Source organism: Chelonoidis abingdonii, chromosome 6 (genome assembly GCF_003597395.2).
Source record: "Chelonoidis abingdonii isolate Lonesome George chromosome 6, CheloAbing_2.0, whole genome shotgun sequence".
NCBI classification, from domain to species: domain Eukaryota; kingdom Metazoa; phylum Chordata; order Testudines; family Testudinidae; genus Chelonoidis; species Chelonoidis abingdonii.
In genome coordinates, this window is record NC_133774.1 from 62,838,496 (window position 1) to 62,963,483 (window position 124,988).

Genomic DNA, 124,988 nt, shown 5'->3' on the forward strand with positions numbered 1-124,988 from the left:
TTACACGCCATTTATGTGGCAGCAATACTGTGAAGCTTTAGGAGGGAAACAGTCCAGCCACAGCCTAAGCAAGTTAAAACTTGTGTTCAAAATTACCACCTTTTGACCCCAGCAGTATTGGAATGTGATTCTAAGGCCTCTCTACATTACATTTCCAATGAAGTTACGAGAACCAATAACTATGTAGCTCCCAGTTGTAGCATCAAGTCCAATTATGGAATACTGTTGAGGTTCCATCTACAGGAATCAAGTTGTCACTAGGTTAAAGGACAACTCTTGTTATCCCTGGGTCTCAGAATTCTGTTGTAATTAGATGGAACCCACTACAGTTCTAACACGTTAGTAGTGTTGATGTATATACCATGATGTATATTGTGCCATGATACACAATTCACATTCAACTCAACAGTTTTACCTACCTATCCGAAAACAGGATGTAGCCCTGTGTTTCACTTTATTTGTAGTGCCCAAAAGGGCATCTAGAAAATATTCAATTAGCTACATGGGTATTAGCCAAATCCTAAACAATAGGAGGATGGAGCCAATTATGTCATTAAATGAGTTCTATATTACTGTTCCTTAGGCAGGCATATAAAGAAATTTTAGAAGACCTTCGGCTTCTGCAAGGTGTGTTTTGTACATGTAGATTTCCATTACACTCTGCCCACACAGCCCACTGACTCAGTCTTCAATGCCAATTAACACGTTCAGCAACTTATCCTACAGAGTCCAGCCAGATCGAAACAAAATGGAACCATTACTTTTAAATGGTTTCTTTAAACAATATGTCACTTCATATACTCATTGATTTTATTTACAAATGGGTTACCACTAAGTCCACAGAGTGCAACAAAAAGATTCAGAAGGCTTTGTAAAGGTTACAAATATAGAGCTATTCATATTTACAACATTCAGTCAGTTTGTATAGCAACAGCAGCCCTGCTGATTTTTGCACTCTTCTCCTGTTTAAAAAAAAAAAAAAAGACTGAAAACACAAAGGACAATGCTATGGTTAAGGACATTAAAATTGTTATGGTGCAGAAGAACACTTCATAATACAGAGCCTTATCCTGGCTAGTTTTCAGGAGGCTTTCAGTTAAAGGTTTTCTGAAATTCCTTCCTGCCTATATGTATCTGTATATAATTGTCAAGTACTGGTGCTGATTTGAAAACCCTAACTTTGAGCCCCACATCCCTAAAGAACAAGGAGCTGGCTAGTTCAGTTGTAATAAAAATATTATAGATGCAAAATACACAGTTCAGCTTCTATAAACTACATTACATCTAGTCATCACATGGCTACAAAGAGTGATGAAATGAGGCTTGTTCCCCCTGCTTGGCTAGTGAATTTCTGTCATCACAGGAATACAGAGATCAGTGTCTTGGGAGCATTTTGAACGTGTAAGGAGCCTCTCACCAGGGGAGTTAACTTTAAACCCCATCTTTGTCCTTATTCAAACTCTGGAAAAGAAAGAAGGGAAAGTTGAAGAGATGATTGAGAGGAAGGGTATGGGAGAGAGACAGGAAGAAGTGGCAGAAATTAATGAAAAAAGTAATGGGAAGAGAGAAAGGTGTGTGTGGGAGTGATGGCGGGGTGCTAGTGAAGGACAGGCTGGGGTGATGACCTGGCACTGGGCCAAGGAAGATGTTAAACCATATCAAGTATCAGGGGGTAGTCCAGTTAGTCTGTATCCACAAAAAGAACAAGGAGTCATGTGGTACCTTAAAGATACTTCTTCAGATGTTCTTTTCACTCCATCCATCTGAAAAAGTGGGTTTTTTACCCACGAAAGCTTATGCCCAAATAAGTGTTAGTCTTTAAGGTGCCATGGGACTCCTTGTTGTTTTCAAATGATATCGTTCTCTGCCCTCCCTGGCCTGTTGCTTGCTCCTGCTGCGGTGGGTGCCGCTTGGGGGCTCTCTCCCCTGCCCCGAGAAAGGCTGATTAGAAGCCGCTCTCACAGGGGAAGGTGTCCTCAGGCTCCCGGGGGCCTGAGCGGGACGGCGGCGCTGGGGTGCAGAACGCGGCGCGCTGCGCTCCGGGGGGCGGCCCGCCCTTCGGGCGGTGTCTGTGCGGGGCACGGTGGTTCGGGCGGCGGCGGGGCTCTCCCTCGAGGCCGGGGCAGCAGCAGGTCGGGCCGGGTCCCGCACTGCAGAGGCTCCTCTGCAGACGCCGCGCCCAGGGCCGGTGGCTCTGGAAGAGCAGATAGGCGTAGGGGTTCAGGGCGCTGTTGGTCACCGCCACGATGCCGAGCGCCGCCCGCGCCTCCCGCAGCCCGGCCGCGGCTGGGGCCTCCCCGCTGGGACCGAAGGCCATGCTGAGCTCCAGCACGAAGCGGGGCAGGCGACAGAGCGCGAACAGGGCGATCAGCACCAGCGTCAGCTGCAGCGTCTTGACCCGAGCCCGGGGCATGGGACAGCTGGCGGCCGGCAGCCTCAGCAGCAGAGGCCGCGCGGCCGGCCGCCCCTGGCGACGGCCGCTGCCGCCTTCCCCGCGCGCCGCGGGCGGCTTCTCCTCCTGGGCGGCCCAGAGGGCGAGAAGGATGCGGCCGTAGGCCCAGCACAGCAGGCTGACGGGCGCCAAGAAACCGGTGACGGCCCCGTACACGCCGTAGGCCTGGCCGTGCCAGCGCGGCAGCTGCTCGAAGATGCTTTGGCAGCGGCTGCCCCCGGGGCGGGAGGCGAGTCTGAAGACGAAGGCCTGGGGCAGGGCGAGCAGCAGCGCCAGCAGCCAGCCCAGCGCGGCCAAGGCCCGGGCGGGCAGCGGCGGATCCGCCGGCCGCCTTACCACGTGGTGCCGCTCCATGGCGAGGAGCACCAGCACATTGGACGAGGCCAGGAGGCCGGAGCCCTGCAGTAGCTTAAGCAGGCGGCAGGCGGCGTCGCCCTCTGGCCAGGCGGCCCCCAACAGCTCCGCAGCCAGATGCGAGAGCAGGGCCAGCCCGCAGCCGTAGAGATCGGCCAGTGCCAGGTGGGCGATAAGGAAATCCATCTTCCGCCGCCGCCTGCCCCGGCCGCAGCAGCCACAGCAGCAGAGGCGATGCAGCACCAGGCAATTGCCCAGCAGCCCCAGCAGCAGGATGGCGGTCGCGGAGATCACCCGCACCTGCCGGCTAATGGAAGACCAGCGCCTGTCCCCGGGGGAGGACGAGAGATTCAGGCTCCAGCCTGGCTGCAGGGCACTCGAGAGGTTGAATACTGGGGAAAATCTGTCGAGGCTGAAAGGATCTTCCATGGCTCCTGGCAAAGTCTCAGCAAATGGGCGGCTGGGGTCTTGTGCAGGGCAATCCCGGGGTCCCGGGCTCTCAGCGGCCCCGTCCCTGCGCGCCTCTTGGCTCGACTCTGCTCTTTGGGATACAAACTTTCTTGGGAAGCAAGAGAAAGGATAGCGCGACTGATGAATGCGCTTCCCGGCAGCATATATAGGGGGTTTGCCTGTCATCTGGCACACACACAGGGTGGGCTGTGCATACACACCGCAGTTAGCACGCCTATTATCTCCCCACCCAGCAACTATCTCCCCCCACCCTCCGAACCGAACAGCCAATTTCTCACGTACCACCTACTTAGGAACGGCTTCCCCAACCAAGCAATTAGCTTCTCACCCCACCCTAACAAAGCAACGATAGTAACCCCAACAACACAGTATCCCCACTCCCAGATCCAAGCGCAACCATCTCCCCGCATCCCTGCAGTTTAGCAACAATTTCAATTCCGAACACCCGAACCAAGCAACAGTACACCATCCCCTCCGATCCCATAATGAAACAGCTATGGCCCTCACAATACGCCCCTCGCCGCCATCTCTTCAGCCCTTAACCAAAGTTTTTATTAACGTACCGACGGTGAACAGATCCGTGCGCAATCCAAAGTGCGCGCAATATACCTTCACGCTCTCGCTGCCGTACATCACCCAATGCCATTTCCACCTCTGAGGTCTGTGCTAAGGACTCTGCAGTAAGCGGAAAGGAATCTTGGACGGAGACAGCTCAGGCATCTGACCCGGGTCTTTTAAACTGCGGGGAAATTTCAAAAATCTTTCATACCAGACAAAATAAAAGGATTCTCAGTCCTGGGCTGTGTGTTGTTATTACACAGCCCTGAGCGCAGCGTAAACACGAGGAAGTGCTAAAGAAATCAGAAGTAAAGGGTAATGTGGCATCTTGTTTTAATCAAAACAAAATGACGCTAAAGCTGTTCACGTGTCCCCTTGAACAGAAAGCAGCCTGTTGAGCTTGCATTCTGTATGTAGTTAGTGTGGTTTCCTGATGAGATACTAATCATCACCACATTGTACCTCGATGGCAATGCTTTGTTCGGGCATCTTTCAAAATATTTTCTTTTTTTCAACAGCAGCTCCTCCCCTTGGTATGATATGAAATATTAACCTAGAAGAGTAGGAAATTGAAAGGTTTTATATAAATGAGCTATTACTCATGTGAACTGGTTTGTGTTTTGATTCAAAGAACCAATCTCTCCCTTACACCCAATCCCTTTTAATAAAATTTCCACCAGATGGCACTTGGCTACAGGGACGCCTCCATTCAACATAAGATAAAATGACTCAGAAAATGCTAAAGAAAGGAGCCAAGTTCTTGATGAACTATTGAGAACAAATGAAATAACACAATCAGTTTAAAGTAAAGAGGGGAAATAACTTTCCTCCTTTTGACTCAAAGTGTTTACTTAATCTAATTGATTATACTTAGCCTTTTGACTCTCAGAGATTAATCTAATTGCATCCTACAGGAGCTGGGAAATTGTGGGTTTGGGATGGATGTCCACCCTTTGATAACTAGATACTGCCTTAGGAAATCACATCATCTTTTCACCATGTATTTAGATTTTCATTGTTGCCCCAATCCCATCTTCATGCTATTCACAGAGATAGGTGTACATATTTCATAGTCTGAAAAATAGACCTAAAGTTCTTCAAAGATAGAGACAGATAAATAACAGTTTGGGCCAAGCGAAAAAAGAAATGTCCTTTCAGTCATGAGATGGCATCCATTTTCTTTTCAAAGTACATGAAAACTGAAACTCTTGAATAAACAAGAATAGCACCACCATGTTTGATCCAAATGTCTTCTATACTTACACTGCCCACATGACTGATTCACTTTAACCTGATAGTCAAAGGACATAAAAAAATATTGTAGCTATGCTGCAGATGAACACTGTAATCAAGGGTCCTATCGTATGTAGGCCATTGACTTCAAGGCCTGTTGAGGGCACTGCACCTATTGCCCGTCTGGCCCCCAGTGAGAGAAAACGTCGGGTATTCAGTTGTACAGTACCCAACTAGGCGTCAGGTGCAAACAGCACTTGGAAATACGAACCTATCTAAGACCATTCTGCAAAGAGCAGGAAGGGGTCTGAACTGGATGAGCATCCCAATGTGAGAAAATGCTGTGAATTATCAATCATGGGAAGATCCAACCTGTCCCAGTCAGAGCGAAAATTGTCCACTTGCTTCCTCTCAGGTAAAAAAACCAGGAGTACTTGTGGCACCTTAGAGACTAACAAATTTATTTGAACATAAGCTTTCATGGGCTACAGCCCACTTCATCGGATGCATAGAATGGAACATATCAGAAGAATGTATATATACATACATATATACATATATATATATACTCTTTTTATATGTTCCATTCACAAAAATGATTCACAAAACTCCTGACAAAGCCTGTTGTCAGCTAGATAATTCACTGGCCGCCTACGTTTTCAGCGTAAAAGTTCCCTAGGAACCTGTGTTCCTGCCTCTGGCTTGTGCATTGGTGCCTGACTAAGTGTCCACATAATCCCTTGAGCAATCCATGAACTGTGGAATACAAGCAGATAAGCACCAATCTTGCATATAGGGCCCAATCCACTAGGCATACTCAGAGGCACCTGCCTAGATTAGGGACCATTCAAAATCTGTCTGGAGGAAGAGGTGCCACCACTGTCACCCACCTTATAACTTTCAGCACAGTGGTTAGAATGCTTAACTGGGATGTGGAGACCAAGTTTCCCCTTCTGCCTGAAAAGGAGCAAGAATCTGAAGAGGGGGTCTTCTACTCCTCAGGAGAGTACCCTAACCACTGAACTATAGGATATTCTGATGTGGGGATGCCACATATACAACTAAAGGCGACCAGGCATTTGCCCCTCCTGACCCACCACTGCACCTCCTTCGGCCATTTTGTGTGGAGGCAGGTGGCTAACTCATTCTCACAAAAAACTATTTAGGAGCCTAAGCCACCTGACTCCAGGAGACAGGTTTCCATTCATGGATTGCTAAGCAGGGATAGGCGCCTTCCTGCAGCCTGGATGTAGGTGTCTATTTCTGTGAAGGGAGAGGTGTGACAATCAGGGTCCAGATACGCCAAGGGGAGAAGAGGAGGTTTAAACTCTAAAAATGACCATTTAAGCCAAATGATTGCATACTGTATTATTGTACTATAAACCAAGTGTATCAGGTAAGTCTTTTGTGAAACTTACAATGTTCTGAATTTAATGGTTATGAAATATTTATGCAGACTGTGGTGGTAAATGTATGCATTTGTGTATATAGAAAACTACCTATAATCAGTACTACACCTCACAGCAAGGCAGTGAGCAGTCAAGCAGGGAGGGGCACCACCAAAACCAGTTATTTACATAAACGGGAGGCTCCAGGCACCAGCATGCCAAGCGTGTGCCTGGGGTGGCAAACCATGGGGGGCGCTCTGTCAGTTGCCGCGAGGGCTGCAGGCAGATTGCCTTCAGCAGCATGCCTGCAGAGGTCTGCTGGTCCCGCGGCTTCGGCGGACCTCTCGCAGACATGTCACCAAATCCGCTGGACCGGGGACCTCCCGCAGGCCAGCCGCTGAAGGCAGCCTGCCTGCCATGCTTCGGACGGCAAAATACCTAGAGCCCCCCCTGTACGTAAAACCAGCTTCAAATAACTATCCATTGTCAAACCCAGCAGAAAACAACAATGAACCATTACAGGTAATGGAAATACACTGAGATAACTTGAAATTGAAAAGAACATCCCAGCTCTGAAGCCAAGAGGGAATTTCCCCACACTGAATAACCAAGAGTAACCATAAACTGTGGGCATGTCTACACTACAAAGTTAAGTTGACATAAGGTAGCTTACACCAACCTAACTATGGGCGTGTATACACTGCAATGTTCCTCCACCACTTTAACACGCCTGCTACACCGACTTAATAAAACTGCCTGGACGAGAGGCATAAAGCATATTGCAATGTACTTAGAGCCATGCAGTGTCAGTGTAGATGCTATGTGGCTTACGTTGCCATAACGGGCGTCCAGGAGGTGTCCTGCAATGCACACCATGACCACTCTGGCCACCATTTTGAACTCTGCTGCCCTGCAGCCAGGTACACAGGTGAATGCCCCTCTTCCTTTAAAGTCCCGAGAAGTTTTGAAATTGCTCTTGTTTGTTCGACATGGAGAGCAACTGCCTAGCTGAGCATGCCGCCTCCACGCAGCAAACTCGCTTGTGCGTGGAGAACAAGGCGGGTAGTGAATCTCCTGGGTCTGTGGGGAGAGGAAGCTGTGCAGCTACAACTCTGCTCCAGCCACAGGAACTTTGATATCTAGGGACATGCTGTAGTGCCGCACAGAAATCAAGCAGCTTAGGCAGGTATACCAGAAGGCCAGGGAGGCAAATGGTCGCTTTGGTACAGAGCTGAAGACATTCTTCTTCTACAGGGAGCTGCACTCCATCTCCACTGCTAAGAGCCCTTGGATACTTCGGGAAGGCTGGAGTCACTGGCCGCCAGAGTGAACCTAGAGGATGCCATGCTGGACAAGGAAGTGGAGGCAGAGGAGGATGGGGGACAGGCAACAGGGTGCTCTGGTAGTGTAGTGAGCCATGACCTCTTTTTGACTCTTGGACAATCTAGCCATTCCCAACAGTCCAGCACTGGGAAGCCTGATGCAGGGGAGGGAACCTCTGGTAAGTACTCATTCTGCTTCAGTAATGCAGGGAACCATCTGCTTATATACTACTTTTTTAATCAGGCTACAAGAGGTAGTGAATAACCAACACAGGAACAGTTTCTAGCTGCTTCTCATGCTCCTCTACTGCTAGGGAGAGGGGACCCCACAGAAAAGTTTGTTTATGCACACTGGGATGTCCCATGAATCCTCCATAAAAATCTCGAGGTTGATCTCCAATCCTCTGCTGAAGGTTTCTTGGGAGGGCTACCTTGTTTCTGAAACTTTGCCACACCACTCAGTGATTCATTCATCAGGCACCATAGCAGCACACAGGGCAGCAGTTACAGTCCCGCTCTGCAGCCACATGCATGCGGGAACACTTGCAGCCTTGGTTAACCTCAGGAGGGAGATATCAGCTGCAGTCACCCCTGCCTGTGGAAAACAGTGCCAGTATTCAGTACAGTAGCCTATGCACTGGTACTGATACCCTCATGGCTACCCCACACCTTTGTCCCAGCTCACCTCCACCTGGGCTGTACTCACCATGGCTGGGACTACCACTGCGCTGTGTGAGCGCCAATGGAAAGTGAGAAAGATGTGTTTGTTACTTGTTTGGGTCAAGGGCGTAAGTACACCAACAATAACACCTCTGTTATTGTTTCTTTAGCAGCTGCAGATGTGCCTTTGACTGTCCCACAAAGCAGCAGAGCGCCTCACCCAGCTAAGGAAAAGAAACTGGAGAAGTAAGGAAGAAATGTTTAAGGAGGCGCTGCAGGTGTCTGATGCTTCTAATCATGAGCAGAGAGCACGGAGGGAGGCAATCAGTGACACATTGCAGAGGGATAGTCAGGATAGGAAACAGGCAGGAATAGATGATAACACTGCTCAGGAAGCAGACAGACATGTTGCAGTTCCTGTTGAACTTCAATCTGAACACATCCATGCCTGGCTCCCTTTGCAGCCCATACAGAACTGCTTTCCTGCACCTTCCCACAACAGCTCCCTCCCCAATTCCTCCTTTCCTCTGGGGCCTCAGCAGCACAATGACAGCTGGACACACACCCAGCTCTAAGAACCTCACTGGCAAATATGCCTGGAAATTTCCTGTTCCTTCCCCTTTAAAGATACTTTTCCCTGTGTGTATGATGTTTATGTCACCAATCCATAAATATGTTTGCCTGGGTGTGGAATAAAACTGAATTTATGGAAAGTGAATGAAGCTTTATTATTATCCAACATATGGTGACTGCTGCTAACATTCAGAGACAATACCAATAGGTGCATTTGTAGTGTTATATTAGCACACACAGAAACATGCCAGGGGAGGCATGAGCCATCTATGCCGATGGCCCATTCTTAAAATGCTCTTTCAAAGCCTCCCTGATCGGAATAGTTCCCCATTGAGTCCCTTTCACAGCCCTGGTATCTGGCTCAAAAGCAGCAGACAGCTGCTCCACCTCCACACCTGGAGAAACTTCTGCTCCTTTGAGTCACATATATTATGAAGGACACAGCAAACAGCTATAACCATCGGAATATTTTCCTCACTGAGGTCTAACCTGCGGAGGAGACAGTGCCAGCGCCTCTTTAAGTGGTCAAAGGCACATTCAACAGTCATTCTGCACCTGCTGAGCCTGTTGTTGAAGTGCTCCTTGTTGCTGTCAAGGTGGCCAGTATACAACTTCATGAGCCTCCAGAGCAAGGGGTAGGCCGGGTCTTGCACGATTACTGTTGGCATTTCCACACACCCAATGGTAATCCTCTGTTCTGGAAAGAAAGTCCCTGCGTGCAGCTTTGTTATGTTCATCAGGCACCTTCTTTGATCAGCCTGCATTGATGTCGGTGAAATGACCCTGATGATCCATTAGCGCTTGCATGCCATTGAAAAGTAGCCCTTTCTGTTGATGTACTCCCATCTCAAGGTAGTCTGCAGCCAAAATGGGGATATGTGTGCCATCTATCACCCCAGCGCAATTAGGGAATCCCATTGCTGCAAAACCATCCATTATTTCACGCACATTGCCCAGAATGAGAGTCCTTTGTATCAGGAGGCAATTAATGGCTCTGCACACTTGCATCACTATAACCCCCACAGTGGATTTCCCCACTCCAAACTGATTCACAACTGATTGGTAGCAGTCTGGCGTTGCCAGCTTCCACACAGCGATCGCCACTGCTTCTCCACTGTTAGTGCAGCTCTTATTTTGCTGTCTCGACACTGGACGGTTGGGGCAAGCTCTGCATACAGTTTCAGGATCCAAAAGTTCTGCAGCCACTGCTTGTCATCCCATATCTGCATAACAATGTGATCCCACCACTCAGAGCTTGTTTCTCAAGCCCAGGACTGATGGTCCACCATGTGCAGCTGCTCTGTGAATGCTAACAGCAATCTTGAATTGTTTCTGTCTATGACAAAACAGGGCAGATACCGTGGCAGCAGCAGCAGCATCAGAGTCACAGATCATGAAATACTACAGTACAGGATCAGACGTGTTGTGTTTATTATTCTCATCACAACATGGGAGAGCAGTGCAGGATCCATGCTTTCTGACAGAGATGGTGGGCAGGCAGTTTACAGGGGCTGTTGAAAAGCAGCGTAAAATATACTCAGAAGGTCATGGAACGATGGGATGGAGAAAGCTGCATCACAGGACACTGAGTCTGCTGCCATGAGGCATTGCAAACCCATCCCAAAATGCCCTGCGGCAGATAGTGGCCAGTTGCACAGTGGGATAGCTAACCACAGTGCACTGCTCTTTGTGTTGATGCAAGAGCTGTTCACATGGACACAAAGAGCATAGCTTGGACATGCACCAGCGATTTAATTACAGTGGTGGCTGTACATCAACATAACTTAAGTCGACTTAACTCTGTAGTGTAAACATGCTGTGAGAGAGAGAAAAAAAGGAAAAAGCCTGTTAAAAGCAGGCTTAGAACGGAAGTTTATCCAGAACTTGAGGGATAGTCTCGACTCTTGAGGTGGGAGGCTGTACATGAATGCTGGATCCTTCCTTTAGCTAGGAATACTCTGGAAAACTGTTTTAAGGCAATAGATAATAACATAAGAACGGCCATACTGGGTCAGGTGAATAGTCCATCTAGCTCAGTATCCTGTCTTTTGACAATGGCCTGTACTAGATGCTTCAGAGGGAATGAACAGAGCAGAGCAATTTTGAGTGATTCATTCCATTTATCCAATCACAGCTTCTGGCAGAGATTTAGGGACACTTGAAGCATGGATTTGTGTCCTGTGACTATCTTGGCTAACAGCCTTTGATGGACCTATCCTCCATGAATTTATCTAGTTCTTTTTTTAACCCAATTATACTTTTGGTCTTCACAACATCCCATGGCAACAAGTTCCACAGCTTGACTATGCATTATGTAAAGAAGTACCTCCTTTTGTTTCAAACCGCTATTAATTTCATTGGGTGACCACTGGTTCTTATGCTATATGAAGGGGTAAATAACACTTCCTGATTCACTTCCTCCATATCATTCATAATTTTATAGATCTTTATCATATTCCCCCTTGGTTCTCTCTTTTCTAAGCTTTCATCAGCTTCAGTCTTTTTAATCTCTCCTTGTAGGGGTATTCCATACCAGTAATCATTTTCATTGCCCTTTTCTGCACCTTTTCTAATATATCTTTTCTGAGATGAAGTAACCAGAACTGCATCCAGCATTCAAGGTGTAGGCATACCATGGATTTAAATACTAGCATTATAATATTTTATTTTTTATTATCTATTCCTTTCTTAATGGTTCCTAACATTTTGTTAGCTTTTTTGACTGCCACTGCACAGAGTGGATGCTTTCAGAGAAATATCCACAGTCACTGTAAGATCTCTTTCTTGAGTGGTAATAGCTAATTTAGACCCCATCACTTTGTATGGATAGCTGGGATTATGTTTTCCAATGTATATTATTTTGCACTTATCAACATTGAATTTCATCTGCCATTTTCTTTCCCCATCACCCAGTTTGTGAGATCCTTTTGTAACTCTTCACAGTCAGCTTTGGACTTAACTATCTTGAGTAATTTTGTATTGTCCACAACCTTTCTACATCACCATTTACCCCTTTTTCCAGATCATTTATGACTATGTTGAAAAGCACCAATACAGATCCTTGGGAATGCCACTCTTTACCTCTCTCCATTGTGAAAACTGACCATTTATTCCTACTCTTTGTTTTCTTTGTATTAGACAAAGGATTTTATCTACTATAGAAGCATAAAGTCTGAGGTTGCATCTTTATGTTTATTTCCTGTGTAACTTGTATAGGTTTGCTTTCCTTCACTATTTCATCTTCAAATCAGTGTTTTTTTTCTCTTAAATAAACTTTTTATTTTCTTCCAAAGCAGATCTTTGGTTTTCAAACTGTGTGTGCCAAAGTAAGTGATATCTGTGGGGCTGGTTTCATGCTTCCAGGTGTGACAAACCAGAGGGGAATGGTCTAAATGTCTGGTAATGAGGAATTACGATGAATTTGGAGTAGGGTTACCATACGTTGATCGAGGTTTTCCTGGACATTTCCTCTTTTTTCACCTTTCACCCTCGGTCCGGGTAGATTTTTCAAACAACAGGCAATGTCCGTGGGTTTTGCAGAACAATCACTGCAGCTCAGAAAGAGCCCCAATTGGGCTGCTTCCTGACTGGTCTCTCCCTGCATCCGCAGCTGATTGGTCCACTCCCCTGCAGCAATAGCTGCTGGTTCCCCCCTATCCAGGTCCTGGCTCTTAGCTCTGGGGAGGGGGTCCTACAGGGAGGCGCTGACTGATAGATGGCACTGTGTCCTGGGCTTGAAGCAGCTGCCCTGCCACCAGAACAGACACTGCCCCCCCAACTCCAGTCCATATTCTCGCCACAGATACCCCTTCCAGTATCCCTCAAATACTCCTCCCAGTATACACATACCCCTCCAGCATCCCCAGGTACTCCCTAGTATACACCCCCCCAGAACCTCCCAAATACCCCCTCCAGCACTCCAACTATATGCCCTCTCCCACTCCCCAGGCCCTCTGGCAATGTCCTCTTTTTGGGAACCTGAAATATGGTAACCCTAATCTGGGGAGACTCAGGACTGAAAGGCCTGTTGGTGTCACCTTGATTAGGGTAACGAGACTGGTGAGAGCCTGAGTGTGCTTGTGGGCTGGCTACCGGTGTCAAGAAATTGAACCATAACTGCACAGCACAAAGACCCCCAAAGTTACCGGGCAGGCAATGAGAGAACCCCTTACCAGTCCAGGTAGTCCCCAAAATGTGACAAGAGGTGCTTAGCACATACACCTTGGTATCTCTGACTGGCTAGTTTAGGTGTCTCCCTGCCTAGCTTTTGTGGACAGCATTCTACAGCACCTATCTCTCCATTTCATCTTATAGGGAGCCTCATCAGCTAACTCAGGCTTTGTGGATTGTGGTTTTGTTCCTGTGCTTTTCTGTGTGCCTAAAAAGGTAAGCACCACAATGCTCTCCATTTCTTTATGGATCTGGGCCTATGTCCTTTAAGATTTTAGAATTAGATCTCATCCTCTAATTTTTATTCATAAATTGGAAGAGGAAAATAAACTTCCCTATTTTTTCAGCTCCAAATTGATTTCTTAACTTTGAAGGAATTAGTCATTTAAGTGAAATAGTTGACTAAATTGAAATTAAATTTTTTTTTCTGCATCTGCAGAAGAGGCCATTGCTATCAAAAGTTGGTTTAGTACTTCAGCAGACTCTAATTCCAGGTACTTAGCCAGTGACTTCCACCATTCGGGGGTTTTAATTTCTTTAAAATGTCAGGGGCAAATAGATCCTACTTCATATTTTTTGTTTTTAATTTAGATTATGTCAATTGATTATAATAACCTATGTTAAGGCATAAACTTGTCAATTATATATTTAACTTTAAATGGATTTTGAAAAAAAACCCTGTATTCAATTTAAATTTAAAAAAATCATTTTTATTTTAAAAGTCCTCTATTTTTATCTACATTAGTAACAAATGGGTTCGGGAAAGCTTTTCATTTTATTATTGTAGCTGCACGTGAATCCAGTCATCATCATCATCAGCTATGAAAGTTTCAAGTCTAAAGCTGAATTTCTAGGCTGTTAGCAGTAGGTGGCTTTGTCCCTCTTTCTTAAAATAACGTGTTTCAAGGGCCTTGATGCTGCAAATAGTGATGCAGGTGCTTTCTGCAGGTGAACAGTCCCGAGGACTGAAACTTACCATCATTGACTTCAGCCGCCCTATCTACAGAACCCAAGAGTTGACCACCTGTACTTTCCGCATCAGTGAATTCAAATGAAATGGCCTGGTATTTACCAGGGGGAAGAGGACCAATCCACACCCTTAGGGCAGGTCTGTCACTGCTGAAAGTAAGGAGAGGGGCTCACACGTCTCCTACCGGCTGAAAAACATGGATAATGGCTCTTCCCCCCGGGCTGCTGGATGGCAGAAGTTTCCCCTCTGAATTTCTGCTCTTTCATCCCAAACGTTTTGGGAGCGAGCAGCGCCAGCAAAGGCTGCGCATACCGTGCTCCCCGCCTCACTGGCCAGATGCGACCATCATCTGCCTCCTGTGCCAGCCTCCAAATCGCCCAGCGCGCAGTACTGAGCCTCTCCGCTAGGGGGCAATGGGGCCTGGCTCCATCCCAGTGACTCCCTCGAGTCACACGCAGGAGATGGGCTCGTCACGTGTTACATGGCGCTCAGGGCTCCAATAGCCTGGCAGGTCTCTTGTCACGTGTTTCTCCGCGGCCCCTCTTTCGTGGAAGCACTTTTCGCCGGGGGTTGCTGGGTCAGTCGCCGCTGCCGAACCCACCCATAAGTGCGCAGGGATTGGTTCTACCGGCGGAGAACGCTTGGCGCGAGCTCTGTTATGTGGCCTATCAGAGTCGAGCGGGCGCGATGCTTGCCGGAAGTTGTAGTCTCCCCAACGGGGTGGGCCCTGAGGCTGGCTGCGGCGGCGCAGTGATGTCTCTTGACGCCCATTGGAAGAGGGGCTGTCTGCACGGTACTGGCGGTTGGGATTCAGTGTGTGCAGAGGCGGCGTTGCCGTCACGATCTGTCAGCACCTTCGCGTGCGCGCGTGACTCCTCCCCCACCCCCGGGTACAGAGCCCTGTTCGTTCTGCCAGCCGCTCCCTGCGGGGGTGCTCGCGCCAGGCGCGAACACCAGCGGCTGTTAAATATGGGGCTCGTGAACCTGACGCGGCTGCGAAAGCGGGCCGAGCACGGCCGGGAACGGATGAAGCGGGCTCTCCCCTGCGCCCAGCCTGCTGCTCGCACTGAGCACGGGGCCCCGGGAGGCTGTTGGGTTGATAGCGCAGCCATGGCGCTCGCTCCCTGTTCCCTGCCGAGCCGGGGGCGCTGGGGCCACGCTCCCCTGGGCTTGGCAGGGCTGCACGGCAAGAGATGCAGGACGGAAACAAGGAGGCCGCGGGCCTGCCCGAGGAACGGCCGGAAAACTAGCGCGCCCATAGCGCCATGGGAGCGGCTGGTGCAGGGGGAAGCCGGCTCCGCCACTCCTCTGTCCGTAGCACTTCAGCGGCGGGGGGATTAACTGGTAGCGGAGTGTTTAGTGGAAAGAGCTGCTGCTTCTGGCGGGGGCTAGGGAGCGCTCCAGCCGGATACCAGAGGCAGGCTGGAGTGGTTTTGATTAGGCTTCTGTCATGCTACGTGGAATCCCCCCTCTCAGGGAGCCTGCCTTCTGCTCCCCCATGTGTCAGCTCTGTCAGAGCCAGAATAGCCACTTCCAGCCAGTTCTTCCCATGCTCACCACCAGCTCCCCGGTGGTTCCAGCTGGGAAAGTGGCCATTAGTGGGCTGAAAAAAAAGTCTAATTATAGCTTGCCCTTGGCAGGAATGTCCTTGTCGCTCTCCCTCAGTGCTAGAAACCCTTCGCCTGCCACAGCGCTTCTTAACAGGCTTCCTTCAGACTTATTCTCAGATTCAGATTGTCAGTCTCAAGGGCTTTCTCTGGCAGACCTGCCATTTGTTGGGGCAGTTTTGGTCCTGCAGTTAATTGTAAGAGCATATGCTATCATTTAGATATCAGCCTGATTGTGCCTCAAAACAACATTTAATATTTAAATGTTAGCGCTTTCCCCAACTATTAAATGTGGGTGCCAAAACATGCTAGCAAAATCAGAGGCTGAGCTGAAGTCTTTTTAACTCTGAGTCAAATTTGGGTGCATGCCTACATTTAGGCAACCAAATGAATGTGGCCTGATTGTCAGAGGTGTTGAGCAGCTAAAACTCCCATCAATCTTGGTGGGAGTTTTGGGTGCTGAGCATCATGCAGAATCAGATCACTTATATTTAGGCACTTCAATGAGGATGAAAGTGCCTAATTGTCGGCACTGTATTTGAAAATTTTGGCCTGTGTTACTTGCTGAAAGTTACATATTAGAGATCAAGAGTTTACAGTTCCCAGTCTCATGATCAGAATATTTTGTACTATGCTTATTTACAAAGCAAGCTGTGAAAGAGAAGCGAGTAATTCTCAGGATAATGGGAACCGGAGTACTTGTGGCACCTTAGAGACTAACCAATTTATTTGAGCATCAGCTTTCATGGGTAGCCCATGAAAGCTGATGCTCAAATAAATTGGTTAGTCTCTAAGGTGCCACAAGTACTCCTGTTCTTTTTGTGGATACAAACTAACATGGCTGCTACTCTGAAACCTCTCAGGATAATGTATTCCTGTGACTAATAATTACACCTGTACCCCAATATAACGCTGTCCTTGGGAGCCAAAAAATCTTACTGCGTTACAGGTGAAACTGTGTTATATTGAACTTGCTTTGATCCGCCAGAGTGCGCAGCCTGTCCCCCTGAAACACTGCTTTACCATGTCACGTCGGGTCATGTTATATTGGGGTAGAGGTGTACTATAAAATCTTAGCTAGAAATAGAAACATGGTATGACCTGGAACAGAAATGGAGGGGACTGCCTGAAGGAGCTGTACTGCTATTTGATTTATGCATAATTGGCTGGTAAGTAGCTTGGAAAGTACCATGGTGTTTACACCAGTCTGCAGGTGCTGTGATACACAATTTTTTATTTAGAATTATTTGTTTGCCATGTGTGAATGGCCATAGGAATGTTATGAAAAAAACTTCTAAATGCTGTTTTAAATGAATGTGACTCCAAGATTCCTTCTGGAGAAGGCAGCTATGAGATAATTATAAGGAGTAAAGAAGCAAACAACTCTCATCTTCTGTTATCAGCCCAGCTGCAGCCTTCCTCTTATCAGTTCTTGGAAAAGTTCACTTCAGCCATGCTATGTCCCACACAAAGCTTGCCTTTTTATGCCGTTCAGACTAGTTCCACTGTCTTTCAGAAAGCCTTTTTCATTAAAGAAGCACTTATCAGAGCTGACACATAGAGAACAGAGCAGTCCTGGATATGATGGAGCTGTAGAAGGGAACTGCCCTCATTACTTTGCAACTTCATTTTTTCATCCATGTCATGCTCTAGTGTGGATCTAAGGTACTGATGTGACTTGATGTGACATTGCTTTTATCCCCTTTAGAGTTTGATTCTGTTCCATTTTGGTTACTCCCTCCAACCCCCCGCTCATTCTCCTCTATACATGCAGAAACTTTTTTTTTTTAACTTTGTGTTTCTTTAGCAGGTAAACTTTAACCCTTTTATTTTAAATCAGTGTATATCTCCAACCCTGACATTATCTAAAAAGTAGTTTTAGCACACTTTCTTTTGTTTATATGGAGTTTTTTTTGGAGATTGGCATAAAAGAATGAAAAGAGGTTTAGAATCTAAGTCTTATTTTGCCCTTAACTGTAGTGTTGCTATTACCCAAGACCTAAGTCTAGAAATGAACTGACTAGTTATCATTGTTATGACGCAGGAATGTTTTATTAATATAGATATATTTTCACCAAAATTTTTGCTTATGATATTTAGGTTAAATAGTATCTTTGGATACCAAGTCATTCATAAAGTGTCCTTGTGTAGAAACCCTAAACTTTAATTGATTTATAAAGTGGCTTTTTAATATTTTTAACTAAAGGACATGGATTTGCACAGCTCAATTGAAACACCTGATAAAGTGAAGGCTGATGCTCCTGTATATGTTGGTAAAGAAGAAGACATAAAACAGTCCCAAAGAATAACAGCCAGTGTCCATGACAGAGAAGTTGTCGTTTTCTACCATGAAGGGAAATTTTATGCCATGGACCGTCGCTGTTACCGTAAGATTGTTTGCATTCATCATCTTGGTGTTTATGTAACAATTTTAAAGTGAGCTAGTGTGAGTTTTGACTCCAATTCCATATTCCACTATGTTTCAGATGCAGGAGGTCCTTTACATCTTGGAGAGATAGAGGTACGTAAACATTCTAAAAATAACACACAATTGTTCAAAATCTTTATATTTTAATCCCAATTTTACATTACTGTCTCACTTTGGGCTAAATAATGTTCTTAGTAACACTGCAATAACTCTACTGAAATCAATGGGGTTACTTTGGATTTAAGCTGGTGTAGCTGAAAGCAAAATTTGGCCCTTTCTCTCTATAATGGACCACTCTCTTTAACAGTCCTTAATTATTCAATTTCCACAATGCCCCCAACTCCCTGGTGGCTTGAGGGACAGGAGGCCAAGTTCAGGTACTTTTTCATGGATTCATAGACTCTAGGACTGGAAGGGACCTCGAGAGGTCATCGAGTCCAGTCCCCTGCCCTCATGGAAGGACCAAATACTGTCTAGACCATCCCTGATAGACATTTATCTAACCTACTCTTAAATATCTCCAGAGATGGAGATTCCACAACCTCCCTAGGCAATTTATTCCAGTGTTTAACTACCCTGACAGTTAGGAACTTTTTCCTAATGTCCAACCTAAATCTCCCTTGCTGCAATTTAAGCCCATTGCTTCTTGTTCTATCATTAGAGGCTAAGGTGAACAAGTTTTCTCCCTCCTCCTGATGACACCCTTTTAGATACCTGAAAACTGCTATCATGTCCCCTCTCAGTCTTCTCTTTTCCAAACTAAATAAACCCAATTCTTTCAGCCTTCCTTCATAGGTCATGTTCTCAAGACCTTTAATCATTCTTGTTGCTCTTCTCTGGACCCTCTCCAATTTCTCCACATCTTTCTTGAAATGCGGTGCCCAGAACTGGACACAATACTCCAGCTGAGGCCTAACCAGCGCAGAGTAGAGCGGAAGAATGACTTCTCGTGTCTTGTTTACAACACACCTGTTAATGCATCCCAGAATCACGTTTGCTTTTTTTGCAACAGTATCACACTGTTGACTCATATTTAGCTTGTGGTCCACTATGACCCCTAGATCTCTTTCTGCCATACTCCTTCCTAGACAGTCTCTTCCCATTCTGTATGTGTGAAACTGATTGTTCCTTCCTAAGTGGAGCACTTTGCATTTGTCTTTATTGAACTTCATCCGGTTTACCTCAGACCATTTCTCCAATTTGTCCAGATCATTTTGAATTTTGACCCTGTCCTCCAAAGCAGTTGCAATCCCTCCCAGTTTGGTATCGTCCGCAAACTTAATAAGCGTACTTTCTATGCCAACATCTAAGTCGTTGATGAAGATATTGAACAGAGCCGGTCCCAAAACAGACCCCTGCGGAACCCCACTTGTTATACCTTTCCAGCAGGATTGGGAGCCATTAATAACTACTCTCTGAGTACGGTTATCCAGCCAGTTATGCACCCACCTTATAGTAGCCCCATCTAAATTGTATTTGCCTAGTTTATCGATAAGGATATCATGCGAGACCGTATCAAATGCCTTACTAAAGTCTAGGTATACCACATCCACCGCTTCTCCCTTATCCACAAGACTCGTTATCCTATCAAAGAAAGCTATCAGATTGGTTTGACATGATTTGTTCTTTACAAATCCATGCTGGCTATTCCCTATCACCTTACCACCTTCCAAGTGTTTGCAGATGATTTCTTTAATTACTTGCTCCATTATCTTCCCTGGCACAGAAGTTAAACTAACTGGTCTGTAGTTTCCTGGGTTGTTTTTATTTCCCTTTTTATAGATGGGCACTATATTTGCCCTTTTCCAGTCTTCTGGAATCTCTCCCGTCTCCCATGACTTTCCAAAGATAATAGCTAGAGGCTCAGATACCTCCTCTATTAACTCCTTGAGTATTCTAGGATGCATTTCATCAGGCCCTGGTGACTTGCAGGCATCTAACTTTTCTAAGTGATTTTTAACTTGCTCTTTTTTTATTTTATCTTCTAATCCTACCCACTTCCCATAAGTATTCACTATCTTAGACATTCCTTCAGGCTTCTCAGTGAAGACTGAAACGAAGAAGTCATTGAGCATCTCTGCCATTTCCAAGTTTCCTGTTACTGTTCCTCCCTCCTCACTGAGCAGTGGGGCTATCCTGTCCTTGGTTTTCCTATTTTGAAACAAATAGTTTAATATCTTTTATTATTATTTGGCACTTACTAGACACACTTACTTTATAAAACACTGACAGCATGCTTTGTGTTTCCACATCATAAAGAGATGTGGTGTCTGTCAAAATGTGAGTAAGTAAAAACATCTCCAGTAACACTGTTGAAAATAAAAATGGATATTTATTATCTGGAGTCAGAAAGAATCCCTGTCATCTATACACACACACATCCCATTATGATAAAGTATTGCCAGTTAGGGGAATTATGGGTTTTCCTCTGAATCTTAGGATCTTGCCCACTGTTGGAACCAGGCTACACTACCTGGATCAGTAATCTGATTTGGTATTCCAGTCGCTAGTTTTAAAAACAGAACCTGCTGTTCCTAACACGGCAGTACAGGGTATTACAACTAGGCCACAAAGCTATGTGTTGGTGTAGAGATTTTTCATAGGGAAGAGTAAGATTTCAGTGTCTTAATTTTTTTCCCAGGATATCAATGGACAGCCCTGCATTATTTGCCCTTGGCACAAGTATAAAATTACTTTGGCAACAGGAGAAGGCTTATATCAAGCAATAAACCCTACAGAACCATCAGCAACACCAAAATGGCGATCAAAAGGAATAAAGCAAAGAACTCACAAGGTTACTGTAGACAATGGAAGTGTTTATGTGACTCCTTCGGACTTATCTATCAGCTGTGACTCTGATTACTATGCTGATAAGTACAAAAAGACTGGAAGTTCTGATATGAAAAAATAATGGACATCCTGAACTTCAAAATCAATGGCCATTATGCAAAATACCAGTGTCTGTGTAAAAGGCATTATCGGTATCACAGAATATGCAAATTTTTTCTAGATATTAATATAAAGAAATACCAGTGTTAATCTTCTTATTAAAGCATTAAGTAATGTAGAAATGAGTAAGATCATAAACAAGTTCAAGACCCTCTTTAGAATGAATTAGCATTGTGCCAGTGCAGTTTTATATTTGCCGTTAATAAAATACGAGTTTAATGTATGTACATTAGCCTAGTTTGTAATATTTGAAGTGTTAAATCTTCTATTGCTAGGGTTAGTCTTTTAAGCTTTAGGAGGAGGAATATAATAATGCATTTCATTAGTTTAGAAAAACATCTTTAAATGTTATAACTATCCATTGAAGGACAGAATTTTTTTAATATGTTGAAATTATTATAGTTCTAAACTACATAATGTAATTGGGAGATTTTTTTTAATGTTATTTGCAGGTCAGGAGAAAAAGCTGTTGTTTTATCATCTTAACGCATAGGACCAGAGTTTCATAAAATGAGGTACAAAACACTTGTGTGTTGTGTTGTCCTTCTGCATGTTTACTTCTCTGTGTGCAATTACCTCAGTTCTGTTCTAAATAAGTACTTGTGTCGCCATCATGGTAGTGTCTGAGTGCTATTACAATAGTCAATTAACCAACATGACAAACGTCTATCACATGTGAATTCTGTCATCCTTTCCTCTGGAGGAAAATTGGGTGTGCAGTGTAGGATTTTGTTTTTGGATTATTTTAAAAATGTAAACACTTATCAGAAGGTATCTTGGACAAAGCAGTTCAGAGAAGTGTGTACCTAGTACTTGGATCAGAAAGTGGCAGTTTGTGATAGAGGCACTGGAGCAGTTCATTCCACAGTCTCAAACTAGTCCCTGAGAAAGCTGTGCCTCTTCGACAGATGAGCTTTACTCATATGGTAGAAAGTCCCATTATGCCTGAAGGTCAGAGTTCCAGCACAGTGCTTATCCCAGAGCTTTAGGTGATTTTTCAGACACTCTAGAGTCAGGCCATTCAAGATAGGGACCAAGACCTTGAACTTGATTCAATATTCTAGGTGAAGTTAGTGTAGAGAGGGGAGCACAGGGCTGATGTGCTTATGGTAGCCAGTGTTATTGAGATGTGCTGCAAAGTTCGGTACTAGTTGGAGTTTCCTAGGCATTGAAGACTTCAGGCCCAGGTATATTGGTGAAGGTGTGAATAACTGAGGGCAGGTCATTGTCTGTCTACCAGAATGGTACGGAATCTCATAGTCAACTGGATCAAGTAGAAAGCATTACTCACGTTTCGTGTTATGCAAAAGCTTAGCATTATTGAGAAATCCAGGAACATTCATAAACTACAGATTGACTTCACCAATTAGGAACATATACCTTCAGTCAAAGGAAGGTATTTGCACTGTTTCTGGAAATTCTTTATAGTGCTTTTCTCTGCTCACCAACATATTCTTTATCTTGCTCAGCTTCTGCTTCAACCAACTGTTCATCCAGGTGCTGATCTAATCAGAGCACTGGGCCATCTTTGTTTTAGTGGTATAGTTAAACCTGGTGAAGACTGGTGTGACACTACACCCCATATTCTTCAGAGAAATATTGTTATGATTATAGCATAACTATGTTTCTTGCAAGATAAGGCATGTGAGATCATTGAAAAGGTTATGATTTACTGGGCTGCTACAAACCACCTCTGACTCATGGCAGCTTTGATACTGCAAAGTCATGTGATTGGCACCTGATACTGGACTCCATGATAGAATACCAGTATTTTTCCAGTGAGGGTGGTGGTGGCAGTGGGAACCACACCAGAAAACAAAGGATTCATGTCATATTTAAAACCTATTTAAGGCTGAGGAGTGACTTAATAAGCGTTCATTCTTCACTGAATCCCCACCCAGGATGACTGCAGAAAACATCTAAAAAAGAGAATGTGTGTGGGGAGGATTGAACCCAGTCTGGGAAGATGTCTGGCCTGTGAAAAATGCCTGGAGTTTCAAGCTGCAAGCAAGAGCAGTTTGCCTTCAAGAACCTCTGCAATCTGCCCAAAACAATATTTAGAGTGAGAAACTACTACTTGTAACCAGGTTTTTGGTATCGTAAGCTTATATTGCATTTTTGTTTTATTTGCTGGGTAATCTGCTTTGATCCCTTAAATTTGCAATCCTTTAGATTTTAAAGTGATTATATCCTTTGTAGTTAAACTTGTTTTTCTTTTCTCCAAAGCTACTTTGTGGAATTCATAACTGGAGGGGACAAAAGTGTGTGTCACTAAGAAATTTAAATGCTATAGAACATGGCACTAAAAATATTCATAGTAAGGCCCTCAGCCACAACTGTTCTGAGGGACATGGCTACTGAAAGAAAAATCTAGCTAAGGAACACTGAAGACATTAAGCTATTTGTACTAATTATTTTATTAACAAATAGAGAATGTAAATTCTGTATATGTTAAGTGTCTTTGTTTAAACATTCAGTGCACTAACAGAGCTCATAAGTCTGTTTGAGCTTACAGTACTTAGTAGTGGAACTGATCTTGATCCAGTGCAGAATGTAGGATGTGAATGGTGCTCTTAGTTGAATCTTCAACAGGAAATTCAGAAAATACGTGCTTCTCTGGAGAGGGTACAGCGTAACTTGCTAAATCTTCATATTTGGAGAATACATCTTTTTCTTCCTCATTCTTAGCTTTTTCTCTTGAGGTCCTTTCTTCTTGAACAATGTATTTTATTTTCCCTAGTACTGTGTTAATAGAGACTGCCTACATACAATAAAGATGGAGTTTAGTTGAAGAAAACCATAACTTGGAGTTGTTTGTTTCAAATATACAAAATAAAGGGTACTTATATTACTGTCTGAAGTTTAATACATACCAATATCTTAGTAATAAAGGCCTCAGTTCTTTGGAGGTGCTGACCACTCTGGCCACAATCCAATACAGTTAAGCATATGAATAGTCCCAGCAAAGTCAGTAAGACTACATATGTGCTTAAAATTAAATAGAGGCTTAAGTGCTTTTTGGATCAGGGCTACTGTGTTTAGCACTTCATAGGATCAAGCTTTTATACATCAACACAGTAGCCGCACATTTTGTACAGTTGTAGCTAAATGAATTTGCTAGTAGCGTCAATGCCATTAGGTCTATCAAACATTTAAACAATTACTATTACATTCTGTAGGATAAATGTGTATTACTATAAATACTAACAACAACTAAAACCTCTCCAGCGCATCATCAAGGATCTACAACCTATCCTGGAGAACGATCCCTCACTCTCAGACCTTGGGAAACAGGCCAGACCTTGCTTACAGACAGCCCCCCAAATCTAAAGCAAATACTCACCAGCAACTACCCCCACACAACAGAAATACTAACCCAGGAATCAATCCCTGCAACAAATCCCGTTGCCAACTGTCCACATACCTATTCAAGGGACACCATTGTAGGACCTAACCATATCAGCAACACCATCAGGGGCTCACCTGCACATCTACCAATGTGATGTATGCCATGTACATTGGCCAAACCAGACAGTCTCTACACAAAAGAATAAATGGACACAAATCAGACATCAAGAATTGTAACATTCGAAAACCAGTAGGAGAGCACTTCAGTCTTCCTGGACACTCAATAAGACTTAAAAGTGGCCATTCTTCAGCAAAACAGACTTCAGTGAGAAACTGCAGAGCTGGAATTAATTTGCAAACTTGACACTAAAGTAGGCCTGAATTAAGATCAGGAGTGGCTATGTCACTACAAAAAGTAACTTCCCCTCTGATATTCACCCCTTCCTGTCAACTGTTGGGAATGGGCCACATCCACGCTGATTGAATTGGCCTCGTTAGCACTGACCCCCCATGTGGTGAGACAACTTCCATTTTTCGTGGGCTGTATATTTATACCTACCTACTGTATTTTTCACTCTACACATCTGATGAAGTGGGTTATATGCCCAAATAAATTTGTTAGCCTCTAAGGTGCCACCGGGACTCCTCATTTTTACTTGCAATCAGTTCCTCTATTAAAGGTCTGCTCCTGCTCCCACTGAAATCAGTAAGTTTCACCCTCCACTGACTTATGTGTCAGCAAGTTTGGCCCCAAAAGCTTATCAAATGGCAAGAAATCCAACATTTTTGATGACTGACTTTACATCTTATCAACTCAAATGTACCTGACTGAAGGATGTCACTGGAGTCCCACTGTTAGTTACTTCCACACATTTGGTGTTCTCTCATGTCTATTGCTGAAATTTGCATCAAAAATGAACTCTATAGTGAGGTTATAGAACGAGGTGTTTACAGAAAAGGAAGGAAGCCACAGCAGTGTAACGTTCCTGTGGAATTAATTTGCGTTCAAACATTCTGTTGTTTTTGTCCTACATTTGGGCCTTTGAAAGTTGAGCAATATGCACTCAACTCAAAAATATTCCAACTTTATACATTTGTCACAAAATAAGACAATGTTTTATTTCCTGATTTAAGATAATATTGCTGACAGACCTATAGTATAGGACACTAGAAAATACTAATGAGATTGTAGCGACAAGAGCTGGAAAAATACTGAAAGATACATTATGAAACTTCTGCTAGACCAGTGGTTCCCAAACTTTAACAACCTGTGACCTCCTTTCACTAAAATGTCAAGTCTCACAAACCCCCTCCTAAAAATGAATATTTCCAGGGATTTTCTCCTTTACCTGCATATAAATTATAAAAGCAGTGATCTTGGAAATATAAAATTGGTTTTTATGACATTACGCACTATTTATTATTCATTATTATTGATCAATACAGTATTTTTTTACATTATGAAAATGGCAACACTTTTCCAAGTTCTCACTTTCATAGCTTGTATCACTTTGAATAAGCCTGTTATAAGACAGGGCTCCTATGTTTCATCAAGGAGTATCAAATACCTTCATGCTGTTTCACATCTAAGAAGCCAACTCAAAGAGTTCCTCCTACACAAGCATTCAGGTCTTGAGCAGTCCAGGCAAACAACGCATGTTACAACAAAGCTTAAAACTCGTTCTTTATAATAATTTAAAAAACAATGCTAACTGCCTAGTTCGTTTTAAAAACAGCAAAAAATATCCACCTCCCTTTCCATTTCTTATAAGGAGTCTTGAAGTTTAAATCTCCTCAGTATGATAGACATGCTTGCTTTGATCTGTTTCCTGGAAGTCCAGGGGTGCCAGGCTGCTGGCCCTGTGCTGCCCAGGGTCCCTAGGGACAGCTCTGTCCACCATTAGGTATTTTTTTCCAGAGAACCCCCTGTAACATTTTGCGAACCTCAGTTTGGGAACCATTGTACTAGACAAATACTTCATCTTTCTTATATCTGCTTTTTATTTTTCAGGCGTCTAAACATATAGGCAATTGATTATAATTAAGCAATAAGAAACTGAACAGGTCCTGGAATAGAACATCTAGCAACATATTTGGATGTGCAAACCCAGTCCTGCCAGTTCCCAAGGTACCTTGAGTCCCATAGAATTAAATGAGAATGAGAGCACTCAGTTCCTTGCAGGATAGGATGGAGCCTGTAATGAGTCAAGTAGGGAGCTATGCTGTAACATGCTGAATGTCTCTTGGAAAGAGCTGGATGCTCTTAGATCCCATTGCTGGAAGTGGGTGTTAGCACTCAGCACTTCTCACAAATCAGGTTTTATGTGAAGTAGAATGGTGCCTCTGCTCCCTACAATGTGTAAATAACCATCATTCTGGATATCTTAGGATGCCTGGAGTGGGTTAATTTTGTTTAAAAAAATTATTAGAAAATATTTATAGTGTAGTAGTACCCAAAGACCCTGACTGGGATTGGGTCCCCATTGTGTTGGATGCTATACACACCTAGAAAAGATGTAATCCATGCCCCGAAGCGTTAACAATCTCAAGACACAAACAGATACAGGCCATACAGGGGAAAAATATATTAAGTTGATATAATCATTGTAGGTGGGTGGTGTCAATAACTTGAAACTTGCCATTATACGACCCTGTTTTCAGCTGCTTATATTTTTGCCAAACTTTAATTGTTAGGGCTGGTGTTTTCCATGCTAGGTGCCTGGGGTTTTTTTGTTTCTAAATTTAATCCAAAATAGTTCAGTCATTTCTGAGAACTAGAGTAGGGGGAAATATTTTGCCATTTAATAAAAATTTTGGTCACTTTTTCTTTGAGAAGTTCTAGAGCCCCCAGGCTTTGGAGCAGGGACTTTAAATTTGGCAGGCATTGGCTTTGTGTCAGGGATGTATCTATCAAATCTATCACATATGGTCAAGTTACAAACCTTGAAAAATCCCCGTTCACCCATACTTAGAAGAGATGACAGAGTTTAGCAGCTAAAATCACCAAGATTCAATCCTCATTGAGCAAGGAGAACTGAGATTTGATGAAGAACCTGGGAAGGCACGGTGGGTCTAGGAGAAAATGGGGGGGAAGATAGATCAAAGGAGGAGGCAAGGACCTGAGACCATGAGTGAGGAGATGAGAGACAGGCATCAGGGTAGTTGTTGGGAGCTGGGACTGACAGGGAAAGTAGTTGAGGAGAGAGAGATTTGGATGGGGAGCCTGGAAGTGGTGACTAGGACTGAGTGGGCAAGAATAATGGGATGAGAAGTCTATGGAGTGGAGACTGGGGCTGATTAGGGAAAGAGAATAGGATTGGGAGAAGGAGTTGAGTAGGGAAGAAGCAGTTCATGCACTTACAAACTAACAAGAACTTTTGTTATAAATTGGGGCCTTATCAGTTAGGAGAAACAGCAGGAGAAAGGTGTAGTTGTATTGGTCAATCACAGGATGACTATGAGCTGCCAATGTAATGTGGCTGTGAAAAAGGCTAATACAATCCTAGGATGAATCAGGTGAGGTATTTGCAGTAAAGGTAAGGAAGTGTTGTTGCCATTATACAGGCACTGGTGAGACCTTATCTGGAATACTGTGTGCAGTTCTGGTCTCCCACATTTAAAAACAATGAATTCAAACAGGAACAGGTGCAGAGAAGGGCTCCACTAAGATGGAAATGGAGAACCAACTTTATGAGAGGAGACTTAAAGAGCTTGGTTTGTTTAGCCTAAAAAAAACAAAGGCTGAGGGCGCTCTATAAATACATCAGAGGGATAAACACCAGAGAGGGAGAAATTATTTAGGGGCTAACATGGACACAAGTTTAGGCTTGAAATTAGACAAAGGTTTCTAACTGTGAGAGGAGTGAAGTTCTGGAACAGCCGTCCAAGGGGAGTAGTGGTGGCAAAACACCTAACTTGCTTCAAGACTGAGCTTGATAAATTTATGGAGGGGATGGTATGATGAGATGGTATACCATGCCATATGTCCATCCGTGACTGATATTACCGAATATCTTAAACAGCTGGAGATGAGACACTAAATGGGAAGGACTAGGAGTTATGCATTACATTCTTTCCCAGGTGTCTGGCTGGTGGGTCTTGCCCATATACTCAAGGTCTAACTGATTGTCACAGTTCCCAAACCAAACATCGCAGACTCTGGGGGGTTTTCACCTTCCTCTGCAGCATGGAACATGGGTCATTTGCTGATTTTAACCAGAGTAAATTATGGGTTCTGTGTAATTCTAAGTCTTTAAATGAAAATTTGAATAGCTTAGTAACTCAGAGGTTGTGACAGGAGTGCATGAGTGAGGTTTGGCACATCACAGGCCACAGGAGGTCATACTAGATGATCATGATGGAACCTTCCGACCTTAAAGTCTATGAGACAGGTTAGAGGGGATGGGTCGGGGGGGCAAATAATCCTGAGTAAAGAATCAGAAAATCATTAGCCACAAATTTATGACACAATTTAATGCAGCATTGAAAAATAGTAGCGTCTCATTTATCCAGGGTAAGTAGTTGGTGGTTTTATGGGTTCTTTTAATTTGTGTTTTTAAATAAGTGAGTAAATAGCATTAGTTTTTCCATTATCAATCAACATAGAGGACAGGGGAGTAGATTTTTATGCCTTGGTTTGTGACCAGGTTTGCAAGGCTGCCTAAACATGTACATGATACACTCAAATGCAACTTGAGTAAAATAACCATTTCATTCCACCTGTCATGCGGCTACCTGTATGAAAAGAACAGAGGGAAAATTGAAATGCTCATTGTTGATTACAACATTTAAACCTTATTCTGATGGCTACATTACTATAGCATGAATATTAAGAAACTGAATTGATCAAAAATGCCTGATTCTGTCCCCTTTACCCAATTTGTAGTACCTTATGCTGCACATAGTCCAAGTGGTTTCACATATGGAGTAAGGCACTACGCACTGTGGGTAAGGGTGGCAGAATCAGGTGCAGAACTAAGAAGCTTATACTTACCATGTAAATTAGTGCTGCATAGGAAGCACATATTATGCTGGTGAGAGCAGTCTTTGCTGGATAGGAGATTACGTCAAACAGGGAAAATGTTCTACCCTGAAGGAAAAATCATTTTTAAAAAACAGGTTTTTTTGCTGCCAGAATATCAATGCTGCTCAACACAATAAAATTTTAAGAGCAGTTCCCTATATCGATATCCACTTCTGAAATGTCTATATTTACATTAATTTTGTCATCTATGTGGGTCACCAGAACATAGAGGAATCACAAGCATCTACCACAGCTCTTCTACCAGCCTGTCTATTCTTCTGTCTCAGCAGGCCTTCTGTGGATTATAGGAGAAAGTAGCAGTGGAGGAGGAGGAGTTAATGCTGCTGCATAGCTGGCTAAGCTCTCTCTCCATGTGGAAGGAGGAGAACCACGTACATAGGGTCCTCTCCACTCACAGACATTGGATGCAATCAGAGCATCTGTCTGTATACAGTCAGACCTCATTCAGGCAAAATGCCTACTGTTTTGGCCCAGCGAGCTTGTTAACTGAGTGAATAAACCAATGGTTTCAGGATTTGTACCCGTATGAATTACTGTGTAATGGGGGGGGGGGAGGGGGCGGGGAAGAGATCAAGATGGTAAAGATTCCAGTTTTACACACAGTAACTTGAATGAGCAGTGGAATAGAACTTTTAACTGAAAATAGTTTGAAAACCTGATATACATTGCAGGTAAAGAATATCAGAATAGCTCCCAAATAATTAGTATTTGAACAAATGCTCCCATACCTGATTTTTATAGAGAGGCTGCTTTGGTATGTTTACATTTTTCAGAAGACGGTGAGACAGAGTATTTAATTCTGCAAAATTTTGTACAATTTTTGGCTGCAAGACTTTGGCAACAGATTTTGAAGATGTTGATATTCTGTTTAGCCTATTAATAACTCTTACTCCAGGAGATGAAGAGAATGCACTTGCCACAACTGATCTGGATGCTTGTAGAACGGGAACAATTTCCTGAAAGGGAAGTGTTTGAGAAACAATATGGCATATAGTTCTAAAATGAATTTCTTTGAATATCCTGATTTTATTTTTGGAATAGCCTTTCACTCTCCATAATCCTTTGATACTGAAGCTATGCAGAGATACAAGCTATTTTATTAAAAGCTCAGTTAGTTATTCTTCATCTAACTCTACAAATAATAATGAACACATAATGACTTGAATTGTGGCAATATCCAAGACACTATATAAACACATAGGAAGACATAATCTTGCCCCATGTTCATATAGAAAGTACCAGAATATTTTACACTTAGTGTCTTGGAAAACATACATTTATGTAGCACAGTTAGCATCTAAAAGAAGAAAAAGCTTTTGTAGTTCCTGTTTGGCCTGTGGGCACAAGACTACCCTTCTCCTGTAATAGGTGTATGGCCTTTGCAGTATTCCCAGCCCTACAGTGGCTCAGCAAGCAGGAAAGTGCAACTATCATCTGAATTTGAAAAGTACTTTACTTCTATGGATGTTGATGGAGTCAGCACCTCCCAGGAGACTCTGTCATCTTGCAGAGCTCATCATATTTTCCATCAGACTCAGCATCAAAAGCAAATCTAAAAATATAAATTTGGAGATGTAGGTGTGCTAGCTGAGAAAGTATCAGCTCTGAACATAAAGGGCCTAATAGTGGATCTATCAGGTTAAACTGAGACTACACTTGATATGAGCCAAAAGAGTTTAATGGTTTATTGTTGGTGATTTACCAATTGATTTTAATTATAATATTGCCACCTGGTAATACAATGATGGGCGTATTAGAAATGCTTAAGATATAGAAGTAGAATATGCCTCTATTTGTATACATTTTAAAATACGTGCTACTCATCTGCTTCTCTCTGAATGCATTTTCCCTTGCTTCTCTGCTCTGACAATGCCAGCCTTGACTGAGCGCACTTCTCCCACAAACACTTCTTTCTTCCATGATGCCACTTATGCATGGAATGTCATTCCTGAGCTGACAAATAAAGCCACTACTCTCCCCTTCAAATCCCTCCTTTTCCTCCACTTCACCCACTTCTTCCAGGACACTTACTAAAAACTGGCAAGCTAATAGTATACATTGCAGGTTGAAGGGCTGTCAGCATATGCAGCTGACATATTAAACTACCAAGAGGTTCCTATTATCGCATTGATAATACTTTGCTTATATGCTAGCCTGTAAGTGATTTTTTATATTTTAAGCTCTTCAGGGAAGAGCCATCTGTATTTATATAGCACTTAACATAGATTCACAGACTTTAAGACCAGAAGGGATCATCCCTTTTAGTTGGACATCCTGCGCTTTTCAGGTCACATAAGCTCACCCACCCACTTCTGTAATAGGCCCATAACCTCTGGCTGAGTTACTGAAGTCCTCAGATATTGATTTAAAGATCAAGCGGGCCCAGTTCTGATTGGAGCCTTTGAGTATTAACCTATTACAAGTAACATAAAATGTGAAACCTGACAAAATCTTTCATCCGTGCTTTTCTGGTAGTTATCACTTAGAGACCTGACCTTACATCCTACAGCCCAAAGGGATTCAAACAAATGTTAAAGAAAACCTAATCAATTGATTAGTGTGAAGTTTACCCTAATGTGGGAGTGGGGAGCACAGGGCCTTTTGCACCACTTAAGCCCCATGGTGATTGTACTGTGGTCAAAGAGATTGTAGAGGGTTCTCTGAACCTCATCCTTCATACTCTATAGGGGAGCTCTGAATTGGCTGTATAATGGACCACATGATCAGTAATTAGAGGGATACAGTGATCCAAGTAGCTAGGTAAAATGTAGCATCAGTCGTTTTTCTTGTCCATATACTGGAATAGCAGCCTGATCACAGGGTGACTGCGTGAGAAAGATCCAAGTATGAGCACTCCATAGCAGTCTTCCCTCCACAATTCTAACCACTTGGATTTTGTTAAGTGGGGATGATGAATTTCAGTGACTGCACTAAAATGAGAGAAATAGTTCCTTACATGTGTAAGATACAAAGATGTGTTTTTGTATGCTCTGTAGTGACCTGTATTTCATCTGATATTGGTCAGAGGTGCAACTTCCATTGATTTTTTTTTTTTTTAAATGGGAGTCCTGTAACTAAACCAGGGGTTGGCAACCTTTCAGAAGTGGTGTGCTGAGTCTTCATTTATTCACTCTGATTTAAGGTTTTGCGTGCCAGTAATACATTTTAACGTTTTAGAAGGTCTCTTTCTATAAGTCTATAATATATAACTAAACTAATGTTGTATGTAAAGTAAATAAGTTTTTTTAAATGTTTAAGAAGCTTCATTTAAAATTAAATTAAAATGCAGAGCACCCGGACCAGTGGTCAGGACCCGGGCAGTGAGAATGCCACTGAAAATCAGCTCACGTGCCATGCCACCTTCGGCACCCGTGCCATAGGTTGCCTACCCCTGAACTAAACCCTATGCAATGTTGCTTGAAAAAAAAAATGCAAGGTAGATTCTCAGATGTAAATTGCCATAGTTCCATTGAAATAAATGGAGTTATGACGATTGACACCAGATGAGGATCTGCCTTAAATGTTTTGTACCATTGTCTATGTGATAAAAATAAAAAAACCCACGTAAGGTTCTCAAAACATTTAGGAAGGAATGTGCATTGAAATGGAACACAGGATCTGGTCCAAGAGGTGAATATAATAGCTGAACCGCTCAATAATAGCGACCATAATGTAATTAAATTTAACATCATTGTGTAATGCAAAGAAACTTATCACAGTAGCATTTAATTTTAAAAAGGGGAATTACACAAAAGTTAGGAGCCTAGTTAAATGGAAATTAAAAGGAATAGTCACAAGTGTGAAATGCCTGCAAACTGCATGGAGACCATTTAAAAACACCATAGTAGAGGCTCAAATGAAACGTATGCCCTAAATAATAATTAAAAAAACTGTAAGAGGACCACACTACTGTGGCTAAACAGCAGAGTGAAAGAGGCTGGGAGGGGGGACTTTAAAAATTGGAAGTAAAATCCTAGTGAGGAAAATAGAAAACGCTTTAACTCTGTCAAATGTAATAATATATATAAGGCAGGGCAAGACTTTTTTTTTGAAGAACTAGCTAAGGGCAAAAAAACTAATTGCAATTTTTTAAAGTATATCAGAAGCAGGAAGCCTGCCAAACAGTCAGTGGGGCTGTCATAAACAGATGGTTAAGGGTTAATGCCTCTTTTACCTGTAAAGAGGCAAAAATTTCACCTAGTCTAGCTAACACCTGACCAGAGGAACCAATGGGGGAACAAGATGTTTCAAAAGGAAGGAGGGAAGTTTTTCACTCCGGCTGAAACTGAAACTCTAAATAAAGGAAAAAGATCAAGGAACCAGCTTCTTATCAGAGTAGTAAGTTTTAGAAAGGAATAAATAGGTTTATGTTTATTTCTTTCTAACCTGTCTTATGCAAATAGAGGTAGAATCAAATTGGGTATTTTTTTTTGTGTAACTAAATTTGTCTGTGAGAGTAGCTGGTATGCTAATCTCTTCCAGGGGTTTTTCTTTTGGCTTTTAATTAAAGAAAAGAAAGGTTTTTCTTAATACCTGATTGATTTTTCCTTGTTTTTAGATCCAAGGGATTGGATCTGGACTCACCAGGGAATTGGTGAAGGAGTCTCTCAAGGCTACCCAGGGAGGGGAAGGTTTTGGGGGGGACAGGGAGTGATCCAGACACTGAAATTCTGGATGGTGGCAGAGATACCAGATCTAAGCTAGTAATTAAGCTTAGAAGCGTCCATGCAAGTCCCCACATCTGTACCCTAAAGTTCAGAGTGGGGAAGGAACATTGACAGGGGCCACTGGATGGTTGAGGTGCTAAAGGAGCACTTAAGGAAGATGGGGCTGTTGCAGAGAAGCTAACTGAATTCTTTGTATCAGTCTTCACTGCAGAGGCTATGGGGGAGATCTTTACACCTTTGCGGATCTTCTTATATGAAGAATCTCATGAACTGTTTCAAACTGAGGTGTTAATAGAGGAGATTTTGGAACAAACTGATAAATTAAACAGTAATAATTTACTAGAACCAGATGGTATTCACCCAAGAGTTCTGAAGGAACTCATATGAAATTGCAGAACTAACTAAGATATGTATCCTGTCACTTCAAATCAGCTTCTGTACAAGATAACTGGAAGGTAGCTAACGTAACTTGGATTTTTTGAAAAAGGCCCAAGTGCAATCCTGGAGCTTACAGGCTAGTAAGCCTAACTTCAGCACCAGGAAAATTGATTGAAACTGTAGTAAAGAACAAAATTATCAGTCACATAGGCATCAGCAAAATAAGCAGGTGCTTGGGGTGGCACATTTCTAAGGGCGGCATTCTGATGCCGGTCATTATAGGTGCCGACTCCAAGGCATGGAGAAGAAGTCCCCCCACTGCCCAAGCTTGCCTCCGCTCCACCTCCTCCCCTGAGCGCACCGCTGCTGCTTTGCTTCTCTCGCCTCCCTCCCAGGCTTGCTGTATGCACACCAGCTGTTTCGCGCAGCAAGTCTGGGAGGGAAGAGAAGCCGAGCAGCGGAGCACTCAGGGGAGGCAGCAGTGGTGGAGCGGAGGTGAGCTGGTTCGGGGAGTGATTCCTCTACCCCTTGTTACTTCCTGTGCCCCACCACGCTAGCTCACCTCTGCTTCGCCTGCTTCCCTGAACATGCCGCCGCTCCGCTTCTCCCCCCTCCCTCCAAGGCTTGCCATGTGTGAGAGGGAGGGGGAGAAGCGGTGCAGCGGCAGACCTGAAGGAGCAGGCAGAGCAGAGGTGAGCTAGGGCAGGAGATCGTGGGGGCCCCCAGGAAGCAATGGTGGGGTGGAAATGCAGCACACCTGGGGGAGGAGGCAGGGCTAGGGATTTGGGGAAGGGGTTGAGTTGGGGCAGGGCCGGTGAGCACAAAAAAAATGGGGGGGGGGGCTGCCACGGTTTTTTTTTTTTTGCTTGGGGTGGCAAAAATCCTAGATAGCCCTGATAGAGAAGACAAACTAGTGGAGGGTTTCAAAGAGAGAGCAAGGTGATGTGCAAGGAAATTGTTCTCAGCAAGTGAGAAGGATGTTGCAGTAATAGAGATATGAGATGAGACCTTGGACAAGAGTTGTAGCTGTATAAATGGACAGGAAATCTTAAGAGTTGTTATGTGGAAAGAAACAGCAAAATTTAGATATAGCTTGGATGTGAAGACGAAAAGACAGGTCTGAATTTAAGATGACATATAGTGGAAAAGATTAAGAACTCTATTTCAGCCATGCTGATCTTCAGCTGATTGGCTAGAATCCATGAAGCAATATCAGAGAGGCAGACCATGGTTTTAATTTAGACACAATGGGACAGGCCTGGAGCAGAGAGGTAGATCTGTGAGTCATCAGGATAGAGATGGTAGTTGAATTTGTATTTATGAATGAGATTTCAGAGGTAAGTGGGGAGGGAGAAAAGAAAGGGATGAAGGACATAGCCCCATGGATCCCCTACAGAAAGTTGGAGAGGGAATGAGGAGGCTCTTCCAAAGGACACACTAAAGAACAATTAGAGAGGTGGGAGGAGAATCAGGAAAGGACAGAGTCACAGAAAGCAAGGACGGACAAGATTTCAAGAGCATTAGCAATTTTCAGTTAAGTGCAAAGGATAGAAGCTGGTTGGACACAGTCTAGGATGGAACTGGAGGCGAGGACTCTGAACATGCTGTTTACATTTTCTGTCTAATGAGCTTAAAGGCGAAAGGGAAAAGGGAGGATGCGGCACTAACTGGAGAGGCAAGTTGGATCAAGGGTTGATTGAGACTAAAGCTTGCTTGTATTGTGAGGGGAAAGTGTCAGGAATCGGATCTGCTGCAGAACTAGTCTCAAGGCAGCTTCCTCAATACATTTGGCCTGCAACAGCTATCTGATTGGCTATGCCACCTGATTGGCTGCAGGGGGCAGCAGACTGACTTTTGGGACATTGGCTCAAGGTTCATGCCCACCACTGTGATTGCTCCTGTTACCTTATTCCTGCCTTACACCCAGCCTGGTTTCTGGCCTGCCTCTGCCTTCAGCCCCTCCTTGCCGGTTACCCTGCTTGCTTCAGTTCCTGACCTTGGTTTGATCCTTGGCCCTGGCTTCCCACTTCTGACTCTGACCCTAGTCCTTGGTTCTGGATGCCTGCTCTGACCACTAGGCTAGACTGCCCTCATCCAGTCAACTGAGCCAGAGGCACTGAAGAGGTCAAGAAGAGTAAGGGAAGGAATGAAAGTGGGCATGAGGGAAATCAAACGGGATGGGATGGGATCATTGGGGCAAGAGGTAGGCTTAGAGGAGGAGAACAGATAAGAAACTTCTGTGTCTGTGACAGAGAGGAGGAAGAGAGAGTTGTAGAAAAAGATGGAAAGTGATGTTGTATTTTGTCAATTTTCTCATGGAAGAAATTGGCAAGAACTTGTGCATAGAGAAGTGCAGGTAGGAGGAGAGGGTTTGAGGACTGATCAGAGGTGGTTGGGATTGTGGACTTGAGATTCAATTAAATTGAATAAGTGGAGTTGTGAAGCTAGGAAGATGGCAGAACTGAAGGAGAAGAGAATGAATTTGTAATGCTAGAAGTCGACCTAGTCACAGAATTTCTGCCAGAGATGCTCTGCAGCCTGATAGCAGGAACAGAGGAAGCAGATGTTAAGTATTTCAGGCAATAACTTCTTACAGGCCTTCTTCTCCCAATTTTATTTCTATAAGAGGGATTAGAATTGATGTCCTGCTTCATGGTCTGATTTGCCAGTATCAGTGGAATTGGAAGTGTAGAAGTAGTTGAGGATCTATCACAGTAGAATCTGAGCACCTCACAAGCCTTAATGGATTTTTACCTTCACAGCATCTCTGTGAAATAGGGAAATTTTAATAATCATTTCATAGATGAGGCTGCATCCACAAAGATTCTGGGCATCTAACTGCCACTTGAGGCAGTTTAAGATTCTCAAATTAAGATTCTCAAAACTTCCACTCAGCTGCCCACAAATTACCTCGGCACCTACATGTCTGCTGATAAAATCCCCTAAATTTCTGCCAGTGGGTATGCATGGAGCCATCTAAATCCTGATGCTATAAAGCAGCTCAAGCCATTCCCCCACTTATCTCACCTACAATGTCCAATTCAGAGGTCAGTTTCCAGATTGGGCCCAGCACAAAATGAAAGTGGAGAAGCCCCACCAGAGAAAGAGTGAGACATGACTCTAGAGCCCAGAGTTTAGAGCACCCACCTGGCAGACCCAGGTTCCAGTCCCTGCTCCAATAACTATTTAATGACTAAATATCAAAATCAGCAAAACATGTCTTATTAAATAATGGTAGATAAAACACATAATATTTTGAACAAGAAGGGGAAATTCCTTTATCAGAAATTTAATGGCAATCAAATATAGTAGTTCAGTATGCTTACCTGGTTTGACTGTTGCATTCCAATTATGGTTGGAAATTCATCCTTAATCTCATCTATAATTTCCACAACTGCTCTCTGGATTAGGTAAACTGAGGTAAAAAAGAAGGAATTAAAGATTCAATTCAAAACCTCCTAATCAATTAAACAAAGTGGTGGTAACATGTACAAATAGATAGGACAAGGAAGGTTTGGGGGTTTAAATGGATCACAGCCAGGATTGCATACCTTGTCCAGAAAATCTTTTGATCACCTGCCCACATATCCATCCGATTGGTTTGATGGGCATCATGTCCTAGAGTGAGTTCCCGAGTCCTAAACTCCAGTTACCTCACAAGATTAATCCAGCTGGATGCTCAGATCACAAATGAGCACACCATGCCCCCCTCCCCCACATGAACATCACTATATCCAGGCAGAGAGCCTTTATGACAGCACAGTGGATCTCTTAGATACTCACTTGATGCTCTGCATATATGTGGTGTCCAAGGCATGATCCTGTCAGGAAAAAAATATCTGTACTTTTCACAAGTTGCCATGTAAATGATCACATTTCTTCTAAGTTTTGCATAAAGATACACTGTTTTACATCTTGCTCTTCTAGTACCCTAAATCCATGGGTTTGGGGTTAAACAAAATAAAGATCTGATTTCCTTTGTCTTCAAGTTCAAGGTAAACAAACAAAAGTCCCCATCCCTTTCTTTAAGTTTTAAACAAGCAAGAGAATAGTTGTTGTCCTTTGCATGTTGTCATAACTAGAAAGGGAAGGGTAACAACCCTCCTGTATACAGTACTGTAAAATCCCTTCTGGCCAGAGGCACCAAAATCCTTTTACCTATAAAGGGTTAAGAAGCTCAAATAACCTGGCTGACACCTGACCCAAAAGACCAATAAGGGGACAAGATGCTTTCAAATCTTGGGCAGATGGAGGTTTGTGTGTGCCCTTTGTTTTGGGATGTGTTCACTCTTGGGACTCAGAGGAACTGATCATCAATCCCTATTCTTCAAATCTTTCTGCACAATTCTCTCATATTACAAACTTGTAAGTAACAGCCAGGCAAGGTGTGTTAGTTTTATCTTTGTTTTTCTCAATCTGTAAATGTTCCTTTTGCTAGAAGGTTTACCTCTGTTTGCTGTAACTTTGAACCTAAGGCTAGAGTGGGTTCCTTTGGGCTCTTTGAGTCTGATTACCCTGTAAAGTTATTTTCCGTCCTGATTTTACAGAGATGATTTTTACCTTTTTCTTTAATTAAAATTCTTCTTTTAAGAACCTAATTGATTTTTCATTGTTTTAAGATCCAAGAGTTTTGGATCTGTGTTCACCAGGATTAATTGGTGAGGGTATACTCTCAAGCCTACCCAGGAAAAGGGGTATAAGGACTTTTGGGGGAGGAATTAGTCTCAAATCTGCCCAGGAAAGGGGGGATTAGGGACTTGGCAAACATTTGGGAAAAGGCAGAGTTTCAAGTGGCTCTCCCCTAAGATTTGGGGCACGCTTGGTGGTGGCATCTTACTGTTAACCTAAGCTGGTAAATAAGCTTATGGGGTCTTTCATGCAGGACCCCATATCTGTACCCTAAAGTTCAGAGTATGGAGGAAACCTTGACACATGTAGACTGTTTATCTCAATATAGCTATTGGCCTTTCCGTCAGTCAGCCAGTGATTTATTATTCCTTTTCTTTTTGGTTGGCTCCTGGGAAACTAATAGGCTCCAGCTGTTTCTGGTTCCTTCTGCTCTTCCCTCCCAGACAAGGAAATAACCAAATGTCAATACTCTAATGCTGGCCACTACCAATGTAGGCCTCAAACATGCCAAAAATATATGTTTAATTCAAATGATTCTTAATATGGCTGCTTTGATTGCCAACATAAAGAGAACAGAAACAAAACATTGCCACATTTCTGAACTAGGGATATTTGTCAATTGTCTTTAAGTAGTATAGCTTATAAACTCCTGTGTTTAATACTGAGAGGTAATGTTCAGCAAGACCACAATAATAGTGATGCCTTTGGACAAGATGCCTGTCTGGCCTGTGCCCTGCCACTATTAGTGAGAAGAATAGTGTTCCTACTGGCACCATATAAAGCCCATTTACTGAGAAAATGTGGGGGTTGAGAATGTCACTCATTTTCCTTGAAGTATTGCAGTATATATATTGTGACAAAGTTCCTCCTCTACCTTGGTGGGTCCTGCATTTTTTGGCAGATTTGCTCACCTCAGTAATTCACCATGTGGGTCAGGAAACAGCCCAGAGACCTTCCCCTCTGATAGAAGCCACAGTCCAGCTCAATTCCTCCTGGGTCTGATCAGGAGTTGGGAGATCTAGGGGTGGGGAGGGGAACTGGGTCCACCCTCTACTCCAGGTTCCAGCCTAGGGCCCTGTGGAATACAGCTGTCTAGAGTGCCTCCTGGTACAGCTGCATGACAGCTATAACTCCCTGGGCTACTTCCCCATGGCCTCCTCCAACCACCTTCTTTATCCTCACCACAGGACCTCTCTCCTGGTATCTGATAATGCTTGTACTCCTCAGTCTTCTAGCAATGTCTTCTCACTCTCAGCTCCTAACTCCTCACATGCACACTACAAACTGAAGTGAGGTCCTTTTTAACTCAGGGGCCCTGATTATCCAGTCTGTCCTAATTGATTCTAGTAGTTTCTTCTTAATTGGCTCTAGGTGTGCTAATTTGACTGCCTGCCTTAGTTGGTTCCAGCAAGTTCCTTCTTGTTCTGGAACTGCCCCTGTTACCTTACTCAGGGAAAAGAGATCTACTTAATCTGGGACTAATATAGTTGCCTCACTCCCAATCCTGTTTTTTTCATTAGTTGTCCCCTGTGTTTATTTGGTATCATGGACCTGTGGATCCTCCCCTTAGGCTGGTGGGAGGTCCTTTGCCCACCCACTTCCTGGATACCAACAGGAACAGTTGACTTCACTCCCATCCCTGTTATCTCATTAGTTGTCCCCCAGAATTATTTGGTTTCCAGGCCCCTTAGGCTGGTGGGAGGGTCCTTTAGCAGTGGGCGGGTTCCGCCCACCCACTTCCAGGTTCTCTATAGGAACACTCTCTTGTAACTATCTGGCCTGACCCTGTCCTAATATATTATTAATTCAGATTTGCACTATAGGGTATTGCTGAGGTGCTGTGATCAAGGTCTGCAGTATGGATGGCTTGGGAGAAGGAAGGAAGGAACACCATACAATGGCTTTAAGTTCCAAGTTGTTCATATGACATTTTAGATTATCCTGAGATCAAGAACCTTGTATTTAAAAGTGATTCAAGTGGGGCACCCCACCCTGTCCCTGATGTGTTTGTGCCCAGTGTCATTGGGGAGGGACCAAGAAGAATATCAATTTTCTTATGTTCAGCAGGTCTATCCACTACTCCAGTTCTTTAGGATGCAGAGTGGAATTGAGACTCATTGGTTATAAGGTGGCAAGATGAGAATCAGACAGTCTTCCACCAGTGATGCATAGGTCACTAGCAAAATCTGGCAAGCAGTATCACATACATCCATGTAGACATGGAGCCAAAGAGAGACAAATATGTACGCACTGCAACTATCAATCTTGTCTGCAGGTCATATAGTATTGACTTGATGGAAAGTACACAAACCTGTCCTCTAGCAGGAAAGCTTTTGCCAGACTTAGGGTGACCAGATGTCCTGATTTCATAGGGATAGTCCCGATTTTTGGGTCTTTTTCTTATATCGGCTCCTATTACCCTCTGTCCCCTGTCCCGATTTTTCACACTTGCTGTCTGGTCACCCTAGCCATACTAGAATTGAGGATAACTCCTATGCACTTTATCACCTGCATCAACATGACAGACAAATTCTCATAGTTTATGTGAGATGGAAAGAAATTGGACATCTACTTTTGTTTTAAAAATTACTAAAAAGATTTAGTTTAGAGAAACAAGAAATGGCAGGGCAGCTCTGACTAATTGTTTGTCTTACTACAAACTCAGGGGTGTGGTTCCCATCATTGAGTCACAGAGGTTCTTTGACATACTTTGTGGAACACCATGATTAAGACCAAGAAAAATAATCACAACTATTAATCATGGCTATTTTCTAACTAAAGAAGGATAAACAAATGATAAACTGGTTACTTCAATTACAAGTTTTTTCCTCTATGTTTCTTTTTGTAGAGCTTGTAACAGAGATAGCACTCCGGAGATTTTAGGGCAGATGAACCTGCCAGTTTATAGTTGGCAAAGTTAACAATCTTAACTACATTCTATGAAAAGAAAAAAACATTTAAATCGGTTACTTAGAAGAAGCTATTTAAGGAGTTGTATTGAGACAGGTCAATTAACCAATATTAAACATTTTAAATTTAATTAAATCCTACTTTTTTTTGTTTACCAGTGTTTAGTCCTCCTTTCCTTTCCAGGAATATATTTTAACCAGTTGGTGGTTAACAGGAGAAACCGTTAGTCTTCATTTTTTTCAGTAGTCCAACAAAATCATTGGGATTTTTATATCTAATCCCTGACAGTGTTTTAGTTAACTTTTTCTTACCAATCACTGCTGAAGTCTTCGGGAGGTTTCCTTAGGTTGGTTTCTTCTTAATCTTTGTTTTTCTTATCTGTCTCTGGCAGCTTCCTTTTAGTGGTGGAAAGGCTGAACTGAGGAGTGCTTGCTTTTGAAGCTGAGTAGCCAGGGGTGTGGGGTACTCACTTGAAAATTTTGTATACCCTTATTATTTTTTATGAAATTATATGAAAACACACCTCTTTAATGCTTGTTCAGATTTAAGTTGGTTGCTGTTATTCTTTTATTGGCTCCATGCCTTAGGGGTTGGCTTAGGTGATACTTTCATCTTCTAAATATGTAGTCTTTCTAATAAGCAACATTTCTTTAATAGCTCTCTCTGTGGGTGTACATAAATATGTGAAGATTCAGATAACTTTTAAAGTTAAAATTAACTATTTTTAATTCAGTTCATTTTGTGAGGTTTTTTTATTAGCGTTTGACAGGAAATGAATTTTTTTAAAAGTCCATTAATTTCTTCTCTTTATTTAAAAAAGTTTTTAGTTTTCAAAACAGTATTTTAAATTTAAATAACTCTAAGAAAGTCTTTAGCCTAAACTGTTAATTAACCATTACTGTATTCTATGCTTAAATGGTTTCTCACGTGAGTAATTAACCTAGCAAATGACCTTGCTTTAGTTTTATATAAATCATAAGATGTTTTATGTACAAAGTTATTATATGAAAGTTTGCATTTAAATACAAAATATTTACAAATATACATATTAGTAGAAGCTTATACCATCTAAGCATTTGAGAAACAACAAAGGTTTTCATCTCTAAGTGAAAACGAGTTGGAAGGAGTCAGTAGTTTCTGTAAAAATTGCCCACCATAAGTGTTCTCCAAGTTTAAAGAATGAAAACTGTAGTGTGTTTACAAAAGAAACTAATATCATTAAGGCCATTTCTAGAATCCTTTGAGTGGGTTTAAACAGAGATTTTTCTTTGGGGAAAAAAAAGGCGGGGGGTAGGTTTAGCATAGGCCCACTTTACTCTAGATTTATTGCTCTGATAACACAAACCTACATTCCTTTCACATTCAGGTTTCTTCCTAAAAGTGTTCACACAGATTGCTGTTTGCTTGTCCTTGGGAGCTAGAAGCAGAAACCTTCTGGAATTTCTTTGACTAGCTTTAACATTTTGTAACATACAGTAATTAGCTAAGCATGTGTATTGTTATATTTCCGAGCATCTTGACTATAATATCCTTGTAGCTATCAAGTTTGTAATTACTTTTTTAAAAGTTGTATTTATTAATATTATTTTTGCATCAATACTGAGATCTCTCTCCCCCAATCACTAGGAGTTCTAAGTGGGAGAACAGGGAAAGGAAGTGATCCAGAGGTCTTTCAGCCTCCATTTGGGACCTGCTGCTCACTTATGAAGGGTCAGAATCCATTAGCTATGGATGTTAAGATCTTAACTACAGTTTCTGCTAAGAACTTTTCAATATAGGCCTGGAGTCCAGAGCTTGGCTTGGGCTATAGGGGCTGGCTAACAGAGAATACATAGCTCAGAGGAAGCTGGGGTAAACAGATAACCTTGTGTATTTCAAGTCAGTGAGTGGAGTCAGAATAACTCTGAATGTAATTGGGCATCCTTATCATGAGTTATAGACACATGAAGCACTGAGAAAGGCCTCATGGTTACTCCCTAATGCAGGGAGGAAATAATGGTACAATACCCCTCAGGTCCTAGACAAAGTTTGGGGAGAGGCCTAACATGATTATCGTGAGTTATGACACCCTCCGCTCACACATGTATGCCAGTGCTAGGCCACAGAAACGCAAGGGTAAACTTGTGAAATTAAGTACTAATTACTGCTTTTTTGCTTTAAATCCCTTGCAATGTACCTGTTGGTCAACCAAGAGAGCTGCTACCTCATTCCCCTGGACCCTAAAATTAGGATTTAACCTACACACTTTAATAGACATAGTTTGGGGGTAATTACCTGTGTGTCAGCAATATGTTAATTTGGGCTAGGGGCAGAACAATTATGTAATCTTTTAGACCATTGGCTTATTGTGCTTATCTTGTCTTGCTATTAGAACTGACCCAGGGGTTTGGGAAAACCCATCCCTGTCGCTTCTCTCCACCCAATGAGCACCATATATAATCTAGTGTAACTAGTTGTTTTGCAGTGTCTCTGAGCCGAATAAGCAAAGTGACACTCCGCCAGTGCTGTGTGTAATAAACACCTGTGCTTGACTCTACACGGTGTGGATTATTGTTCCTTCATTTATATATGAGTAAACATGAATTTCCTGTTTCCTTAGATGAGTCGTACTATGGACAGACACTTAGTGAACTCTTTCACTGCTGGAGAGTATGTGAAAGGCAGATCCCCGTACTGGTAATGGTTGTCTCCACGATGCATCTGAGGTACTTCCTGTGAGCCGGATGGCCATCTGGAAGTATGCAACCTGAAAGTAAAGAAATGTGAACTAATCTTGAGGTTGGAGTGATGGAAGCAAGTGCTACTATCCTGCACCTGCACATTTGTCTGCATTTTAGATGGAACACTGGAAGATATGAGTGACTGTTAAGAGGGGTTCTTTGAACTTGGCTTTTCTGGATCTCTCATAGATTGCTCCAGAAGACAGAGCTTCAGCTTCACATCCCTCCACTTGTGGGTTCTTGCAGAAAAGGAGAGGGAGTGAGCACCTGCTTGGGAAGCAAGACTATCCCAAGCAGAATGGCCATCTTCTATGCCTTTTAGTGGAATTAGCCTGTTACAGGATAGACAAGGCTTGAAACAGGTTTTGAGTCCACCATTTTTTGAGTCTTGTGCAGGGGGTATATGTTATGGGGGAAGGTTGTGTAGGTAGAGGGGCCATCTGCAAGCAGTTTTTGCTTCAGCAAGTGCTAAAGCAGCCTAGGGTAATAAAAATAGAAGAATGAAGGTGATTCTGAAGAATCTCAGAAATCTGAGAAATTTAGCCAGGGCTAACATCTAGTGGGTCAGACACCAGCTAGATTCCATCTTGCTGTCATGGGTGGTAAGAGGAAAGTGAGGGAGGGTTGTAGCTGCCTGCCCTCATACTGGGGAATGAGGGAGCATAGGGTACATACACCCCAAGAGACACAACTATTCAAAAAAATCTGATATGTGCTTGGGACACATGCATACCTACAGGGGAATCAATACTGACACATACATAAAGTTCTAAGCCCCTCAGGGTAGGAGCGGGTGATCACCCCGCTACAGCCTGTTTTAAATATATTGGCACAGATTCATTGACCTGGCTAAACTATGCTCAGAGGACTAAAGTGAAGGGAGGGGAACAGGACAAAGATAATTTTAGGCCAATTTACAACTTCCAAGGTCTCAGTGTAAGAGCGCTCTCATAACTGCTTTAAGTTGTATGTTCCTAATGGAACACTTTGGCAGCTGCCAATAACAGTGATGCCCCAGTTATGCCTTTTTCAAAGAACATCCCTATCCCAAGGGCCAGAGGGTGGGAAGAGTGTGTACGCACTTCTGTTAATGTTTTGCATAGATCCCCTGACTCATTCAGTGCACCAGATGTGTGGCCCCATAATATTTACTGCACACTGTTCAAACTGTATCACTATAGCATATGAGTGTTTCACAACATGCCCGTGAGGTGAAGGGGTTGTATTATTCCCCTTTTACACAAAGGGAACTGAGGCACTAATTTTGGGTCCCCAAATAAAGATGTTGAGGGCTTGATTTTTTCAGAGTCCTGAGCATTACATAGCATTTTATATGTTCAGAGCACTGGTCCCCCTGACTTTAATTGCAGATATGAGTGCTCAGCACTTCTGCAAATCAGATCCCAGGGTTTCAAGCTAGGCACGCACAAAATGAGGAGCACACAATTCGTGACCATCTGTGAAAAGTTTAAGTGCCTAGCTTTACACAGGAAGTCTGTGGCTGAGGCAGGGATAGAATCCAATTCACCCAGGAAGCATTCAGTTGCCTTTATCACTGGACTAAGCTTTCTTTTCCAGCAATCCCCACCTCATTCACTACACAACTCTAATTCACCCCAGAGCATGGTACAGTCTGTACACTTAATGAGGCTGGGTTCCTGTGGAAAAAATAGTATGTGATAATGTAATTAAAGACTATCATAATGTATATGCACAAGGTAGGGTGACCACATTTCCTAAAGGGAAAACGGGATACAGTGTTGGGATAGCCTCAGTCCTCCCTCCCTGTCCCCACCCCCAGGGGTTGGCCAACCTGCCTGCCTGAGCCCTGCCACTCCCCTGCGCATGGGGCTGGCATCGCTGCTCACTCAAGCCCTGCCTACCCCCCTACGCAGGGCTGGCATTTCTGCTCCCCCCCCCCCATGTTCTTCCACACTCCACTTTGATCAAGTTAGCAAAAAAATAAATAAAAGGACAAATGCCCACTTTTGCCAAAAAAGTCAGGACAGCCAGGACAGGGCTTAAAAAAGGGACTGTCCTGACCTGGTATGGTCACCCCAGTACAAGAGGACTGAATTAGGATAACACACACAACTTTAATACTGGCATTTCCTAACTTCTGAGTGCTGATGAAGGTTGAAGTCATTCTTTTGACCTAGTTTTTTGTGTAATTTCCTATGATTTTTTTTTTAAAGCAAACTGAAAAAAAAAGTAATTGTATCATATGGCATATTGACACCCCAGATGGTTCTTCAGCAGGGCTGAAGCCTTTAGATCCAGTTCATGTACCTCTGCCACTTGAACTGATTAACTGACACATGCAGTAATTTGTCATCTTCTATGAGGACCAGCCCAAGCAGAGGATGACACATGTACTCTGCTAGTATGTTTCAGAGACATTTCCTGGCAACAGAGGAATGGTGAGAATCAAAAATCTTGGGTTCCATTCTGGATTCTGGAGGGCAGTGTGCATGACTAAATAAAGCAAGCAGGAGTTAATCATAGTTGGGCAGATACCAGGTGTGTTCCACTTTTGTTTGTAATTTGATTACCCAGTTTAACTGGTACCTCTAGTTACTAGTGAAAAGAAATATTCAATTACACCACAAAGCAAATAAGGATTTATAACAGGAACATCAATTCCACATTCATGTACATTAAAACTAAGAAAAAGTTTGGCTTTCACTATAATTGCAGCACAGTTATGAAAATTTGTCTCCTGTAGTTAAGAAGTTAAACTTGTATTTTATAATCATGTTTGAACAAGCACAGCCATGAAGACATAATACAGTATAAAATACAAAGCAAATAAAACCAAACCCCACCAAACAACCCCCCTCCGAAAAATAAATAATAAGCAGAGTATAAAAAAGAATAAACAGTATAAAATTCAGAGATTCATTAAAATAGGAAGAGTTTGGAAAATATATGGAAAAAATATTCTTGAAGGCCTCAATAGATGTTGAAAACTAGTAATAATTTAAAAAAAGGGACAAAAACAGAGTAACATTTTAACATTATCTTGTCAGTCCACTAATAAAGGTTTCAGAGTTTCCCTTTCTTTTGTAGTTACTTTCTACAGATGTAGAAAGCATATTTCCCAATAGCTTATTCTCATTATTAGATTTCTGCTGTTGATTTTGCACCGTTATTTTTATGGGTCAGAAATTAGTTTTAAAATAATTGCTAATATTGACGATCACTTATGATATTACACAAGAGGTCTTCCTTCTAAAACATCTAAAATATCATTTAAACTATACTCAAGGCATCTAAGAAATTCTTGTAGTTCTCTACTTAAATAGCCAGTTGTGTTACATCCTACCCACGTATCAAATACATTATATCCAATTCCAAAACCATCTGGCACGACTGGCCCAAATCCACCAAGATGAACTGCAGGACTGTGTAGCGTACTAGTTGAAAGGATAATATGGTTTAGTTTTTGGTAGGCTGAGTCAAGAAATAGTTCAGGCATAGGATCACCTCTGGACACTGAAAGATGTTTTAATGCAAACAAATGGCGATCAAATCCTTTACCTAAATAAAACAAAAAGGTGCAAAGTGTGTTAAGAATACAGAAAATATGCAGGTTATTTATTAAAGTGCAATATTACAAAACTTTCCTGTAGCTAAGAATAATGTTGGTATGCTCCAACATTTTAATCAATTAGATATTTACTGTTCATCCTGTAGCTATAATAATAAAAGAGGCACTGTCTTACATTAAAAATTGACAATCTTATATTTTCTGCTTGTATGTAGGCCAATTATTTAGGCATCTAAGTAGGAAATTAAGAGCCCAACTTTAGCCATCCATTTTTGAAAATTTTGGCACTTCATAGGTCTCATAATGTAAGTATAAATTTCTCTTAATAATTAAGCAATTCCCTTATTACCTCACGTTCCCTTCCACCCCCAAAAATGAAACTGTTTCTTTAATACGACTCTTTCGCAAAACCAACAGATTAAAACAAACTGTGGAATTTCCAGGCCAGCCTTTTATGCATTTAATCTGGTAGTCTTCTGGAACTCACAGTTGGAGTCAGTAGGGAGTACAGGGAGAATAAAGGCTATGCCCCATGTGCGCACTATTTTAGAATAAAAGTCACATTATACTGGATCAATTCACTTACTCAATATACTTTTCATATCCAAATAGAGATGAATCAGCTCAATGCACCTCAGCTTTTATTACACCAATGTTTTGTTTCCACTTAACTTTTTGATGATGAAAATTCCTTTTTCCAGCTTTGTTCCTCCTTCCCTTCTATTATGTACTTCCCCTAGCCCTTCCCTTCTCTTATTTTTGCCTTTCCCTTGTTACCCCACTTCACTGTATTGTATATGAGCATAATAGAACTGACTATAATTCTAATCTCTGAGTGGATGGAATACAAAACAGGAATTCTTAAAGGTGGCCTACAAGGCAGATATCAGGAAAAAATTGGTGTGTACTAGTTCTTGACTTCATTATAAACTATGCATAAAGCCTGAAAAGATGGCGGGGGGAAAGGGGGGAGATTCAAAAAAGCATGAGCAGGGGTTGGCAGGGGGAGTTAGATTGGTTTGTTTACTTTACAAATTCAAGTATAAGGTATTATCTAACCCTGGAAGATTTAGTGGCAATTAAATTTCATAAGAGAAAAGGGATCGAATTATGGGTATCTGAAGAGACTTTTAGTCAATCTTTCAAACTCTTTGTTTTTGTTAACACTTATTTAAATTCAATGCCTAATAAGCGGTTTTGACAAAAGAAGTGCTTCTGTTAATGATTCAACAACTCTAATTGCTTCAATTAAGATGCAAGATCTAAAAATATATGTCACCCAGGACCCTCAATACGGTCTCCAGCAAATCAGAGTTGACACTGCTGATATTTCTAAGCTAAAAAAACAAGCAAAATCCATGTTTAAACAATGCCATTGTTTCAGACAATCTTTATAAATAAATGATAAGAAAGTGAAAAGGGCAGAAGGCCATTTTAAAAAAATCCTTTGAAGGTTTAAAATGGATATATAACAACAGGAATTGGGATCTTAACATATCTTTCTATAAACAACTTCAGGTATCAGAACACCTAGAAAAAAAATTACTAAAATTTGAAAGACCACATTAGCATGGAACTAACCTAATGCAGCTTCCAGTTGCAACCGTCTGTGATATTTTGAACATTCATCAATCATATTTCTCAGTTCTGCTACACTGTGTTTGCTTCGTTCTTCAACAAATGCATGTGAACATTGTTTTGTTACTATAGATGTGGGTCGAATAGTTTCCGTGCGGCCATGTTTAAAAGCAGCAGTGCTACATGCTTCGTAAGAAGAAATAATTTTTCCAAACTGTCGATAAGCAGTCATCTGACATGCAAGTTGAAAAACAGCATCTGGACTCAGCTTTTGTTTCACTAAAAATTCTTTCCCAAACTTTCTGAATTCAAACATCCTCACAGATATTTTCTCATTTGTTTCTTCAAATTTCACACGTGCAGCATTTATAGCAGATTGGATTGAATCATTCAATTTAAACTCCAGTCTCTCACACTTGGTAGCACTTAATGCAGCAGGACTAGAATGGGGTACAATAGCTGGGTGCCTTGTACTGTTTCTATATACTTCATTAACAAAACGAAGTACTGCAACTCCATCTCCCCAAGAATGCTCAAAATTTACCCCTGCAGTGCCATCACTAGTGATAATCAGACTAAAGGATTTGTCAAACCAACGATTAAAACCACGTCCATGAAGCATACAATGTGACAGCTCAATATCATCCTTTGGGGAAATATTGTCTAAGCATAGGCAAAAAACTGCACTATCAATTTTTTGTAAGTTGTCTTCATTGCCTGCTTCGAGAAGCTGTTGTCTTACTGCTGCCCAAGTATTTCTGTCTTCCGTGGTGAGATAACAAAGGGAAAACTCAGGCAAGCGATCTGCATCTTGTAAAATATAAATTAACTGAGCCTGGATTTCAGATGGATGCAGAATATTACCATCAGTATCCAAAACATCAAAAACATAAAAATGTCCATTTCTCATCACCAACAAATGTCTTCCCAATTCATTAGTAAAAAGTTCATCTTTGTTTAATTTAGGAATTCTGGAACTGTTGAAGAGACGCTTATATTGTGACATATCTAAGGGATATGCGTTTACCATATAAGCTCCATACCAAGACACAGAGGTTGGAAGAAGGCGAATAAACTTTTTGAAGAGCCTACTCTGGCTCCATTTTGGATTGACATAATAGATATCTGGCCGTAAAAGCTCATTATTTAGAGAGTTAAGAAATTTTATTGATGATACTACCAGATTTGTTGCCCTCACTACCTGGCTGTTGTATGCTTCTTTTGGATCAGGATTTAAAGAAATAAAAGGGTTGAAGTTTAAAACAACAGGATCTCTCGCACAGAGATACATATCAAACCAGGGATCTACAAAAAACAAACAACACACACACACACAAAAAAACAATTGAGAATTAAGTTAATAAAATATATTTTACCATTTTGATGTACAAACCTATTTTTATAGATACACCATTTGTATACAGCATCTCACTATTTAATGAATTATTTGTTTCAAAGGATTATACAGACATTCATGAACATAATCTAAAAAGGGTATATAAAGCACTCAAACTATAGATACATAACTGATTTATCTTTTCTATTTTCAATTTCCACTTCAGATCTGAAAAGGGCACGCTTTCATTGCAGTGCATAGGGATTAAGGGGTAAATTCATACACTGGATAGCTCCACTGAAGTCAAAAGCATTAAATCCAGATTTAATTTGGCCTGAGGCATAAAACTTGCAATCAGTTGGCTCTTCAATACCAAAGTAACAGGTGTCTAAGAAATATCTATGATAGGTAATCACAAGCTGTACAGCTCATTTCCCACACAAACTATGCTGAATAGCAGTTTTGAAAGAAGACTAGGAGTAAGGACCCAAATATTTTGTTCCCCTCCCAGCAATACCACTGATTTGTTTTTTTGACATAGGGCATGTTAGTAAATTTGTTAGTGCTTCGGGTTTACCCATCAGTAAAATGAATATAACAGTTATCTACTTCATATGAGTGTTTTGAAGTTTAATGTATTAATATTTATAAAATACTTGTGGAGCCTCATGTGAAAGCAACTATATAAGCACAAAACACTGCAAAAAAAAAAGAAATATAAACATTTGGTTTTGCTTTTCACTGCTTCTTTATAATGCCTGAAAATTGTTTCAATTCCCTCCCTGTCCACTCCTCAAAATAACTATTTCATTCTGCTTGCTTTTTATATTTAAAATTTCATATCCTTACTTCCCACTCTTTGTTGGAAGATCTTGGTTATACCTTCAGAGGACCCGAATAGTAATGTCACACAAGACTTTAACCCAAATTGCATTTCTCTCTACCACCATTTGAGAAGTCGAAATGGATGATAAAGTTTAGGACTCTCTGCCAAAGAGACGGGAGTGAAGACATAATATCCCTGACATTTCAAAAGTAAACAAGAAGCAAAAATATCCCAAACAAACCTATTATTTGGGAAAAAGTCTGAAGTAGTCTTTACACATTGTAAAGAGGCAGTAAAAAATAAAAACAAAATAGTATATTTATGCTTTACAGTTTACCTCTATGTAATATTCAATATTTTACTCCTAAATGTTCATATGACAGAGCATCTTAATGACTTAATGATAATGGAGCCTTATCTAGGTCTCCCTTTGCATCCCCTCTGAGTAACTAATTTAGGGAAAAGGGTCAGAAAGCAGTTGTCTGATTAAAAGGAACCGAGAGAGTGATTCTGGGGGGACTTCTTGTTGTCCCTTTTCTCAGCATCTGGGAGAGCAAATGCCTACCATTAGGACATGAAGCCAAGAGCTAGGAAATACCAAATTCAAACTAAAATGTTTTAAATTAACAAGACAAGTTGAGGTTTTGCTAGTAAGGCCAAATCAAAACCGAGTCAGAAGGAATAGTCCGTAAGACTCAGACTTGACATTAGTTGATTTCAGTGGAAATGCACAGCAATTGCCATGCAGATCCAGCAGAAAAAGTAACCCAAGTACTTTAATAGTAAGTTTCAAAAGAGGTTAATGATTCCAATAGACAACTGAATGTTCGAACTTTTAAAATGATGATAAACTAGAAAACAAACCTGATATATAACTTGTATGCTTATTCTTTTTATCGAATTCAACAAGATCTCGGTGTAACTTCCTGCCCACTCCTTTTTCAAACTCCCTGGCAATTCTTTCAGTATTTCTATAGTATTGAAAACAGTTTATTATTATAATATAGGTTCTTTTAAGAGTAACTTTTAATTACAGTATTTCATTTAAAATGCTATTCCTTTTTGTGTAGTAACAAAGTTTAGTACAACTTTATGGTGTAGCTCATTATGTAATGAGATTGTAAACTCTTTAGGACAGGAACTGTCTTTTTGTATGGGTTTGAACTGTACTTAGCAATGTGATCCAGATTTTTGTTTGGGGCCCTGAGGTGCTGCCACAGTACAAGTAATTATTGTTTTATTTCAGGGGTTGGCAACCTTTCAGAAGTGGTGTGCTGAGTCTTCATTTATTCACTCTGATTTAAGGTTTTGTGTGTCAGTCATATATTTTAACATTTTTAGGTGGTCTCTTTCTATAAGTCTATAATATATATCTAAACTCTTGTTGTATGTAAAGTAAATAAGGTTTTTTAAATGTTTAAGAAGCTTCACTTAAAATTAAATTAAAATGCAGAGCCCTCGGACCGGTGGCCAGGACCTGGACACGGTGAGTGCCACTAAAAACACTGTCCCTTTTTAAAGTACAGATTAGGGCACCTAATTCCACTGGTCCATGAACCACATCTTCAATTAGTTGATCCAATTAGGTAACCATACTCCCAATTTCTGCAACTAATTCCATATAGGCAGACCACTAGGTTCCCACAGAGCTCTACTCAAGTCAATGGGATTGCGTGTGTGTGCAAGGATTCACACAGAAAAATGAGAACTGTTCCTCTGTCCACTAATGACTTGACAAAGTACGTATTACTTGCGGGAGAAATTTTGAGTATTTTGACTTTTGATTAAGTTGTATTTTGGAAAGGAGCGTCTGGTAATGTATTTTATAGTTGAAATAGGATATAAAAAATAAAAAGTTGCTGCCTTATAACATACATCAGCTCTTGCTTCTTCCTGAATTAAATCAAGTGATAGGAAGAGTTACCTAATTTTCTGTTCAGGATTCTGGCATATTTTGTGTTCTTGGCTTTGTTTGTGGAATGAATTGATTCAATAATGTCATCAGAAAACGCTAATCCTGCAAGCTGTTCTTGACTTCAACCTCTACCTGCACTGCACGACTTGCAGGATGGGGGCCTACCTTTGTTCAAAAGCAGAAGAGTAGATAGGAGATACAGTAGGATGGGTCTAATTATCCCAAGGGCACAAATTTCATCAGTAATAAAGAGATGTCTCTACCTACTTGATTCACAAGTCACAGCACAAGAGATGTGGTCCTTGCATGACCTACTTGTAGAATAATTTCTATAAAGCAAGGGGACATGGGAAAACTCTTGCTGAGCTTGACCCTTCTATAGGTTAAAAATAGATTAACTCCTCCTTCAAGATATGTAGGGTTCCAAGCTAATGCTTCAATCCTACAGACATTTAAGAATGCAAAGTCCAATTGTCAAGCCAAACTTTATCCTCAGTTGCACTTGTTCCATTTCAAAGGACTGATGGCAAAATAGATAGATGGAACCTTATTAATGGTCATGAGCCAGAAAAAAACAGCTCGCTTTAAGATTTAGTAAGAATCTTTAGGTCTGGTATTTAAAAATATCTTTTAATTGAAAATGGAGCAAATCTAATCTGGAGTCACTGAGAGCCAATAAATATGGAACCACAACCCCGCCCCCCCTTTTTTTAAAAAAAAACAACAAAGTGACTTTTCAGTATAGTAGCAAACCTCAATGAAAAAAAGGTAGCAAACATGTTCATGAAATATTGTGAAAATAACAGTAATGCTGTGCTTGGAACTTGTATGCCAAGTTTTAAGATGAGTGTGAATTCTAATAGCCAATTACAATCCGGTCTTCTTTAAATACCTCCTACTCCATGTCATTTTTCGTACCTGTACTGATCATCATCCAATAGAGGTTTCTGAGCAGCCAAATATCTCTTCACAGTATCCTCCAATTTTGGAACAGGTAATCTAGAAGTGCAGAATTTTAACACAAAACTATTAAATAAGCTAAAAATATATTTATTACTAATATGGGGAAAGCAACGAGAACATTAAAATCCATGAAAAAAATGTATGGTGATGCACCCATGAAAGATGCTATGTGACTAATGAAAGTTTCTTGAATGGGAGGTGAATACTGTACTGACAGCACACCTGGGGGACTCAGGGAAATAGTGGGAGTCAGGAAAAGAGAAATAAAAGAGTGGAGACAGAAACTGAAAGGAGTGGAGACATAAGTTAAAGCAGAGATTCCCCCATCCAAGAGCTGGATTTATGTCTTATATACATATTTTTTTTAAATGATGAGGCTATAATCCCAACTAATTCTGTGACTACAGGAAGTATTTGAGATTTGTGCTGAGATCACCGATTATTAATTTAGTATGTTATTCTGTTTGTACTGCACCTCGCATGATGGGTGTCCTAGTCCATGACTAGGGCTCCTAAATTCTACAGTAATACAAACAATAATAAATTATAACTGCAGCCCTGAACAAATGCATTTTTATAAAAAATCAAGAATTACATTTTAAACCAAAAGTCTCTTTTTCCTGAAGAGAATATCCCCTCTTATGAACTGTTACTCAGTACTAATTTCATTTTGTTAACCACTGCATAGTTGACTTATCTGGGTACAATCTCCAGTATCTACACTGTATTTTTACTTCATTTCATGACTCGTGCTTCTCTATAGGCAATTACATTTCGCAATAATGAGAACTTGAAACTTTGCACACTATTGAGCAAGTCCTATTGTGGTTTGTGCGGAGGCCACCGAGAGGGTTTCTACAAATACCACATGCAATGTTGCTCAGTGGCATTTCACTCTACAGATGTTGTGTGTTAGGTCAGTGTGCCCAAAGACTGTAACCAGAGGATCAAAACAGGTCAAGGATGCTGCTAATCCTGCAGGACCAGATTAAAGTAGTCCAGAACTCTAGCCATACCCCTGCATGGGGCTCCCCTTGACCCAGACTCAGCACTGCGGCAATGTCACCTGCACCATGGCCTTATTCCTCACTGTGGCGGACGTGGGGTAGTGGAAGGGGTCACATGAGACTTGTAGGTGGACTGGTGGGCAGGTTGGGACTCCCACTTCCCTGGATCACAACATTGTCCCTTCTGGGAGGCTGGGGTTTGTCCTGGAGGACACTGGCTGTGCCTATAACCAATCCTCTGTCCAAAGTCCTCTTCTGACAGCACCCTAGCAGACTCACGATGAGGTGGTATCAGTAAAGGCCTCCACACACTGATTCTTTTGTTGGGATAGTGTTGGCAGGACCCTCCCTCAGCCCACCCCTAAAGCACCATGTTTCCCAGGTAGCTCCCCATTTAGGTGAATGGGGCAGTTCTTCCATCTCACAGTTAGGCTATCTTAAAAGCAAGAGAGAATGCATTAAATAGGCATCTATCAAGTAGTTACATAGAGTTTGTGTTTTCAAGATTTTCTTCACAATTATGAGAGCTAAAAACATTTTTTTTGTTTTATTAAAGTTGACATTCTAATACCATCACATAAATCAGAGCCAAAGCCCTAGGCATGGGCATACTGTGCGTATGCCTTAAGCTTAAGCTGGCCCTACTTGCTGGCAAGCTACAGGAGTGGCCAGCACAGTTGTAGTAGAGTTCCTGGTTTTTTTACTCTTTTTGGTTACTAATCATTAAAACGTGGTAACACAACTACCTACAAAGCAGGCATGCAACTTGGCCTACTTAAGGGACTGTTTCTTCGCTAACATTAAAAAAATGAAAATAATCACTCTTAAACATGCACAGTAGGCATTTCAGCTTTCATCAATGCCTGATAAAACTCTACCCCCTGTGTAGCATCACACAGGAGCAAGGAGGCCTATATTTTCTGACCTGACTAGGGCATTACTGGGGGGGGCGGGAGGGTAAAGGGGAACAAGCAAGTACTGGTCCCATAATGTTAGAGTCTTTTGGTAGTTTTGATTACATTCCACACCAGTCAGCAAATTCTATTTTTTAAGACAAGTTTATATTTTTCCCTTGAAAGAGAACCATGTCAGTGAAAAGGAAATACTATTTTACACAATATATCCCAGGATATATCTATACTGCAATTAAACATCCATGACTGGCTCATATCAGCCAACTCAGGCTTGTGGGGCTTGGCCTAAAGGGCTGTTTAATTGCAGGATAGACGCTTGGGTTTGGGCTCCAGCCTGAGTGTCTACACCGCAATTAAACAGCCCCTTCGCCTGGGTCAGCTGACACATGCCAGCTGTGGGTTTTTAACTGTAGTGTAGACATACCCATAGAGACCAAGACCTAAATAAGGACTGACAAACTATTGCATTTATGTAGATGAGTAAAACAAATACATTAAATAGGTGCTTTCTTTTAAAAAATAATGGATGTAAACTCTCAAGCCCCAGGGCATTGGCAACCACTAAATCAAACTGGGAAGGGGGGTATTCCTAATAGGAAGATTATTTCTTAGCTATATTTGGAGGGGAGTCATTTTTTGAAATATTTAGTACTAGCTACAGTCAACAAAATATTAGACTAGATAGCCAATCCATCAGTCTGATCCAGCATGGAAGTTTCTGTTTTCCAATGGGGAAGATGTGCAAATGCTAAGGCCTTTAGCTCTGCCCTTGCTCAGCTCTTCAGAGGCTGGTTGTGGGAGGGCTGGAGACAATCTCCTTTACACAGCCATCCCACGAGATTACAGAGGCATCCCACAGAGTTTTCTGTCTCTGCTCAGGGACTCTCATCACCTTCGTAAGGAGCAAATGCATTCACTGGGGAGCTGCTCCGAACAAAGGCTGATAGTAAAGCAGGCAAACAGCCCTTGCCGGGAAGAAGCAAATTCTGAATGACCAGGGAAGCAGTGAGTAGGGAAGGGCTCCATGTCTTGGGGTGCAGCGTGAACGTTTTTGCAGCTCTAGGACAGGTACAGGATTGCACTCCAGTGCAGTCTCAGATCATGGGTGTTCTGCCCTCCGCAAAGGACTGCAGCTCTTGCCAAGTGTTTGCAAGGGGGCCTTAGGATGGCCTGTGTTACACGCCAGCTCCAGCCCGTGCACTGGCTCTCTAGAGCAGGAGTTCTCAACCTTTTTCTTTCTAAGACCCCACCAACATGCTACAAAAACTTCACGGCCCACCTGCGCCACAATAACGGGTTTTCTGCCAGCCCCAGTGTTATGCGGTAGCAACCAGGGCAATTGCCTGAGGCCCCACGCTACGCTGCTCAAGCTTTGGCTTCAGCAGCAGGCTGCAAGACTTATGGCCCTGGGCTTCAGCACCATGCGGCGTGGTTTCAGCTCTCTGCTGTGGCCCCCAGAGTTTAATGCTAGCCTGCTTGGTGGATCTCCCCTGGTCACGGTCCCCAGGGGGCCCTGGGCGAGAACGATAGTGGAGCGGGGGAAGAGATGTGTGGAGAGGGCCAGCTCGGGGCTGGGTGGGGTGGCGAGCCCCAGGGGCAGTATCAGAGCGGGGAGGCCGGCCAGAGTCTGCCCGAGAATTCGCTGCTCCTGCAGCCGCCTGTTCCCCCATTTCGGGAGTCCAGGGTCCGGGTCCCCGCCGTGCCCGGGGCAGCACCTGGGCAGGCTGTCCTGGAAGTGCATGGTGGGGATCGTGCTCCTGTGCACGAAGTGATGGTCCGTGTCCAGCTCTGAGATGATGCTCTCGGTCAACCCCACGGTCCGCCAGTACCCGCGGCGACCAACGGGCCCCGGCCGCCTCAGCAAGACGCTGCCGCACGCGAGTCGGACACAGAGCATGTTTCGCTGCGGACCCGGGGCCGGGCTCAGCACCCCAGCACTAGGAACCGGGCAGCCGCTCACACCAACATCTCCGCGAGGGCAGCGCGAGAGAGGCCGGCGGTTGAAGGAATAAGCTGTGCGCCTGCGCGAAGTAGGCAACCTGTGCGCCTGCGCGGCGGCGCCCAGTAACCTGACCGACCAGAACAAAGAGAGGGAAAGAGGGCGAGGAGGGGCAGGGAATGCTCTAGAACGGACTGCGATTCCCCGCCCGGGGCGCCCAGGGGCCTGCGCGGGACGGGCGCGGTTTCAAATTCTCCGGCCAAGGAGAGCGAAGCGGCTTTCCGCTGCCCCGAGGTCCTGCCACGCAGCAGCGCGTTGGGAGCACGCAGGTAAAATAGGGGACACAGGCGAGCCGGGCGAAGTGCCTGGGCTCGGCGGCTCCTCCCAGAAGGGGAGGGAGGCTAGAGGATTTAAGGGGCAGGCGGGGAAAGTTCGGCTGCCTGGCAGCCCGAGTTTGACGCTGCTGCGTCGGCTTGGCCCAGTCTTTGCCGAAGCCCCCGGGCAGCCTCGCCGCGCCGCTTGCTCCTGAGGCTTCGGGTGGAGGCTTTTGGTTGCCTGCTCCGCGCGGCACTGGCCTGGGATGCGTTGGGTGTCCGGGGCCCTGGAGGGGCGGGGTGAGGGGTGAAGTTGGGTGGGGAAGGGCTGTAGCCTAAGAGGCCACCTCCGGCTTTTACAATGCCCAGGCTGCTGGCTCAGGGCCTCGCCCTCCTCCTGAGCTGACAGAGCCCCTGGCTCCTATAATCTGGGCCAGCTGTGTGAAGCGTTTCTGTCCCTGGCTGTGCTGTTGGTCTGGCCTAGCTTTTTTTGGGGAGACTTTTTTTTTGGAGGTAAGGCTGATTTGCCCAGCATACTAAGACAATCTGGGGTTTCGTTTGTTTAACAAAGGTGGGAAGTGCACCAGACCCGACTCCACTCTGATGGGCTTTGCAGTGGTGTATTTCCATTGACGTGCAGGGAGTTACTCCTGGTTTACACAGCTTTAACTCGTGATGCTATTTCAGTTCTCCAGCTCTAGTGTTCAAAAATATTGACATGCAGTTGGGGACATTTATGTCAATACTTGTCTGAAGTGAGGAAAGGCTGCTGCTTGGGTTATGACACATCCTATATCTGAAGAACATTCCTGATGGCAGGCTCCCTAAAACCAACCCCAATGTAAGCTTTTATTTTGTTTCATTCAGAAAAAAAGAACTATGTTTAATAGTAATGTAATAAATGTGTAATTTGAAATGCTTTCCCACTCCTTTTGTTAAATGTTTTGGGGAATATTTGTGTGTCTGCATTCCTTGCGCACCCAAAACTCCAATTGACATCAGTGGAATCCTTGTGTGCATAAAGAATGCAGGATCAGATAACCAGCAGAACTGTCAGCCCTTCTGAATTCCTGTCAAATCACACACTAACCAAGTGCATCAATCTCTGTCTTCTCTGCAACAAAGGACACTTGAAGTTCTATCTGAAAGACCACAGGTAACACCACTACCTCCAGGAAAATGAAGTCTTCATCCATGGACTAAGCTGTACTTTCCTTTTCTCCATCAAAACTAATATTTTCCCCTCTTCAGCAACCAAGAACATCCGTCCCTGTTCATCTTTTTGTCTGACAGATTTCCAGTAAATACATCAGCAGAAATAATTTGAGACAATTTGATGATCTATTGTTTAAATGTCACTGATATCAGATAAGTCATTGTTTTCTGATTTCTGCCAAAGACTGGCCTAGTGTCTTACAATTTTGCTTTCTTCTGGCAGCTGTAACAGCAAGTGTCTGCTGGGTGCGATGTTCATTGTGACATTACTCTATTCCTTTAGCTGCAATAACTATTTTCAAAGCTAAAAATAAAATTTTTCTTCATGTTAAACAGGCATTAAAATAGAACAACGTCTAGTGCGAAAGCGCTGTGAATGCTTTGTAACACAGGGGTCGGCAACCTTTCAGAACTGGTGTGCCGAGTGTTCATTTGTTCACTCTAATTTAAGATTTCATGTGCCAGTAATATTTTAATGTTTTTAGAAGGTCCCTTTCTATAAGTCTATAATATTTACTTTACATACAACAATAGTTTAGTTATAAAACATTTTTTTTAAAATGTTTAAGAAGCTTCAATTAAAATGCAGAGTACTCCCGGACTGGTGGCCAGGACCTAGGCAATGTGAGTGCCACTGAAAATCAGCCTGCGTGCTGCCTTCAGCACGTGTGCCATAGGTTGCCTACCCCTAGTATAACAAATAAATATGAAACATTTTAAATCACACACAGAGGTAACATTTCATTACTTTTTAGTATGAAGATGTTGTCCCCAGTAGGGTTAGAAACACAGCGTCTGATTACAAACATTATTTTCAAATACATTCATAGTACATGGAGTGCTTTTTGAACTTTCAAATTGCTAGTATGAAAATGTAGTTTTAGGTTTCCTTTAAAAAGATGCAATAAATATTAGTTTTGGATTATTTTTTTAAAATGTTTTAAGGGAAAACATTGTAAAAGTGTTCCAAATATTCTGTATTATGATTATATTTATCAGTATACTTTCAGAAGATTCATTTAATAATGTGTACTATATTGCATCCCTTCCATGAGAACTCAGAGAACAATGGTATTGCACAGAAAACAGGATTATTCTCTACGAAGTGAGAACAGTCCTGCACTTAGGGATATGTACTAGAGCTAGTAAGATTTTACATCTCTAATTTATGATATTAATGTAGTGTACTCACTTGCTATGATAGCTGCTAATTTACCATATTAGAGCATGTAGTTGTGTAAAATGGACTTATCTTGTGCATAGTGGATCTGTATTTAAGATTTCTGGTTTGAAATTAGTGTCCTCCTGGTGACTTTACATTTAACTGGATCTGATAATGATAAATACTACTTTAATCATAATACAGAATCTTTACAAAGGACTTCTGGACTTTTTGTGACAATTCAGTCTGGTAAAAACAATGAGTGTTTAGTTCACTGCACATGAGCAATATGCATAAATCTGATTTTTTTTTGCTTAAACCTTTTGTGTGTGGCCTCTTCTACATCCTGCTAAAATATTTGAGCCCAAGGGGCACTGCCGTATTGTGTGGCTCCTATCACACTGCAGGGTAGTGCACTATCTCTATGACCTGAAATGAAAAACAAAAACACAAGAGTTGAGACAGTTTAAAAGTATTTGATAATTGATAGACAAAGTTCAGATCTAATATATGACCCACAAAGATTAAATTCAGCGTCTGTGTTTTGCAAAGGTCAGATGTATATATTTGTGTATGGGTTTTTTGTTTTGTTTTGCTTTGGAAGCCTTGAGCAATGTTCTGCCTAGTCTTGCAAGTCCATGTTAATAGGAAACGGTCAGTTACATTACAAAAGAGGAGCAGAATTTAGTGACAGGCAATCTGTGAGATTTCTGACTTGGGGAACAGCTGATTTACTGTGCAGGAAAAGTACATGTTTAGCCTAGTGGAATCCTGCTCATAAAGTTCTTGCCATTCTTGAATAGGTGGGAGTGGAAGAAAATGTTATAGCAAGGGTTGCATGCCGGTAATACATTTTAACATTTTTAGAAGGTCTGTCTCTCTCTGTAAATCTAAACTATTGTTGTATGTAAAGTAAACAAGTTTTTTAAAATGTTTAAGAAGCTTCATTTAAAATTAAATTAAAATGCAGATCTTATCAGTTTAGTGCAGTGGTCCTTAACCTGGGGTACACGCACCCCCTGGGGCAGGGCCGGTGCAAGGATATTTTGCCACCTAGGTGAAACTTCCATCTTGCATGTCGGTTCATTGAGGGGCAAATCTCCAACAAGCCTTTATAGACCCTAGGGGCTGCTCCCTAGACCAGGTTCCCCCCTGCGAGCCCTCTGAACCCCACCCAGGTGGCCCCCACCCTGAGTCCACTCACTGGCTTTGCTGGGCTTGGGCCGTTGCAGCAGCTTGGCAGGGAGGAGTCACCTTCTGGAGGCACCAGAGAGCCAGAGCATCCCGCTTGTGGCAGTAGCGATCCCCAGCCATGGAGGAGCTGGCGTGCTGCAGGGGGCAGCAGCCCTGCAAAGGCGGCAGTGGCACCGCTAGCGGGGAGCAGCTGCATCCCTCTTGCCCAGGCTGCGGCCCGGTGGCCCCCCCGGGGGGCGCCTGTAGGCTGCAGTGGATGTATGCGGGCACCAGCCCCCCTGTGCCTCCTGGCTCCCCCCTCGCCTAGGGTTACCATATTTCAACAATCAAAAAAGAGGGGAGAGCCCTGCCCTAGACCCCATCCACTCCTTCCCACCCTGATTGCCCCGGTCAGAACCCCCAACCCCCGCTCCTTGTCCTATGATTGCCCCCTCCTGAGACCCTCCCACCCTAACTGCTCCCCTGGGACCCTGCCCCCTACCTGTCCCCTGACTGCCCCAACCCTTATGAACACCCCTGCTTCCAAATAGACCCCTAGGGGATTCCCATGCCCCATCCAACCACTCCCCACCCCCTGACAGAACCTCCAGAACTCCCAACCCTCCTCCTGCTCCCTGACTGCCCCCTGGGACTCCCTTTACCAGGCCCATGCCGGTGAGATGCTGGCTCCACGTGGAGTTTTGCCTCCACGTGGAGTGCTGAGGCAGCGGGAGTGGGGGGAGGGGCAGCAGTTGCGGCTCATGCTCCTGGGAGCCGCAGAATCTGAGCACGGTGAGGGGGGACCCAAGCGGCGTGCCTGTCACCAATCTGGGGTCCCGGCTGCCAGCCCTGCTTCACTCAGACGGCCGCGCACACTGAGCAGGGCCGGCGGCCGGGACCCCGGTTGTCAGTCACGTGCCAGACAAAATTGGCTTGTGTGATGTGGGTTGCCGACCCCTGTGTTATAGATTGCCAGGTGAAGATCTAAAAATCCAAACCTCTGTGTAGGGATAAGGAGAGAGTGTACCATTATTCCAGCCCACGGGGCAGAATCTGTTAGGCTTAGGCACGTGATGGTGAGGAGGAAGGAAAGATTTTATTACGCTCAACCCCAGCCAAGTTCCTTACACAAAACTTAATTACACAGGCTTTGTCTGGAAAGGAGTGAATTTTTCCCTTAAATGAGACTACTAAAATGCATGCATGTAAATTTTTTTATACAAAATCACTTTCATGGATTTCATTTGTTAGATCATACGTACATGTTTAAGTATGTATGAATACTATTTACAGTATTAAAATTTCAATGAGCTTTTGTGGCAGATCATTGGATAGCCCCCACCTGGAAAAACCCATGTAATGGGATTGGAGAGGAAAACTCAGGAAAGATTCCCTTAAAGATTTTCTACTATGTTGTTTCATTGGGTGCTGGAACTTGTTCCCCCCACAAGGCTTACCCCAATCAATGAATCCTGAAGTGCCTGTAGAAGATTAGGGGTGTCAATCCCTGAGTCTTTATAGCAACTGTTTATGAAAGTTCTCCCCCAGGCCCTGAAAGTGGTGTTGCCTTGAAGTTGTACTGCCAGGTTGTTCCTCAGCTGTGCTTGCACAAGAAGGTCACCTTGAAGGAGGCAGCCCAATGCATAATGACCTCCATAGAAAAGATAATGCAGACAAAATATAAGATATTTTGCTTGTAATATCTACTCTGTGTGGGGTAAGGGGAGTGGAGAATGAGAGTTCCCTCTGGTCATCCTGCTCTAGACCATCCAGTGCCTTCCTCCTCTCTGCTCAACCCCAGGACGCAGTGTTCATAAAATGACTGAACTGTACCGTTTAAGCAGAGTGGAGAAGATCTTCACACAGCCCACACACTGAACAAGGTCAATTAAATTCACCCTTTTGAGGGTGTACTTTATTCACACAACCTGTCACAGTCTCAAACCCAGTCATCCTCTGGGGTTGTGGTTCATTCACGTTACAGTTCTCTCGTCAGGGTTATTCTCATAGTCACCTGTTTTCAGAGTTCTTGGTTAGTCACAGTTCATACTTCTAAATGCATGGTTACAGGAAACATTCCACTCAAACATCTTCCCCAACCTTGGTCTTACCGTAAGTCTAGTATGTTGCAACCCCCTGCTGTTCTGTTCAGACCTTCAGTCTCCAAAGGCTACTTTTACTTACTTTTGTATAAGTGGATTAATGGACACAGTCAAAGCATTGTTTTGGCACTAACTCACTTGACTTTTTATCCAGTGTCAGTTGCTATTAGTGGAGGATGTATTAGGTGACACTGCCAACTAGTTTGAGAGCCAAATGAGAAATGTGATGATTTTGTTTTTGTTTTTTGAAACTGTGTCCCTTAAGAAGAGCTACCAAGAAAGGGCAACCAGATTTCAAAGCGGAAACTACATCAGTGGTCTTTCAGCTTCCTAAGCAAAAGTTAATAGCAGTGAGAGAAACTGGGAAGTAGGACGAAAGAGGAAATTTTTGAGAAAACTACCATTTGGTCTCTTTGCGGTAAAAGTCTAATATTTATAGTTTATAAAGGCTATTAAAATAGGAGGAAAGATTTTTAGAGTTTTTCATTGCTATAATAGGTATTAAATATTTTTGGGTGTTGTCATGTGTGTTTCATATGTTAGGGCTTGATCTTGTGCCTTTGGAAGTCATTAGTAATGTTCCCATTGACTTAAGTGGAGAGGGTCAGACACTGAAGCTTATATAAATGGTCCAGCCAGTCAGTATGGATATTCATAAATGACTGGTATGAAACTTGTGTACTGATATTTGTGTTTAGTATCTCATATACAGTTTTCTGTTTTACTAATTTTGCGTTAGTGTTTTTTAAGTAATCCAGATTCTGCTGTGGGAACTTTTTTGTTGATTCCATTGGTCATTTTATGAATGATTGTGTTTGAGTGATTCCACATAATTTAATGTTTTCTTTGGATTTATGTTAGCATAACTGAGAGGAGAATTTGCTCCCATAATCAGTTTTATGTTTACCGTGTTATTTATACACATACCAAACCCCTCACCCACATGTGTTTGACCATAGTGCAGTGCTATTTGGTAGAAACCATTTCATTTTAGACTGACTTTAGTTGGCAAAAATATGCTTCCTCACACAGGTAAAATTTTGCTTCTTTTTATTAGATCTAAAAATTGGCCCTTTTAAAATGGGGTTTAACAGTGCGTTAGCACTGAAACACACTTTTAGATTTTCTATAGCTCTCAGCCTACTGTTAAAAATAAGTTTCTGACAAGTAAAAGTTCTGAATTGCTTAAGTAGAAAGATTCAGTGTTTCATACTTCATTTTTCTTTTTGCAGTCTTTCCTTAGCGGGGACTGCCCTCATTTGGGTAGGATCTTCATAGTTCAGAAGGTTGTCTTTATACAGAGAAGAGCCTTTGTCTTTCTTTGCTGATCTGGCCACATTATGTTGGTTCTGCAGGAATGTCAAGTCTCTTCATTGTATGAATTATGTTCTTGGGTAGGGTTGACATCAGGAGGCAGCGTCTGAGCCTGGGGCTGCCTGCTGCTAAGGATATATGCTGAATTCACCTACAACAGCAGCAGATTAACAGCAAGGGCATGTCCTGCTGCTGTCACATGCAGTTACATTCATTGACTTGCAGGGGCTGAAGGACTGAACCGGAGGTTAGAGAGCATTGAAAACACACTGAAGCCACTGAATATGTGACAAGAATCATTGAGGTTGCATCTGTGAAATTACATGTGGAAATGGACAAATAAAATGCCAAACAAGCTGGTGGTTTATAAAGCAAGCAGCATTTACTGCACTCCTTTCCACTTTACTCTCCTTCTGCTGTTGGATTTGAGATGATGTATGTAACTCAATGTTGACTCCTGGATTGTTAGTCTGGTGAAAGAAGAGGCTAGAGAAAGGATTAATATTCTTGTTTTGATGTGAAAGGATATTCTTGCCCCCCCATTCTTGCCTCTCCTCCTCAATTTTTGCTAATAGCACTTATTGTTACTGTTTTTAGGTCTGTTCATGTTGTAGCCTTTGGAAATGAGAGAGATGGATTTTCTGAAGACAATCAGCAGTCAGGTCTGATCTGGACTTATCTTGGGAGAAGTGCTCTCATTTCAGAGACTGAAAGCAATTTGCTGCTGAACTCTGCCAACCACACTGGAAACCCTGTGTTCACTGAATATCAAGCCTGTGTGTTTGGAAATGTCAGACTGGTGGTGCATGACTGTCCCCTTTGGGTAAGTGACTACTCTGAAACTGTTCTGCATGCAACATTGTAGCCACTCCTAATTCAGTTCAAATACAGTTTGTTTGTTTTTTCAAATGATTTTGATGGTTAGCGGTATTTTAACCATTTTAAATATTAATTTAAAAAAGATTGGAAGTTTACATCTAATGTTAAAATACAACCACCAAAACAAATACTGACAGTCTCTTAGAGGAACAAGAGTAAAAGACCCTCATTAGCAGAGCCTCTATCTATTGCATCTATATGGAGGTAGTATTTTTCAACTTCATTGTTCAGTGAAAACTGCATGAAAATAATCTAATAGAAAACAAAAATACTGAATGAGCAAGTGTAGAAAATAAGCTTCTAAATCAGAAAGCATAAAAAATTGATACTGTTTAAATTCAGCTTTTGTTAGCTGTTAGTTTTTTCATTATGTGCAAAAATGGACTGATTTCTCTGTTTCTGTGAAACAGCACTCCTCTGTTTTTTGTGATTATTTCAGAGCACTGTTCTTTTTTAAAAATGGTTATTTAAATGTTTGTTCCATCTGGCAACTTCATTAGTTTCAATTTAATAATATTATATGGGGCCTGATACTGCATTCCTTGCACACCCACAATTTCTGTTGCTGTCTGCAGGAGTTTTGAGTGTAAGAAATGCATGATGAAGCATTGGTAGTTTAAGGCTTAAAACTGGGCTAGTTAGCATTCTGTTCTCTAGTGGTAGCCTGTTTTTTGATCAATTATTTTGCTTAATCAAAAAATTCAAATGAAACTAAGGATCCAAATCTGAAAGTCTCTCACTCATTGCATAGTGTGTGATAGATATATAAAGTCCTGTTGACCTCAGTGGGGCCAGTCCTGTGAATAAGTGCTACTCAGCATGAATAATCATTGCAGAATTGAACTCTTACTTAAGAGGCTGTAGGGGATCAGTAGGATAAATTGGAAGGTGTGTTGGTGAATAGTTGGAGAATGGTATAAGAAGGATGTCCTATTGCCTGGCTTGCAGAGAGAGGTCACACATTCAGGGATTTTAGTTTGATAATCATATGAACTTTTTGGGTGTCTTAATAGAACCAAAACGTCAATTCTGAAGACGGTGGGATCACAGTGACTGAACAGCAGTGGCAGCTTATACTGTTGTCACCCATTTCATGCTTCTGGGAATGCTACCATTATAACTTCTGCTCTAATCTTTCCCAGCTGGAGCAGGTGAGAGGTTTCTCAGGGCATGTCTTCACTTGCAACATTAAAGCCCTGCCGTGTAGTTGCGGCACCAGCGGTGGGAGAACTCTCCCAGTGCTATAAAAAACCCACCTCCACACGGGGGGTAGCTACCAGTGTGGGGAACATGGCTCCCTGCACTGGTGCACTGTGTACACTGCCACTTTACAGGGCTGAAACTTGCAGCGCTCAGGGGGGTGTTTTTTCACACCCTTAAGTGGAATGTTGCAGCACTGTGAAGTGCCAGTGTAGACAAGCCCTTTGAAGTGTGGAGAACAGTAGGATGAGCGGTTTTTGCTTACACTTGAGGCTCTCTCTGGTTATTTGGGTTATTTTCAAGGATGGATCCCTTAGGGACTTCATTTTTCTATAGGCTTAAGGTTGTAGGTATATTTGGTGACTGTGCCACTTCAATGCCGCATGCCTATGGTGGTTGAGAGTTTGTAATTGCTCCTGCTGGTGAATGGGGATTTGGCAGATTTAGTGAGTAAATAGTTCTAAAGAATCTGCTCACATTCCTTTATGACTAAGACTAGACATAAAAGGGCCATTGTCGGGCATAAGCCAGATGGTTGACATTTGTGACTTGTTCAACTGGTCTTGTCTGCCACAAGTTTTATCTCAGTGGCCTGGAGAGATTGTAAATGGTTGTGCTAACTATTGGCTGATGTTTAATGTATGGTGATCACTAATAAGACTGAAGCCATATGTAGTTTCTTTGTAGAAGAGGCACCTGATCTTATCTGTATTAGTGAATATCAACTTTAATATTACAGCTGCCCTTGTATTGGCTCTGTTTGCACCATCTGAATATGCAGTCCAGCAAAACTTAGAGAAAAGGGGTTGGCTATGTCTTTTGTGACGCATCTCAGGTGTGAGAAGCCTTATCTCTAGGATAAATCCATTTGAATATGATGATCCACAACTGTGCAGGTTAAGTTGCTGAACAAAAATAAATATGGGATTCTGGTGCCAAGTTAGAAGAAGTTTTCCTTTTACAAGATTATTGCAGAACTCTGTATGACTGCCAGTCTCTAGTTGGGATGGCCAAGAACTGGAATGTCAAGAGTGTTGCTGACTAAGGTGGGCGTGAGATGCATGTAAGGAGCTATCTAGGAGTTAATACAAATATCTGCAAACACTATATTGCTACTCATTTCACTTACGTGAACACAGCAGTTAATTCACAGACTAATTTAACAATTTTAAAACAAAATGTATTTTTGAGGTTATCAATACATTCCAGTTAGAATTAAAGCAGTCACACCTGTATGTTCTAGTGATTTTTCTTTCATTTGTTCCTACCTCTTAACTTCCGTTTCCCTCTCCTGTTCTCTCTCTCCTCTGTTTTCTCATTGCCTTTTCTCTCCTTCCTTCCCTTTTTTATTTCTCTTCTCTCTATTTCAATACTCTCATTCCCACAACCTCCCTTCACAGATTTTCTTTCCATTCCTTCTGAGCCCTCTGTTCTGTCCTCCTTTTCCTCTGCTCTTTTCTATCTTTCTTCCTTCCCTCCACCTCGGGGATGAGCAACTAGTGGCGTAGGGGCCGCTCCTCGCCTGCCAGATCATTTTATTTGTCCTGCCCATATGTGGGGTCACAGCCTGAGAATTTTTTTTATTTTCTTAATTGAGCTGAGTCGCTGAGGGGTGTGTCTTTTAGTAAAGCTGCTGCTGCCTCAGACCACTTTGCTTCCCCATCAACAGGCTCTGATTCAGTCCCATATCACACAGCTCCAGTTACTGCCTCCCCAGTGACTGGTTGATTGGGATGTGAGAAACAGGTTCTGGCCAGGCCCCGTTTCCTCCCACAAAGCAGAGGGTGAGGGTAGGGTTCACCTCAATCAACAGAGAATAAGTAACTAAAACTAGGTGGCATGGGATGGAGCCATAGTGTGTGACTGTGGGTATTGGAGTGAAGCCCAGGATTGGGAGCAGAAGCCCATGCTCTGGGTTGCAATGCCTGTCATTGGCCCATTCATCTATCAGTCATTCCTGCTGGAGCAGGGCTCTGCTCCACTTGGCTCTGGTTACTGCTTTCCCACTGGCTCCCCTCTTGTAACTGACCTAACCATGTGTGTATCCGGCTTTGATTTGCCATGCTGCTCATGGGCCCTTTTGAACAGATTTTGAATGGGCCAGGGTTAACATGCAGCCAGCTTTCACACCTGGGGCCAAAGAAGGGATCCCATGTGAGGCTGTGGCCAAAGACAATATCTCAACGCTGACAGCTACCCTCTGATCATATTTGTTGGTGATCTCAGGGCTCTGAACTTTGCTGATGAGACTGCCACAAATTGGCTTGACAAGCTCCTCATCTGATAAGAACATCATTGTCTGCCAGCTCCCACAATGTGATTGTGCCCAGCCCCCTTGTCTGCCATCTGGGGATAGTAACCAGAGCTGGGTGGCACAGTGGCAGAACTCTTTCCCTGTTGGCATGAAAGAGAATGGCCAGGCCAAATTTGAATGGCCTGGCCCCAGTGCATGAGCTCTTGTTCTCAGTTCCAGGCTCCACCTCATGTAGCAGAGCCTGAGTGCATGGGGAAGCAGTGGAGAAAAACATTAAGAATGATGTTTTCACTTTTTGTTGTTTTCATTTATTAATTCCCTGCTTTTCAGCATATTGAAAAAAGATTAGTGAAAGATTTGCGTCTAATTTTTTTTGGTGGGTGGGGGGAAGTCGAGGTGGGCTGGGAGAAGTTGTTTTTGTGTTTTTTTTTTTCTTTTTTTTTTTTAATTTTAAGGTTGGGCTATGAAGAATTTTTATATTTTAAGAACACTTTGGTTTTACGCAGTTAATACACAGTTAATTGCATGTTCACATGCGTATTGTAACAAACGTTTATAAAATATGTAGGTTCTCTTAATTTAAAAAAAAAAAAAAAGTGCATGGCCTGCCAAAGGGTTTTAGTAGATTTTGTGGCCCTCCGCTTCCTTTAAGTTGCCAGCCTTGCCTTATTTTCTGCTTCGTGCTTTCCTTCCTCCTTTGCTTTGTGGCTTATTTCATCCCTTGCTTTGTTTGGTTCCTGTGATTCTTTGGTTTCCTCTCCTGCTTAATACCATTTAGAGTGTTGGGAGATCTTATTATGCGGCTTTCATATTGCTGGGACCACTTTGAAGTTCTCCAGCTTAGTGTTCCTTAGGCTAACTGTGAGATGAAACTGGTTGGTACATGAGATTGGAAATAAGATATGAGAAGTATTCCCCTGTTCTCAGTAGATTGGTATCTAGGGTGACAGTCTCGGAAGAGAGGGCAGCTTTAGTTAATTCGCCTTACTTTTCCTGAGTATTCCTTTGTAGGTAGGCCTTCAGAGAAGAGCTTTTCTTCAGTTGTAATTAATTAGAATCACGAAACAACTTTAGTTAAACCTTGTTATAAGTGTCAGTGATAAATCTTTTGTGCAGGCTTTTCAGTGGAAATATACAGTGTAGTGAATTCAGTATTCAACTGTGTAACTTTTAAAATTTGCCTTAAAAGTTCTGTAAGTACACAGCAAAGGGTTTGTGTATCTACCCAGAAAGATCCTACGGTACTTTAACAATATCACATAAATTGCTGCATATTTTTACAATTGAAGATGATGGCACTGCTTTATTTCCTTAGTAATACAATTTTGAAGTTAAATGGTTTAAAGAGCAACGTATATTTCTATGTGCAGTGCTTATTAAAAATATTTTGAGATTCAACTGCTGTTCTTAGGGTTCCAGGTATTGATAAGTTTACTATTAAGTGCACAAATTGTTTCCCAGACAAAAAAAATTATACAGAGAAATTACAAAGCACAACCCACTCTTCTTTGTTGCATCTTGTCAGTTCAAAAACATAATTTATCTATTTTTTTTATGTGCAAGAATATTTGTATGGACTCTCTCTTGCCTATAAATAATGCATTTTTTTTTTCCTGTTTAGGATATTTTTGACAGTGACTGGTACACTTCTCAAAATCTTATTGGAGGAGCTGATATCATTGTGATTAAATACTCTGTAAATGACAAATCTTCATTTCAAGAAGTAAAGGATAGTTACGTTCCAATGATAAAAAGAGCATTAAATCATTGTTCAGTTCCAGTCATAATTTCTGCTGTTGGCGCAAGAAAAAGCGGTAGGTATTAAATCTCATTTTATGAACAGCTGAAATATTACCTACCTTGAAGTTACATGTTCAGTAAATCACAGTGAAGTCTGATTACATCTTCAGTCCAGTCATGGTAAAAGTTTTTTGTTTTTCTTCAGAGTTTGTCACATTGACAAAAACATGTGATGTGTTAAAGTGCTGTAGATTGACACTGATTAATTATAGTATCAATATTATGTATTTTAAGTTATTGAATATAGATAATAAAAATTAATATGCTTTGATCTGTCAAAGAACACTCCTGCATGGCTCATCATCTGCAGGAATTGAACCAGGACCTCTGGATCTGGATTTGCTGTTTGGAGCTAGAAGTCTGTTAGCTTGGAGGAGGGACTAAGAACTACAGAGTGTTAGGGTGCGAGACACTGGGACAGAAGGGCTAACCCCTCTGACTACAAAGTGGAGACAGATCAGGACTGTACTCAAGATCATGTGGAGCCTCTAGACTTCAGTTTCGATTAAACACACTACCGTAGTGTGCTCTATATTGCAGAGCAGTGGTTCTCAACCTGTTTACCATTGTGGGCTGCCTATGCAGCTCTCTGTTATGTGACTTACATCCACACTATATATATAATATACCCGTACATCTCTCTTCTTTTATTTTTATTTATTTAAATTATTATGACAGCAATACAATGCAGAGACAAGGTGTCCTGTCCAGGGCAGAATGCCCCTCTCTTCCCCAGGAATGGCCCTCTCCCGCATCCAGTCCCCCACTCAGGAACTGTCCTCGCATAAACCCAGCCCTTCACCTGCGGACTGCCCTCCAGAACCTCCCCCATCCAGGGACTGTGCTGGAATATCTAGCCCCACATCCAGGGGCTGCCACTGGTTCCCCAACGGAGAGTCTATCCCCCATGCACTTGCCGCACCTCCCTCTCTGCATGGTGTGTAAACTTCTCAGAATTCTCAAACTAAGCAGAATTTAATGTGGTCTGTACTTGGCTGGGAGACCTTCAGTGATCACACGTTATTGTGTTTGGTCCTGCCTACACTAGGAAAATTACTTTGCTTTTTTTTAATTTACTTGTTGTTGATAGTTTGGTGTGTTCATTATTTATTCTATGCTTCTTCCAAGCATTGTGGTATTGCTGATTTTTATACACTTTAAAATTCAGACTCATGACTTATTAAAGAAATCTACATCTGTTTTACTTAGGGAAGCATTTTAAATTTGACATGGTATGAACTAAAAATAAGGGATATAATTTGTGAAGTGAGTACTCTCCGAGACAGATAGCATAAGCAGATTTCTATTCCATGTCAATACTGTATAAACAATCGAACAAAAATAACTTTTATTTTATAATATGCAAACAAATGTTGTGTACATAAATATAACTACTTTGGAGAGATCACATTCAGTTTTGCCAAGGCCTACTTGGGTGTCTCTATTCAGTGAACCAGAAAGAGCTGCTATTCTGTATATGTTAAATCTTATGAACAGTTTTTTTCTTTTGTAATTTATTGACATGGGAAGACATGACCGCTTGAGTAGTATAAGTGGATGATAAATCTTCCAGTTGATTGATTTTATTATTAAAAAAAAAAAAAAGTGAGGGTTAATTTAACTAACTACATGTTTGGCTACGACAATTCTTTTACTTATACACATACTTTTTCCTATAAACTTGTTTCATAACGTATGCATCATCACTTCAAATGACTCTGAAGCTTTGTAGTTTTTTTTTTTTCTTTTTGATGGTGAAAATAAGCTTTGGAAATTAATTTTATTGGGAGTAGGCAATATTTTGCCAAGTTTAGGCTTGGATCCTGTATTGTGATCTGTTTGAGCAGACAGGTGTGCCACACAAACTCTCTGATGTCAGTGGGCCCTACTCATAGAGCCTTACTGACTTCAGAGGGGCTCTGTCTGGGCACAGCCGTCTGCTCAAACAGATCACAATACGGAACTGGGACTTAAATAGGTATGGAGCAAAAAAAATTTGTTGGCATAATTTGCTTCTTGCTGAGGTGGGTGGACCGTATTTGGGTTGTGACATGTATACATGAAAGAACCTATTATAGGTGGACAAAAGTTTTTTTTGTTTTGTTTTGTTTTTTTCCATTGTCAGTTAAAGCAGAGCCACCTTGACTAATGCTAAAATTGTTGTTCCTTCCTCAATTAACCAGTGGTTGCAGGGAAATGCAAGGTTCTAGGCACAGATCGTGTACATATAGTGCAAGGTTCTGAACAGACAGTCACACGGGACAAAATCATGACTAACTATATACACTTGCACTGAGGAGTAAAGGGTCCATAAAGTTAATGCTTCCCCCTTACTCCTTTGCACGTTTCCTACATCCCAGGTCAGATTGCAGGGGACAGAACTTCCACCATGGGGCTGCTGCTTCTCTCTCTCATATTGCTGGAATCATATAATTACTTCCATAGTACGTGGATGCTGAATTAGATTTGCACAGGCATCCTTAATGTTGGTGGTTCTTAACCTTTTTTTTCAGTGCTTGATTTAGCGACCTTCAGATTCTTTTAGTGTAACTTTTTTGATTGTTAATATTTTGACTTGCAAGAAAATGTTTTATTTCTTACTGTACCAGTATTAGAGAGACAAGGTGGATTAGAGAATTTCTCTTTTATTGGACCAACTTCTGTTGGTAAGAGAGAGAAGCTTTCATAAGCTTTTCTATCTCACCAACAAAAATTGGTCCAATAAAAGAGAGATTCTCTAACCCACCTTGTAGCCGTGTCGGTCCCAAGATATAAAAGAGAAACAACAACACTGCATGTACCAGTATTAATTAGTTAATTCTTTGATTTGTTACTTACTATATGCTTACTGTGAGAAAAATGTTGTTAAATTGAAGAGAGTCGAGGGGAGAAACAAAAATTATAAAAATTTAGAAAACAGGCTATGAGGAAAAGTTGAAAGAACTGGGTTTGTGTAGTCTGGAGAAGAGAAGGTTGACGGGGGTCATGATAAACAGTCTTCACATGTGTAAGATTGTTATACAGAGGATGATGATGGATTGTTTTCCATGCCTGCCAAGAATAGGAGAAGCAGTAATCAGCTTAATTTGCAGTAAGGGGGATTTAGGTTTCATGTTAGGAAAACTTTTTTCTAAGTACAAGAATATTTAAGCATTGGAAAAGGTTATATGGGGAGGTTGTGGAATCCCTGTCATTGGTGGTTTTTAAGACTAGGTTAGACAAACACCTTTCAGGTATGGTATAGATATGCTTACTCCTACCTCAGCAAGGGGGATCGACTAGATGATCTCTTGAGATCCTTTCCAGCCCTACGTTCTATGATTCTACAATATAACGTATACCTTTACTGGTATGAACAAGCCAGTGTGTTGTGGACTATTTAATTAAAATGTCTTTTTTTAATAAATCTTTTGTTTTCTCAGAAGTACCTTGTACTTGTCCACTGTGCACTTTAGACAGAGGGAGCTGCGTTACTGCTTCTGAAGGGATTCAACTTGCTAAAGAACTAGGAGCTACTTACCTTGAATTGCACAGTCTCAGTGATTTCTATATAGGAAAATATTTTGGAGGAGTGGTAAGTGAGAAACTGTACTAAGCAGAGCATAGATAAAATCTTTGATATCTCTCTAAAGCCAAATTTTGGCTTTACTTTAAAACTGTGTGCCATGTAAACGAGAATTGGATAACTGGAACAGTGACTCTAGGGCCTTATCTACACTAAACTTTTTTTTTTTTTTTTTTTTCCCCTTCAAATTTTCCACTGATGGTGCATCTTCCCCAGTTATAGCAATATTGGGAATACTAGAACTTCCTCTGTTGCAGTCAACTTCAGGAAGTTTATATGACAAACTCAAGGAACAGATCTTTTTCCTAGTTATATAATCTGCTGTCCTGTCACTTTAATGATGTGCTCCAAATTACTCAAGATGCTTACGTGGGATATTTGTTGTTAGTTGCTCCATTGCTTACAGTTGTGTTCTATTTGTAAATGAGCATGTTAAAGTGTTTGTTTGAATTTTAATATATGCCTGATGTTACTTTTTTTTCAGTCATTGAACAGTTTCCAGTCTCAAGCAGTCTGTCCAGTCAGTTGAAATAAAGTTGAGCTCATTTATTTTGCCTGAAAATGCAAAAATGAGGGGAAGGAGAGTGATTGAAAAAAGTAAACCATGAACATTTTCATTGCAAGTTACACTTACACTTGTTGAGGCAAGGACTTTGGCCAGGTCTGTGCTACAAAGTTTTTTGTCAACATCGCTGTCTGTCAAGGTTGTGGAAAAAAACACATACCTATGTGGGCAAAAATCCCAGTGTAGATGTAGCTGTGCTGACAGAAGAGTACTTCTGGGAGCATAGCTAATTAGAGAGTCAAGATGGTTGAGGTAATGTCTTTTATTGGACTGCTCGTGAGAGAGACAAGCTCACCCAAAGCTCTTCTTCAGGTCTAGGAAATGTACAGTGTGTCACAGCTAAATGGAAAAGATTGTTTAGAATAAATAGTCAACATATATCTGAAGGGACCATTCAAGGTGATGTGAACTATTAACACCTCTCCAGTCATAGGGAAAAAAATGAGTGGGTGTGGGGGGAAGGTTGGTGTTAACACCTTCAAAAGACAAATCTTGGAGCTTAAATTCATAAATTTGCTAGTTACTAAAGATCATGGACTGGATAGAGAAAATGAATTTATGGCTTGTTACAACAGTCTGTAACCCACTTAATCCTCCACCCAGCTTTTCCCCGCCCGCCCCCCTTTCCTCCCTATGACTGAAGAGTTAACTGGGCACTTCATTTTGAATGGTCCCTTTTAAAATGTGTTTGAATTACTTTTGCTAAACAATCTGTTTTACCTTGTGCACTCTGTACATTTCCCAGACCTCAGTGTTTGCTTGAAAGGTTGTCTCTTTCTCCAGCAGAAGCTGGTCCAATAAAAGATCTTACCTCACTCACCGTGTCACTTTAATATTCAGCAGGGACCAACCCGGCTACGGCAGCAGTACATACAGGAAGGTGGTGTTACTATACTGGTAGAACTCCTACTGTCAGCGTACTATGAGGCTGTGCTGTTATAGCTGTACTGGCAAAGCATTTGTAATGTGGCAAAATACGTTGTCTTTGTGCTTTATATCAGGATAGGTAAAGTGGTACAGCCTCTCTCTCTGACTGTGGATGAGTTACACTGGTATTAAAGGTGCCTTAAAACTGTTTTCACAGTTGGAGTTGTACCAGTATAACTATATAGGTTTGTTTTTGTTTTTGTTGTTTTTTTTAAAAAAGGGCTCTTCTTTGAGTGATGTCCCTATGGGTGCTCCACTGTAGATGTCAGTGTCCCCTGTGTCTGGGATTGGAGAATTTACATTAGCAGTGCTGGTTGGATCACACATGCCACCTCCCCATCTCGTGCCATGAACGGCATGTGTACATACGGCGTGGTGTGGACCAACTGCCTCCCAGTTCCTTCTTAACTGCCTTTGATCTGGGATGGAATCTGCAGCAGAGCCCGCCTATCCTTTGAGTGCTAGATTATGCCTTATCATATAGTTTAGTAGTTAATTCTTTCCTTTGTCATCCTCTCCCTTAATTTTTTTTTTCTTTCCTCTTACCCTCTGTTAATTCATAGCTTAACACTTCTTTTTTTTCCTGCTTCCTGCCCTTCTTGATTGGGAAGCTTTTTTCTCCCTTGTCCTTATGCTCAGATCTCCTGAGTTTAAGAGGTGCATTTCCCATCAGGAGGCCTTCCTAGTAAGTGACAGTCACCCACAGTGCATCCACTGCCTGGGAGGGAGACACGTCCCACAGAAGTGTACCCATTGCCACAACCTGACTGCTAGGGCCAGAAAAGATCAGGACATTCGGCTGTATCTTCTCCTCATGGAGAGATCATTGAGTACAGCATTGTACCCTGGTCCAGATGCTTCCTCCGCACAGTTCTGATGCTCTGCTAGCTTGTCCACCGATCCTCATTTGCCAGGTCCTAAGAGCAAATCTTTTTCCCATGCTGACGGGAAGAAACAAGTCCTCTCATTGCCCACTGCCTGCCAGAACACCATTCCCTGCAACATCAGTTTCGGATATGAGATGTAGCTCTAGGGACAGTCAGAGTACTTCGGGTATCGGAGCTAAACATATATCTAAAGACCCTAAAACGGGCAGACCTTCAGACATCAGCATAGTCTCTTGGCACCAGAGATCGCAATGCAAGACCTTCAAAAATGGTGCTGACCGCCCCAACCAGATCAACTTTGTGTGCCATGGCACTGATGAAACCACTGGCACTGGCAGCTCTGTTGGCGCTGACATTGCTTTCAGCACCAACAAAACATGCGGCACTGGCCAAGCACTCGGCACTGGTTCACCTTCAGGCACTGAGGGTATGGCTACACTTGGAATTTCAAAGCGCTGCTGCAGCAGTGTTTTTGAAGTGTGAGTGTGGTCGGAGCGGCAGCGCTGGGAGAGAGCTCTCCCAGCGCTGCACGTAAACCACATCCTCTACGGGTGTAGCGTGCAGCGCTGGGAGCCAGTGCAGCCGCCCTGATTACACTGAGGCTTTACAGCGCTGTATCTTGCAGCGCTCAGGGGGGTGTTTTTTCACACCCCTGAGCGCCAAAGTTGCAGCGTTGTAAAGTGCCAGTGTAGCCATACCCTGAGCAAACCCTTGGCGCTGGGCAAGTCCTTGACTCCATCTGCTAGCTGCTCAAGAGAATGCACCGCTCCCTCAGCATCGATGCATCTGCTGATGGGGCTTCTCTGTCCTCTCCAGGGGGTCAGATACCATAAGGATCTGCTTGTATATGACCTGCCTGAGTCAGAAGTACTCAGACATGAGCTCCCTCCATCTCTGTTCTCTTCTCCAGAGTCACAGCACTGCTCCCTTTCTCCTCCAAGGATGGCACCACCCTTCCCCAGTGAGGAAGATAAGGAAGAGTATGCCTCCCCCTACCCTTTACATTTGGGACAGGCACAAAGCACATCATCTACACATCCTCACTATCCACGACCCCCAACCTCCCGAGGACAACCGCTCGTGCCATTCCCTCTACATTAGCTATACTGGAATCCATGGGTGATATCCAAATTACAGTTTGGGAAGGCTCCCATGGAACAAAGCCAGAAGCCTACAAATTCACCATCCCTCTCCATCTCTTGATCACCAGAGACCGATTAGCGGATGAAGAAGAACTGGAGGGGGAGGTTACACTGCCACTCTTTCTCCTCTTCTTCCCCCGATGAGGCTATGATGCCTCCACCCCCTACATCAGCCAGCGACTTTAAACACTTTCAGGAGCTGTTTCACAGGGTAACACGCTCCCTCCAGATTACTTTGGAGGAATGAAAGAAGAACAGCATAAACTGCACAACATTCTGCACACATCCTCATCCTGCAAAATAGCCCTCCCTGTCAATGAGTCCCTTCTTGACCTGGCCTGTGTGCTCTAGCAGACCATATGCAAGTGGGCCGCCAAAAAATATTATGTCACCCCACTCCAAATTCCTTAGTTGTCAAGGCCGTGCACAAAAAGGGATGCCAGTGCCACCTTATATCCACCCCTTATGACAAGGATTGGAAGTGATTGGATCTATTTGGCTGCAAGGCTTAGTCATCTTCTACATGCTAATTCTGCATCTCTAACTGTGAGGCCAAATACAATTATGTCAGTTATTTCAAAATACGGGAACTCTGCCACAACCTTCCTGATGACATGAAGGAGCAGCTCCAGGCACTTATATCTGAAGAACACCTCTTGGCCCATATAGCTTTACAGTCCTCCATGGATTCTGCAGATACTATTGCCTGTTCCATTGTGACTGCTGTAATCAAGTCGGTTCTCATAGCTGCACCCCTCTGGGCTCCCCAGTGAAGTACAAACCATCATTGAAGACCTGTCCTTTGAGGGCCCCAAATTACTCGCAGAGTGCACGGATGAGTCCCTACACTCCCTGAAGGACGCTCGAGTACTCTGCTCTCTCCGCATCTATATGCCAGTTCTGAGAAGATGACTGGGGAAATAGCAATACCCCTGTGATCCTGACTGCTGTTTGCTCCTAATTTACGGTACCACACGCAACACTGACAGAAGCTCTCCCCCGCCCCCGTCCTCCCAGGTGCAGACGTACAACTCCTCAAGGGCTACCTCTCTCACACCTTTGGCCAAACAACAATTTTTGAAGATGTGGTCGAGGCCTCAAGAAGCCTTCCCCCTGTTCCAATCACAACCCGCCATCTCTAACATTCCACCAGTTTGGCGACCATTTAGCCCCTCTCTTTCCATCTTGGCGGCTAATTATTTCGTATAAGTGGGTTCTGGAGGAGTGGCTCTCAACCAGAGGTATGCGTACCCTTGGGTATGCAGAGGTCTTCCAGGAGGGTTCTTCAACTAATCTAATCTAAATATTTGCCTGGTTTTATGACAGGCTACATAAAAAGCATTAGTGAAGTCAGTAAAAACTAAAATTTCATACAGACGATGACTTGTTTATACTGCTGTACATGCTATACGCTGCCACAACCTGACTGCCAGGGCCAGAAAAGATCAGGACGTTTGGCTGTGACTTCCAATTGATTTATTTTATAATTATATAGTAAAAATGAGAAAGTAAGCAGATTTCCAGTAATAGTGTACTGTGACACTTTTTTTCATATTTTTTGTTTGATTTTGTAAGCAAGTAGTTTTTAAGTGAGGTGAAACTTGGCATACGCAAGACAAATCAAACTCCTAAAAGGGGTACAGTAGCCTGGAAAGGTTGAGAGCCGCTGTCCTAGAAATCATTAAGGAAGGATACTCCATCCCATTCCATTCTATCCTGTGCGCCTCCCTCCCAATCTCTTTAGGGACCCTTCTCACAAACACGTTCTACAAGAAAAAATAAACCACCTTCTGCAACTGGAAGCGATAGAACCAGTCCCATTCTAGCACAGAGGGAGAGATTTTCACTCCCATTTTTTTCTGATCCAAAAGAAATCCAGCGGATGGAGACCAATCCTAGACCTTGGAAACCTCAACAAGTTTGTCAAACTGCACAACTTGAAGATGGTTCCCCTGTCCATCATTATGCCAGCAGTGGCACAGAGGGACTAGTTCTCAGCCCTTGACCTCCAAGATGCATATTTTCACATCACAATAAACCCTGCCTACAGACAGTTCCTCTGATTTATCATGGGAACCAATTGCTATCAATACAAAGTGCTGCCCTTCATACTTCCTGCAGTCCCCTTGAGTGTTCACCAAACTCTTAACGGTGGTGGCTGCCTACCTATGCAAAAGAGGGCATTGTCATATTTCCATACTTAGATGACTGTCATTCATACAGCATGAAGGGTATCATGTTCAGATGGGTCCATGAGGAGACAATGGACCTCTTCTCGAATCTCAGCCTATAGTGTAAGCTCACAAAATTCACACTTTGTCAATATGGAGGAAGATATGCAGAGATTTTTTGCCCCCCCCCCTTTATCCCCTGTGCTGAATTACACGAATTGGTTATAGAATAAACAAAAACCAAGTTTATTAACTACAAAAGGTAGATTATAAGGGATAGCAAACAAAACAAAGCAGATTACTGAGCAAATAAAACAAACTTGCAAACTAAGTTCAGTACACTAAAGAAACTGGCTACAAATAGTCATTTCTCACCCTAAATGTTGTTTTAAGCAGATTGCAGAATTTCTTTGTGGACAGATATCTCTTGCTTGCAGCTTAAAACTCCAGGTATATCCTTCTTGGGCCGGACACCATTCCCAATCTGAGGTCCTCCCCCTCCCTTTTGTCTTTGTTTCTTCGATGTCCAAGCAGTCATCTTGGGTGGAAATTCAGTGAAGAACGAACCAAGATTACCTTACTCCCCAGCTTTAAATAGGGTTTGCATATGGTAGGAATCCTTTGTTTCCCACTCAATTTGACCCCCACCCACTCTTAATGGAAAACTGCTAGAAGTCCAAGATGGTGTGAAGTACCAGGTGACATGATCACCTGACCCTGCAGTGTCAAAGTTGCATCCCAGGAAACTTCTCAGGACGGAGGAGATTAGCATCTTCAAAGACCTATTGTTCCCCCCCAGTGGCCCATCAAGGCTGTTTGCATACTGTCTGGTGGGTGTTCCACAGGTGAAAACACAGTTGTAATTTGTTAAATAGTCAATATTCGTAACTTCAGATACAGAGATTATCCAATTTATATGCATTTATCATCAAATTCAATAAATTGGAACCTTTCTAATGATATCTCACATGACCCATCTTGCATAAAACATATCTTAGTTATGCCATATTAATATCATAAGCATATCTCTATGAAAAAAATATGAGGCGTGCATCACAATGCATTCTTCCTCACATGGGATGTGCTGCTGCTCTATGCCTTTCCCCTTCTGTTCAGAGTACTTCACAAGATCCAAGGGGACCAAGCCCGAGTCATCCTTATAGCTCCGACTTGGCCACAACAGATCTGGTATACGTAACTTATTTGCATGACGGTATGACCACTGAATACTCTGTGACCGACTCCATGTCTCCTTTCACAGGATGTGGGTCAAATCTGAAGGCATGGTTCCAGGATTCAGAGATGATCTGTTCAGAGGTTGTTTAAACAAGTACTCTTGAATAGCAGATGTGATACAACTAGATGCACTTACTTCCACAAATAGACTAGATTCCAATCTTGGTGCACCTCCAATCATGTCAAAGCAATGATCACTCCATTACTGCTCATCCTGGACTATATTTTACACCTTAAAAGATCCAGGTTATCCACTAGCTCCATTCATGTGCACTTGGTAGCCATCATGTTCCTTCACCCCTATATAGATGGCCACTGTTATGTTCACCCACCCGCTCATGAAAAGATTCCTGAAAGGCCTCCAAAATCTTGATCCTCACATACGAGATCCCATCCCATCTTGGGATTCTGGCCTTGTCCTACATTATCTTACTAGACCAGCATTTCAACCAGTGGCAATGTGCTCTTATGTTCACTTACCCATGATAACAGCATTTCTTGTTTCAATCACCTCTGCCTCTTGGGTTGGTGAAATTGGACCATTCGTGGCATCTCCTCCTTTACCTCTCCCCCCACTTTTTCATAAAGACAAGGTTATGTTACATCCTCATCCTAAATTTTTACATAAGGTACTATCCTCTTTTCATCTAAACCAACCCATCTACCTTCTCTGCTTCTTCCCAAAGCCGCACAGCAACCAGCATTAGGTGGCATTACACACCCTGGATGTCAGATGAGCATTAGACTTCTACCTGGACAGAACTAAACCTTTTCAGATGCTTGCCGTGTTTATGCCTGTCAATGACTGAAAGATCAAAAAGCAGAGCCATTTCTAAGCAATGCCTTTCCAAGTGGATCTCATAGTTTATAAACCTGTCCTACCAGCTGCATAACCAGCTATCTCCTCCTGGCACTCAGGCACACTCTCCACTTCATTTGCCTTGCTCAACAATGTCCTGATCGCTGACCTTTGCAAAGCGACCACATGGACATACGTGGACACATTTAGCTGTCATGACACTATTACTCATGACGCAACATCAGATACTTTACTAGGACACACTGTCCTATTGTTCGTATTAAATACTGCTCTGAAATCCTGACTTTGCAACTAGGGGCACTGTGCTATAGTCACCTACAGAGCAGCACCCACAGGGACATCAATCGAAGAAGAGAAGGTTACTCACCAGGTGAAGTAACTGATTTTCTCGAGATGAATGTCCCTATGGGTGCTCCACTGCCTGCTCTTTGCTTTGGAGCTGAAAGATGAGCTCTGCGGTAAAGAAGGAACTGGGTGGCGGTTGGACCACACAGTGCTTACATATACCTGCTGCTCATGGCATGAGATGGGGAGATGCGCATGTGTGGTCCAGTGTGCACTGCCAGTGAAGATCTCCAATCCAGACACGGGGCACTGCAGCACTTACAGTGGAGCACCCATAGGGTCGGTCATGCGTCTGAAAGAGCCTCAGTTACTGCACAGGGTGAGTGACATTTTCTTATTCATACAAAAACTGTGTGTACAGCAGGCCTCAGATAACAATCAAGATGACACTCCGTACTTAGTTTAAGTGAATTATCATACTAGAATTTTTCTCTCCCACTTCGAGACGTAACTTAATAAGGTATGAGGGTTTATTTTAGTGCCTGCTCCTACTCCCATTAAAATCAATGACAACATTTCTACTAATCTTGGTGGAAGTAGGATTGAGCCCTTAATGTTAGATAGGACTAAAATTTCAAAAACGTATTTTTTACAAATATGAAATGAGCGATTACATGTGTAATACAGATTAAACAGTGAAGACTTGCTTGTGAGATTGCTTAAGTGCATGTTTTTTAAATATAGTCCATACTGATAACTTGTAAAGAATTTAAAAAATGCTGGGTTGCTTCTTTTTGGTGTATGAAGAAGATCCAAAAGCTTTTTATGTTTTCCCAAAAATGTTTGTTTTCTGCTGTTTTTTATTAGTATTTTAAGAGTATCAGAAATGTTAAATGTGATCTTCCCTATCAATTATAAAGTCTCAGGGATCTCAGATGTTTGTTTTGAGTTCTCGCAACTTAGTTTAAAGGATTGTCTTAGAAGTTTAAAAAAATCTTTCAACCAAGTATTGGTTAGACATTGTACTGAAATAGAAGTTAAACAGAGTTTTAAATGTGTTGACAAAAAATCACTTTCATTCTCATTTGCTGGTTTTCAGCCTCAGTGATATATTGTAATTTACTTTTCCACTCATCATATAGCCTTCAAACAGGATGGATTTGATTTAAATCACTATTCAGGAAGACTCAATTTAATCATGGATCTCTACATAAAAGTGCATTCTTGTTGTTACAACCTTAATACATGTATCTCTGAGTTGTGAAGAATATGTAGGTTTCATTTTTAGAAGGTACACGCTATACATTTTTAAAGTGATTTATTTCTGAAAACTTTTCAGATTAGTTTTACAGCGATATCAGAAAATGAATGATTGGTTATTTAATTTACCAAAGGTAACTGAAGATAGTTCACCTCCCAATAATTTCATAATTATCTCCAATTCAACAGGGGATTCATTAATATTTGGAGGATTTTCTTGCCATGCTTTATTAGGAGACCATCACCAGACTAACATTTAAATTTTTATTTAATTAAAACAATATTATGTATTCTGGATTTTTTTCTTCAACAGCAAACATATTTTAACAAAATTCAAAAATTCATTTGCTTGAAACATTCAGGTTTTTTAAATCAGGTTTGTTTCGGTTAAAATTTGTTTTTTAACTAAAATAGTCTATTTAATTTCTGTTCTTTTTAAAAATATTTCATTTAATTATGTCAGCCAGGTCAACATGAGAAACTGAAAACATTGGGTTCTACAGCTAACTCAGTCATCTTCACCTTCATTTTCCTGTTTGTTCGTAATCTGGAAAAGAAAAACAAGCTTTCCCACTTTTTCAGATCCCAAAAGATTTCTCAATTTGGAATGAATTAGTCCAAAGGAAGAAAATATTCATTCTACGCCGTCAGAAGAAGCTGCTGCTGCTAAGTGAGATGATCACTTCAACAGTCTCTGAAACCAAGTGCTTAAGTGACTTCCACCAGTTCACTGGTGTGACTTTCTTTAGAACATCATCAGCAAACATATATTTCTTGAATAGTTCACCCTTAGCTCTGAAGTTTATTATAGTTAGCATTATGGAGGGATGATTGCTGGATGTCCATGTCAGAGCCAACTCTTCTTCTTCAGCAGTTAAAGTTTGACCCTGGTACCGAGTATTGAGAATATTTGCAAGAAAATGAGCTGGAGATAGTGCTTGTCCCGTTCCTTTTTTTAATGCTTGTAATTTAACTCTGTCATTGCATATTTCTCTTTAAGAGCTCACTCAGTTCCTTCCAGATTTCAACAGCATCAGCAATAAAACAGCTATTTCTCTGCATTTTGTTCAGTGCTACAGAAATAGTCTTCATGGTACTCAGCATGTGTTCAACTTTTCTCTTAAGCCCCGTGTTGAGAACTTTGGCTGTGACAGTGTCATCTATTTTTTCACTATTTTGTCCACAAACTGCCATCAGATTAGGCCAATTCTTGATACAGTGCTCAAAACACTACTGAGTTCCATCACGTGTTGTGGGAGAGTTAGCTTGGTTCCTCCCACTTTTTTCAGAGAAGCTGCTGCAAAGTGGTTATTACAGAAATATTTTGCAACTTCAACAATATTAGCCTTTATTTGTGGAAGACTGAAGTCTTTGGCTAGGAGGTGCATCAAATGAGCACTACAACCGTATGTTATTAGCTTGGGACGCTCTTCTAAATGTCTTCTCATTTTGGATACATTTGCAGTATTGTCTGTGACCAAGCTGTGTACTAGACATTTGAATTTTTTTCACAATTTGTTACAGCTTTTACTTCTTGTAAGTATTCTGCTGTGTGTTCATTTCCTGATGTATCAATTGTTTCTGTAAGGAAGACATTCCCTTCTGTTGTCACACCAGCACGTACAACAGGATCATTGTGGACGTTGCTCCACCCATCAAGACTCAGGTTATCAATTTCACCCTCTAGACCTTTTGCACATTGCTCAGTTTTTTTTCATACACTTTATCCAGCTGTTTGCCTGCAACATCTGCTCTGTTGGGTGGACTGTATTCTGGTCTTAATGACTGAACCATGTTAATGAAGTGTGAGTTCTCAGTCACACAGAAAGGACAGTTTGTTGCATAAACAAACTAGGCAATTTTTTCATCCATTCCTTTTTTTTAGTAATCTGCTGGTTCTTATCACAAACTTATCTATAGTGGAGATTTATTTTTTTTTCTTTTTGCTACTGGTGATATACTGTGGCTATGTGACATACATGATGTGACTGAAACACTATCATTGGCAGATAATGCTGAAGCTATAGAAAATGATGGTGATCTTGAAGGTGGATAGTCTTCAGAATCCTGTATGTTGAGAATGGATTCTCCTAAATGAAATAAGTCAATGCAGTTGTGTAATTATTATTACCGTACTGCTCATTTATTATTACTCATTGCATTCACTGACACTCAGTACTACTTTAAAGGTGAAATTGTAAAAGGAAGATCTGCCTATTTCAGCTATTTATTTTTTTATCACAACTGCATCTATAATGATGGTACTATAGCGTAACCACTATAATTTTTGCTCAAACCTGAGAATTCAAGAATAGTCCAGAAGGAAGACAGGCAGTCCTTAAGAAAGAAGTATGAAATAAAAAAGTTTACCAACCTGAAGATCCTGCATGTTCAGACATGTTCCTTTGATGATCTTCAACGCAGCTTCCTCATGAGAAGGAACACTTCTCATGCTGTTGTTTCATTTGGACAACCAGGCCTTCCATTTCTTTGTTGCACTGTTTGCATTTTGCACGCGTGCCTGTCCTACCCATAGCTAAAGGAACTTCATTTAAATATTCCACAATTGAGTCTCTCTTACGGCCTGCTGCCGTTATAGGTTTTCCCTTGTAGTGAGAGAATGGTATGGTAGATCTCAGATCAATGAAGGCTACACTCAGAAAAACCCCAAGACTTCTGGAATATGCTGCTCAAACAGTTCCACTTTTGTTTCTACTGCCTCTCCCTCCCTTCTCACATTTATCTCCAGACTTCTCCTCATCCAGATCTATTCCGCCCCAGCAATCTTCTGTTCATTGAACTTTTTGAAACTTTGCCCTTCTAGAGCGAGGTAAGGAATTGACTCTGTGTACAGAAATTTGCAGAGACACAATAGGGTTGAGGTCTGTTATTTCTCACCACTAGATATTATATTATTTATTTTAAAACATTTTTGTTGTTAACAAGTACGTTATCTCTGAAGACACAAATCCACAGTTTGAGAACTGCAAAACTAAGCATCTCTGACAGGGGTGGCTCTAAGCATTATGCCGCCCCAAGCACGGCAGGCAGGCTGCCTTCGGCGGCTTGCCTGCGGAGGGTCCGCTGGTCCCGCGGCTTCGCCAGACGTGCCTGCGGGAGGTCCACCGAAGCTGCGGGACCAGCGAACCCTCTGCAGGCAAGCCACCGAAGGCAGCCTGCCTGCTGCCCTTGCAGCAACCGGCAGAGCACCCCCGTGGCTTGCTGCCCCAGGCACGTGCTTGACATGCTGGGGCCTGGAGCAGCCCCGATCTCTGATCATATCTTCTAGACTGATCACTGAGTCCCATTCGGTAGACAACAAGATAAATCTATACAGAAGCCCCTGGAACACTGTAAATGTGGCTTCCTAATCCATGAACTATTGGAACTCATTTACAAAACTTTTCTTAACCATTACATGACTATATTGTCTCATGCTATAGAATTAGAATTTAAAATCCCTACTCTGATGTGAAACATTATAGCTCAAAGATATCTTAATTAAAACTGTCTTTAGGTTTTTTCCTCAAAAAGCATTTTTTTTTTTTAAAAATCATCGATTTTTTTATCCACCCTGTTCCAAAGTAGATAGGACCTGAATGTTTAATGTAAAAAAAGTGGAATACTTTTTGACAGACATCTTTTAGACAGTCCTAAAGAACCAAAAAATTATACAAGTCAGTTATTTCCCTCTTTGCAAGTCAGCTTTAGTGACTCCACTTTTTACAGTAAACTGTAAGTTCTTTCCCCATCTTTTTAGGTGAAAAACTCCGTGCATATAGTGAGCGCAGTGCCTTAGACAGTGAAACTTTTTTAAATATGTAATCTCATCAGTAACCATATTTCATAGAAGCAACTTTTACTGTGCATGGTAGTGTGGTTATTTTGAAGGAGGAAACGATTTAACTGCACCTCATTTTTCTGATTAACTTATATCTTATTGTGTGAGACAAATTAATTTTTCATCTCTGTAATGTTTGAAAATGGAATTATACTGTTAACACTGAGTGTTAACTTGATAAACGTTTTATATCAGTTTATCCTTGAGTCAGAAAATGACATTTTTCACTCACTGCATGACTGAGCATGTAATACAAATTAAATGCCCTGAAATAAAACTAAATAGGACTTTCTTTGGGATGCTGAACCTACAAGAATATCATGTTGCTATTTTGTTTCCAAAATGCATGAAGTTTCAAAAGTATAATATCTTAAGTCAATGGGAAAGTGGAAGTAAATTAAAAGCTAAAGTATTAAAAACCTACTGAAATCACAACTATGAGATTTTTTTCGCAATATAGAGGTGTTCAAAGCAAATTTAAGAGTTCAAAACATGTATAGTGCTCTAAGGTGGACTCCCCACCACCCCAAGTGGATATACAGTTGGCACAATGATTAGGGAGACCACATACAAAAACTGGAAATCTGAAACTATTTTTAAATGCAAAATGCTCCTGCATGATTAAATCATGTTGAGCAGTTTTCCAACAGATAACCACATCACTATACTTGATAAGAAGAGTTGTTTTTTTACAAAAAATGTAGTAATATATTGCTGGGTCAGTGGTCCTGGTCCGGAACTGGTGGGAATTCTCCAAACTGTACATTAAACCTCAGCAAGCAGCACACCTCAATTATGACTGAAGATTTACAACACCCCCTGTTGGCCGTAATTTTTTTTTACTGCTGATGTTGGGGAAATTCCTCTGAAAACTGTTGCTATTGTAGCATTAGCTGACTTTAGTCTTTCATATTATTTTTTATATAAATTTACCTTTACCTCTACCATACTAACATGTAATTCTGAACATTATGAAGAGATCCAACCTCAGCATCTCATGGACCTTAAATTTACTTTTATAACCTCATTTGAGTTTTCTTATAGACACTGGGTTTATACTGTGGTGGTGTTGTTTGTTGCTTTGTACTGTTCTGCTTTTAGAAAAGGGCAGAGGAGTAGTCCAGTGGCTAAAAACATTGCCCTGGATGTGGTCATAAGATGTCCATTACAGATGTGCCTGTTATTGTTTGAGATGTCTCTTAGTGAGCCATAGCTTGTTGATTAAGGAATCAGTGCTGCTAGGTCTCAGGGTGAGCAACACAAGCTTCTCTTGGTCTCATAAAGGCTTCTGCTAAGTAGCTGAGAAGGCCTCAAAGCATAAGTACTTCAGTACCTGTAACCCAGATGAGTCTTTATTTTGGTACCAAAATAGGCTTCGGGGCAGCTCCTCTGGCATTTTTGAAGTGGCCAGCTGCTCCCTCCAGATTAGTCAGTGGGCATGCCAAAGCTTTGGAATGCTTACAGCATTGATTATACTCAATTCCAAATTTAAATTTGAAGTACCACCTCCTGAGACGGAAGTCTACCTCTGTGAGAGACCTTATATCTCAACTGATAATACCTTACCTTTCTTTGCTGAGATCTCTTTCTGGTTACATTCGCTTCAACAGCATTGATGATGTTGGGATACACCTCTGGCTTTGAGCTACAGTTAAGCTCGTATAGCCTGAAGAACACGTTTCATCACATAGCTTTAGCTTTGTCAGTGACACATGCACCACATTTCATTGCTGGCTGAAACATTGATCTAGAGCCAGCTTTGACCTTTCAGAGCTGTTAGTGTGCCAGGTTAATGATGTCAGTACCTACATTCTTCTTTTCAGTGCTCTTGATTTACTTTGAAATACGTCACAATTTACGTCAATGCCATTGTTACATTGTTTACCTGAATGGTGTCAATGTTTTTGGTGTCAATGTCTTTCACACTATTAGGGTTTACTTGGAAATACAACATAGGCTACATTTTCTATCTGTGTTCATGTTTTTGTAGTTCTTCAATTTTGAGTACTTCCTCCAAGTGCTTAAAACGTCTAGGAAAAAGTCTCCATGTCTTTCTGATATTTAAGACCCAAGGAAGGATCTCCCCCCCCCCCCCCCCGAGTGCTTTCCTATGTACTGAATTATAGGAGTAATTCAGAAGTGATGGGATTTCTCCCTTTCCCTTTAAGGCTGTGTGTGGTATCTACTGATTGAGAGAACTTACACCCCAAACTTGACTCTGTTGGCATAGAACTGTCGTTTGATGGTCACTACGTTATTCAGATTTCTAAACTGTACTACAATTAGAGTGAAGTTAGTATTTTTGAGACTTAATGAGGGCCTGGTTTCACTTATTTTCTCATAATTTGCATCTCATTTGCATGACCTCTAGTCTACCTTCTTCTGTGTCATTGGTTCCAACATGGGAGGAAACCTTTTTCTTATTCCAGACCCCTGACCAAAGCTTGTCCAGTCATGAAGGGATATCTCCCTACTACCTGTGGGGCAACAAACTGTATAAAATTTAGTAATAGTATAACTGCCTTACCCATCTCATTTGTAAGTAATTACCCTTCACTACTTCCACCTTTCCTTCTGTTCTGTGATCCCTTAGTTCTATATTTACACGTTATCATCTTCACATTGTCTTTAAGACTTTTGGAAAACGGATAACTTTACTACATATACTATTCCTGTTATGTTGGTTACATTTTTATCTTCTGCTTCTAGAAAACTAAGCTCTATTTAAATACATTCTTTATATTTTGACTTTATTTGTATAATAAAGCAGCTCATAAAAGTTTGGTGTCATACAGTGTTCCTGGATAGTTCTTAGTAATAAAGCCCTTACACTGTTTATCATTATTTTTGGGACTTGCATCAGATTACCTATATTTACCTATCAATCCCTGCTCTTCCTTCCTCCAAATCCTGTAGCAGTACCTGTTTGTTTGTTGTTATGGTTGATTTATTTAATTCTTTTCTAGTAGCACAGCTGTGGTTTCTGCTTTGATTGCCCCAGAGAACAAACGACTAACCTTTGAATTGATAGTCTTTTTAATTAGATTAATTCAAACAACAGTTCATCACAATTCACTTTACTTGATTTCTTATGTAAAATTTTAGTACTCAGTCAACATTGCACACCTACCCACATTCGCATCAGTGTCAATTCTGCATACAAACTGGGAAAAGTGAGGATGTTTGTTTAATTTATTCTTAACTTTATTTGTATTTTTTTTAAATATATTTATCTCATGTTTTAGTTGGAGTATTTTATGATCCAAAGCTTGAATCAGAAGTCATCTGAAAAAATGAAGAAAAGGAAAAAAAGCCACAAGTGCCATGGAGTTAAAGCACCTCAGCTTGAACAACCAGGTGCTTATAATAGTAATTAGTTTTTTTTTTTCAGTGTAAAACTGATCAGATTGATTAGTTAAAAACATGTTTAATAAATTATCTATTACTAGCAACTACCGTGATGTGTGATATTTTTTATCTCAGAATGGATTACTTAATTATTGAGGGAAGTACTTTGTGAATCTTGAGGATTTTATAAAACTATATATATATGATATGTGATGGGTGATCATTTAAAATTTGTAATATGTTTTATAAAAAAAAATCAGGAGTTGTGCTTATTGAAGTGAACTCAGAATATGAAACATTTAGGGAAATTATGGATAAAATCTGAGTTTATACAAGCTGCATGTGAAGAGATAAAAGAATAGTAGTAACACAAGAAAGTAAAGGGAGATGTTAAAAGGCGTGAAGGCTAAAAGGTAGTTTTATCTTTTTTTTAATATAAGTTTCAGCAGTTGAACATCATATTAGTTTTTTATAGTTCGTTTGATTAAAATTTGGTAACTTAATCACAAATTTAAATGCATAAGAATGGCCACCCTGGGTCAGACCAGTGGTATAATAACTCGAAGGGGCTTCATGTTAACTCTGCATAATATAACTTGTTCTAGTAAAGGCTAAATGTTGAACCTAGCCCAGAATCTGGGGCCCAGTCCTGTCCCTAGTTCAAGTCAGTGGCAACATTCCTGTGAATTTAAATGAAAAGAAGACCAGACCACACTTGTTACCTTGTAAAAATGAAGTTACCTTAAATTACAATAATAAGCATATTGGAAATTATCATCCATTGTAAAATATATACTCTTATAAAACTTCTCATAATTATACGACCATTCCTAAATCTTTACACGCACAGTTCTGAGATTAAAATCAGAGTAGTACTTGTAGTCGATCTGAGCTCCATCTGTGAAGTCAGAGGGGCTGCACGGGTTTAAGGGGAGGAAAGATTTAGCCTAGAATGTTTAAGGGAGTTATTCTATAAATTTTGCGCTGAAACATTTTTTTACTGACAATTAACTCTTGCTATGAGTCTTTCAGGCTCTGTCTCTAACCTCTCTCATATTTCTGCAAAGTGTAAGGTGTTGAGACTGCATTTAACTGTAGGGCATGCAAAAAAATTAAATTGTTAAAGTTCTGAGTTAGGAAAGATTGTTTACTTAAACCATAATATGGGTAAAGTATACACATATTTATATTTTTTTATGAAGTCCCTTTTTATGTGAGATGATGAGAAACTAGATGTATATAATTAGACATTTTTAATTTTTTTATTGGAAGATTTATAAAATGGTGGAAACATTTTTACAGAACAGTTCAATGTTAATTATTCTAGTAACGTCACTCAAGGTGAATGAAAGACTGGATTTGTTCTAATGGTGAAGGTGATATATAGTTTTTAAGAGCAGATTTTTATTGAGGGTAATTAAGAAAATACCCTTTTATGTCCTTATTTGATCCAGTTTCTGAGAGTAAAGATGCTTTTGTTTGCATAGCAACTAATAGGCATTTAGAGTTACAAAACAGTTCATTCATTATTTTTAATATCTCACTTTTATAGAAAAAATGCCAATCTTAAAAGGTGAAGCCTCGCATTATAACTCCGATTTACATAACTTGCTGATCTGGTGCCAGTGTGTGGATGTGATATTTTACTCGGAAGATTTAAAGGAAGTAGTAGAAGCACACAAGATTGTTTTGTGCTCTGTAAGCCATGTCTTCATGTTACTTTTCAATGTGAAGAGTCCAGCTGATATTCAGGATTCCTCTATCATAAGGACTGCACAGACTCTCTTTGCAGTGAACAGCGAGGCTGTGTTTCCAGTTTCTAACAGAGGTTCACCATGCGGCCCACCGGTTAGAGTCATTGTTAAAGACTCTTTCTTCTGTTTTTGTTTGTCAGACATTCTGCACTTCATTTATTCAGGTATCCTGTCAGAATGGTTCCAGCTGTTTACTATCTTTTTACAGAGCAAATGTATTGCTATGGAGTGTGTATATTACCCTACCAAAATATATTCCTCTATTAGGATTAAATCAGTTTGATTAAAATAGTCCATCTCTATAGACCATTATTTGGAACAGTTTCTACATGGAAATGGAGCTTAACCTTTAAAATTATTGCTTTTAGCACTATACATTCAATTCCAAAGTCTAGTAAACCAGAAGCTTCTAAAGTGGAAAAACTTTTCCTCCAAAATTGTATAAAGCTAACACATTTTCCATAAGTAACAGGTAAGGATGAATGTAATGCCAAATATTGCCTTGCCAAAAAGAGCTTTTCAGTGAGATAATTTCAGAACAAAATAAAACTTAAAAATGGTAAAAACATTGCATACAGTAGTGTATTAAAGAGAATGAGGAGCAACATCATCTGGTTTGTGAGAGCAGAGGACTGGGAGTCATGTGATCTGTGTTCATTTCTGCCATTGTTTCATTATGTAGCCTTGGGCAAGTCACTTAGCACCATTTTAACAGAGAAATGGAGGTTAATGATATTTTTCTGTCTCTGTAAAACATTTTGTGAGACTCAGTTGAAAGACACAGTAAATGTAAAGTATTATTAAAGAACACGAACTCATCTAGCAACTCTTTTGTTTGAATAGCCTATTACTTTGTACTGATATGACTTCTCGTTGTATTACATATAACAGCCCCACTAATGAAAACTATAAGATTTGTGGGAGGAAGTAGTAGTTCTCTAAATATTGCATCATTGCATTCACTGTAATTAGAAATGTGTAACTGTATCGCTAGAGATCTTATATGTAAGAAAGCTGAGTTTATCTCCAGAATGATGGTTTTCGAAAGTAAAGGACTGTTTCCTTGGAATGGCAGTCCGTAGCCTTTGGGAAGGGCCAGGAATATTTTACTTTAATTCCTCCAAGACTGATTCCAATCTTATGTCTTCAGTAAACCAGTATGGAGCATTATCAGACTTTTTTGTAAAAATAATTTGGATGTAAGTTGTTATCTGGTTGGCTGAAAGAGCCTTCAGTTTGTGTACCATATTATGTGTAAACTGAATTGTAATTTTTGACCAAAGTCTCATGCCAACCTTTGGAGGCGCGGTCATCTTATATGAGGTTTACATTAGAGAAAACAGAGGGTTGAGCCCCTTGACCCTCCAGGTAAGGACACTGCACCTCTGAGGAGCTCTGCATGCTTCTTGATTCTCATGGCTTATCTCTCGCTGCAGTGGGGTTGGATTTCCCTGGCAGGACTTAGTGCTGCTACTTGGCAGTTCCGTACTGCCTTATATACTCGTGTATATTCCCGCTATTTATATGCTGGTCAATAATTTGAAACAAAATTTAAAGTAGAAATTAGGAGATGATCATCATATGTGATTTTTCTGTAGTAATTATCTCCCACTGAACACACATGAGGTCTATAAAGCAACTTAAACTAGATCACTATGCTACATGCAGACTTATCAAATAATATTCATATAGGAAATGTTTAACTATTAATTTTTCTTTTAATGACTTTCTAAAATTCTTAATTCTCATCTGTCTCCTTTGCCTCACTCCATTTCCTTTCCTCTTCCACTGTTCCAGAACATCAGCGGAAAAGGATGATACTGGCACTAATCCACTGAGTATAATGGTAACAGCTTAAGTAGGGCTTCAGAAGGAAAATCTCTGCTGGTCCCATGTATTTTAGCTGAGTGGCTGGAGCAGTCCTTGCTAGGAGAAGCAGCACTTAAGTGAACTGCTTCTCTGTGGATCTTTGCTCCTGCCTTTCTGTTCAACTAGTGGTGGCAGCATCTCTGAAAATGCTCATTTCTTCAGCATCTCTGGACTGATGGATGGGTTATTTTTTTGAAGCAGGCAGAGGATTGAGGAAATACAGATGAAGGAAAAGGGGGGTGGTTGTAAAGGTAGGGAGAAGTAGGGCAAGAAGAAGGAAAGGAAAAGAGATGGCAAGTAAGGAGAAAAGTGAATATAGATAGGTAGTTTACAAAATTGCAAAAAGAAGTGTATTTAAAATCTATGCCAAATGTTTTTAATACACTGTTTTGAAACCTTTTTCTGTGTATTTGTTTTTTTTAAATCAATCTGCATAGAATGAATGAATAATTTTCCTTAATTTAAATATATACCAGTACTATTAAATCTTATTTGTTTTAATAAGCATTATATTTAAATTGTTAAACTTCTTATAAACCATTTTATAAGCTTAGTAACATGCTCAAGGGTGTATGCTTTACCCAGTATACAAACACTGAAGATGTGGGCGTATTGGCTGAATGCATACCTTGTTGTGTGCTATTGCTTCCTCATTCCATAATGTTGTTCTGCATTAGATGCTGAGGATAAAACACTGTCTTGGGGAAGAAGATTCCTCACCGTTTGTCTCTCAAGGCCTTGATAATGCTGTAAATTCAGCCTCTTTTAAGGGTGACTGACTTGGAAATGGGGGGACTTTCAAAGACACAAAGGAATTGAACAGCCAACTCCCCTTTAGTACTTACCAAAGTGAAGATTTTATAATGTTGGTTTAAATACCGTATGGGCATGCACTGTGTGAGCCTCTGTCAACAATACCTCATTTGTGACTAATAATAATATCCCTTTTATTCTAGCCCTAGGCTTTTCTTGATCAGTCTGCCAGTCCTTTCATACTGTGATGTTTTTCTGATGTGCACGAATAGTGACTGATTAGTTTAATTTCTGTCATAAATCGAGGTTTAAATTTAGATCTTCAGAGAAGAAAAACTAGTGCAGTAATCCTTTGTGCTTTGGCTTGCAAATAGAGTTTACTGGCCGATGCTGGTGTTCTGTCTTAATTTTACCTTCATGTGTATTAGCCAAAACACACAAGCAATTTATACTTGCATGGATCAAATTCTTCCCTAAGTTATAGCTTGTGATCTCATTGAGATCGCAAATGGTGTAAGTCAGTGCAGAATTTGGTGCATATCAAACTTGGGTCTTCCCATTTAGAGGATTTTTAAGGAAAATATTGAGTAAGGAAGACTAGAAGTCTAGTTTTTGAGATACAATGTAGATGCTTTCTGCCCCACTATCAGTGGATTCTGTTCATAAAGTTGAAATAGCCTTTCCCATCATTGCTGATGTAGATGGCATGACTGGCAGACGGGGATGAGATCAGGGTATTATATACTGCATCAATTGCTAGCTTCTGTTTCAACCCCTTGGGTTGACTACAGCGGGTGAATGTTAGAGCAGACTCAGTGTGCTTTAACTTATGCCTGGGGACTAGTCTGTGTAATGTGGGCCCCAGCATCACAAGGACATGAATATGAGCCATATGCCACCTTTTCATCTCCCTTACCCCTTCAGACTTTGTGCCTCTCATCTATAGTTGAGTCCCTCAACCTGAATGGTCCTTTAAACAAAGTATTGATGTTTGAAGTTTATTCGGACAAAATATTAAAGTATGTTTACCTTGTTTCTTCAAGTGATACCATATAATTTGCTATTTACTTATAATTAAGTATACATTATTGCAAAATAGATATTTACTGTGCAGTTAGGGCTGGATTCTACCCCCATTAAGAGTAGTTGTTAATAGAATAAAGGTCTCCGAAAGAGGGGAGAGGTTTTTTTTTAAATGCTGGAATATGCTACCTATTGATGAAAGACTTTCTCCGTACTAACCTTATAACCATTTGGTAATGTTCAAATGGAAGTCCTATTAGATAAATGTGAAAAACAAACTTTTTAAAGTTACTACCAAAAATTTTAGTAATTGCAGTTTAGTCTTTTTTGTGGAAATATAAATACTCGGTCACTTGGATAATTGTCTTTAAAAATCATGTACATGTAATTCAGATACACTTTCTGGGGATATAGTGACTTAAGAATGAGCACCTTGAAATTTTCAAAGGTATATAATGTGTTTGTGTCCGTCCTATGACCGACTTGGTCATAGAGGCATCATATTTCCGTAGGCACTTTTTCTTCTGTCAGCTTCATCTCCTCAACAACTTGACAAATGGGAAACTGAGGCGCAGATGCCAAGTGACTTGCCCAAGATCACACAGGAATTACATAGTGGAGCATGGAATTGAACCCAGATCTCCTATGTCCTAGGCCAGCACTCCAACCGTTGGTCCATCCTTCCTCTCTTAATGATAAATAGTACAAAAAAAGAAAACATGAATCTTCACAGAATTTGCCACTTTAAAAGTCTTCATAGTCATAGATGCTCAGGGCTCTTTATAATTTAGTATAAAAACCAAACATCAAATTATCAGGTAATGCTATTCTGTTCATCTGGTTACCAAATACCCTAAATACAACTGCTTAGTAAAAATCTTTTGTTTAGTGTACCCTTGTGTGTATTTGGGTTCAGATTATTAGTAAAATAAATTTCTTTGCCTATGGAAGTAATGCCCATACACCAGAAAATCACAGCATATAAGACCCTTAGCAACAGCATTCCCTTTTTGGTATCCCGTCAGCCAGTCTTCCACTGTAGGATGGCTTATTTCTTTGGAGACAGCTAAAATTGTAAGTCATAAAACAGATCAACCAGAAAGGCGTTCTTTGCTCCTTTAGAATCTTGAAAGGTTTCATTCCTGTAGCAGGGATAAGCAGCACTGGGAACACCTATCTTTTTGGAAGTTCAGTGTTTTCTGCTTACACCTGTTTTTCTTAGTAACAGTAAAGATTTCACTTAGTTTTAGTTTTTTTTTCTCCTGTATAGTCATTTATGCATTTTTCATTCTTCAGTTTATTTGTAAATAGGCTTATTTCTTCCAGACCCATGAAAGAAGCAGAACAGAGTAATACTGTTCTTTCTAGTTCCATATCTTTGAAGTCCATGATATTTTACTTCCTTTTTCCAACATAGCTGCCATCTGTGGAGAGCCTAACATATCACTATGACCCAGAATACCCACAGGGAGCAGATTTTTTTTTTTGAAGCTGTTAAAAGGCACCATTTTTACAGTGTCACTTTTTGGACTGTAACTACATGTTAAGCTTTTTCTTCAGATGACAGCTGGGATCATCTGTTACAAAGCAACAGCTCTCGCAGTCAGATGCTAATGGACTCCCATATTCAGCAAGTTTTGCAGTATCCTTTTTAAGGGTCCAGTTGCCCTTTATGGTCATTGGGCTGGAAGGAGTCATAGACTTCACCTCTTAAAAACAAAATATCTATGGAATGCTTAATCTTGCATTTCGGCAGTCTTTGGAGAGTCTTCGGAGAGGTGGAATTTTTCTCTTGTGTCAGCAATTACTATACATTTCTAGGAGAGCAGCTACTGAACAACTGGAACCTGTGTAAGAATTATCAAGACCTGAGAAAGTTGTGGATATTTTATCTCTTCTCTCTTTCAGAATAGTTTGCAAATTATGATCAGGTATATGTGTAGGATATTTAGGGATACTTTAGCGTACAGTTCTTGACCTGTAGATACTAGCCTTTCACTAGGGAAGATTTCACTTTTTTTAACTTGAATTTTTTGATACTTGCATTATTTCAATAGTGGCTTTCTTCCTCTGAGTCTAGCTTCTTCTGCTTGATCTTGCAGGAAACTTTTGATTAATATTTAAGATGTTGCTGTAGTTTCCTTGGCAATTAATTGAGATCTCAAATATAAATTCAATCCAGAATCTGAAGGAGAAGTTGATTTGTAAAGGAAGATCTTGAAACACAAATATCTTCCACAATAGATAACTTTTATTTTAGAAAGTGTTATAAAAATAAAATCTAATTTCTTCACAGTATCCTAGGATATTAAGAAAGAGAGAGCCATATGCCAAAGAACAAACTTATACTGTTGGGAGCATACATACTAGGGAGGTGAGCATAGTATAAAACCCTAAATAGATTGGGGTTTTCAAAATTTTCCATAAAACAACTTTTCTTTTAAAATCTATTTCCCATTCACATTTGTGCAGACTACCTCCTCCCCAGTTTAACAGCATCTCTGTGGAAACTACAGTAATTGGTTACATGGAAGAGTAATATTAGGAAAATACTTAATGTAGTTTCTAGTCCTTTTAATATAATAGAAAGGAGCCAACACTGTTATCAGCCAGCTCTTTGCAGGCCACTCATGGCCCAAGGACAGTAGTGTGAGAACCTTGAGATAAGAAAAAACAAGGAAAACACAGAAAATGAAAATCTAAATAAACCGATTTTGGTAGAAATGTCCTCTCCCTTCCCTGTTTTGCCTTGTGTGTAAATTTCTTTAAGCTGCTGATCCTTTAAGCTTCAGCAATGTAGGCATTATTCAAAATGTCAAATAACTGATACATTAGGAGAAACTAACATAGTTAAGTGCCTAATTCTGCATGCTCAAACAGCATCTTTTCTGAAATTGCCCATACAAAATTTATAAAGGACCTTAAGTTAAATTTGTTTGAGATTTTTGAAGCAGTCCAGGGGATTTAGACTTTTTTCCATGACATGTACATATCTAAATTGCCTAGACTTCTTTGAGAATCTAAATCAAGATATGGGGGCCTGATCTTGAAAAATTCTGATCAAGTCAACATTACATCAGTGCATAGGGTTGACCATTGCAGAATTATAATTTGTGCTTTCTAGGGCACAAACTTGCTGAAAATATCTAATAAAAGTGCTGGGAAATAATTTTTTCTGTAAAACTTAACTGTTGGGCATGGACATTCTTTTATCTGTCCACAAAGTCCCATGCACATTAATTTATACCTAATAATATGGACCAAAAAAGCTATTCCATGCCCTCAGGGTGTTACTTGATTTTGTCATAGGTGCTTTCCAATGGGAATTATTGGAAGAAGATATAAAAAAGAAGTTGAAAGACCCAGGAGAAGTTGAGCTTGTGCTTGAGAAAGTTAAATGTATCCTGAAAACTCCAGGAAAGGTTAATTGCTGCTATTTTCTTTTGTAATCACTTTTTGTATAGAATAGCTGGACTCATTTAAAAAATAACTGTTTGTAATAATCCTTGTACGAGTATTGTGGTTTACAGAATCTTGTATTCTATCAGCTCTTTTTTATATATATATATATATATATATATATATATATATTAATCATAACAACTTAGATCAGGGTGGACACATTTTTTGGCCTGAGGGCCACATCTGGGAATAGAAGTTGTGTGGTGGGCCATGAATGCTCACAAAATTGGGGTTGGGGGCAGGAGGGGGTGAGGGCTTTGGGGTGAAGGCAGAAATGAGTTCAGGATGCGAGTGGGGTGTGGGCTCTAGGGTGGGGCTGGGGATGAGTTTGGGGTGTAGGAGGATGCTCCAGGCTGGGATTGAGGGGTTCGGAGGGGGTTCAGGGCTGGGGCAGGGGGTTGGGACGTGGGGTGTGTGTGTGTGTGTGTGTGGCTTGGGTTCAAGCTCCTGGTGGCACTTACCTTAAGCAGCTCCTGGAAGCAGCAGCCATGCCCCCCCCCCCCGGCTCCTACGCGGCCAACGGAAGGTGCAGGGGCAGCATGCAGAGTGGAGCCCTCTGGCTGCCTCTGTGCTTAGGAGCTGAAGCAGGACCATGCTACTGCTTCTGGGAGCACGTGAAGTGGTCCTTGATCCTGCTGTCTGGCTGGAGCACCGGAGCAGGGCAAGCCCAGACTCCACTCCCCAGCAGGCTGTAGTTTGTAAATTGTAAAATTAAAAAAATTACATAAATTAGATCAGATTTTAAACATCAGTTCAGCCTTATTTAATTAAACTTCATTGAGCAAAATCAGCAATATGATTAATTACTATTATTTCTAATTTGGTTTCCCTTCTTAATTTCTTATATAGAACTTTAAAGTAAAGCTAAAATTCATAACTAAAGTTTCTAAATTTATAACAAATATTTGAACATCAATAATTGAAATCAAAGTGAAAGGATTAGCTTTTGAGGAGGGATTTGAAGGGAGAAAGTGAGGGCACTTGGGTTTGGTTTACACTACCAACTTAGGTCAGCATAACTGTGTCACTCAGGTGTGGAAAATCCACACCCCTGAGCGATGCAGTTATCTGACCCAACTCCCAGTGTAGACGGTGCTGTATCGATGGGAGAGTTTCTCCCATCAACATAGGTACTGCCTCTCAGGGAGATGGAGTACCTATGCCAATGGGAGAAGCTTACCTGTCAGTGTAGGTAGTATCTTCACTAAATGCCACAGCAGCGCAGCTGCAGTTGTGCTGCTGCAATGCTGTAAATGTAGAAAAGCCCTTGGTTTGCAGGAGAGAGGTGTTATTGCAGATGTAGGCTGTAGTGTATTGGGGGGAAAAAACCCACAAAGGTGTAAGTGGGAGCAGGAAACAAAGGGGATGATGACATGAGGAATGGTCTGATCACAAGCTGACATGACATGTAGAAACGGGAACTATAACAAGGGAGATGAGCTTTTCAAAGGAAGAGACAAGGAACCAGTGAGGGGACTTGAGAAGGGTAAAGATATGACTGACATGGCAAAAAGATTTTTATAGCTCGTTTGTTGGAAAGGTGAGAGATGGAAAGACCAGAGGGGAAGAGTTTACAATGGTCCAAGTGAGAGAGAATATTAGTATGAAACAGGTTGTGATAAGGGGGGTTGTAGAGAAAGAAGCAGGTTTTAGAAATGTTACAGCAGAAGCAGTAGGTTTTTGTCAAGATTTTTGCAAGTGAGCAGAGAACAACAATGGTTCTAGGGATCTTCAAGATTAAAAAATTTGAGAGATGGGAAGGGTAGTGGAGTTGTCAGTGATGGAAAAATGAATTGAGAGGAAAGATGAATCATTTAATTTCATGATAGAAACTATATGCAACACCCTTGTACAACTAGTAGGCAATTATACATGTCAGTATGTCTCTCTTGCAGGTGAATAGTTCAAAGAATTGCAGATCTCATCAGACAGCAAGACCCTTGCAGTTATGTGATACTTCTCTCAGGCTTTTCTTTAACACACATGTGTTAGCTGATGTCATCTTCCAAATACAAGGTATAGTATCTGTTTTTCCTTGTTTTTTTCCTCCCCTATCTTAACAAATCTTAAATATTTTAGAGGCTGAGTAATACTTTCTGATGTTCTTTCCAGGAGGAGATTGTGAAAGGAAAATGCCTTCTTGACTTTAGTTTGGAGTGGTGTTGTAGCCGTGTTGGTTCCAGGATATTAGTGAGACAAGGTAGGTGAGGTAATATCTTTTATTGAACTAACAACTCCTGTTGGTGAAAGACAAGCTTTCAAGCTCTTCTTAGCTCTGGAAAAGGTACTCAGGGCTTGTCTGTATTTAAAATGCAACAGTGGCACATCTAGAATTTAGCTCTGACACTCTGAGTAAGTTTCCCAGATTTGAAGAAGAGCTCTGTGTAAGCTTGTCTCTCACCAGGAGAAGTTTAGTCCAGTAAAATGTATTATCTCACCCACTTTCTCTCTCTAATATCCTGGAACCAACAGTGCTCCATCACATTTGGCAAAGATTGGTTAGCATAAATAGTTAGCACATAACATACGGGACTGTAACAGGGCGTAGCAGGGCCCCCCTTGGTCCTGCCGCTGCTTCAAAAATCACTCCAGAAACCTTCTGGCTCAGCAGTCACTGGTGCACTTTATTTACACAGTGCAAACCCACCACCTCTTACCACCTGTCGCTCAAGGTTCCAGCCTTAGGGGCTTTTTTTTTTTTTTTTTTTCCTTGCAGGCAGGAGGGAATAGCTACCCCTCTCCTTCAACACTCTGGCTTCCCCCCCCCTTTCCTCCCTCTGAGCCTATATGTAGCCCCAGGCTAATCAGCCTGGCAGCTGTTCCGCCTCTGCCAATCAGGCTCAGGTTCCTCGAGTCAGCTCCAGTTCACCTACCTTAATTAGCTTATAAAAAACCAGCCCATCCAAATACTTTAAAATAAGGTAATGCCCAGTTCAAGTATCCATTTTAACATTCGCCAATACACACACATTGCATTTCGCTACTTTTCACAGACTGCCGTGCTATGAAGAAGTCCCATACACCACCAACAGGTACAGTAATACTATACACATACCACATTCCCAACTGCAGTAGGACACAAAACTTGAACTCATCCTGGAAAATAACACCCCTCGTACTTTTTAATGGAAAATAATACATCATACACTTCTTTAATTCATAATGTCTAACAGATATTTACAGTGATGTTGCTAAAGTTGGGATTAAGGTTTTGCTTTATAGTGAGGAGTGTGCTGTTTGTATTATGTTGCTGTACCTATTGTAGGTGTAACTTGCTTTTAACACATTTTGTTTCCTTTGGGATATAATACAGATCTTGAAGATGAACAGATTTAAATTGTAAAAAGAATCTGTTAAAAGAATTTGCATAATTTTTCTAGTACTCTTAATAGTGAAGATTTAAACATTAAATGTTTTAAATTTCTTGATTGTTATTAAAATGACTGGGGGGAAAAAAAAGGCACTGTTGTTAGGCAAACCCCAGGAGACAACAGAGAGCCAGCAGTTCAGACAATAAACACCAGAGGGCACCCCAACACAAGAAAACAGGAACCATGACTTCCAGGGCACAACTGGATGCAGAGGAACAAATCAAAGATGCAGACCACAGGCGACAAATGGAAAAAAGAGAAAAAGAGGTGGAGCTAAGAGAACAAGCAACCAAAGATGCAGCCCACCAACGAGAGAGGGAGAAACACCTACAAGAAATGGAAAAACAACAAAAACAGAAGATTAGAGAGCCTGGAGATAGGGTGATCACCCTCAGAGCCTAGAGAGCAACTGACACAGAACAAAGGACTCACACCCAAAAACTTCCCTCCCTTGAGATTTGAAAATATCTTGTTTCCTGATTGGTCGTCTGGTCAGGTGTCGTTTGTTACCCCTTTGCAGGTGAAAGAGACATTAACCCTTAGCTATCTGTTTATGACACGCCCCCCCAGCTCAGAGGTGGGCAAACTACGGCCCGCAGACCACATCTGGCCCGCGGAACCCTCCTGCCTGGCCCCTGAACTCATGCCCCGAGAGGCTCGCCCTCAGTCACTCCCCTGCTTTTCTCCCTCCATGCAAGCCTCAGCTTCCCCCACGACCGTCGCAATGCTCTAGGCGATGGGGCTGCGAGTTCCTGGGGCAGTGCAGCTGCAGATCCATGGCCTGACCTGGTGCTCTGTGCTGCCAGTGGTTGGTTGGGCTGGCTCCAGCCAGGTTGGTAGGGCTGCCTGTCCTGCTTCTCTGGCAGTGTGGCTGCAGCACCGCCAGCCACGGTGCACCAGGCAGCGCAGTAAGAGGGCAGGGAGCAGATGGGGTTGGATAGAGGGCAGGGGAAATCGGGATGGTGGTCAGGGGGCAGGGGTGTGGATAGGGTCAGGGTGGTCAGAGGGTGGGTAACCGGGGTTTAAATGAGGGCAGGGGTCCTGGGGGGGGCAGTCAGGAAGGAGAGGGGTTGGATGGGGGGCAGTCGGGCAAGGGTTCTGGGGCGGTCAGGGGACAGGGAGAAGGGGTGTCTGGATGGGGCAGTAATCTCAGAGGGGCAGTCAGGAAGGAGAGGGGGGTTGGATGGGGCAGTGGGGGGACCTGGGGGCTGTCAAGGGACAGGGAACAGGAGGTTGGATGGGGCAGGAGTCCCGGAGGGCCATCAGGGGATAGGGAGCGGGGGGGGGTGGATGGGCAGCGAGTCTGGGGGCTGGGGGCTGTCAGGGGGCGAGAAGCCAGGAGAGGGGGTGAGATTGAGGAGGGGCCAGGCCATGCCTGGCTGTCTGGGGAGGCATAGCCTCCCCTAACCAGCCCTCTATACAATTTTGGAAACTGGATGCAGCCCTCAGGCCAAAAAGTTTGCCCGACCCTGGGCTAGCTCTATCACTAGCTTTCTGCTTTGTGCAGCCTCTAAGCCTGCTGAGGGAAATGTGACTTGGGGGAATGCAGCCAGCTTTTAGTCCCTTCATGCTACTGGACCAGACCAGAGAGTTTGCCCATCTATGATTAAATACGATACAATACAAGACAAGTTTTTTAAGATAACTGAATAGATAATTTGAAAGAATATTAACTGTTAACTGAGAAGGATTGATTGTTTATGAAGATTTGTAAGTATTCCTTGTTAGAAGCCCAAAAAGGGACCAAATCACTGGATCCTTTTTCTCACTGCCTCTGAAGAATGTGTTTGTGCACCACAAAAGTAATGGCTTACTCTAGATAACTTTCACAAGAACTAAATGCACTTATCCACTAAAAGAACAGTTGAATGGAAAAAATGATGACACATCTGGGGTGTGCTGCTCCAATTCTTGTTTGATACTGAACACTTAACAGTTTTCCTGATTTGTCCACTCCTACCTCATATGCGAAAAAACCCTCTCCCCAAACACTAGACAATTGTTGAATTATTTTGTTTTCAACTTGAAACACCCAGGGTAAAATAAGAAGATTTAATCTCTCAAAAATGAGTGCATGGAGAAAAGGGGATTTTTTTCTAGATGTCCGCTTCAGGATGCAGTAAAAACCAAAAGACTTTTTTGATAATGAAAACAAAACACTAATGCAAAACTTGGCAACATAACAGTTCAGTTCTAAGTTTCACTCTTGAGATATTCCTTGTGGGAAGCTGATGAAACAATAGCACCCACTACATATTTCAAAGAAAATTATCACTGATGAATAAATTGACATTTACAAAGGAGCATGCCATCCATTACCAAAATGGTGACTAAAGGATTAAAAAATGGCTACGTACTATTTTTTCAAAGAGTAAGTTTTACTCTAATTTTCCAATCACAGTTGTAGTGATTTGATTTTTTAAGTAGTGCAATTTGAAAAGTTAAACTGTGCAATTAAGACATTTTTATATATTGTGACAGGACTTTGGTCATGATCCTGCAAACATATGTGCTTAACGTTAAGTATGTGAACAGTTCCATTGTGTTTACAGGATTTGGGTCCCTAGACTAGAAAACTATTGGTACTTCAGTCAGTGTTGCTGAAACATTATACAAATACAGTGGCTCCCAGCTGAAAAAATACAGAAGGTTATTTAATCCCCTAAATACTGAATGTGTGTATATATGCAAATATTTGCGTATAATCTTACGTAGTATGTCTTTTATTTAATGTGCACCTCTTCCATCTATGCATATATAGCTATAAAATATATGCTACAGGTGTGCCAGTGTATTTAATGTATGCTAATTAGATAATCTGAAAATATGAGCAAAGATTAATAGTAACAGAACAAAAAGCGAACACCATTTACTGATAACTATCACTGATTCGCTGATTTCTTATAGGTAGGTTCAGAGGGAAATGAAGATGGTTGGTATGTTGTCATAATAAACAGATCAGTTAAATGCTAATATAGAATTTTCACATAAGTGTATATATATATATATATATTGACTATATGACTCCTCCCCATCCTTCAGACATTATCTGTCTTGTTAGGCCTGATCCTGTAACTTCTTGCATATTGGTGAATTGCTGCACTTGTGTGGAGCCTGTTCCCTTTAGTACAGTGCTGCACAGGTGCAGCAATCCACCTCGACTCAAAAAAAAAATTGCAGGATCAAGGCCTTGATTAGAAGCTTTTCAAAGAAAGGACTGTACAGCACCTAGTACAATGGGGGCCTGCCTTAATGAGGCCATCTAGATAATACAAATATTAAATAGTAAGGCAGCATATGAGATAATGAGATAATATCGAGACATCATTATACATAAAAATCACAGATTTACTGAAATGTGAAATATTTCATTTTATTTGGGCTAAATTCGTATTTGCTGAAACTCCAGTGAGTTCTTGGCATTCCATCTTGAATGATTGGCCTTAGTGTGTTTGAATGTGATCTTGCAAAGCTTTAGTCATGTCAGTGATGCTCCTGAATCAATGGAACTACTTGGATATACTGTAAATTCTTACACATGCCTTTTATTTGCATACAGAAGACACAATGGTCCAAATCCTCAGCTGGTGTAAATTGTCATATCTCCATTGACTTCAGTGGAGTGATGTCAGTTTATACCAGCTGAGGATCTGGCCTGAAGTGATAAGTACTTCTCTAACTTGCAAAATTGGTGTTGAGAGTGGGTTGCAGTAATAAATGTGTCATAATTTTTTGTTTTAAATCTGACAGGTGCTACTATACCAGCCCACAGAGCAGTCCTAGTGGCTCGCTGTGAAGTAATGGCAGCTATGTTTAATGGAAGTTATATAGAAGCAAATAGTTTTCTGGTTCCAGTTTATGGGGTTTCCAAAGATACTTTCCTCTCCTTTCTAGAGTATCTGTATACTGACTCCTGTTGTCCAGGTAAGCAAATGTAAAAATATCCTTATATCCTTTAACTCCTTGCATACTTCAGGCATATTTTTGCCCCCAGATTTTGTGGGGGTTAGGAGGCTGAAAGGGGGAAGTAAGGGGGAGGAGAAACACCAGTGACTTTTCATTTCCCTGCTTCTGCAACATACTGAATGAAGGATTGAAGTTTTACACTTCTCTATAAATTAATATTCAGGTGTAATGCCAAAATAAAAAAAATTAAGTGAAAAGTTTGTAGTCGTATTCTTAACAGCTTCATCCTTTTGCATTTTATGTCAAAATGGCAATGTTGTAAACAAAGTACATTGGGAAGAGTTTTGCATTACCAGATACTTTAAATTCACTAGTGAAAGTGTTCATATTGGTTGATGTATTTCTGGTTAAAGAATTCTATTGGCTGAAGTTCTTAGAAACTTTTTGTCTAAGGTGTAGCTTTTTGTGGTACAACATGCGAATGAAATTCTCTCTCCTTTAAAAAGGAAAACTTTTATTTTTATTTTTTTGTAAGTTATCAAAATATGATACATTAATGTATCATTACAGTGAAATATATTTATAATGGAATCAGGATGAAGCAAAAATAGAATTTACAAATTGTTTTATTCATCTTCTACTTTAGTAACACATTGAAAATTTAAATCTTAAGTCATTTCAAGGCCATTCTGATGCCTTGAGGCCATTTTCTAGATGAAAAAAGAAATACAGTTTAAATACTGTTTAGTCAGAGCTCCAGGTTAGTACAAAGTTGTTTCTCTTTGTCAAGTTTCTTTTCTCTTTTTTTTAAAGCATAAATCTATCTAATTTCGTAATGCAGTTATAACAAAACCGGTTGACTACACTGAACTGGAATAAATCCCCAAAACAGATTTTGGTTAAAGTAATCTTGGTTTTATAAGCTATCATAAGGAATATTGAAATTTTACATTGTAGTACTTAAATATGTCAAGTGATTCCCACTAGAGGTCATGAATGAAAATTATTTTTTTAAATAATGCTCTTTATTTTTTCTCTTTCATCTCTTCTATTCAACACTACCTGCTTAAATGTTACTATTGTACGTTACGGTTTGGGAAAAAAAGAGAAAGACCTTGCAATATTATGTCTGGCTTTTTCATGAAACTTTGCATAATTGTATAAAAACAATTTTTTCTCCACACAGCAAAATGATATAAACAGGAAGGTCAAATCCTAAATTCACTGAAGACTGCTCACTTCAGCACCAATGTTTGATCCACAGTCTACAACATAGGAAAGTTTAGTAACAACATATTGCATTAGCTCTTTTTTTTTTTTTTTTTTGAAGATAAAATAGTTATCACTCTTTTTGAAATTAAGTACTTTTCTGCTAAAATAGAGTTCACCTGTCAAAATCATAGAATATCAGGGTTAGAAGGGACCTCAGGAGATCCATCTAGTCCAACCCCGTGCTCAAAGCAGGACAAATCCCCCGTTTTTTTGGTTGATTTTTAACCCCAGTTCCCTAAATGGCCCCCTCAAGGATTGAGCTCACAATTCTGGGTTTAGCAGGCCAATGCTCAAACCACTGAGCTAACCCTCCCCTCAACTGTGAAATACAGTACAGAAACGTAAAATGATGATCAGAAGCACTCTGATTTTGTCTATTCCAAGCGAAGTTAAGTGGTTACTGTAAAAATGGTTTTGATCAGCCTGCCAATGAGATTGCAATAACCATAAGTCATATTTTGTTTTTTTCACCAGCCAGTATTTTGCAAGCCATGTCTCTCCTGATTTGTGCTGAGATGTACCAGGTATCTAGACTCCAGCATATCTGTGAGCTTTATATCATCACACAGTTGCAGAGTATGCCTAGTAGGGAATTAGCATCTACAAGTCTTAGCGTTGTCAGCTTGCTCAGAAAAGCCAAGGTATGTATTGCTCATACGTGAACATGTAATGTATGAGTGATGGAATTTCTTTAAAAAATTTTTGTTTTGATATTTCACTTCCCAGGGTTGGATATTTACTGGTATATCTGTTCTTTAGGGATTTGTGGTAGCACAAGGATAGCCAGAGTACAGCCTGCCAAGAGCACAGTTTCCCCCATCTTTGTACCATGAGAACTTTCTTACTTGCAGCATGCATTTGTGACATGTCCTGCCAGTAAGCCGCATAGTAGTAATTCAGCTAAACTGTCCAACTTCTATTGTAGAAGCACTGCAGTGAGTCTAGATGCAGTGGTTCCTTCTTTAGTGCTGGAAGAGCTGTCTCCAACTGTGGACCAATGCACAGAACGACTGGATAGAACAGAGTGTGCATTTGGAAATGATGAATTAACAACCAAGTGGTAAGACAAGATAGGTGAGCTGAGAAACAGCACAGCAAAGAGGAGAGACAAAAATAAAGACAGCTTGGGGGAACAGAAAAGGAGAGTAAAGACAAGACAGATAAAATCATTTTTACTGCTCAGGGATGGAAAGTGCAGCCTTTTAAGGAAAGTGTTTCATTAAAAAAAAAAAATAGGAGAGGGCAGAATTAGCTTACCCACAGTAAACTCTTGCAAAAAAAAAAAAAAAAAAATTGTACACAAAAAGACAAGGGAGAAGAGGACTTAGGAGATCTTGCTGTGGCATTAAACAGCAATTAGTTATACTTTATTAGATAGCTAAATTTAGTTTAGTTTAGCCACTGTTATATTAACCAAAACATTTTTAGAAAAGATAAACATACTCTCAACAACTGCTCCTTTGACATTGATTTTTAACTGGCCCATAATTTTCTCAGTGCTAATGTGCTTTGTGAGACTGTCATGGTGGCTGGCAGCTAGCTACCTGTTTGCTCCCAGTTTTCTACTATTTCAAACACATTCTCAGAATTTGTATGTCGTTGCCAGTTTTTTGTGCTATATTTTCTCTCATTTATTTTTGCCATGGATACTGCTCTTCATTTGCTATGCTGTTACTTTGACACTGGAAATCTTAAATTATGACTTTTTTGCTTTTTTCCTTCTGCTATCTTTTATCTGTTTTAGTCATGAACAGTATTTGTATTCTGTTTCACTTCCCTTTTTTCCTTGCAGTTTCACAACTCTGACTGCCTTTCAACTTGGCTCCTTCATTTTATAGCCACTAACTACCTCATCTTCAGTCAAAAGCCTGAATTTCAAGATCTTTCAGGTAGTTAACCAGTTCCTGTCTTTTAAAAATTAAAAAAAACACCACCTTTTCCATTATATTTGGACTGTAGAATAAATTCAAAGTAATGCTGCTTCTGAGCATGTGAGGAGATAAGTACATCTCTCAAGTCTTAAGTCTATTTATTTTATACATTGAATCAAGATTACAAGTTGCTTCCAAGGATGTGCTATTTAAACACCACATAATAAGCATAACTTTTTTTTTTAAGAAAAAATTTAGGATCTCTATAATGCTGTCCAATAGCTGATATACCATGTTATAAAACCAAATGGTTAAATGCCACTTAATTCATGTAAGTAAATCCAGGTGACAAAGTAGTCAGTCAAATTGGTTTAGGAAATAGAAGTGGAAGAGGTTTGTTTGTTTTTGTTTTGTTTTTGTTTGTTTGTTTATTTATTTTTAAGCCAAACCTTGTGAGGTGCGCCCACCCAGTTTGCTTTAAGAGAAATGTAGAAACCACCTGCCAGATTAATGGGAGTTGTATTAGCTCAGCATCTCTCACAATATGGCCCCATTGTACTCTGCTGACATCTGTATTCTGCCTGTCCCTAGTCCAAGAAGATGGGCTGTGGACATCCTCTGCTGCAATCTGATTCAGGAAATGCTGGGACACTGAGTTAGAAAGAAGGCTGAACTTTGCCTAATTATGATGACCTAAAATTGTGTTTCAGAAAAAGTTATTTTTTTAGGAAGATCAGTAACAAAATAATGTTTGTTTGTTTGTTTGTTTGTGTTTTAAGCTAAACCCACCAGAAAAAGGAAATTCAGCATTAGGGCTTATTTTACCCTTTTGTCACTATCAGAAGGCTTTTGGTGGTCTGTGTGAAATTGAGTAGTAGTTTTAAATTCAGTTCTTATTAGAAATATATACACATCCCCCTTTGTTGTCGTTCTCAGTATAGGAGTCAGGTGTGGAGAATGAACTACTCCTTCTTTGTTGTGGTTGCATAAGAAAGCATCCTGCACTGTTGCTACCTATGCTGTATCTCTTTTGTGGATAGAGGATTTCTCTCCAGGACTGTCATTTTGGTATCTTTTCTGAATACTACGTTCATTTAGAATTAACTAACTTATTTATGTCTAGCACAACAATAAGGATATTCAGGGAGTTGATTTTTACAGTTTATGAGCTGCAAAAAAACGTAGGCACAATGAACAGAGTTTCAGCCTTAACTTTACCACTCCCTTCTATTATGAGTTTGTGTGTCCTTAATGTTGTTTAAACTCATTTTTAGAAGTTTTTCCGTTTGTATTTTGTGCGTGTGTGTACACATGTTTAACATTAATACTATTTATTTACTTTTAGCGGAAGAGCGCAATTTTGTTGAGATGCACCGATGGCCTTCCAGTATGTACTTGAAACAGCTTGCAGATTACAGGAATTACATCAACTCCCAGAAATGCCACTGCATAGTAATGTAACCAGAAGATTGATTATTCATAAACTGGAGAATTACAGACTGGGAATTACATGGAGGCTATTAAAACTGTAGCAGGGATGAAAATAAACGTTTAAGTCCTGCTGTACTCTATAATTTGCTTGCTAATACTCTTTTCATTAATAATGAATTACTGTGATGTTTTAAAGGGATTAAGAAATATACCATAGGACAGCATAAGGAGTTAATCAGGCCTGGTCTACACTACAAAGTTAGGTTGACATAAACCGCATGTGCATGCCTATACCTAAATTTGTCTCTGACTGATATAAGTGCCCCATTAACAGCAATGCAGTAACACTACCTCCCTGAGCAGCATTAAGCCATGAATGATGTACTGAGGTTGACACAACACAAGTGTAAACAACGGCATTACTTATATGAATTCTAACAGTCCTCCAGCAGCTGTTCCACAGTGTCTGACGCTAACCTCTTTGGTCACAATTGTGAATGCCATTGTCCAGGGGTCATGGAGTCTAGAAGGTCCTCCCTCTCTTTTGAAGCCCTGTAAATTTTTGAAATGCCTTTTCCTGATTGTCCAGCTGGAGAGCACACCTAGCAGCTCTTCACTGTGTGCAACTATGCAGCTGACCATGGCAGCTATATGCTCCAGACACACTCTATCTTGGAGTAGAGAAGATATATTGGATCCTCTGGGCCTGTGTGTAGAAGAGGCTGTGTAAGCACAGCTATGGACCAGCCATAGAAAAATGAACATCTATGAGCAGATTGCACTGGGGATGCAGGAGAAGGAGTATGACAGGGGCCAGCAGCATTGCTTTGTGAAAGCGAAGGAATTGGGTCAGCCATATCAAGAGGCAAACAATCATTCTGGTGCTGACCCGCAGACCTGCCACTTTTACGAAGAGCTGCATGCCATAATTGTCAGAGACCCTTCTGATATCACGCACATAATCATGGATACCTTTTGAGGATCCCAAGCCACAGGTCCCTGGCATGAACAGCTGCGAGGAGGATGGGGGACATGCAACCAGGGAGCCAGGACCTGTTTTGAGACTCCACCGCAGTCCAGTCAGTCCCAGCAGTTGAGCATGGGTCAGTTCGATGCAGGGGAAGGAACTTCGGGTAAGTGTGTAAATGCATTTCCCATTACAATGACGTACTGCTGGTGCCCCCAATTTAACAGGGCACAGTTACTGACTTTTCATTAATTTGCTTGTACTAAAAGAGGTAGTAGTACAACAAAGACAGATGTTGTTGTTATCTGCTTTTCATTCTCTTGTAGAATTAGGCAAGGCAGGGCATATGGAGCAGTTTATGTATGCAGGGATTTCCCTTGAATTCTCCTGAGAGATATCGATGAAACTTTCGTGGAGGTACTCTGCGATCCTCTCCTGAAGGTTTCTAGGGATGGCAGCCTTATTGCTTCCTTTCTGGTAGGACACTTTTTCCCATGCCACTCAGCGATAACTTCAGCAGGCACCCTTGTAGTACACAGGCTAGCAGCAGACAGGCCTGGGTGGCTTCGGGACAATAAGCAGCAGCTGTGCTCTCTGTGCCTTTGTTCTATCAGGAGTGAGAGAACAACTAAAATCACCACTTCCTGTGGACAGTGGTGCCAGTATTTAGTACCATTGCTCTGTACTCATAGTTTCATGTAACTGAGCAATTGCCTCGTTTCCTTCCCTTGGTGGGCCATAGTCACCATGGCTGACAAGTGGCACCATGCACAAGCACTCGAAAGCAAACGTATCAATAAGCATGTCTTGTTTAAAATGTTAGGGGTGCGACATAAGCGGGTTCTGAATTTTAACTTTCACTTTCTACTGTAACTATATTGACAGTGGTACCTCTGTGTGTTTTATCTGCAGCTGTTGCCATTGTGGCTCTGAGAGGTTCCCCCCTCCGCACCTGAGGAAAGCCTGAGCTAGATGAGGAGGAGAAAGAGGAGGACTAGGGATGACATGTTCAATGACATCCTGCAAGCCAGTGTTGCATGAGACTGAGAAAAGGATCTGGAGGGTGAACATTACAGATAGCCTAGGGAAGGAAAAAGCAGAGGAGAGAGGCACCAAGACATAATGGAGCTTCTCCAACAGCAAACCGAGATGCTGCAGACTCTTGCGGACTTAATTTCAACAATCCCAGGTTCTCCTCCCTTTGCAGTCCATGGCAAACTCCATAACAGCACCTCCCTATGCTCTCCCACCCTACATTCCATGTGGTATCAGGGGCTTTATCCCTATCCGTCCCACTCCAGCCCAGCAGACATTAAGAACAACCACAGCATCACATAAACCGATCTGTGAAATCCATGGTTTCTGTATATGTAGATTAATGGACAAGAATGTTCTTTCCGCTGGTTTTTCTGTTTCATTAATTTATTTTTAATGTATTTGCTTTTAAATTGCACAGATTTTTTTCTTTGCACTGGTTTTGCTTCTGAATAACATTTTATTATTTGGGAAATAATCTTTTAGTTCACAACACATGCTTCAGAGTATCTAGCAATTCTGAAAGCACCTACTTAATTGTTACTGTACAGTGTGGCACAACTCATAAGATCAGTGACAGCATAATAATCATAAATGTACAGCAAGCACAACAAAATTAAGAGGTGCATTGACAGTGTTATATTCATAGATGTACAACACACAATTCCTAACAGGCCCCAAAATAGCAGGGCCGAGTAGAACAGAGTACACCACATGTTACTGTGGCTCACAGTTAAAATGCTCTTCAAAGCCTCTCTGAGCTGTATGGTTTGGTATTGAGCTCTTCTAATAGCCCTTGTGTTTGGCTGTTCTAACTCAGCAGACTGCCAGCCCACTCTGGTGGAAATTTTTCCCCCTTTGCTTCCCTGAGATTATGCAGAACACAGCGGGCAGCTATAATCATTGATATATCTTTTTTTTTTTTTCCACTGAGATCCAGTCTTGTGAGTAAACAACACCAGCATCCCTTCAGTCTTCCAAAAGTGCATTCAACTGTCTCTTTGCACCTGCTAAGCCAATAGCAAAATCTTTCCTTGGTGCTATTGGGATGGCCAGTGTACGGCTTCATGAGCCAGGGGAGCCAAGGGGTAGGGTGAGTCTCCCAGGATTGCTATTTAGTATCTCAACATCGCCAGTGGTAATCTGACAGTTAGGAAAGAAAGTCCCTGCTTGTAGCTTTCTGAACAGTCCTGTATTTTTAAAGATGCAAGCATTATGCACATTCCTTGACCAGCCAAAGTTGATGTCAGTGAGGAGACCCTAGTGATCCACCAAAGCTTGCATAACTATAGAAAAGTAGCCCTTTCTATTGATGTACTCTGTGGCAAGATGGGCTTGTGCTAAAATAGGGATATGTATGCTGACTTCGCTTCACCACAGTTCAGGAATGCCGTTACTGAAAATTCATCCAGCATGTCCTGCATGTTCCTGAGTCACAATACTGCATAGCAAGAGATGTTTAGTGGCCTTGCACTTGCATGACAGTGGCCCCCATAGTGGATTTTCCAACTCCAAAATGATTTTTCACTTACCAGTAGCAATCTGACATTGCAGGTTTCCACCGTGCAATCACTACTGTCTTCTCCACCGTCAGTGGAACTCTCATTTTGGTGTCCCTGTACTGGAGGGCTGAGGCAAGCTTGGCACACAGATTAGGAATGTGGTCTTGCGCATCTGAAAGTTCTGCAGCCACTGCTCGTCATCCCAAGCCTGCATTATGATGTGATCCCACTAGTCAGCGCTCGTTTCTTGGTTCCAGAAGTGGTGCTCTACCATCTGCAGTTTGAACACGAGCAACAACCTTGAATTTGTTCTTGCTATGTCCCAGAGCAGTCTGTGCTCCAAGATACTGTTGTATTCCCTGCTTATTTGGTTCATGTTATGGGTCTGCAAACATCGGAAGATCTTGCGTCCTGGCTTGCAACACTTATGACAGTAGTGCAGAGCTGTGCAAGCGCCATGCTTTAGCCAACTATTCTTGTAGGGAGTGGTGTGTGTGGTATGTCAGTGTTTGGTCCTAGAGGGACGGTGTAAAAAAAGGAAGATTAATGAAAAAGTAACTTAGTCCTGAAAACAAAGCAGGATGAACCATTTTAAAGGCACCTGCAGAAAAAATTGCTGCCAGGCGAAGGTGAGACCCACCATATTAAGTAGTACCTATAGTACTTTTCTGTTAAGAGAGAGGAGGAGTTTTTGTATCTCTGCACAGTTATTCCTTTGGGAATTACACACTAGAACTATAGGGGATTTTCTTCTGGTGCACTTTTAGAGGTCCAGATAACATTTCCTATTCTGGACAAAAATAATGATACTCTGCTCACTCCAAATATCGAAGGTTAGCTCAGTTAAAAATGTTAATTAAAGAGTATTTATATATAGCTTTGTGTCTGAAGATCTAAGAGAGCTTTGCAAATGTGAGCAGCATTATTATCTTTGTTTCACAGATGAGGAAGACTGAAGCAGAGAGGGGTTGAGATTTGTTTAAGATCACATTGCTAGTCAGTGACAACTAGGAATAGCACATTGTCTCCTGCAGGGAATAAAACAGATGAGTCTGTTACCATGGAGAAAAAGAAATGTTAAAGGTGGAATAAAAATGGTCATACATTAAAGTGGAAACAAAATATGCATAAATCATATTTACATTTTTTAAAAATTATAACTACCTCCTTATTTTCTAATGTTTATATCTGTTGCAGTAGAAATTAAAAATTCTAGATGTAGATCAGCTGGATGAAACGACAAATGTTGAAGTTTTGAAAGCTTAAGGCCATCAGCAAAAATGACTACAGAATTATGTCTAATTTGCATGAATAATTACTTAACATGCTCTGTCACAGTATCTGCACCTACAAATGGCCAGTTTAATCATTTAACTAGTGTTTGTATGCACAATACTAAATTCATGTGTGCAGTCATGGTAATTACGTATACAAATTGTGTGTGTGAATGTTTGCCCATATTGCATGTGGCCCTAAGTTTTTAATATTTTGGAAATCTGATTTGCTACACTAGAATTTCTTGCCAATAACTCAATGTAGTGGGATATTTATTTTCATGAAGGAGATTTCATAAATCCTTTTTCCCATTAATAGCTTAAAAAAAAGTAAAATGGAAATATGGACCATTTCTGTGGACCAGATAATATTTTATGGTATTGTATATTTATTTTAGTCTTTTGTGTTAATCATCCACAAACACTTTATATAGTGAGGCCAAGAAATGTGAGGAGACATTTATCCATAGATTTATAACTTGCTAATTACGCAAACACAAAATAGCTTTCCATTCTTCACAGGTGTCTCTATTATGTTACCTATATCAGGTGGAGACATTAGGTCAAACCCAGATAGATGTGATAATTTGAGAAAATTAGTGATTTCTCCATGCAAACAGAACAACAAACGGATGCTTTTCTTTAAATTTAAAAAGCACATTTCTAAAATCTATGGCTTAGATATAGGTTTTGCTATCTCATTATTTAGGTACAATTCAGAAATCCATACATGATAGTCAGAAGTTAGTCAAAGCACCACTGAGTTTGATATGTATAATAACTTTACATGTACAATATTTTTCCATTGGTTTAAATTAAAAATTAGGAAGTTCCTGAAAATTTCATTCAAACAGTTAAAAGATCTGGAAACATTAAAATAGCATAGAAAAGGAAAACTGGTAAATCAGTTTAGGAAAAAAACTCTTTAGGCTTTGTATAGGCAATCAAGTCTATCTTTAAGAGAGCTGTTCTGCTAATAACTTTCACTTTTCTTCTGAAGTAGGATTATCACCTCTATCAGTTTAAGATATGGTATAGGATCTATTCTTTTATAACTGCTTTGAATGCATATTGAGAGACTACACCTCTACCTTATTAACGAATCCTTTTAACATTTACACACCTTTTTTCCATATTTGTTTATGATACATGTACGCTTACATCAAGCCAGTATGGAGGTTTATATTGAGGCTAACATAGGAAGTCTTCTGTCTTAAGAAACATTAATTTCCACTGCTGTAGTCTTTAGATCTTGGTGAACAAGGTAAGAAAAAAGTTTAGGAGAAAATAACTTATTTTACCAAGGCATGTGCTGAAATTCAGCTTTTAATATTTGCATAAGTTATGGAATGGTATTTTCTTTTCGACTAAAATTTACAATATCTAGATTTAGTATTTAATATTTTGTAACAAAACAATAAACATTTTTTCTGCATCTCAATTTCATGTGATTATTTACCCGTTTTTGTTTAGAAAGTTTGAACAGTGTGCTGGGAAGAGTTAAACAGCAAAACTGTAATTCATGTACTGGTAGATAAAGTGAGAGTAAGCAATGTTGTTGCTGTTCTGCATTTGTAGTGTTCCAGAGCCCAAATTAGAATTAGGACCCCACTGAACTACATGTTGTATATAGGAAGACATTTTGTAATAGGATTGGTGTTGAATAGCATTGCATTTCACATGGTTTGTATATAAATACTGAGGATACATTTTAATGAAGTTTCCCAAATTAAGTCATAGAGATGCAATAGCCTCTTCATAGCCACACTTCCATCTTTATTTTCATCCCTTCTCTAATACTCTCAAAAAATTTTTTTGAACTGGCCTGTGAGGGAGAAAGTGAGGAAAAAGAATGACATATGAGGGGTTTCTGTTCAGTTTTTTTTCTTAGTGGCGCATCAGAGCGTAGCCAGCTCCATCATAGCACTTCCTGCCAACACTTGCTCTTCAGCGCTGATCTCTTAGATGAGCTGAAGCTCGGTAGTAGAAAAGAGGAATAGAACAAAATACTTCGGTATGAAGCTAGGAGAGATTTGAGTCCTGATGCTGCATATTAAAGATTGACATGGATTTATGCGCTGAGGATTATTCCTTTGAAGTAAATCTGGGCCATGACTTAAATGCCATAAGGGACCATTCTGATCATCTAGATCACGGGCCCCAGGTGGCCCACCACTGATCTAGATGCTCCAATCACTGTACATGCTGTCACTGTTGTGGGGTAACTGCATCTTTGACCCTTCTATGGCATCATTGAAAACACCTCCCTTAGATGTTGGTTAGAGGCCTGAGCCCTAAGTGGGGTGTTGTAAAGGATAGCACGAAGGAGTCAAAGGTGCAGTTACTTCAGATCTGTGGCAGCGTGTACAGCATTGGAGCATCTAGATCAGGGTAGGGTAGGCCATGAATGCTCACAAAATTGGGGGTGAGGGCTCTGGCTGTAGGTGCAGGCTGTGGGAGTGGGGCTGCAGATGAGGGTCTTGGGATGCAGGACTGTGCTCCAAGCTGGGATTGAGGGGTTTGGAGGGTGGGAGGGGATTAGGGCTGGAGCAGAGGAATGGGGCATGGGAGGAGGTCGGGGTGCAGGCTCCGGGCAGCACTCATCTCAAGCAGCTCCCGGAAGCAGTGGCAGTCCCCCCTCTGGCTCCTACACAGAGGCACGCTGCTGGCTGGGCAGCTTTGCATCCTGTCCTGTCTGCAGGCATCACCCCTGCAGCTCCCTATGGCCGTGGTTCCCAGCTAATGGGAGCTGCAGAGCTGGCACTTGGGGCAGAGGCAGTGTGTGGAGCCCCCTGGCTGCCCCTATGCATAGGAGCTGGAGAGGAACATGCCGCTGCTTTGGGGAGCCATGGCAGATGTGGAGTGGGGTAAGCCCCCAACACCACTCCCCAGCGGAAGCTCGAGGGCTGGATTGAAAGGTGTGATGGGCCATAGTTTGCCCACCCCTGATCTAGATGCTGCTGTCTTACAAGTAAGAGTCTCAAACATTCTGATTTTTCTTTTTTTTTTAACCTTGGACAGGATCAACAACGACCAGCCACCTTTTCACAAAGCACAATACATTTACTTTAGGACAAAAACATTGCAGAGAAAACATACCAGCTATTATCTGTCTTTCCCATGGAGACCCTGGTAGGTTTCAAAGTTCTTCAAATTCTTCCAGCAGAGTAACACTCTTGGGTAGAGTCTCATGTCAATTATTGGACTGAAAGAGAGTCCCCCTTCCACTACATCAGGGTATCCACTTTATACCATTCTGCATTCTTTTTCTCCTGGGTCTCTTGAAACCGTTCAAAACCAGTAGCTACAGTTCCCCCTTGCCCCTGTCCCCCAGATGGTAGTACTTCTCTAAAGTTGCAAAGAATCCTGTGGCACCTTATAGACTAACAGATTTCTTGGAGCATGAGCTTTCGTGGGTGAATACCCACTTCGTCGACATGCATCTGACGAAGTGGGTATTCACCCACGAAAGCTCATGCTCCAAAACATCTGTTAGTCTATAAGGTTCCGCAGGATTCTTTGCCGCTTTTATGGATCCAGACTAACACAGCTACCCCTCTGATACTTCTCTAAAGTTGTTTATCTGCCCAGGGATTTGCATTAGTCTGATTTCTTCCCCTCATTCCCAATTTTAATTCCCCCTGCCAGAACATAATCCACAGTTCACACGCATGCATAAAGCATTTATAGACACAGTAGTCTGTAAATATCCTATCTGCCACTATTATCTGGCACATCTCATCACAATAATCTAAAGTTTCCATGATTCCACAGCCTCACATCTGTCCCACATACATGTAGTAAGATACTCTAAATAAAGACAGAGGGTGGGAAAAAGGAAATAGTTATTCCCCTATTGTACAAAATGGGGAACGAAAGACCACATAAATTAAATGACTTGTGCAAGGTAAAACAGGAACTCCATGGTGGAACTGGGAACTGAACCCATCGCCTACCCGTCCAGTGCCTTAGCCAGACCGTCTTTCCTTTCCAACTGAATCTAACTTTTATCTTCTCTAACTCTTGTCTTAAGACTATGAGTTCCTTGGAAAGCAGGGTTGGCTGTTGTGTGGCCACAAGCACCCTGACAGTGTTCCATAAACCCCCATATACCACTACCTCGCTGGTGAAATAGTGATGACAGTAAGAGGAAATCTTCTGTTTTAACAAAATAGCTGCCTGGATGCTTTATAAGCAACCCAGACACAAATTTAAAATAGAAATGACTTATCAGCTCTCTTCTGACAGCAGCAGAAATGTTGTTTTCCTTCTTATTGCAATTTGACCTTTTCAAGTAGCATTTCAGTGACACATCTCATAAGCAATTTGATTTATTGCTTCCAAGTAAGTGACGTTTTTAGGGGCACAGATATTCCATTAGGGGAGGTATTTGTGAAAGACAAAATGCGCTATAATAAAATCCCAGGGGCGAAGGAGAGCAGTCATCTATCACCCTAGGATTGAAGGGGACAGGGAAGGGAGGTGAAAGCTGTTGTCAGATGCTACCAGTGTGGTGCTCTGCTCTGTTCAGTGTTGATATCACTTGGCTGTGTGCTTGTATTCCCTCTATGTGCTGCTCCAGCTCTTCAAAGATAGCTGACACAGCAGATCCCGAGAGAACCCCCAATGACCACAGAGTCTAGTAAGGTACGAAGGCTCTTCAGCCAGGTTTATTGTCAAATGAAGCACAATGATAGTTCCCTCTAGATTTTACTCTACAGGACATACTACAAGTATGTGCCCCCTGGCAGTGGACTCAGCTCAGTAAGTGGCGGGACTTTCCACTGCTGCCTCGGCTGGACAAAGACACCACCCCAGGGATGCATTCTTCTACACAGGTACAAACAAGTTACACATCACTCCTGACGTATTGAGGTGCAACCCCTTTACGTAGTAAGGTGCCGCCTCTCACCTTGTACATGTTGGTTCAAACAAAACAACTCTATCCATCATATTACCCTTTTGGCCCTGTCATTGGGATGGGTCAGCCTGTTCCTTGTTATCTGTGGAATGTTCCAGTATGTGAATGTTCTGATATCTAGTGCCCAGTACCTTTTAGGTACATATCTTCTTGCAGCATCAGCCCTTTCCTTGCTAGCTTCTGTGAGCAGTGCCTGCCTCTGGCTCACAGCTTCACTTTGCTTTATGTTAGCAAAGTCTTGACCATTACTTTAGGTCAGGCCTCATACCTGGGCCTCTGATACCAAGGTTTATATCTTAGGGCCTCCTCTTACTACAAAAGCTTGTGCCAACATCTTTCTTTGTAAGAGGATTTGTTACAGTCCAGGGGGGAAGGCTAACTACAGCTTGTTACTGAAATGGGGCCCATGGGTGGTGGGTGAAGTTTCCAGTTGGGGAGGCTGGCCCCCTGACCCTCTTCTTCCATCCCAGGCCTGCCCCTGCTTGCTACTCTCAGCTCCCCCCCCATGGCCCAAGATGGGGGCTGAGACCTCGATGGGACTATGGAGTGTGTATGTGGGGAGGAGTGCTGAGAGCTCAGCCCTAGCCAAGGTCAAGCTTTCAGCCTTGTCCAGGTCTGCAGCAGAGCTCTCAGCCTTGGCTGGAGCTCCAAATGTGGAGCCCCTCTCCCATTCTGCCCCATGGCCCCATCCCCCCCCTCACTCTGCCTCTTCCCCCTGAGGCCCTACCCTGCCCTTGTTCCCTCCTCACTGTGGCCCCAAGATGGGAAAAGCTCTGTACTTCTGCAGCAGGGAGCAAAATTTCCAACCCCAGGGCCACAGTGAGGGCAGATTTTTCCAGGACCCCCAAATGGGGGCATGAGGTTGGGGGAGGATGAGCCTTCCTTAGGTGCCACTCATGGCTGTGCCCCTCTTTAAAAAAATGCATTGAGGGGTTCTGTTGGTGCTATGCAAGGAGAAGTTCATCAATGGCTATTAACCAGGATAGACAGGGATGCAAAACCCCAAATCATATTCTGAAGTGTCCCTAACCTCTAGTCATCAGAAGCTGGGAATGGACAACAGGAAATGGATCACTTGATTACCTGTTCTGTTCATTTCCTCTGGGGCACCTGACATTGGCCACTATCAGAAGACAAGATACTGGGCTAGATGGACCTTTGGTCTTGACCCACTATGGCCATTCTTTTGTGTTGTTCCAGTGATTGATATACATAGTGCATAAGATACAAGTTGAAATGTTTTGACTATAATAGTAATAATATAACATGAGTTCGGTCAATAAGGTCAGAACAAGATGCCATTTCAATTTTTCCAAAACAATATTTCACCATTTCAATCTGCAGCAAATTTCAATTTTTTCATTCTAATTTGGAACAAAAAAAGAGGAAATTTCCCATAGAAGGGGAATTTTGGGTTCTGACCAGCTCCAGGTGTCTCAGTCTTACAAATGAGCAATGTGTGGTACAGAGCAGTTAAGTGACTTACCCCAGGTCACGCAGGAAGCCTATAAGAGACAGAGTAAGGAATGCAGCCTAGGTGACCTGACTTTCCAGTTCTGAGCTTTATCAACAAGACCATACTTCCTCCCTAATCATGCACAAATTAGTTTCCCTCTCATGCCACACCCATCTGCATTTTTTTATACTAGGAGAAATTCCTTGCCTGTTTTTCTGCAGTGATACACAGTATTTCTGCCCAAGCTCCTTCTGCTTCCTGGGAAACCAACACGAGCACATGGTACATCAATATGACCCAGCTCAAATCCTTGTGACTGAGCTAACAGACTACATTTTAACCTTCAGCCCCCATCTTACCCATGTATCACACATGCAAAGGCAAAGCTCTGTCTTTATACTGTTTAAGAACAAATGCAAGGTGATTATACAAATGTAACCCTTCTGCCCCTCTGAGTTGGCAGCAACAAGGGCTGGGTTCAGTATCCAGGGCTTCCATTTCAATAACACAATGCATTACCGGCTAGAGCCTCCACCCAGTGACCTGGGACACTTACATATCGCACCCCCCTGGGCTCCTCTAGGAGGCAATACTTCCCCTCTCACAAGCACGGAGTCTGAGTGTAGCAAAATCCTTTTAATAAAGGAAGGAAACAACGCGGCATCTCATTGGAGAAACACCACAAGCAGGATTATAACACAAACCATAAGCAAAAACCCACCTCCAAGTACGTTTGGCAATGTCCTTTCCCCCTTAGGGTCTTAAGCCCAATCACCCCAAAGTCCAGCAACCCAAAAGTCTC

General features: G+C 41.4%; 5 protein-coding genes across 19 annotated transcripts; 2 read left to right on the top strand and 3 right to left on the bottom strand.

Annotated features, from left to right (window-relative positions):
• Positions 1-804: 804 nt before the first annotated feature.
• On the bottom strand, positions 805-3,474 carry GPR150 (G protein-coupled receptor 150). The gene is given in 2 exon segments (XM_032798709.2): positions 805-3,292; positions 3,295-3,474. Coding segments are annotated over 2 exon segments (1,473 nt in total). The 5' UTR covers positions 3,421-3,474; the 3' UTR covers positions 805-1,945.
• An 11,384-nt stretch (positions 3,475-14,858) lies between these two features.
• Positions 14,859-26,611, top strand: RFESD (Rieske Fe-S domain containing). 7 transcript variants are annotated; one of them, XM_075067110.1, is made up of 6 exons: positions 16,967-17,423; positions 17,982-18,145; positions 18,245-18,279; positions 20,828-20,980; positions 21,588-21,650; positions 26,495-26,611. In XM_075067110.1, exons 1-5 carry the CDS (start codon positions 17,398-17,400, stop codon positions 21,642-21,644), a joined length of 435 nt encoding a protein of 144 aa, XP_074923211.1. In that variant the 5' UTR covers positions 16,967-17,397; the 3' UTR covers positions 21,645-21,650; positions 26,495-26,611. The 7 variants fall into 7 exon arrangements, 6 of the variants coding, with proteins under 6 accessions (XP_074923208.1, XP_074923209.1, XP_074923207.1 ...); XM_075067109.1 differs by lacking the exon at positions 26,495-26,611 and adding an exon at positions 23,037-23,938; XM_075067107.1 differs by lacking the exon at positions 26,495-26,611 and adding an exon at positions 14,859-14,944 and having other exon boundaries at positions 17,275-17,423; positions 20,828-21,660.
• SPATA9 (spermatogenesis associated 9) lies at positions 23,654-43,271 on the bottom strand. Its single transcript, XM_032798716.2, has 5 exons — positions 38,124-43,271; positions 37,899-37,987; positions 30,256-30,483; positions 29,477-29,572; positions 23,654-23,896 (listed from the first exon to the last, which is right to left on the bottom strand). The coding sequence occupies exons 1-5, from the start codon at positions 38,185-38,187 to the stop codon at positions 23,654-23,656; spliced, it is 720 nt and encodes a 239-aa protein (XP_032654607.1). The 5' UTR covers positions 38,188-43,271.
• Positions 43,272-47,407: 4,136 nt separating this feature from the next.
• On the bottom strand, positions 47,408-58,863 carry LOC116835666 (carnitine O-palmitoyltransferase 2, mitochondrial-like). The gene is made up of 5 exons (XM_032798667.2): positions 58,636-58,863; positions 54,955-55,035; positions 52,986-53,092; positions 49,963-51,264; positions 47,408-48,371 (listed from the first exon to the last, which is right to left on the bottom strand). Exons 1-5 carry the CDS (start codon positions 58,815-58,817, stop codon positions 48,043-48,045), a joined length of 2,001 nt encoding a protein of 666 aa, XP_032654558.1. The 5' UTR covers positions 58,818-58,863; the 3' UTR covers positions 47,408-48,042.
• A 92-nt stretch (positions 58,864-58,955) lies between these two features.
• Positions 58,956-119,244, top strand: RHOBTB3 (Rho related BTB domain containing 3). 9 transcript variants are annotated; one of them, XM_032798672.2, is made up of 14 exons: positions 58,956-59,188; positions 59,745-60,014; positions 66,737-66,962; positions 72,094-72,286; positions 75,695-75,846; positions 92,217-92,328; positions 93,872-94,237; positions 101,028-101,140; positions 103,076-103,196; positions 108,302-108,475; positions 110,204-110,370; positions 111,522-111,618; positions 112,946-114,164; positions 114,911-119,244. In XM_032798672.2, the coding sequence occupies exons 2-13, from the start codon at positions 59,986-59,988 to the stop codon at positions 113,059-113,061; spliced, it is 1,866 nt and encodes a 621-aa protein (XP_032654563.1). In that variant the 5' UTR covers positions 58,956-59,188; positions 59,745-59,985; the 3' UTR covers positions 113,062-114,164; positions 114,911-119,244. The 9 variants fall into 9 exon arrangements, with proteins under 9 accessions (XP_032654563.1, XP_032654561.1, XP_074923197.1 ...); XM_032798670.2 differs by having other exon boundaries at positions 112,946-114,134; XM_075067096.1 differs by having other exon boundaries at positions 59,861-60,014.
• Positions 119,245-124,988: the final 5,744 nt, after the last annotated feature.

What these genes read in the sequence shown, in the direction of transcription:
- RFESD (XM_075067107.1), top strand. Translation starts at nt 17,398, where the DNA reads ATGTCATGCTCTAGTGTGGATCTAAG. An exon ending in TGCTCTAGTGTGGATCTAAG is followed by an intron (nt 17,424 to 17,981) that starts GTACTGATGTGA and finishes GGATTTGCACAG; the next exon opens with CTCAATTGAAACACCTGATA. An exon ending in TACATCTTGGAGAGATAGAG is followed by an intron (nt 18,280 to 20,827) that starts GTACGTAAACAT and finishes TTTTTTTCCCAG; the next exon opens with GATATCAATGGACAGCCCTG.
- SPATA9 (XM_032798716.2), bottom strand. Translation starts at nt 38,187, where the DNA reads ATGATGCCCATCAAACCAATCGGATGGATATGTGGGCAGGTGATCAAA. An exon ending in GAATGCAACAGTCAAACCAG is followed by an intron (nt 30,484 to 37,898) that starts GTAAGCATACTG and finishes CTTCCCTTTCAG; the next exon opens with GAAATTGTTCCCGTTCTACA. An exon ending in AGCCTCTCTATAAAAATCAG is followed by an intron (nt 29,573 to 30,255) that starts GTATGGGAGCAT and finishes TTTTTCCTTCAG; the next exon opens with GGTAGAACATTTTCCCTGTT.
- LOC116835666 (XM_032798667.2), bottom strand. Translation starts at nt 58,817, where the DNA reads ATGCTCTGTGTCCGACTCGCGTGCGGCAGCGTCTTGCTGAGGCGGCCG. An exon ending in TTCCAGGACAGCCTGCCCAG is followed by an intron (nt 55,036 to 58,635) that starts GTGCTGCCCCGG and finishes CTGCACTTCTAG; the next exon opens with ATTACCTGTTCCAAAATTGG. An exon ending in TTGGATGATGATCAGTACAG is followed by an intron (nt 53,093 to 54,954) that starts GTACGAAAAATG and finishes TCAATACTATAG; the next exon opens with AAATACTGAAAGAATTGCCA.
- RHOBTB3 (XM_032798672.2), top strand. Translation starts at nt 59,986, where the DNA reads ATGGCAGGCTCCCTAAAACCAACCCCAAT. An exon ending in GAAAATATTTTGGAGGAGTG is followed by an intron (nt 75,847 to 92,216) that starts GTAAGTGAGAAA and finishes CTCATGTTTTAG; the next exon opens with TTGGAGTATTTTATGATCCA. An exon ending in TGAATTTCAAGATCTTTCAG is followed by an intron (nt 111,619 to 112,945) that starts GTAGTTAACCAG and finishes ATTTACTTTTAG; the next exon opens with CGGAAGAGCGCAATTTTGTT.